Below are 144,179 nucleotides of genomic sequence, written 5' to 3'. Positions count from 1 at the left end.
GTTCAATCATCCACCTACCATCAATAACCCCACTAAACCATGTCTCTCAACACTGTATCTAAATGTTCCTTGAACACCTCCAGGGATGGTGACTCAACCACCTCCCTGGGCAGCCCATTCCAGCGCCTGACCACTCTTTTGGAGAAGTAGGATTTCCTAACGTCCAGCCTGAATCTCCCCTGGCGCAACTTGAGGCCATTCCCCCTCGTCCTGTCACTAGTTACGAGAGAGAAGAGGCTGACCCCCAGCTCACTACAACCTCCCTTCAAGTAGCTATAGAGAGCGATAAGGTCTCCCCTGAGCCTCCTCTTCTCCAGACTGAACAATCCCAGCTCCCTCAGCCGCTCCTCATAAGGCCTGTGCTCCAGACCCCTCACCAGCTTTGTCGCCCTCCTCTGAACACACTCCATGTCCTCAGTGTCTTTCTTGCAGTGAGGGGCCCAAAACTGGACACAATACTTGAGGTGTGGCTTCACCAGGGCTGAGTACAGAGGGACAATTACTTCCCTGCTCCTACTGGCAACACTATTTCTGATGCAAGCTAGGATGCCATTGGCCCTCTTGGCCACCTGAGCATACTGCTGGCTCATGCTCAGCCAAGCATCGACCAATACCTCCAGGTCTGTTTCCTCTACACAGTCTTCCAGCCACTCTGCCACAAGCCTGTAGCATTGCCTAGGGCTGTTGTGGCCAAAGTGCAGGACCCGGCACTTGGTTTTGTTGAACCTCATCCCACTGGCTTCAGCCCAGAGATCCAGCCTGCCCAGATTTCTCTGTATGGCCTTGCTACCCCCAGGCAGTCTGACAGTTCCTGCCAGCTTGGTGTTGTCTGCAAACTTACTGAGGGTGCTCTCACTGCCCTCATCCAGGTCATCAGTAAAGATATTGAAAAGGACAGGCCCCAACACCAACCCCTGGGGAACACCACTCATGACCGGTCGCCAGCTGGATTTAACTCCATTCACCACCACTCTCTGGGCCCGGCCCTCCAGCCAGCCTCTTACCCAGCAAAGAGTGTACCTGTCCAAGCCACGGGCTGCCAGCTTCTCCAGGAGAATACTGTGGGAGACAGTGTTGAAGGCTTTGCTGAAGTCTAGGTAGATCACTTCAACAGCCTTTCCCTCATCCACCAGATAGGTCACTTGATCATAGAAGGAGATCAGGTTGGTCAAGCAGGACCTGCCGTTCAAAGCCCATGCTGGCTGGGCCTGATCCCCTGGTTGTCCCGCAAATGCCGTGTGATCTCTCTCAGGACAATCTGCTTCATAATCTTCCCTGGCACCTGAACTACAGGCTGACAGGCCTGTAGTTCCTCGGATCCTCCTTATGACCCTTCTTGTAGATGGGAGTCACATTGGCAAGTCTCCAGTCTTCTGGGACCTCTCCAGTTGACCAGGAAATCTTATCTTGACAAGCTGACTAAATTTTCTTATTTTTTTTGTCTTTGAGTGCACACACATGAAAAACTAGTTTGTTGTGAGCAGCAGTTTTCTGTTTAGCCAAAAGAAATGCCGTTTGAATGTACAATCATCACAAAGTTTAACATATTATCTTCCATTATTATCCCAATGCAAGATTTTTTTGTGATATTCCTGCTGGAGTTTAAATTACAGGGGAAGAAAAAGACAGGAGTGAAATCAGTTGAGCTCCACCTCCAAAATAGATGTTGCAAGCTGACAAAGTCATGTGCATGTTGATAGTTCATTACACATGGACAATTTCGGTGACCTTTTTTCCTACTCTGTTACAGAAACTGTATTCTGCAATAACTGTGTCCACATGGCCAGCTGTTTCCTACTTCATTTCTACAACAGTGGCATAGAAACAGGGGGCCTATTTCAAAGTGAGCACATAGCATTCTCTGGGCAAGAATGCTATGGTGATTTTTCCAGATGGAGTGCTAACTGTCTGTGTCCTGGATCTGCTCGTGTGGTGTGTTGCGATTATACAGTAAAGCCAGCTGAAATCAGCCAGAATTGAAGGACTTGTCAAACTACAAATGTTTACTGGTTCATCTCATTTGACCCACGTGGTGGATGAGGGAAAGGCTGTTGATCCAGTCTACCTAGACTTCAGCAAAACCTTTAACATTGTCTCCTGCAGTATCCTCCTTGAGAAGCCACCAGCCTGTGTCTTGGACAGGTACATTCTTTGCTGGGTAAGGAGCTGGCTGGATGGCTGGGCCCAGAGAGTGGCTACTGGTCACAAGTGGGGTTCCTCAGGGGTCAGTACTTCCCCAGGGGCCTGCCCTCTTCAATATCCTTATTGATGACTTGGATGAGGGCATTGAGTACACCCTCAGTAAGTTTGCAGACAACACCAAGCTGGCAGGAAGTGTCAGTCTCCCTGGAGGTAAGAAGGCCCTACAAAGGGATCCGGACAGACTGAATCGCTGGAATGAGGCCAATGGGATGAAGTTCTATAAGTCCAAGAGTCAGGTCCTGCACTTTGGCCACAACAACCCCAGGCAACGCTACAGACTTGGGGTAGACTAGTTGAAAGACTGAATGGATGAAATGGACCTGGGCGTGTTAGTCAACCCTGGGCTGAACGTAAGTCAGAATTGTGCTGAGGTGGTCAAGAAGGCCAGTGGCATCCTGGCTTGTATCAGAAATAGTGTTGCCAGCAGGAGCAAGGAAGTGATCATCCCTCTGTATGCAGCACTGGTGAGGCTGCACCTCAAGTACCATGCTCAGTTTTGGGCCCCTCACTGCAAGAAAGACAACAAAGCCCTGGAGTGTGTCCAGAAAAGGCGAGTGAAGCTTGTGAGGGGTCTGGAGCGCAAGATTTATGAGGAGCGGCTGCAGGAGCTGGGACTGTTCAGCCTGGAGGAGGCTCAGAGGTGACCTTATCACTCTCTACAGCTATCTGAAAGGAAGTTGTGGTGAGGTGGGGTTGACCTCTTCTCCCACATAACTAGCGATAGGACTAGAGGGAATGGCCTCAAGTTGCGCCAGGGGAGATTTGGGTTGGATGTCAGGAAAAATTTCTTCTTCAGAAGAGTGGTCAGGCATTGGAATGTGATGTCTGGGGAGGTGGTGGATTCACCATCCCAGGAGGTGTTCAAGGAACATTTAGATGTTGTACTAAGGGACATGGTTTAGTGGGGAAATATTGATGGTAGGTAGATGGTTGGACTGGATGATCTTGTAGGTCTTTTCCAATCTTGGTGTAATCAGGTTGTGATTATCAGACTCAAATTCAAAAAAGCATTAATACAAAAGGGCCACTGGAAGAAATTCTTTATTGTAAGGGTGACAGAGCACTGCAACAGGCTGCCCAGAGAGGTTGTGGAGTCTCCTTCTACGGAGACACTCAAGATCAGTCTGGACAACTACCTGTGTGACCTATTGTAGATACCTGCTTTACAAGGGGAGTTGAACTCAATGATCTCTTGAAGTCCCTTCCAACCCCTGCAGTTCTGTGATTCTGTGATTCCGTGTGTCTTTTTGGTAGATATAATTGATTGCTTTCTACTGTCAAATTCTCATGGAAAATCTCCTCATGGATGATAAACTCTTGGTTTTCAAGGACTGTTTCCAGGCAAGGAACAGCCATAACACAGTCAGCAGTTACCCAGGGCAGTGGTTTGCTGCCATGATGCAACAACCACAGCCTCACTGTTTACCTTGGCCCTCCTGTAGTGTAGGTGTTAAGCATCACAGCTGTCAGAGGTGAGTTCCAGAGCACTTGTGACAGCAGCTGCAGCTTGGGGAACCACTGCCACCTCTTAGCAGAGACAGCAAATTTTTAGCCACTCCATTTTGAGACAGAAGCCTCGAAATCTTGGCCTTCTGCCCTTTTCCCTCTTATATTCCTTTTCCATGGTGGTAGTAGCTTGATTCAAGTTATGAACCTGCCCCTCACCTATGAGGCAGATAAAAGCCATACAGCATCTACTACCAGGAAGCCTTCAGTCAGCTTCGAGTCAGGCATATCATACTTGATTCCTTGAAATTCATAAAATATGTAATTAGATAGCTGACAGGAGTCCCTAGGTTCTCCATGAATCATTAATATTGATAATCCTGAACTAAAATCTATAGGAAAAATAATTTCATTTTAATCCCTTGGAAATAATGCCAGATAGTTGGTTTTCCAACATACTTAGTATTCTTCTTCCTATGGTGAAGATAAAAGGACAAAGAGTGCTCATGATACCAACCAAAGGACCCAGAGAGCCTCTTAATCTAGTTTTTTGTGTTCTGCACAGAAGAAAGCAGAGAATTTTTATGCTACAGGCACATTGCATCAGCAGTGTGCTGTGAAGCAAATCTATATATACATATTAATTTAAATACATTAAGATCCTGCTGTGTAACTTCGCACGTTATTTCCCTCATGGAAATGTATCTATATGCAGAATAACAAATGAGATCCTAGACCCTGTGGGAATTTTTTGGCTGGCTTTACTCTCCAAAGTGGTCTGTTGATCTGAGTGCATAGTATTTCTGTACATAGCTTTTATGTTCTGATGTGTATAGTGTACAATTTAACTTTTCCCTCAGGACGTGTGTTTCTAGGCACAACCCGAGGTATGGAAATCCTTTGGGCTACATGCTGGAAGTGAGGCCCAGTTTCTGTGGCACGCTGCCACATCTCTTTTGATTAGGAAGCTAACAGCTGGATAAGTTCTGAAAACAGGAAGGTATGACAGCAAAACTTTCTTTTGATTAAATAGCTCCCATATAAACACAGGAATTCCACTGTCATCCCCGCTCCTTACCCTCAGCAGGTTTTGCAAGGACAGACTGGCGGGGTGACAGGTAGGTGGCTGCACATGGGCTGCTGGGTCACAATGAGAACCTTCCTTACCTAGCTCAGCTGATAGCCACTCTTCTGCCAAAGTAAATTCTCTGTCAAGTCACAACACAGCCTATGTTAGGAGAATTCTGTGGATCTAGTGATTTTTAATTTTTTTTTCCACAGAGATGTAAGGGAAAGCTTCCAATGCTGATCATCCCATGCACAAAATGGCTGCCACTTCACCTTACTTGCAGCAGTCTGGAAGCCAACAAAGTGGCAGCCCCTTCCCTACACAGCATGTGAGGAGGGCAAGCAGGATCGGGACACAGGAAGCAGAGGAAAAGTATTCACAGAATCATGAAAGCAGAGGGCTGTAATTGATAATGGGTGAGTGTGGGACACATGGTACAGACCGGCAGCTGTTTGCCCTGGGAGCAGTGCTGAGGATGGCAGCCCCTTCTGGGGAGCTGTGTGAGCACGCACAGTTAGATGTGGAGAAGCTGATGGACACTGTGGAGGTATCATCCACCAAAAAAATCCCTAAAATCAGATTAATTTGGCATATCACTTGACTTTTAGTCAGATATTTGCTGGAGGTGTAGCTGATGCTTCAGAGTGTCTGAGGTCAGTAGTTGTGAGCAATGCTGTTCTCAACATTGGTGGCTACAGACAAGCAAATAGTGCTTTTTCTGATTTATATTTTGTGTGCTTCAAACATTACAAAAAAAAAAACCAACAAAACAAAACAAAACAAAAAGCATGTATTTGGAATTTAAAAAAAATAATAAAAGAGAAAGCCCAATCTAGTTTCTAGTGAAAGAGATCAGCTGTCTCAGGTATTTTGCCTCTCTTCCCACAGAACAGAAAAAGTATTTTGGTGAAGGAGTTCAGCTGGCTGAGCACACCAAGTGGGATGTTTCAGGGGAAAAAAGGGATAAAGAGAGAAGAAAAGGATTTTTAAGACCTCTGAATGGAGGTAAGGGAAGCTGGAAATAGTGGTGAGATTGCCAGCAATGGGGGTTGTACAAAGGCAGGAGGTCTTAAGGAACATCTAGTTCAGCTCTTGACCTGAAGTCACTGAAGAGAGAATAGATCAGAGGGATTTAGTTTGGAGTTAGGTGAAGAGTCAATAGAAGGGTCAATAGGCAGGGAAATAGGAGAATTTTATAGGGTACAGAAGCTCGAAGGCATATCTAATTTTTAATTATTAGATAGCCAGGCTGCATTGCAGCAGTGTAGCAGTGTGCTTGCGAAATAAATGATGTGAATGGAAGTAGAGGGTTAACAGACGTCCTTTCTGCACCAGTGCCCTGACAGCCCGTGTAGCTGTGTAGAGCTCAAGCTCTGTTTTTAATAGCATGATGAACCCAACTACCAGTTAAACATGAATTAACCTGTCTACTACCCAGTGCACATTTAAAAATCACTGATACTTGTGATTTTTGACATAAAGGCAAGCTAGAGAAAAAACACAGTAACTGATCTAATACAGGTGATGAAAAGAGTTGCTGTTGCACTGTCTATACTGCTATATGAACTGTTACTAATTTGCATTATTTATAGACCAGTTTCCCCTGAATTTTTCAATGAGATTTAATGTAAAATATGAAGATTTAGTAAAAGTATTCATTATGCAGACAAAATTAAACTTAGAAGAATGGTTAAATTAATTTTACCTTGAATAATATACTCCCAAATCCCCATAAAATTCAATCTTCAGTTACAATAAAAGGTGGATTTTGGAAAGACATTTTGCATTCGTCACATGAAAAGTACTATTTCATTTAATGTCCACATTTATCTCCTCTTTTTACCACACAGCTATGCTTTCAGTGTTTGTGTACTTAAAATTTATCGTACATTCAAAAAGTGACAATAGAAATTGCAAATATTCAGGTGAGAATCAGAAGAAAATCAAAACAACATGTCAGAATTATTATTTAAGTTCTACTGTCTCTTGCACAAAGTTTTAAAAAACAGGTATGTGTCAATGAAAATCTGGTATCTTAGTCAGTAAGATCTGCCATTAACTTCTTTTGCAGTTCATAAATTACTGGATTCCTCATTGCTCCCACAGACTAAGCTGGACTTTAAGTACAGCCAAGTCTCTATCTCCACCACAGTGGGACTCACTCTTCTGATAAACTTTGGAAAGTACCTCACACTGATAAATTAAAAATCCATCCTCAAAGTTGCCCCTAATAGTCATATGTTGTTTAAACATACTGTGCAAACTGTGACTCCTTAAGACAATTACATAGATCAGTTGCCTATATTTCTTTATAAACAATACTGAGATTAATTCGTTGGAATGGCTTCCGTTACTTTGCCTCTGATGTCATGAAAATGCTATTACTAGCTTTTCCTTGGACAGAATAAACAAGCATATCTGATATGCAAGCTAATATAATGTCCTTTATTTACATGATTGTAAATCCTGTTAGCCCTAAAACAATTTTGAATATAGAAAAGAGCCAAAAAGGAGAATAACAAAGGAGAGAAGTGACCTCAGTGATTCTATGCTGACGTATCTTTAGCCTCAGAACTGGCATGGGAAGGTTGTGTTATCAGTTGGCTTGAGAAATCTGAGTGATGTCTCTGCCATTCTGCCTACAGTAGGAATAAACAACCATTAATTATTTCAGGAGTTTACAGCTTTTACCTGTGCCTCCCTTAAGTTTTCTATGTAGTAAGCACAGGTTTTCAGACATGTTGAATAGACTTAATCCTTTAAGTCTTAATCCTTTTGAATTAAAGTGCGACTTCAGGGTTTCATCTTCCAAAGAACTTCTTTTGGGCTTCTGCTGGAACATCACATGAGTATTTTTTTTAGAATCATAGAATCAATTGCTCATGTTGGAAAAGACCTTCAAGACCATCAAGTTCAACCACAACCTAACTGTACTACCCTAACTCTAATAAGCCACTGCTAAATCATGTCCCTGAGCACCACATCCAAACAGATTTTAAACACATTCAGGGATGGTGACTCAACCACCTCCCTGGGGAGCCTGTTCCAGTGTTTAACAACCCTTTCTGTAAAGACATTTTTCCTGATATTCCACCTAAATGTCCCCTGGTGCAATTTTAGGCCGTTTCCCCTTGTCCTGTCACCTGTCACCAGTGAGAAGAGACCAACCCACTCTCACTGCAGTCACCTTTCAGGTATTTGAAGAGGGCAATAAGGTCTCCCCTCAGCTTCCTCTTCCCCCGACCTGCTCCAGCACCTCAATGACCTTTCTGTATTGGGGTGCCCAAAACTGAACACAGTACTTGAGATGGGGTCTTACCAGCGCCAAGTTCAGCAGCAGGATTACTTCCCTAGTCCTGCTCACCACATCATTTCTGATACAAGCCAGGATGCCATTGGCCTTCTTGGCCACCTGGGCACACTGCTGGCTCTTATTCAGCTGACTGTCCATCAGCACACCAAGGTCATTTTCCATCAGGCAGCTTTCCAGCCACTCTGCCCCAAGCCTGTAAGGTTGCCTGGTGTTGTTGTGACCAAAGTGTAGGACCCAGCACTTGGCTCTGTTGAAACTCGTACAGTTTACCTTGGCCCATTGATCCAGTCAATCCATTTCCCTCTGTAAAGCCTTTCTACCCTGCAGCAGATCAGCACTCCCTCCCACAATGGTGTCATCCGTGAACTTACATGCATTCATCATGATAAAGATGTTAAATAGGAGTGACCCCAGTACTGAGCCCTGGGCAACACCACTCGTGACTGGCCACCAACTGGATTTAACTCCATTGACCACAACTCTTAGGGCCTGGCCATCCAGCCAGTGTTACACCCAGCAGAGTGTATGCCCATCCAAACCACAGGCAGCCAGTTTCTCCATGAGAGTGTTGTGGGGAACAGTGTGAAAGGCTTTACTGAAGTCCAGGTAGACTACATCGACAGCCTTACCTTCATCCACTAAGTGGATCACCTTGTCGTAGAAAACGGGTCACCTTGTCATAGAACGTGACCCACTTTGGAGGCTGCACGTCATTTTGAGCAACCTGTGTAAGTATCTAAATGGGAAATCTAGTATTTTTCAAAAATGTTGACCATATTCCCTCTGAAAATGTTGTTAAGTACAAAATGTCATATCCATTTGTATTTGTGAGGGAATGCTGTCCAAGATTAAGTTCAGACTGCTTATCTAAACAATTTTACCATTATATTTTAAAGATGCAGGTTCTCTCCTGGTTCCATCACAGCAGCTACTCAAAAGATTAGCACTGTAGAAATCGTGAACATTTGGCACTCTGTGTTTAAACATACTTTTTCAGCTACATTCCTTGCTTCATTGTGAGCTTCGCTAAAAGACCAACTCTTGAAGGTTACAAAAAAAAAACAAATGTGGAGTTCAAGTCCATAGAATGAATGGCAAAACTTCCACTTATTTCAGTGGAACTGACGTTTCAGTCCACCCTTTGTAGAAGAACTCACTGGCTAGGATCCTTTCCTCATGAGAAACTGGGTTTGGCTTACCGTACATCCATTACCAGGACTTCACATATGTCAAAAAAAGCACTTACTTTTAGCACTCAGTGGTACTTTATTTAAATTTATGTAATAGTCCAAATAATACAAGGCATGAAAATAGAAATTGTGTTCAAAGTTATCCAAAGAGCTTACTATTTTGCTAGAGGTAATTTATAGTAACTTAAATCACAGTGTTCTTGCATAATCAGATTTCCAAGACCACGGAACAGCCATTCTGCCTAAGGCCCAGGCAAGCTAACTATCATCATAGGTGGGTACTTGGAAAACAGCTAAAATGTGGGAAACGTTTCTTCAAATACTCCTAGTGTGTCCAGTTTAGAGACTTCATAAATTGACCTGTCCTCAAACATAATGATTCTTTAAAACAAAATGTGACTTATGAATGGATGCTGAGCAAGTATCCTGTATACTGAATACAACCCACTACATTGAATCTTCTGGCCTATGCCCCATTTGTAATAGCCTCATTTCTTATGGACCCCTCAGGATGTTTATCTGTGTGTATGCATTCTGTAGAACAACTCTGTTGAGTCTTTTGCCCACATGTTGTACGGCGGGTTTGCTTTTTTTCTGTAGGTCTGGTTATTGGTCACAGAAAGGACAGTGGCTCTATCTTGCCACCTTACTGAAAGGATTGGAAACTACTGTTTTCTTAAACGTGTTCCCATTCTTTCATGACAATGTGATTTATGGTCAGTCATGGTATATGCAGAATTAACTTTGCTGAAGTCAGTGACTTTCATGACATGATTTGCTTTCTAAAAAAGCAAATGATTTCCTTTCTAAAAAAGGCATAAGAAAATAATAATAGTAAAAGTAACTGGCTACTTAATCTTAAATTGTTCTGATTAATGTTTTCTCTTCTTTCTTTCCCTTCATTTTTTCTCTAACAGAAATACGGAAAGTAATCATGAGTCAGTTACAAAGAAATCATGAATTGTTCAGCAACTCATCTTAAGTTCACACCAAAAACTTGAAATAATATTTATACATTTGAAAGCTTACAATATTTAATTCTGTGTGACAAATACTATTCCAGTTTAAAAAAAAATGAATTTTGAAATACAAAATTAAGCCTGACCTGAAACATGTTAAACATATGAACAACTGGAAACTTCAGAGTTAGCAGTGAACAAATTAAAATTTAATTCACTCTGTCTGGTCTCACTGTGAATTTTCATTTTCTTTCGGGACTCAATGGCTCTTAAATATGCCTTAGTATAATTTTTGATACATAATATCATTTTGACAAAGTTACCAGCACCTATCTCATCTGCAAGAATTATTACAAGCATATGTAAATCTATTTAATGCAATTATTGTGCTTAATGTAAATTAAAACATTGAGAAATCTGCTCGAGTTAGCTGTACTATGCAAACTGGTTTTAGAAAATACAGTCTGTAGTATATCTAACTAACTCCCAGTCTGCTATGACTTTTCAAGAGTGGCTATGCTTTTAATATCCTTTAGGGTTTTATTTAGCCTAGGCAGAACCTTTGAGTCTGCATGACACCAGTGTTATTGAATAGGAGGTTTTGGAGGAGCAAGTAATACTAATGGTGATAAAATGCCTGCTCTGCATTTCCTCATTTAACATTAAGTCCATGTGCACAATCTCCTCTCCTTCTCCCTCAGCTCATTTCCAATAGAGACATTTTGTCTTTCCACTTTTATTCTGCTTCCTGTCACAAACAGACCGCTCATTTTCAGAGTTCTTTAAACTCTTTGAACTACAAGGAAAAGAGGGTAAAAGAAACAAGTGTGTCTTCTTAGGGCACTGTTTTCTTAAATTAGGTAGAAGACATCTCTGTTTAACTTCACTGAGCCCCGTTCCCGGCAGGTAGCTTGTGTAGTTTCTTACATTTGGTGTCGACTTCTTGAGGGAAATTTTTGAGTTAATTTTTTGTCAGTTCTGTGGAGTTGCTCTCTGTCCTTTCTTTGTTTCTACTTTGAGTTGGTACCTTCTACTGATGGGGGTTCATAATCCACCGAAGAGCATCCTTTATCTTCACAAATGTCCTGAAGGAAACAAGTCTGTTTCATTCATTAGCTTTATAAGGTTTAGTATAGCCTATGGTCACTCTGGATAGCAAAGGAGAAAATAAAGTATACGAACAGAAGGCAGTGACATTATTAGAAACTCCTGAAACTTACAAAAATATTGCTTTTTTTTTTTTATTTGTGTATGTGCAAAATAGACATTTTTGACAGGAGTAATTTCTCTGAATTTTTCAGGAAACATTTACAATATGAAATAGAGAGTTTTGTATACTACTCTGTATATGTAAGTCTTGCTCTTTTTCATACCAGGCTCAATTGTCATTCATATATTTGCTTCAAAATATGCCTTATTCTAACATTGTACATTTTATCAGATGACAAACTGCATTCTAGAATCACTTATTTTATGAGGAATTTTTGCCATCCTGACCAAATAGCAGCCCTGAACATGACATGATTTTGTAGCTGCCAAGCACACCCCCTTATGGGACCATAATTAGTGGTATAGCAATGACAATTTTGCCTCCTCTCCTACAACATTAGTGGAAACAGAACTTAACAATATGTGAATGTTGTTTATTCCAAATTATTCGGTGGTTAAAGAAGGGGCCTGAATCTAGGGTTCTGTTCCTTACTCTTACCTCCATGTGTCAAACAGTGGCAATATTTTTTGTGCTCCTCTCTTTTTGCTGTTGTTGGTTATTTATACCCTAAGCTTTTTTTCCAGTTGTCTTTCTATTTGCATGCATAATTTCATGGCTCCTACATGAACAGTGGCTTTGACTTTATAAACACTCCTTGAGGTCCTGAGGTTATTTTTCTGCAGCATCCATGTATTTCCTCCAAACAGAGGGTCTGAGTCTGGAAACATGATTTCCAATACAAATCTGCATACAAGAACTCAGTAGATCTGACTTAGCTCCGCATCTGCAATTATGCCATGTCAGAGGCAGCTTGTTCTCCTAAAGCAAAATATTTTTTACTCGGAACAGAAACACTGCAGAGAAAAATCACCTTTTTAGTCATGCACAACTGTAGCTACTTTATTTGCTTACCCAGGAATCAGCCTTTATGCACATACACATGTGCATCAAAGTCTGAATTGTACCACTTTTCCACTGTTTCACTTCCCAGCTATTTTGCTTCATGCTGTGCAGCAACACATAAATTCTCCTGTCCTTCCAAGGTCACCATAAAGTCACTAGTTATCACCTCCAGTGACTTGAGGTCCTGTGGAAAGCATAACTCTAGAAATAAAATTATCAATAAATATATATATGCAGTCTCCAAAAAGCCTTTGAAATTGTTGCAGGGCTCATATGTTAAAGAGTGGAGCTTATTGTTCAGCTGTGATTTTCAATACACGGTTCAAATAAAGATGTTTGTATTATAGGTCTGATAAGACTATGAAAATGATGCAGGTTTTTCCCATGAATGTGCAGTATACTTTGCTGTACAGCTAAAGATCTTGAGCAGGTAAATTTGTGGAACAAAAACGTTGTCACAACCTACATACTCTTGTTCATGTTAGGAGCAAAGTTAAGGAACAGATTTCATGCTTAAATAAACATTTTTTGCAGAGTGGTTAGAGAAAATATTGCTAAGTGCAATTCCCATACCTAACCTCAGCACGTATTGGACGTGTATTGGACAGAGTTCAGGTTCACTTCAGAAAATTCAGATGTTTAGCTCCATAACCAGCATAGTGCAGCTGTCTCTTTGTTGTTCTTACATTCTAAAATCTGTCTCCCCTTGGTAATAAGTTTTTTTTAGGACAATCTGCTCTTCTATCCAGAGTGAGTCACTCTAGCATCTGGTAACTTCTGGTGAAAATAGGTGTTGATCTACTCCAACTGTCTGAAAAATTTAATAAATTAATGTTTACACCCAAAATATGACCTCTTTGCATTGCCAGTATCAAACCAATAGCTTTCATTCTTTTAAGTTTCTCGTACTGCAAGTAATGTCTAATTGCAAAATGTTTGGTATCAACAACTAAATGATGCCACAGAGATACAAAATAGTATTTCATTACTATTTATATTTTTGTTGTTATTTTAAATATAGCTATGAGATCCAGGGAGATTTATGTCTGACAAAGGTTCTTGGAAAGTTAGTTTATATGCTGGTAGAGTATAAAAGATATTTTCTCTGCTTTGTCTTCCATGGAGGCTAGCAAAAACAGCAAGCTGGACAGGGCAGATTCTAGGGCACAGTGAAAGATGACTTTTTGATCGACACTCATTGTCACTGAAGGTTGGAGAGCAGGATTCTTACTTGTGAAACAGGAGGTTGCAAGGCTAGGATGAATTAAAAAAATGCCAAGAGATTTACTTACCATACTACGTCTTTGAACTGTATGTTTCTAAGCTATTTTTTAAACATATTTCTCTAGTTCATAAACTATTCTAAATGATACTTGGATTGTACTTTGTCACATTCCTGTAAAGACGCCGGTAACTGAGTCTAATCATTCATTTTGAACAAGCTTTGCTATTTAGGCAATATTATTTATCTCCTTTCTGTTTCTTCATCCATCTTCACATCTTTTTTGCTTCTGTAATCTTCTGTAATCATTTTACCTGATTTTTCTTGTTGCAGGATTTTTGCTGCAGATGGCTATAATTTCTGAAAACCTAGTGTATGGGAGGGTAATGTCAGCTGCTCAGGACCTGACCTTTAAGATGCAAATCATTTGAACACCCGATGAAATGAAGGAGATTAATATGTCTCAAATTTGGGCCTCAAGGAAATTGAATGCCAGATTTTTGTGCGCAGTCACAAATCACAGAGGTGTGCTTGTGATGGTTGTGGATGGATTAAAGCTGCTTTGATCTGCTGTGATCTGAGGGCTGCTTTGCAAGCAGTTGTCTCTAACATACATAGCAAGAGCAGCCCAAGAGCCCTATAATTACCATTACATCAACATTCTGATCAGTTTGAGGTGAGAAATGACGTGGGACAACTAAGATATCATCACTACTTGAAAGCTTCCAATAACAGTAAGGTTTAAAGCAGGGAGAGATGCATATGCACACCATTTACGAGTAATGATACCACCTGCTGAAAGTACTTTGCCTTCTGTTTTCAGAAACCATTCTTGGTATGTACTTGAGATACTCATTATGCCTACCTGGTAACATTAGCTATTCTGCCTCATTTGTTTCATGATATACCTATAGATATGTGTGTATGTGTAAGTGCTATAAATACCAGTCTGTATTTTCCATGCTTAAGTCAGTTTTTGTTCTAATTCTCATTTATTATCAAATTATTTCATCACAGAGTCACAGAATTGTAGGAGTTGTAAGGGACCGTAGGAGATCATCCAGTCCAACCCCTCTGCTAAAGCAGATTCTTTAGAGTTGATTGCACAGGAAAGTATCCAGATGGGGACTGAATATCTCCAGAGAAGGGGACTCCAAAAACCAGATTGTTCTACGGCTCTGACCCTTACAGTCAATAAGTTTTTTGTCATGAGACGGAACTTCCTGTGTTCCAGTATATGCGTGTTGCTCCTTGTCCTGTTGCTGGGCATCACTGAAAGGAATTGGGCCCCATCCTCTTGACACCTGCCCTCTAGATATTTGTAAGTGTTGAACAGATCCCCTCTCCATCTTCTCCAGGCTAAACAGTCCGAGATCTCTCATCCTTCCCTCATAAGAGTGATGCTCCAGGTCCCTAATCATCTTTGTAGCCCTCCGCTGGACTCTCCAGTAGTACCCTGTCTTTCTTGAACTGGGAAGCCCGTAACAGCACACAGTACTCCAGATGTTGCCTCACCAGGGCAGAGTAGAGGGGAAAGATTACCTCCCTCAACCTGCTGGCCACAGTCTTTTTAATGCACCTCAAGATACCAGTGACCATCTTGGCCACAAGGGCACTCTGCTGGCTCATGGCCAACCTGCTGTCCACCAGGACACCAAGCTCCTCTCCATAAAGAACTTCTCTGCAGAGCTCTGCAGAGCTCCTTATCAGCAGGTCATCCCCTAACCTTCATTGATGCATGCAGTTATTCTTCCCCAGGTGTAGGACATTACAGTTGTCTTTGTTGAACTCTTCAGATTGCTCTCCGCTCAACTCTCTAACCTGTCCAGGTCCTGCGGAAAGGCAGCACAGCCTTCTGGTGTGCCAGACACTCCTCCTAGCTTTGTATCATTAGCAGACTTGCTAAGGGTGTACTCTATTCCTTCCTCCAGGTCACTGATGAAGATGTTGAGCAAGATAGGTCGCCCAGAGAGGTTGTGGATGCCCTATACATGGAGGCATTCAAGACAAGGCTGGATGTGGCTCTGGGCAGCCTGGTCTAGTGGTTGGCAACCCTGTGCACAGCAGGGGATTGAAACTAAATGATCTTTAAGGTTCTTTTCAACCCAGCCCATTCTACGATTCTATGATGAGACCAGACCCAATACCTGATCCCTGGGGAACACTGCTAGTTTAGACTCTTTGCCACTATCACAACACTCTGAGCTCTACCAGTAAGCCAGTTCTCAGACTACCTCACTGTCCCCTCATCTATCCCAAGCTTCCTAAGCTTAATTACCAGGATGCTGTGGGAGACAGCATCAAAGACCTTAATGAAGTCAAGGTCCACAGCATGAAATGCTCTCCCCTAATCTATTCAGCTGGTGGTGACATCATAGAAGGCTACGACATTGACCAAGCATGATTTCCCCTTCGTGAATCTGAGCTGACTACTACTGATAATCTTCTTTTCTTCCACTTGCTTGGAGATGACAACAAGAATTAACTTGCTACAACACCTTCCAAGGAACAGAGGTAAGGCTGACCAGCCTGTCGTTTCCTGAGTCTTCCATCTTGCCCTTTTTGAAAACAGGAGTGACATTAGCTTTCGTTCTACCTTCAGGTACTTCTCCTGTTCTCCATCACCTTCCATAGATGACAGAGAGTGGTCTGCCACTTCCCTCAGCACTCATGGGTGCATCTCATCAGGGCCTATGGATTTGTGTGTGTCAGATTTGCTTAGATGATCTCTAACCAGATCCTCCTTGACCAAGGGGAAGTCTTCCTTTCTCTGGACCCTCTCTCTTACCTCCAGGGTCTGGGATTCCACACTTAGCAGTGAAGACTGGAGCAAGGAAGGTATTCAGTAACTCCACCTTCTCAATGTCCTCCATTACCAGGGCACTCGCCTCATTTAGCACTTCAGTAAAGCCACTGAACCATTTTGCCAAACTTTTCAATGAAAAACTGCTGCCTCACAGTACTTGAGAACACATCATGAATCCAGGAAGGAGGGACTTGGCTTAAGGTTTTGACCCATCTTCATGATTAGTTTAAGGGGAAAGGTTGTAGATCTAATGTTGGCCCTAAGTCAAGTTAGCATAAAAGACTGTGGATCCTTACAAATAGTCTTTTCATTAGTTGGTCGGTGTCTTTTTAGAAGAAAAGGATAGGATGACAGGGAGCTCATTCTCTTTTTCTTTTCTATAATTTCTTCTTTCTCTCTGTGTCCACCTTTGCCTAAACTTCCCATTTTCATTATATAAAATTAAAGGAAGAGAAAGGATAAATCTATGTCCAGACACTTTTAGCATGAATGGAGATTTACTTATGACTCTGCAGTACCAAAGCAAAGGAAAGATACTATCAACAAATGAACACAACGGACATATAATATCCACATTCTGAAAAAACTTTCCCCTAATCCCTAGCAATTGTGAATCAGATGCCAGATGAAGCCATGATAGTAAATGAGCAGAGGTAGTAGATAATAACTGAGCTCAGATAGTATTTGCTGTTCCTATATTCAATCTCATCCTTGTGCTAACTAGCTTAGAAAAAAAAATAACAATATGTTATAACAAAAATAACATGTTTTATCTAGACTCATTCTCAGAATTCATTTCAGGCTTTAGGTACCTCCCAGATTTTGAACTCCCAACAACCTGCATTATTTCTGAAAAGGGGCAGGAGATGATTTAGAAAATATCCACTTTCCTCACAGAATTTGTGCCTAGAATGAGAAAAAGAGAGTTCCAGTTCTTGCAGAGTTTCCATCCCTGTCATTTTCGAAATTTAGACAGCTGGAAGAAACTTAGAAAGAGAAACTGATCTTTTTACATCAGTCTTTATGAAATATTAGCTTTGAATCTCTGGATGCCTGCTTGGCTTTTCAAATCTTTCTTGCATGCCACTATGAATTGCAGTCTTGGCTTGCAAGAGTTTGTCATTTTTTTTAGAAAAGTAGTAAGTCTCTGTGAAAACCAAAGAAAAGGCTGGGACAATACACATTTGCTTGAAGACCTGCTTGGTTTTTTCTTAACCTTTACGATCAGACATTTTGTAATATGTTGGATAACTGGCGTGCTGCCAGCTCTCTTACATCGGCCACCCACCTTCCACAGTGATATCAAGAAAGTCCCCAAGTTTGCATTATTTAATCGCAAGGAAGCCTTTGCTGTCTTTGACTGCATAGATGGCAAGAAAAAGGTTAGGAGTCTTTGGATTGGACTGCATCCCTTGATTCTAATTTGTTTTTTCTTCTCAACAGAGGCCCTCTGGAATAAAGAAATTTTCTGTTTGGTATACTTGCAGTAAGAAAATAATGTTCCAATCAATGACAGGTACTTTAAATTTCAGCTAATTTCAAAGTGCATAATACTACCAGGAGAAAAAAAACACATGAAAAATGCATGGAGCTCAAAAAAGCCTTTCATACACCCTCCTGGAGGATTGTGTTTTATTCAGCTATGCCCAGTGCAGTGTTTGGTGCACAGATCTGCATGCTTCATCTACCATTCTCCTATGCTTCTCTCTTCTAGTGTCCCTGTAGTGCCACTGGAAAGTTAGCACTTCTTTTGTGAGATCATTTAAATGATCTGATACATTATCAATCCTGCAGAGTTGCTTGATAAGAGAGATTGAAAAGTTTTGACACGGTATGGAAATGGTTAAGGAGATTAAGCACTATTTTTTTTTTTGTGACCACTTTCCCTCTCAAGAGTTTAACAATGAGATCATTGCTTAGCTGGGATATATTATGAGTTATAATTTCACATTTGTCCTGGAATGAAAAGGATTCAGTTCATCTACTAAGGAGCAACTCCATGTCTACTACTTGGTGGGCTCAAAGGAGAGTTCTGCACAGCATGATGCCATGGGTTATCAGAATTCTCCATCTAGTATCACAATCATCACAAAGCACTCCCAAAACTGTACAGCTTGTGTTGTGCAGACATCTGTGTCTACACAAGCCATTTTACAAGAGAATCAGCATAATCCAATGTCGGGAGAAGCTACTAGCATTTTGATCTCCTTTTTTGTACTCTGCATCCAATACCATCTGCTCCTTGGCTCTTCCTGATGTTTTTTTATGTGGTGAAGCTCTTAGACAGGATGTTTTTATTTGTTAAGGGCCTAGCCTAGGGTAATGATAAACAGGAATCCAGCACTATGATGAATATCGAGTTGCTTCATTTTCCTGACATTGTGGAATGTGTCATTTACTCAGATGTGTGGGGCTAACACAGACAAGAAGAAAGGCTCCTCATACCCAGATATAAGCTAATACTCAGAAGTAGAATAATACTACAACTACTAAGTTTTTTATGATTTTGTCTCCAAATGTCCCCTTATTTTCAGTTAAGAGAAGTCAAGACCTGTAAATACATATTAAAGAACCCCAGAAAAGTGAAATGATTTGAATATTCTTGTAGTGGAAGAAGGAAAGGTGGAAAAAGATTATTTTCCATCTGTTAAGGCAAAGTCAGAGACTGTGGCTGAATTAAAACCTGACTTCATATGCTAGAGCCTTCATCTTCCTCTGCAACTAAAATATAAAAGATGCAGGAGAACTCAGTTGCCTGACAACACTCTTATGTACAAATCAAAAAACAAGGTTACAGAATTCACTTCTAAAAGTATAAAATCTTCTACATTTATTTGCCTTAGGTAACAAAGAAATTTTGAGATGATGGGGAACAGAATGCAAGGACGATAATTTACTTTTTGAGTTCCACCCATTAGCACATTCTTTATCTTCATAAACCAAACAGGAAGAATTATTAAAACATGTTACATCAATTAGGCATACATTAGGGAAAAAAACTTGCTTCTACAGGTATCGGTGTAGAAGCAAGCACTTCATATTCACTTTAATAGCTTTTGCACAAATAAACATTTGCATGTACAAGTAATATTTCCTATAAGGGGAAGTCAAATTTGCATATGTACCTTGGAGAGATCTAAGTTTCAATATGCATAATTACATGAGGAACCATGCAACCACTTTTTATAAATAGATGCATACAAATTTTGAGCATCCTGTTGACAGTATGAGTTTTCAGTTTAAATTCCACTGCCTGAAGGAATTATGAAAAAATAAAAGTGACACTTAAATAGATACACACTGAAATTTCAGTTTGACTATCCTAAAATAAGCATCCTTCCTAATCTTATGAGTGCTGCTCTGAAAGTAATGCCTCCTATTTCATTATCTTGGCCCACGATGTCAGAGACGGATATTGGTGGGATGGCTGTAGAGGCTGAACCTTCCCACCAATAATCTGTTGCGTTTTGTTGTCATGTGACAAATGGCAGTAGAGGGGTAGTCTGACAGAATGGTGTCTGACATGAATGTGCGTATGAAGAAAAAATGTGTCACTGAGTTCCTCCATGTGGAAAAAATGGCACCCATTGATATTCATTGATTCTTGCAGAATGTTTATGGAGACCCAACAGTGGATACAACCACAGCGAGGTGGTGGGTGTTATGTTTCAGCAGTTGCAAAAGCAATGTGAAAAACAAGCCACATTCTGGATGGCCATGAAGATTGTTACAAGCATGGCACTCGTTCTTGTACATCCTTGGCAAAAATGCACAGCTAATGGTGATGACTATGCTGAAAAATAGTATTTTCTATTTGAGAGTTTGCTGTCAGACAGTGTCATCATGCTCTTTGTATCTGTTTCAGTTTCCATGGAAATAAATAGGAGGCAGTATTTTCAGAGTTACTTAAGTATTGCACAGAAAATAGAAAAGGAGGAGGGAATAGACTCAGTGATACAACAGACCCATGTTGGCCTGGATTCATTCTCTTTAACTTCAAGAGCTTATCTGAGTTGCCTGCTAAAAACTTTTTTCTCAGTCTACTTTATCATCATTGGAGAGAAATGCAGTACATCTCAGTCCCATTTAAAAACAAATAATCTTTGAAAGTCCTGGATTAATACCAAGCCTTGAGAAGAAACTTGCCTTTACTTCTCCAGATTCAAAAGTAAATAGAAAATATCAAATATTGCTCTTTTCTAAAAATGGGCTGTCTTCTTTCTCTAAGCCATAATGTGTTCAATTCTGCAGGAGTTAAGGGCGCAGCTTTACATCAAGATTTGTAATGTAAAGTCAATAATTGTTTTTTTCCTAACAAAACTGTTCTGTCTTTCAATGAATCTCTATGTTGGAATTATTTTGTTTTAAGAACAAAAAACTGTGGAAGGAAATCCATCACTGATGCTGTGGAGTTGTTTTATTTACCCTGTATTGAATTTAAAATTGAATATGAAATATTTCATTAGTTTCTTCCAAATAATTAGCCAATTCCTTAGAAACTGGGGACTAAGGGAGTTGCTGTGCATCCCCTAGGGAATGGAAATAAATGTTTCTGAACCCCACCTGAATTGCACTTTCTCTCACTGCAAGTTCCAGGTCAAATATTGTGTGGAAGTACTGTCACACAGAGGTTTCTTTTTCTTGAGGCTCAGAAAGGTGTATTTTGTGCAGAATGCAGCATAATAAAAAAAGTTAAATTTATTGAAGAAAAAAAGTATTTTGCAATTTCACACTGAGTAGACCTCTGTCCTAACACCTACAAGCATGGACAGAAAAAAACTCTGAATATCTATTGTTAATTTTAGTTAAATTGGCTGTGGTAAGCTGGAGAACAAGAAAACCAGGGGCACCTTGAAAAGGTTTCAAGGCCCTTGAAAAAGCTGTTGTAGCCTGCTATAGCTTTAACTTGTCTTGAAGCTACTCAAATTTGTGCAGTAAACTGAATCAGCCTCAGGCTTTTACTATGAATTTGTCTAGACTGGGCCCTGAAAGTGAGTAGTGGAAATCCTATCACTAAGGTGTCAAAGAGCAGTTTAGTGTGTATGTATTTTTCATATGTGAGATAATCACTATTTTTATTCAGAAAAGAATGTACCCATCATACAACCTTACCTAACATATTTACTAAGGCTTTTTCTTTCCATCTAATACAGTCATGGAACATTCCAGTCCAAACAAAAATTTCTGAAACAAAAACTGTGTGAAAACAGGAAAGGTTGGTTAGGATTAGAGCAGGGACTGGAATTTAGCAGCAGATCTTATGGACAGAATAAGAAGTTTTTTCATTTAGGAATCACATACTTTCATGGAAATAGGGCAACTGAAGCCGTCGTATAATAAATACAATTAATGGAGTATCACAAAGTCAAAATACTTATGCTAATGAAAATGATACTGTTTGTTTTATAAAGAAAATGGTCAGCAGCAGAAATGTGAACTTAATGAAAAAGCTGGTAGTATATCTTTTATTACTGAAATACATAATTGATCCACTGTGGAAAGCTACATAAAAGTTACGTCTATGTTAGCACCAGGTGGAAAGATGTACAAAATACATTTGCTTGTATGATTATTCCTATAATTATAAAAATTAAAACTGAAAACTATGAAATTCTGATATATTGAAGAAAAGCCTATGCAAGTTTTCAGAGCAAGTTTAGACAGAGTTGTTCTATATAATGCATGTCACACTATTTGTTTTACGCTGATGCTATTTTTCTTTGTGATTGTAAATATCTTGTCCAAATGAAGTCTAACATTAGCAGATTTGGGTTGTCCAGCTAATACCCATGGTAGTCTATTTTTCTGTGACTGCATGATGCAAAGATTTTAAGATACCAGTAACCACCCATAGTAAATCTGAATATGCTATGAGCAAAGGCAACTCCTATAGGAGAACACTGTCTTGGGAGCAGGCACAGGGCTGACTCTTTCGAAAACCAGCATTTTCTTCCTGGTTTTGCTGCAGGGTTGTCAGTATTCAAATTTACAGAAACTCATTTATTAAAAGAAATATATAACAACACATTCATTGTCTCATCTGTGTGGACTGGGACAAAAGCTCTCTCTTAGAATGTGTATGTCCAGTTCTGTAGCAAACTGGTACTGCTTTCTAGCCTCCATCTTCACTGTTTCTATAACAATTTGAAAAAAAAAAAAAAAAAAAACCAAATGAAACCAGTTATGATGACCCACAGCAATATTTTTATTATTATTATTACAACTGCATTAGTTGTCAGCTTGCCATTTTTACCTATTCCTTATTTGCAACTCAGTATTTCAGAGAAATTTGAATGTCATTTTTCAGTTCAGATGTTTTGCATGTGTCTTTACTTGCAGATAATGATTCAGTTGTCATCTGCATCTGAAAGCTTAACCTCAACAATAAAGCTAGTAGAATATTAAAACAGAGTGAATTACAAAGTTATGCTCAAATACAAATAATGTACTTGTCATTTAAAAGAAAGTTTGAAAATTTACTGAGTGCAATTCTTAATAGGTGCAAATCTCTCTGGTGTTATGAATGGGAACCAGATGAAACACTGAGATAAACGGACTGAGTCAAACAATGTCCTTGTCAGCAGAGCTGAGTGCTCTAGTGTTAAGACAAACCTTGAAATACACATCTCCAGATTACCTTTTACAGGTGAAAAACATACATCTGAGAGGTATGACTCACAGAAGATGCTAAACACTGGAAAACAGCTATAATTATAGCAACTGTAATACTGAAAATAGCACTACTAAAACTGGAAAGAGTTTTGAAAAGTAAGACTTGCATATTCCAAGGACTGAAGGAAGTGTGCAGAAGTCTAGGGTTCCTGCAAATTTCAGGTCAAGGAATTGCCTTAAAAATACCTCTTTAAATTAAAAAGCAGCACATTTGTGATGCTCTGGTAACACGTGGCAAGTTAAAGACAGAAACCTTCCTCTGCAGGAATAAGACATCTCTGCATTATTAGCTTGGTCTTTTTATCTGGCTTCAACTTCTGTCACCATGCAAGAAACCTCACTGATATCAGCAAACTCTGGACCAACCCACTGCTTAAGAGACTTTTAGTCTGGGCTTGCTTATACACATTTGCACTGATTTGTGTTGAAGAACAGGTGTTTTCTAGCTGCATTTGAAAGCTGCCAGCTTCAAAATGATTGATGCTTCTTGTCCTCCGGTACTCTCCTGACATTAGTCCATAAGATTTCCTCCAAATTCTCTGTGACTGAACTGATGAAAAAGATAGCAATCCTGTAGCTCTGGAGTAAAAATATTTTTGAATAAGACCAAACATTAGAATGAGCTGGGATGCAGCAGGCTGGGTAGGGCTTTGCTGAGGGAATTTTGCAGGCAAGATTGGCTAATCTAGGGACTTGGAACATGTATGAGTTATTCAAGTTAACTGGACAAATTAGTGATCTGTACTTGCTGCTGCTGAGCAAAAGTTACAGCTTCCCTGAGCATGTACCTACACCCACTGGATGAGCTGATCTCAGGCTATGGCCCCAGGTGTTCATCAGCAGTAAATAGCTCCAAGTCCTCTGGTTGCATGGAGGCTCCACCTATTTATAATGGCCAAGAATCAGTCATCATCTACCTGCATGCAAGTATTCACATGAAAGACACATCTGATGCAGCAGCTCAGGACTGAATGAACATAAAACCATGGTTATTTTCTCTCCATTATGTCCTGTCAATTCCAAATTAAGATACGTTGCAAAACAAGGCTAAGGAGAGAGAAGGATTGCTGCACTATCCAAGCTATGTTTCCTTTTTGAATGAAGATACTCCTTTTTTTCAGGCCATGCCAATTATAAATTCATAAAAACCTGTAATAAAATCTACGTATTTGCTATGTTAAAAAAATAAGAAGACGTGAAAATGAAAGCAAATGTTACAGTTTCTCACCTGCTGCTGTTGTTGGTACTGGCTGCACCATCTGAAACATTTCTGCAGTAATTTGGCCAAAAAAAAGTTCTCCCAGTCTGATGTGACAAGTCCCAAGTTGTTCACTTCTAATGGGGCCTTGCATACAAGAGAGGAAATTTGATAGCACAGTGTCTGCTTCTAATGTAAATGAAATCCTGTTGCATTAACTCCATGTGTAACAGATCAAAAGACTGATACTAACTGTATGAATTTAGCCCAAGCTCTGTGAGATTGTGTGTTTTATAAACATAGACTTTTCCCCCAGCTTCAGTGTATCTTATCTGTATGTTTGACACAAACAGTAGTGAATTCTTATTAACCTACAGGTTTACACCAAGAGCTGCCATAAAAACAATACTGAAAACAAAAATAATTATAGGGAGGAAATAAGGGGATGATTCTGTTTAGTTTCATGTTAGTTCCATGTGTTTTATTCAATCCCAGATCATGGCCAGCCATGGTGTAGCGCATAGCAGGACAGTTTGCAGTGTCCTATGAAACTAGCTTATTCTGTAGTCAGACAACAGCCAACTAAGAGGCACAGTAAACCACCTCAAAAATATATTCTATAACATAGTCTCTGAATGAGAGAAGTTTATCTTCTAATTGACTAAGGCCAAGTTTTCTTGATGGGGTCTCAGAGATAGAATAATGGATTAATGGGGCTCAGCTTCTCATGCCTGGAGGTTTCATCTGCAGGAAATAATGAATTTTTGTCATTGTTGTCATTGTTTTGATTAATTAAATAATAAATTCATTGAGAAAGATTTTCGGGAGGGATAGTATACATTACTTGCTGAACCAGTACAATTTGAAAGAAATAATAAAACATGGGGGTGTAGGAAGTGAGAAAGAGACAAGCTGCTTCTATTTCAAACCTAAAAAAAGGCTTGTTTTCCTTCTTTTAAATGCATCCATTTTCTACTTTCAAGTCCTCCTGTGTTTCTATCCTCTTACTTTCATGGGTGCAGTAGGAGTACTTATCTGCCAACCAGGTAAATGTAGCATGGAGCAGATGAGCTGGAAGTAATTTAGTTGTTGTTTTTCATATATCTACAGGAACCACTTTAAACTCAAGACAGCAACCAGATTAAATCCCTAAACAATTTCTGTTTAGGCTCTAATTTCTAATGTGTTTCTATCGGTGTGTGAAAGAGCATTTTCTGATTAGAAGCCAAAACGTGGGAGCTGGAAAATGTAGCTAAGGAGAAACCCTCAGGCTGTATCCTATCTATCCTAGACCTGTTATGCTTCCTCCTCTTAGCCCTTTTTTGTTTCTGCTTGTGGGACTTTAGCAGTGATTGGTAGTATGGTTAGGTTGCGGTTGGTCTTGATGATCTTTAAGGTCTTTTCCAACCTGAGCAATTCTATGATTGTATGATTCTGTGACCACAGGCAACTGGGACCCAGGATGAGCAAGGAATGAGCATCTCCAGTCTTTGTACAAGTTTCTTCTTCAGAGCAGATCTTGTTTCACAGCAGAGGAATGACAGGATGTCAACGGTTTAAGGGCGTTCGGCCTGGTTCCGTGACGAAGGGGACGGGGGACCCACAGGCCCACGCCCCGGGAAAAGGGAAAAGGGGAAAAGGGTAAGGAGATGGCCCTGAGAGCAAAGAACAGAGGCAACAATCTGAGGAGAAACAAACTAATTTACTAAATAAAATATCAGAATGCAAAACAACACACTATAATACAATATAATTACAATTTAAGCTGATAAATCCAATACAGAGAGAGAGAATGTCCCAAAATCTAGGTAGGCCTTACTCTACTACTGACGATAAGACGGCTGGAGAGCGAGGTGCTGCCAAGACGAGAGACGGCGGAAAAAGGGACGAGGTCTCGTGATCTGCAAGTTTTTATACTGCGAGCTTTTATCTTTTCCCTCTGGCTGGAAAATGGTAACAGAGGAGCAAAGTACCGTGGGGAATGTAGTAGTCCTTCTCTTCTGAGAACCAGGTACATTCACTACATGATGTTATGATATGGAGTACCAATAACCGAAAATCATAAAACCATGACACAGGACCAACAAGCCAGCATCAAGGCTACTATTTGGCTTTGAGAGAAAAGCAAAAGAATCTGAATAAACTCACATTTCCATTGTTAAGAACCATACCTATGATTGCCATAGCAAAGAAAGGGAATGCATAATATAGTACAGCATCTATTCACAGCTACCATTTTCACACAGAACTGCACTCGGCTGCTACAAAATGGGGAGCAGATTACATTCTGTTTTGTTTTGTTTTGGAATTCTGTCAGCCAGAGATATCCTGTTACTCCAAAACATGTTCCTGGTTCATTTCTCCTTGTGTCATTCCTTGCATCTGTGCCTGTTAAGGATAAGTTGCTACTGTTCTGATTTGGTTAAAATTACATTTAGACTACTGGAGACTGTAGCAAGCCAAATGGATCAGCCTCACATTTCATTTATCCCCAGGCAGCCCCGGTCGGTTCTGTAGGTTCACAGAGAGGTGACTAAGAACCAGATTCAATCTGTGTTTTTTACAGGCTTATGTGCAATGTCACACATGCTTCTCTCTATTTTTTTTTTATGTATTTATTTTTCCCACACAGCTACTTTTTGAATTCCAGTTCTTCGTTGCATTCATGTCAGTCTTGCAACAAACACTAGCTGAGAAGGAGAACAGAAGAACTCCAGGGAATTTGTTTCTCTGTCTTTCCTAGAATGTTCTATGCTATATTCAAGCTGAATATTTGTTTAGCTTTGCCTTTTTTTGTCTCCGAGAAACATAAACAAGTTGCAATCCACATATTCATGAAACATAGTTAAGAGAAAAGACTGTTAATTATGTGTCCTACATTGCAGTTGATAATACTGGAAAATGTACACTCTTATTTATAAACCTGAGATTCAACAAGGCCAAGTGCAAGGAGTTGCACTTGGGTCTGGGCAATCCCAGATGTGTGTACAGACTGGGAGAGCACCTTGAGAGCAGGTCTGCAGAGAAGGACTTGGGGATTCTAGTGGATGAAAGCTTGATATTGAGCCAGCAGTGTCTGTTTGCAGCCTGTGAGGCCAACTGTATCCTGGGTTGCGCCAAAACAGGTGAGGGAAATGATTGCAGTCCTATATTCTGCCTTTGGGAAGACGTTGTGTTCCAGTCTGCAGCCCCCTTCACAAGAAAGATGTGGAGTTGTTGGAGCTGGTCCAGAGGAGGGCCATGAAGATGCTCACAGGGCTGGAGCACCTTCCCTACAGAGAAAATCGGAGGGAGCTGGGCTTGTTCAGCCTGGAGAAGAAACAGCTCCAAGAAGACATCATTGTGGCCCTCCTGTACTTAAAGGAAGCTTATAAACAGGAGGGAGGCCAGCTTTTTACATGGGCAGATACATACAAGTGATAGGACAAGGGAGAAATGTTTTAAACTTAAAGAGGGGAGATTTAGATTAGATGTTAGTGGGATATTTTTCACTCAGAGGGTGGTGAGGCACTGGCACAGGCTGCTCAGGGAAGCTGTGTATGCCTCATCTCTGGAGGTGTGCAAGGCTCGGTTGGATGGGGCCCTGGACAGCCTGATCTGGTGGAGGGCACTCCTGGCATAGCAGGAGTTCTATGATCATTGATGGTTCTTTCTTTTTCAGCTGTTGACTTCTTTCTCTAACAGGGGAAGATTATCTGCTTTGTTTTCAAAAGACATGAATTTTGGCTGTACAACTTAGATATTTTCTTAACCTTAAATAAGTGGAGAGCAGAAGTCAGCAGGTCAGGGCTTCAGATGACAAAAACTGACAAAAGTAATGAAATTCAAGAGCCAGGGATCTGGAGAGGTTTCAGAGCAGAAAGAGTAGCATGATTTGATGCAAAGAGTTGATAGGTAACATACCAAACTAGGAAACTTCAGTTCCTCATATCCAAAGTGTTGGCATGCACAGGTTCTTCTAAATTAAATAACCCCTATTGTTGGGCTGAAAAACTAAGGCTCAAGCTTGAGGGCAAGGCTGATAGCCTTGTTTGTTGAAATGTAGCCTTCGTTTTCAAAATGTCCTCCCCTAACATGATGGATTTCATTCCTCACTGGAAAATCTTATGTCTGAAAGATTGCTTGGGATTCCGTGGGAGTTCATCTGAAAAACATCCAAAATAGGGCTCAGAGTAAATGTACAAAAATACTATATTGAAGCTGAACAAACTAAGATGAACTTAAAGGGGAAAACTGGCAGACATCTTCCATCTTGAAAGTGGTTTTGCCAAAATCTTCAGGTATTATTTTCTGTATGTGAAGACAGGAGTTTTGGATGGCTTATGGAAACATGTTGCAACATGAAAATGATACATAGCAAAAGCATATTTGAAAGAGTGCAAAGGCAAAACATCCTTCTGACAGCATTTTTTGGTGGTCAGAATTCCCATTTATAATCTGAGACAGGAATGCATGAAGAGTTGCTCCAAATCATCTCATCTTCCAAGGAGGATGTGATATTTCTACAAATAATTTCCTGGGAAATCTGAGAATAAATCGCCCTCTAATCTTTACAAATGTATCTTAAGAAAACAAGGATAAATTGCATTAATGTGTTTCCATCTTTTTTGTATCTTTCTACAACTGTGTCCAAGAGAAAAATAATCTATTTTGTATGCCATAATGTTGTGCTATACATATAGGGTGTTGCAACTGCCAATGTTCAAAATGCACAGGGAATATCCTGAAAGTGACCGTGTTTGGCTTGAAATATGTTTGAATAAGGCAGTATTGCTATCAGAATGCTGAGTGGCATTTAAGAGATAACAAGTAAAGGGCTGCAAATTACCTATTTTCAAAATTGTGCATGCAGATCCCCTTTCTAGGCAAGATTCACTTCTCTCCTGCTCATTTGTATTCTCTGTTTTAATCTGCTATTTCTTAAATTCCATCAGCTGATCCTAATGTAAATGAGGATTTACATTGCTAGTAACAGAGTTTGAGAGCGTCGGTGAAAATTCTTCCTCATTGCAGCACATGATGTTTCTTGCAAATTTTCCCAAAATTTGCTTTCTGGCAGTGTAGCAATTACTCCAGAAGCATGCGTTCATCACTCCACATGGTTGTTCTCTACAGAAGCTCTTTTCATCCCCTTTTCCAGAGTTCTAGATAACTCCTAGAGTTATCATAGGAGTAATTACTCTTTCATTAATAACAGTGACCATAAAAGTTATTTTGCTCCTCCTTCATGATAGGTGGTATTGATTTCATCTTTCTTAATAGGTGGTACTGCTTCTTAAATTTCATTTAGGAACTCGTTATGTATTGCTCTACATGAAGATTCAAATTATTAAAGCAGGACTTTAGGAGACAGGATCTTGAGGCCTAAATTGTGAATTTATATCCACAGAATCTCACTTCATTAAAGCTTGTGGAAGGGTATGTAGTCTGTAGGCAGTTCAGGTTTATAGAAGAAATTTCTATGCTTTTCTATGTCCTCCTGGGCATGACAAGCATGTACAGCTCCTGCTTAACTTAAGACCACAACTTGGTGGGATCTACCAGCTGTGTTACTCTTCAGCATCATTCAGTCCTTCGTGAAGAGCTTGGTCTGACGCTGACTCCATCGATTCTGGTCCCACTCAAAATCCAGCAGCACAAGTTGCCTTTTTCAAAACACACATGAGAGTGATGTTTCCCCAGCCCTTTCTTACTTCAGCACAACGGATGGAGGACTTAGTACATTAGAGACGTATTGACATGTACAGAATCACAGACACGTAATGGTTTGGATTTTAAGATACCTTAGGAAGACATCTGGTCCAACTCCCCTGTTCAAGGAAGTGCATCATCTGATGCCTAGACTCAAATCCAATTCTTTCACAGAAATAAAAACTGTAATCAGCTGTAGACTACCAGCTAGAGTGAAGCACGGTAGTCTGAAGTGTTTGCCAGCAGTTGAGGAGCTGTGGGTTAGACCATTATGCTATACTGCACTGTGCACATATTTCATGACAATTAAGTTTCCCTTTAAAGGCCTCTTCCCAGGTCAAACCCAATTTTTTTCCTAGATTATATCTGCATTTTCTTTAAATTTATAAATATCTTCTTCTTTTCAGTGTATAGACTCCTCCATGGTCCTCTACATACACATCTTCCATACAGAGACAGCTATGCTCCAGTAAAATGCTAAATATTGTCCTCTGAAATACTAATGCTGCATGTGGACTTCGTAGAGCAAACTTGCTTTGCTCACTGTCCTCTTGTAAACTTCCATGTGGAAATTTGAGGCAGATTTGACACTGGTTCATTTACATTTCCCTTATTGTTTCCCTCTAAGGCAAAGTGAGGCTCTGGTGAAAAGTCATTGATGTCCTGCAGCACTGTGTTCAACAACTCAATTCTTTAATGCTCTGAGTACAACATAACAATTTGTTATATTTAAGGCAATAAGTTTTCAAACACAATAAAAATCCCAAACTAATATTGACCGCAAATTATTTTAGAGGCATCTCCCAGAACAGAGCTTTGATTAAGAACTCTTTCAAATAACTATTGCCTACCTGATCTGATCTTTTTTTAACTTAATTTTTTTTTCTGAAGGAACTGAAATACTATCCATAAGTATATAATAAAAATGGATTGATGTAAAGAAAATTAATTTTAATTTTTGATTTTATAAAAAAGTACAAAATGTAATAACTTCACTAAATACAAAGTAGTTCTTACAAGCTTTGATAAACAGGAGCATAATAGTATCAGTCCTTATCTTGCATTCTGCAAGAACTGTATTATCAGGTGGGATTATTTTTGATTCCATAAACCTGTACTTCTAAGTATAACAATGGTGAAGAGTAAGTGTCCTCCATCAAGAATTATAATCGGTATGTTAAAAACATACGGAAGATGGCAAAGACTTACCAACTAACTGACAAACTTCAATAGATTAAACACTTCAATATTTTACAGCAACAGTACACTAGGGGGACTAGTTTTACTCTTTCTTCAGTCCTGGACATGTGTCACACTCACAAAAGAGAGTGCAGCTTTGGGGAATTCATACTTTTGGCACTGCTAATAGCAGGTCCTGCAAATAACAGGCCAAATATCATCACTGTGACTCTACAGTCAGGAAAATAACTAGCACCTTAAAGTTATCTTATTCTACAAAATACTTTATCTTCAGTGCCGAGATACTTTTGCCTGTCAGAGAACTTCATTTTTTAAATATGAATATGACAAAAAAGAAGAATTTAATGCTCAAAATACGGAAACTGATAATTCCAGATTTCAGTAAGCAGACTAGACCGAACACTTCTCTGCCAGAATAAATTTGAACCATTTCCACTATATAAAATGGACTTGATTCCGGACAAGTGCTGTCCTGGCTTATTTTATATGGTGTAACTAGGAAAGTTGTGTTTCATTCCACAGAGCATGTTTAAATTCTGGCTTCAGCAGTAAACTTGATTAGTCCACTAAGTAAATAGTACTCATTTATTTGAGTAGGTTGATGGAATTCAGTACCACAGTGAAATGAATATTTCCATACTTGAATATTTTATGTTTAGCAGAAAATTGGTAAAAATAAACCCAGGAATGCCTGACTTCTGCCTCTTGTAACTTTCGAGAAAACACTGAATTTCTTTCCTTCATTTTCCTCATCCTTTCATATAATTTTTGGTGTGCTGGCAGTTCAAAATGGTAACATTTCCTAGGATGCTTTCTAGGGACTGTGCTGTATAGGCTAGACCTTCAAGAATTCAGCAACAAAATTACCCTGTTCAACTATGTGTCTAAACATAACAAAAAAAAACCTGGATTTTTCTCCCAGAGCTGTCATTCTCAATGGAAGCTGTATTGTGGTGGAAATCTCTTCCTGCATAGGTAAGGCTTTTAAGTTTTCTTTGATTTTAGACACCTCTTTGCCTTACTAATAAAGTGTTGAAGAAAGGGAGGTATGTAAGAAGGTGAAGATTGCCTGGCATTTGACATATACAAAATCATGTTCTTTATAGGATAATTCCACAGATTGTCTCACCTACACAGTTTATGGAAATCTTTAGTGATGCTGTCTCAAACAACTTGTTTCAGAGTCCAAGGCTACTTGAGTTAAGAACTTCTTTCTTCAGCCTAACCTAAACTTTCCCTTCCTTAGTTCCAGGCCATTGTTCCACTGTGGTTGTAAATATTTCCTTTCCTTCATTTAAGATAAACTTGTAAGGAAAACGTCAAGCAAACAAAAAAAGAAATTAATCTTCTCTTCTTCTACTATGATACAACGTAACTGTGGGCAGCTTTTAAAATCTGCGTGAGTGGTCCATATCTTTTACAATCAGAAGCTTTCAAATGAATGTCCATACTGCATAAGCAGGTAGTATGTGGAGAGCTGATCCTCCCACATATTTTGCCTCAACTCTGATGTGTACATCTGGCCACTGAGTTAATATGAATGTTACACATTTTAGCTTTTGTAAAATATTTTATTTGGTACCCTCTGGCATTCTGATTAAGGAGAAAAAATATCTATATTGAATATATCAAATAGAACTATAGCAAACAGATTAAGTAATAAATTCATGCAGAGAATCATCAGTGACATGTTGTTTTCTTTAGTGTTACCCTGAACACTTTGTTCTTGGTTCTGAAATTATGAACGTATTTCTAGTGGTCTGGAAGAAGACATCAAATCTCTGCTGACCAAGTTTGCAGATAAAACATATACTATTCATAATGTAATTAGTGAAGAGGGCTATTTAGGGTAACGGAATCATTTGATATGAAAGTCGAAAACAAATTCATAGAGTTGCAGAATCATGTCTAGATGAGCAGTCATGTGGAAATAGTCTTTCAGGACATAAATATCTTTCCTGGGAGAGATCATGGAAAATCATGGAAACAGCTAACTTGGATATTACGTCCCATTAAAATGCCATTTCCAAAAGTGCCAATACAGCCTTCATACAAATAATAAGTGGAACATTGACTGTAAATAGCAAAGACATCCATTAGTTCTGTATTTGGCACTGTGATTAGAAATACTCTGTCCAGTTTTCTTGTCCAGAGCAGGACAGTTGTTGTTGTTGCTATCAGTGTGTTGATAAACTAGAGAATGCTCAGACAAGGATACAAAAGCACTTGGAGCACACAAAACATAAGGCAATGACAGATTCATGGCGCTTGGTCGTGTTGGTTTTATCAAAAGGTTATGTGATGACAGCAACTGCCGGCCAATCCAAATGAGAAATCAGAATTAAAAGAAGACAAGATGCTAAAGCTCATCAAATACAGGCTTAAAATGAGTCTCTTTAAAGACAATGCTGGCCACTGGTTACTGAAAGAGTATGAAACATGCAAGATAGATTCTCCTGGACTTTTTAAGCCAAGCCGGGGTTTGACTGAAATGGAAATTATTTCATGAGGTTCCAAGAAACTTAATCTAGAAAAACTGGCCCTGCTTTGAACAGTAGGTTGGAAAGTAGGCCTCCCGAAGTCTTGCCCAGTCTTAACAGCCAAAATTACTCTATGATTTTTTGGCTTCAACCTTTTGGGAGAGGTAACTAGATAACTTCTTTAGGTAAGTCTCTCCTTCTTTGCACCGTAGTGTAGAGATAGCAGGAACACTGTACCTGCAGGTACAGTACTGTACTACTGCACCAACTCAGCAGAGCTAATTTATCTGGGGTACAGTATCCTAGTCCTCCAGTTGCCCAGGGAATATATGATTTGCATTTTTCCACAATAGAGGTGAGCATGTGTGCCAGAGGAGCCCATATGTTTCACTTGTATGAGGCTAGCTTTTAATTTTGATATTTATTTGCCAGGGACAAACTACAATCTATTCAAAGTCAAATTAGAACTGGTGTAGTATTGGGCACAGGAAGTCTCTCTTCACCTCTAGTTCCCATTAGTAAGGGAGGAAGAAAGTAGGGCATAGTACCAGCCTACCAACACAGAAAGAGATATGTACCCTGCCCCAGGTTGGGAGGTCACAGAGTTAGTTACAGAAGGTACAGATGAGTTGTAAAAGTGCTATAACTACTAATAGGAGACAAGAGAAACTGCATTCGAACTACATTCATGTCTACAGTAATGAGTTGCTCAGTGAGTTATTTCTGAACTATTTAACATTCATTTGCAGAATTAATGTTTTCATTTGTTGGTGTTTACTCAGTTACTAACATTCTGCTGATTTCTCTAGCTATCATGGCAGTGGAGAGAGTAGGAGAACATAGGAATGAGTGTAACACTTGGACATTTTGTTCAGAAATCTGTGCTGCAGGCTTCAAGAAGGCACTGGACTATTTTGGAAGGAAGCAAGGCACTGAGTCACTAGTGGAGTAGGAAAGGTCAAAAAAATACAAGATGCAGATAAAAAAGAGCTATCATTTCTACAGTTAATGATTGATGCTGCTTTTTGCATTTTCCTGTATTGATGTGTGGTTTAAAGTTTTTCTGTGTGGTAAGTTCTGGCATGAGAATTTTTGTGTGGTTGTTGCATTTGTACTTTGTTATTGCATTACTATAAATTTCACAACTCAAATATACATATTCAGCAAATGTTTACCTATCTGTTTGATGGACAATGGCTAATCTCAGTGGTCTCCACTTTGAACTTTTTCTCATCATCAATGAGTAAATCCAAATCAAACAGATCAGCTAAAGGACTTGACCTTCCCATTAGATATATTTGATAATACTAAAACAGTAAATTGCAGCTGGAAGCAATTTAAGCAGTTACTGTCTTAGTTCTACTTGGCCAACAAGTCTGGTATTTAGTCGTCACAAACAGTCTGCTAATAGGGGCAAAACAGCAGTTGAGAAAATCTAAATATTTAGCACTAGACAGTGTTCAGAGCAACATGCATGCAAGGACCTTAATGTTTCATTAAAATGCCTCGTATTATTGTGTATCTCTGTATCCTAAAGACTATTAGCAACAGCCTTGCACCTGGCCAACAGCACAGGAAGGAAAGCAAGTTAAATACCCATTTTACTTGAGTCAGTTGTCATTCTCTTTTTCAGGTACAGCAGAAGAATCACGGAGGTCTTATAAATCTGTCTTTTAATTTCTTTCATTTCACCAGGAAAATAATGACAGCTGTTTACTAGCCCTCAGTACATGCATTAAATGTAACAGGAATGCTGGGAGATGAGCAATGGAACGTCCAGGAGGAAGAACCAGATTTCAAAGGTGCAGCACTAAGGGATAACTGCTTTTCTGTTGTCTATTTTTTGCTGCACTTGCAACTGTTGAAAAGCAATGACCTGAACTGAGATTTCCGCTAGAAATCTGGAAATCTATTTTATATAATTGCTTTTCTGTTGTTGAGACAGTTTGCAGGAGTCCAGGCTGGGGGTGAGGTGCCTGTCTTTAGTTTGAAGGCAATAGGGAAAAATCCTTACCAAGAAGGGTAATAATAAAATTAGCTAAGGAAGGCCAAAAAGGTGCTACTGTTTGTACTTGTATGGGAAGAATAGTGCTGACTGTAGAAAATAGAAGGAAGAGGTTTTCAGTGCTTTTCATAATTATGCTGTTAGAATGAGTGTAGAAATTAGCCTGTCCTGGCTGTCTGCATTTTAAGAGCTCCTTTCAGTACCTTTTCCTGCAGTTCATATTGGGCAGAGCAGATGGAAAATGCAACAAGCTTTAAGAAGGCATTCATTTGCTCACTGAGGCAAAATGATTGCAGAGAAAAGGTGACAAATGGGTTTGACCTTTTCCAGCGAGGAGGGGACCTTAACAACAGGGGGAAAAGAGCTGCATGCGGCCAAAAGACACAGAGCAGGGAAATCTAACCGATTCTCTGTGCCTATTTCCCCTTTTTTAGGATACGTTACAGCTGCCCTTCAATTCCTATTCCCTACCAGGAATGCTGACAATCACAATAAGAAACTATTGGGAAGATCTAAACAAGAGCTTTGATAAGCATGAAATATTATGTCAGAGGATGGCTTAATTTCTAAATTCAGATTTAATGAAAATCTCATTGAACACTTTTTAGTGAAGGGTTTAATGTTGCGGAAGAATCTATGATTACTGATATGAACTGGGTCCTTTGAGGAGAATACGAACATTTGTCATGTGGAAAGGACAATGTACACAGAGTACAGTGTGTACTCATTTTTAAGTGAAGTCACCCTGTGTCTCAGCTGAGAACAAAAAGCATGTGGGAATGCACATGCTTCTCCTTCAGCACACAAGCTATAACCTGCAGTCTCAACGCAAGTTGCGCCAAGCAGTTCTTTTTTCTCTCTGTTGGCACAAACACACTTTCACCTTCACCTCTTCATATCTCTTTCATGTTTGTCACATTTACACAGCTGGATCTCACTGGACACTGTCTGTTCCAGCAACGTCAGCCACAGCCCTCCTCCCCTTCCCCTCCTGCTTTCGCGCCTTGGGGTAGCTTCACAGAAACGCTGGCAAGCTTGCAAAACACTCATTATGTCTCCTTCCTTAACTAGACAGCCTGTTTATTTTAGATAATGCTACTGCTTCAGATGAAGGAAGCAGAGAGTGTCAGAGTGGTTCATGGTGCTTATGTCTTCATAAACACAAGATTTACTGATGAGATATAAAGCAAATGGAAGGCAAAGTTGTGCGTCACAGCAGTGAGAGTTAAAATAAATACAAATACAGGCCTTCCCAAAGTCCTGAAGGATGACTTCTGTGCCCTTGGCTAGTTTTTTTCCAGTTACTGTAGCTAATCTAATGGGATTAGATTACTACTATAAGTCTAAATTGTCTCCTTTTTCTCCTCATCCAAGGCAGGCATCTTCTCCACAGACATGTACAAATACAGTATTTGGATAAATATTCATTGAGAATTTGGGAACAACTTGTGGTGTGTATAACCAAGGGCCTATCAGTATTTCAGATACTTCTTCCCCTCTTTTAGATATATATTTAATGAAAAAAAATAAAAGCAGAACATAAGGTTAAGGTACCTGAAACCTGCAAAGTTTCAGAGGAATCACAGTGCCTGCAATTTGCCAATGTTTGGGAAAATGAATCCTTGTGAGGATCTTTTAAATCTCAATTTTGAACTGTCTTCTCTGAAGAGCAAAGTCCATGGAATTTTGTACTGTGAAATCTAGTCTGCTTAATCTGGATTGCTTCATTTTAATGTATCTTGGAAACTTCTGCAGTCTGCACAAATGTAGTTGTGCTATCACAGATGTTAGTGAAGGGCATAGAATTTATTTTCTCTATCAAAAAATTACACAATTTTCCTTGAAATTTTTCAGGAAAAGAGTTTAGATTTTGTAGGCTTTTTTCCAACATTAAGCATGCTTTAGTCACAAATTTTTATCTCTATTTTATTATTAATATGGGAATTGCAAGACCAAGTATTTACATAGAATCATAGAATCATTTGAATTCAAATGGAACTTTAAAGATCATCTAGTCCAACTCCCCTGCAATTAATGTGATCAATGGTTCTACGTCAGGGTGGAGGCTGGTCACAAGTGATATCTCCCAAGGCTCAGTCATGGGACCAGGGCTCTTCAACACCTTCATCAATGACATGGACAATGGAATCGAGTGCACCATCAGCAAATTTGCAGATGACACCTAGCTGAGCGGTGCAGTCGATACATTGGAGGGAAGGGATGCCATCCAGAGGGACCTGGACAGGCTGGAGAAGTGGGCCCATGAGAATCTAATGAGGTTCAGTAAGGCCAAATGCAAGGTGCTGCACTTGGGCTGGGGCAATCCCAGGTATTTATACAGACTGGGGGAAGAATTCCTTGAGAGCAGCCCTGTGGAGAAGGACTTGGGGGTCCTGGTGGATGAGAAGCTGGACGTGAGCCTGCAGTGAGCACCTGCAGCCCAGAAGGTCAACTATGTTCTGGGCTGCATTAAAAGAGGAGTGGCCAGCAGGGAGAGGGAGGTGATGGTCCACCTCTACTTGGCTCTTGTGAGGCCCCATCTTCAGTACTGCATCCAGGCCTGGGGCCCCAGCACAAGAAAGATGCGGAGCTCTTGGAATGGGTCCAGAGGAGGGCCACCAAGATGATCAGAGGGCTGGAGCTGCTCTCCTATGAAGAAAGGTTGAGCGAACTGGGCTTGTTTAGCTTGGAGAAGAGAAGGCTCTGAATTAATTTTGATCCAAAGGAAGAGAAAGAACAACCAAAACACCTTATGTATTTTTCCAAACATATTTTTTAGACTATTTATCAACACTGTACAAGTTATAGTGTACCTATGTCTGACAGAGAAAAAAAGTCTTGGAACAGTAATAGTTCCCAAATGTAATTCTATGCTGAGCCACAGGAATTAACATGTCAAATCTGAAGCAATGTGTTTCTGCAGTCAGTGAAAGTCTGCAAGGATTAGAGAGATGTTGTAGCAGTGACACAGCCAAAACAAACAAGTAGAAAATTTACTAATTTTTCTGGTGGTTCAGCCCAACAGGGACTATTAGCAGTAATAGCAGAGTGCAGAGGTGACAGACTCTCCCACTGAGAGAGCAGTGAGTGCTGAGCGGAAAGAATAGTGATCTGAGTTTGATCTTTTGGCGTTGGACACGGGGATCCTTGTGGGTCCCTTCCAACTCAGGATACTCTATGATTCTATTACTTTAAGTGGTGTGAAAGTTTCTCATGTGGGAGAGCACACAGATATAAATAAAGACTGTATTTATCCCATGGGATCTAGATAGGGCAGTAATGGCCAGGTTGAACTGATAACTTCTGATCAAAACCAAAACCAGCATCTCTCATGTTTACTGATCTAATTTCTCATGTATCCCATTGCACTGAGCCAAGCACCTTTGAATCACTGTCAGATGATGGCATTTGCAACAGTCCGAATCATTAAGACTGGTCTTTGTGAAGACTGTAACTTGCTAACAAGCATGTAACATTCCTTATGGATGTAGTGCAGATGAGTTCAGTGCTCTAAATCAGAAGAAAAGTGCCTCTTGTAGTAATGTTTGATCAAGGTACTTAACCTAATAAACAGGTAGAGAAACTTCATATTTCTGTGCATTGCTATCCTGGCTGTCCCAGGAATCAAAATAACAATTTAAATCTTTCTTCTTCTTTTATTTATTCTTTTCATTCTGAATTAGTTCCATTGTAATTTTAAATTTCCCCAGACACAGAAATATTTCTGTATCACATCCACCTAGAAGTACCCAAAGTAAATTCTCAGAAGCAACTGGTACCACAAATATTCCCAGCACAGAATCTGACATAAAGTCCTGGCACAAAATCAGGATGATGTTTCAGTTTATCAGAAAAGCAGACACAGAAGAATTATATTATAGGAGCTCAAGAAGGTCTCACAGGTCTCCATAATTTCTCTTGAAGTAGTGAGTTTTTATTTTTACTCGACAAAATATTCTTTCTTTATCGTAGAATCATAGAATCATAGAATGGTCTGGGTTGAAAAGAACCTCAAAGATCATCTAGTTTCAACCCCCCTGCTGAGTGCAGGGTTGCCAACCACTAGACCAGGCTGCAGAGCCATGTCCAGCCTGGCCTTGAATGCTTCCAAGGATGGGGCATCTGCAACCTCCTTGGGCAACCTGTTCCAGTGCGTCACAGTGTGTTTCTGTGTAAAAAACGTCCTCCTAATATCTAACCTAAACCTCCCCTGTCTTAGTTTAAAACCATTCCCTCTTGTCCTATCACTAACCACCCATGTAAACAATCTCCTCTCCTGCTTATATGTTCCCTTTGAGGATTGGAAGGCCACAATGAGGTCTCCCCAGAGCCTTCTCTTCCCCAAGCTAAACAAGCCCAGTTCCCTCCCCTTTTCTTCATAGGAGAGCAGCTCCAGCCCTCTGATCATCTTGGTGGCCCTCCTCTGGACCCATTCCAAGAGCTCCGCATCTTTCTTGTGCTGGGGGCCCCAGGCCTGGAAGATGGGGCCTCACAAGAGCCAAGTAGAGGTGGGCCACCACATCCCTCTCCCTGCTGGCCACTCCTCTTTTAATGCAGCCCAGAACATAGTTGGCCTTCTGGGCTGCAGGTGCTCACTGCTGGCTCTGTTCCGTTCCTATGGCCTTAAGAACAGTTTCTCAGCAGATCCCATCCAGCAGTTCCTTGAGCAGTTGGAAGTTTGCTTTCCTGAAGTTCAGGGTCCTGACTCTACTTTTTGCCAGGCCTGCATTCGTCTAGATCACAAACTCAAATCACAAACTCTTTCTATATTTTGATCACAAACAAATCTTTCTTTATTTCTACTTAATCATGTGGATTTTTGATACAAAAAGAGCATTTCTTTCAGAAACAATAGTTACTAGGTGAAATTACCATTGTTTATTTTTCTGTACTCTCCCAAAGTTTCAAAGAATAATTTTCTTGGCGCTTTAATGACAAGGACAAATAACGTGAAACTACATGCAGTGTTGCTCAGATCTACTGAAGAACAAAGCGATTTCTGAAATTAATTCATACTTTAAGTGAAATGAGAGAGAGATACTCTGTTTTAAGCATATCTTCTTACTATATCACTGAGCATCTGAAAGGTATAAATGTTAACCCAGAGGCCTTCCTGCCAGAATGTGTTCGATCAAGTCAGCTTTTTTGCTGACTTTTGCTCCTTGTACTTTTAAAATTAATTATCTTTCTTTAGTTTAGAGGTGTTTTCTTTTTAACTTTAGCTACATTTGATCTGAAATATGAGGGCAGAATTATTTAGAAGCTCCTACTGTATGTGGTTTTGTTTTATCTTCAGATGGTGTCAGAAGGATTTTAATGTGTAATTCTGAAGCCTACTAAGTACTAGACACAGAACAAACAGAAAGTACATCAATTGTATATTATTTTGACAGGAAAGTAAACAACATAGAATGAGTGACAGTACTTAAGTTACTGTTTATCATGAAAGCAAATGCATTCTCCTTAAGACTTGATTTATTTATTTAGGAAAGTTGAAGATTGAAGTTGCTGTAAATTTTCTGTAGGAAACTGTTTTTATTCACATCCCATGGCTCCTTTATCATAATACCAACTAAGTTTTCCTACACATCTCTTATATATGTAAAAACTAAACTGTCTTAAACAATTTCACGATGCTGTAGTAACTCCGTCTCTTATGATCACTCACCGACTGTCTGCATCTCTTGTGACAGCAATTCCCACCGCTGTATCTGTTCATAATATAACTAGAGAGATTACTTTCCCTATATGGGATTGGATTTGAACATGGAAAGAATTCTTTGCAATAAACTGCACAAAAGTTTCACCTTTTCTATTTCTATTCTATTCTATTCAGCTCATGAGTTTGTTATTTCAGTTGTTTTTTACAGACCGATGTTTAGACTGGATTAGGTACTCTTACCATTCACTGCCCCAGTTTCTTAGGGGATTTTGAGAAAGATCATGCCAAAAATTCCAGCCTGGACATATCTTCTTACTCTCTGTACTTAAGCATTTTATTCTTTCAGGTCTCATCCATACTGTAATCATAGAGAAGAAAAGAGAGTGATTCAGATCCAGGTTATGGGTACCTACCTACATGTAGATGTCTAAATACATGTAGGATACATGCAAGATAGGTGTCTAAGCTCCTTGGCAGTAAGTCCAGAAGACGATTCAGCTGAGCAGTTGAGATGTCACAGGTTACCTTAGACAACTACAAAGTGCTGGACAGATGCTGTCCTTCTGAACTGACAGCTGGAGACCTCATGGAAAACCTAAGGGCTTTCCTACATGCTATTTGCCGGCAAATTGTGGCCAGCTAGATGGAACCATTCAGCTTCTCTGTCTATTTGAGAAGGCTTCACACTGAGTTCATAATTAGATATCTGCTATCTAAATATCTGCTGTTTGGATTTGAGTCCCATTCAGGTAGAAACATAACCACTGAAGAAAAAGTAGTATGAGTTTACAATCTGCAAAACACCATGTTTCCTGGATGAGTCTGCAGCTGTGAGAGATGCCATGCTTTTGTGGTTGTGTTTATGTGGTTTTGCAAACATTCCCAAGATAGTTTGAATGTGTGCATGGCACTAAACTGTTAATTTTAACATTTCTAGCGAAGTGCATTTATTGAAAGAGGTAGAGTTTCGTCAAGATTCTCAACCAGTAACATTAATAGGACTGGTGGAAACTGAGTTAGATTTCATCTAATCCTTTTCTTGTAGATGTCAAGAGGATACAAAAAATAAATTTATTTGCTTCATATGTGTATATGATACCAATGTCTGATATTAGCCTTCCTACCATGTCAGAATGCTGAGAATTCCATAGTAGGAAGAAGAAATGAGTACATTTCTTAAATGCTCAGTCTAGTTACTTAAGTTGCATGGTCTGCCTTTCCTATCAGTGTAGGAATATGTTCTCAAATGATGTCTTCTTTTTCCTTTTTTTTTCACAGGAACAGAAAAACAGAGCCTCATCTTGCTTTGTGCAGGATCATGTATTGACAACAAGAACTTCACACCAAATGTGAAAAAAGTTTGTTTTGGCTCTTATATAATATTTTTATCATAAAATAACAACCATTCTTAGGATCATAGACTAGTCATTAGCTTGGAAATAGTTCTGGAGTTATTTAAGTATGCATAAAAATTTACAGTGCAAACTCCTCCCTCTTATTCTCTTAAGAACTCATTTCTATCAAGTTCAGTGTGTGCAACTCAATACAATAAGCTATAATTTTTGAAGTGTGTTTGGAAGAATCATGGGCTCTTAGCTAGTGAAAATGTAGACACAAGGATAGTCAAGATGGAGTCTCAAGGTCTGCAGTATTAGTTTTATTGCTCTTAACAGGCAATCCAATATCAGCATAATTGAATAAGTGGATAAAAGAGGCTTTGTAACTTCAGCCATGAATTTTGAACTATGAAAGAGCTTAGTGTCAGGAGAGGCACATGAAAATAGCAAAAGAAAGCAAACAATTACACTGTTATTGGCTAAACTGAGTGTGATTACTTGAAATTTAAATACACAGTGATGAATGGAAGTACCTAAGACGGCAAAAGAGATTACAAAGGCAAATTCAGCTTGTCTCCTGACAGGAATCTTACAAGCAAGTATGATATTTCTTGCAAGAATGCTGAATTTAATTTAGTTCACTGCAAGCTTGGTCTCAACTATGGCTTTGATTTAAAGCAATGACCTTTCACTTCACTGGGCTTTGGTCCTCTTTGGGCATAACTTAGCTAATAAAGTTCATAGAGAGAAGCAGTGATTTTTCAATCAAACTGAATGATAATTTGGGAAAAAAACAACAACAGTCTATATTCCAGATTCACAAGACTTTCTTCAGGTCTGGAATGGAAGGAGCAAAGCACTTAATAATATAAATCAGAAGTCTTCAGAGAAAATGTCAGTGTCAGTAGCACAGAGAAGATGTTAGTAATGGAGCTAACATTGGTGCTGTAAAACCGGTGTCTTCCTGTTTCATGCTGAAAGATTCAGGTCCTGATGAAAGATTACTTTTCACAAACTATTAAAACTCTGACTTCACACTCCCTTTTGTCCTCCTTGGACACCCACTTCCAAGAACATCACTCTTCAGAAGAAAGTTCTACTGTGTGCTACAAGGCACAAAGTGTTTGCAGACATTTGGTTTTATGACATGGTGTATAATCCAACACCTCCAGTCATCTTGGCTATCAGTAGTCTTGCTGAAAGTAACCATATGATTACCTCTCCTCACATTAACATCTCCCGGTGGTCAGTGCTTTACTTCCACTAACACAGTTTCTTCCAATTTGTCTGCTTAACACAAGAAAAAATCACAGCAATTGTTCTTAGCATATACTCCTGCTTAGAAGTTGTTTTTGCACTATCAAAATCTGCTGTTGCAATTCAAAGCCACTATTTGGTTTTATGTATCACAGAGTACTGCAATTCTTTATGAAGGAAAAGCTAGTACAACAGAACAACTGACTTTAATAGATGCGGAATACTCCAATCCCTCAAAGACAACTTGAATATTCTTTGTGGTTCCTATTGTCACAAACAGAGCAACTTTCTACCTAAATGGTTACCACAGTGGCTATTATTCATATCTTGCTGTTCATGAGTAACTACGATTATACCCTGATGTATCATCAACTTTATTAAGAAGAATGCTGTAACAGGACTAGAGAGCTTTGGTGGCATACTTAATATTTCAACTAATAAATGTTCGTGACCTACTCAAAGTCATATTTTTGTGGATTTCATAAAGTTTCTTGTACTTTTTAAGGAAGTACTTTAAGACTTTAATAGATTCCTGTAACTAATTTCTCTCTCTAACAAGAAGAGTTTTCTGAAAACCTGAGTTCAAAACACCACTATGTAAAGTGGTATACTTGGGGTGTAAAATTTCACTTGTTCAATGCAATTTGCTTTCTCTGACATCCAAATCTGAAAAAGGCACAAAGTGGAAACATTCTGGTTGTTACCGTTACCATCTGGGGAGAAGGGAGAAAATAAATTCTGCCTAGTATTCTGACAAAGATACGAAGGTTGCTATTTTCATATTTGTTGAGACTCCTTCACAAAACAAGGAATAGATGTCACAGATTTCAGAAAACTAGCTTGTGTTCTGTTTTTATCTTAAGGCTCTCAGATTTATACTGCAGAATTCTAGTGACATAGAATGAATCAGTTCAGGAAGGCTGACAGATGCAAACTGAAGTTTCTTTCTTAAGTAGCAAACTCAAATGCAATAGTATTTAAGCTTTTGGAATGTTCCTATTTATTTTCCTTCTTATGCAAAGAAAAGATAGAGGCAATCACTTTCTTAGTTCACGAAAGACAAAGAAGATAAATATATTGTGGTCTTTCATGGAAATTTTTCCTTGTTCCTGGTTTTGTTGTTTCAATCTAACTTAAAAGTTACGCTGATAGCAGGCTCATGGCAGTTCCTTGTACACAGAAACTAGCAGTCTGGGAACAGTATTACTGGATATCTCACAGTTTTAAGAGCTCTCTTACATGATTTGTAGCTATTTTACAGACTTACAAGATTTTGCTCTATCTCATACTTTGGGGAAGCATTTTAGATTTCTGATGACTTGCAGAACTGAATTAGTGCCAGGATTCTTTGAAGTTACTTAGAGTAGTTGAATGTAGTTACAGAATACTAGTCTGTTTACGTCTGTTATGCAGAATCTGTTCTTCCTCATGCAATGCCACTGAAAATGTGAAATGGAAGAGAGGCATGTGTCTATCAGCATCCATGGAGCAGAAGTGAGCCTCCTAGACAGTTTGCATAATTTAAATTGTATCTTTAGCATTGAATAACAATGGGCGTTTGTGCATAAGCCACATTAAGAAAGGAGGAATAAGATGGTTATGTACAAAGGAGCTCATGGAACATACTCCTCAAAATGCAAACTCAAAATGCAGTCAGGTCATTTATATATTAAAACAAATGAACAGACAATAACAAAACACTGATCTATCTTGTTCTTTCCATAGGAACCTTCCTTATCTACCATATTTAAATTGGTGGAGTCATATTGAATACTTCTTTGTAGAATGAACAGAGATAGCAATTTTTTCCCTCTTTATAGAGTGATGCTCCCCTTGGTAAGCATGACTCTTTATAGAGGGAAAGAGCCATGCTTACCAAGGGGAGCATCACTTTGTCACTAGGATATTGTAGACACAGGCCTATTCATATATATCATCACAAACCCTAAAAAACAGCAAAGAGCAGAAAAGTTCAGATTTTTGTATTGATCAGATTTGCTGTAACACTTTAGTCAAACTGTTTAACTAGTAAATCGAACTGTCTTGTACACAAAAGTGAGTATATGGACAACATCTGCTTCAATTTATATAGTTATTAGTATCTTTTCCATGGTATTTTTATTACTGGCTGCTGCAAAAACATTACTTTAGCTGTGGAAGGCTATTTTGTCTTCAGAGCTTCTCTGATGATTTGTAGAACAACAAAAATCAAAGTAAGAAGTTCTGTGATGGTGTGTTCAGTTGGAGTACAATTTGCAGTAGGCTTGACCTTGGTGACTGAACAAACAAAAGGAAGAACTTTTGAAGACTACTTATGGTGTCATATTTCTGATATCAAAGGACCAATAGTAAAGTTAACGTATGGTCTAGACTGCAAAATTTTGCTGGTATATTGGTCGGGCTGGAAAGTGAAAAAATCATACTATGGAGACAGAAAATATATGCCACTAAAGCCCAAAGCAGAGATACAGCTGCTCCTGAAATGAAATCTGGAAGACTGAACTAGGCATTTTCTGCATAACATGAGATTATTATTTAAATATGGTCCAGAACAAGCAACGGATTGAATGAACCTTAACTTAGCATGCTGTCACTGAAGTTGCCTATGGTTAGCCTATAGGAAACAAGGGTCTGTCTGAATTTTCTGTCTGACATCAAAAATGGAGGATAGAGGTACCTCAACTCAGTGGTAAAACCAAATGTCTATAATCTTCCTCCAAAATGCCTGTCATTACAAGGAAAAGAACAACATGTTTGGAAGGAGTTGGCTTTTGAGTGTGCTGGCCCACATATAAAGTTTATACATATGATCAAGCTGCCTTCTGAGATGGTAGGATCCCAGAACCTCATCTAAACTTCATTTGAAACCAAATGTTTCAAATGTGGTAACTGATTTTCTAAGCAGACGGAGTAAGCATAGGTTAAAAAAGAGATGAAAGTTGCCTGAAAATTAAAGAACTAATTCTCTGGAACCTAACTTGCCTAACCACAACAAGACAGTAATTTGCCAGGGAAAGTAAACTGAGATTCCAGCTGACCAATGGCATTACAGATCCCCTTTAGCTGTTAGCTTTCTGAGGGAGAGAAGCTGCTTTCCATGCATTTTGTTTCAGCAAAATGTGGTCAACAGTCATTGCTGGTACTTGAGAATGAAACAAGTAATTGTTTGGGAAATGTCTTAACTTCTTAGCCTGTATCAGAACATTACCAAAACTGACTCTCAGTCACTCAGAATCTTTCTTATGTTTGTCTACACAGTGCCTCCTTGCATGAAATGATGCTGTTTTATATTTGGCTCATTAATTTTTTCCATATATTTCAAAATAAAGCAGCAGAAATTATAATTTTGGGTTTTGTACCCATTAGTCAAAGATTTAATCACTGTTATTTTCTCTTTCCCTTCAAATTCTTTTCATCCCTAAAGAGATGACAATCCTTTCAAGCACGTTATTTGACCCTACCGGTGCTACTGCTCTAAAAGTGAGTTTACAGTAGTCAGGAATGTGGCAAAATAACAATTTTTAACAAGGCCAAGGAATCCATGATACATACATATGAACCTGTATCAAGAGAGGAGTGCAGCTTATGGCACTCCTGGGGGAGACATCCTTGCCATATGAAAATGTCCTCTGGAAAATATAGTGCTACCAGCACCACTACATAAATCCAAGTGTTGTCACACTTACTTAGGTGAAGTGGTAGCTAAGTCCTCAGAGTGGAGAAGAAATTCTGCTTATTGTGACTCAAAGGAGTAGAATTCATCTGTTTGGGCTTTATGCTCTCTACTGTCTTTCAAGCTTTGTGTAACAACGTCCACACTGCTCAAGTATGACACAGCTATCAATTTTAAATGAATCAAAAGCAGAGGGTTTGTCTTAGTATTTGTAGATGGGTTTATTAAACTGTTATATGTTGTAGGATAGGATTTTTCATGACAAAAGAGATTACCTATAGTCATACTGACTGCTCTGAACTCAGAGTTTGATAGCCCAGCATTGCAAATAGAGGTAAAAAATGACAATATTTACAATTCAGAAAGTTTAACGTTCATATGATTGGACTGATTCAGACCAAATCATCTCTGAGACTAGCCAGTAAAATACAGCAATGGAAAAGAGTTTTATAAAAAGGTTAATTGTTAAAGTGTCTGCTGATTGCAGCTGGGAGGTCATGGACTCTCTGAGCCAAGGATTTGTATTCTAACTGCTGAATTCACATTATCTCTTTTTTTAGGGGGAACTATTCACACATTGTGGGAACTGCTTAGACATTGTGATATTATCATCCTACTGCTGTGAGGAAAGCCACGCCAAATGCACCATTCCTTTAGTCTCCTTTTACAAGTCTTTTAAGGATGTTTTGTGTTCACTCAACACATTTCTTCAAGAATGGTGGGCTTACAGAAAATCTTTCATAATAGCCATCCAAAAAACTTGAATTCTAGACGACTTGAGAAATGTACAGTGGAAGAGCACTCATTTCAAGCTGAAGTGGAAAACATTTTGAAGGTAGTGCCTGAGGATATGTATAATGATCAAGATTTGAAAAGCAGTGTAAAAGATCATTAGAACCAGAACTGCTAAATAGAAAATTTTAATCCAAATCAAAGCTTAAGAGAATCAAATTTGCTGAAGAGGCAACAGTATTTTGGAGGTATACTTCCAGTTCTGTTAGACAGATACTGAGAAATAAATATTGACAAATATTTTCTTGTTTTCCTTCATGCAAAAGCAAAATATGTGCAGCCTGAAAAATATGATTTTCAAAAGATTCAAGTATATTCCTCACTAGTTTTTCCTATTTAAAATTAATCTCTGGAAAAAAGAAAGGAAAGAACAATAATCATTACTAGGAATATGCATGGGGTTTAACTATTTTTTCTGGTCTGGTGACTGTCTGTTATCATATGATTGCTATGCCAGTTTTCATGTCTTCCTTGCTCTGTGTGGAGACTTGGATAGATTCTCTCCACCCAGAACAAACTTGTTTCTCCACCCAAGAGAGATAGCTTTTGTAATTGTACAAATATCAGAACGTAAATCCTGTTCTGATAAATTTGAAATGACAATTCTGTGAATGAAGCTTCACAGTATGTTCTTTTGAGTTGTTATAAACAAGATATGAATATTGTATCTGACATAACAAAGTCTGTACCTTGTTCACAGCTTTCACAAGGAAAATAAAACCTTCACATTCTTACACAGGGGACTTCTTGGAAGTGCAGTTGGAGATGATGCTTATGGGGAAACTAAGACTTATAAATGCTGCATTATTTTGATGGAAATCAGCCAAGAAGGCAGATAAAAGACTTTAGAACAGGCTAGCTAGGAAACAAATCAGAAACCTACATGACCCCACTGGAAAAATAAATTCTAGAACTTAACATCTGGTTCTTGCAGTTGTCAGCTCACTCAGCAAATGGTCAGACTGATTAGCTGCTTGTCTGCAGAATATGGGAACGGAGTGAAGACCACATCATATCAACAGTAGCAGGCAGTGCCAAGTAAATGCTTATAATTTACAGTGATATTAGTAAAGGTAACAGACAGCACTGCCTAGATAAAAGCCTAACTTTTAAAGTTTATGCCTACACTGCTATGTGACTTCTCACCGATGCAGCCATACAAAAACAAATAACGCTGTTAAGGAGATGGCTTTGAAATTTTAAGCTTCATATGAAACATTCAGAAGCAAATTACCTCAGAATTCATCGCAATTTTTAAACTGAGGCCAGTTTTATTCAGATCATGAACTGTTCTTCCAAATATTTCCCAGTCAGCTTGGACTGATTTACAGTAACTGCCTTAATGACATAGATCAAAACCACATTTTGATAACTTTGAAGAAGATTTTTGCTTGAAACAGAGCTTAAAAATGAAAATTTGGGGAGCCCTTTCATAATGGAAGAGAAACACCCTCACCTGAATGCCCGGACATACATTTACATATGCTGTATTTACACCATGCAGCTGAAGACTGATCAGGAAATTACTATACATGAGGAACCTGACACAATAACCCCACTCAGTGCAGTCTCCCCCCGGGCCTGCAGCTGTCTGTAACCTGGCAAAGGCTCAATGTCTGTGGGGACAGAGTCACCAGGCTTGCCTCTGAGCCACAGGTGATGTGCTATGTTCCCAGTGAAGCCAGTAATCACCGTGCATTAGACGGTTACTAGACAAACAGTCAAGAACACTGAACAGTTATTGATATTTAAGGCAGAGTAAGGGATGTTCAAGTATTTTTGCTTTGTTGAATCAAGTATAGTAGTGCATTTGAAGCTTGTCTTTGTCCCCACTTGCCAGCCTTTTTTGAGTAAAGACTGTTTATACCTGGAGATGCCATTCTCTAGAGCCTGGTGGGATGACTGTCTAGCATTTTTAGCCATTCTCACCTCTAAGTACTTCAACATATTTTGCTTGCAGAGGGCAACATTCTCAGAATGATCTCAGCAGCAAATTAGTGCACCATTCTTGGAAGATGGAGTGGTTAATATGACTAAGAGACAAGAATGCTCAACACATGTACACTTGGATACTTAGAAGTACACAGACATTTGACTGTTATTCTGTCAAGATTCTTGATAATAAAATAAGTAATTATGAGGGGGTTGAACCATCTTGAGAGGATGCTGGTGTACTTCCAAATCTCTTCAATCTAAGTCCAGGGATTCAAGCCAAAAAAATACAAGTTTTCCTCATGAAGGCAGGAAGAGAGATCTAGAATTGTCTTTTTTTCTACTCAGCTTACACTCTTTGAACCATACTGGATGCCACTCAGACATTTCCATAGGCGCTGCATTTATTTCCACCATATTTGAATGTGAAGGTCAATTTATAAAGCTAACTTGTTTGTGGCAATCTTTATTACAACAGTTCTACATTTCATTTTGCAGTTTTTGTTTATAACCACATGGCTCTACAATAGCTCCATCAGTTCAAAATGCCTCAACATAAACTACAAAACTACATTTGGACTAAATTTTTATTTACACAATACAATGGAATTAAACAATTCTAAATGGAGGCTGAATGTGTCCAAAATTCTTCTAGAAATTCACAGATTCAATCTTTCTTGTTCTAGGTTAATAGAATGGCTTGGGTTGGAAGGGACCTTAATGATCATCTAGTTCCAGCCTACTGCCAGGGGCAGGGCTGCCTGTGTAAACTGTTGATCTCCATGCTTGTAAGCTCCCTTCAAGAACTGGAAGGCCACAAAGAGATCTCCAAGGAGGCTTTTCTTCTCCAGACTGAAGAAGTCTGGTTCCCTCAGCCTTTCTTCACAGGAAAGATGCTCCAGACCACTGAGCATCTTTGTGACTCTGCTCTGGACCCATTCCAACACCTTCATATCCCTCCTGTGCTGGGGGCCCCAGATGTGGACACTGTACTCTAGATGGGGCCTCATGAGGGTAGAGCAGAGGGGGATAATACTCTCCCTCTCCCTGCTGCGACCCCTCTGTTGGTGCAGCCCAGGGTGCTGTTGGCCCTCTAGGATGCAAGTGTAGACAGATGGCTCACATTGAGCTTTTCATCCAGTAGAATCCCCAAGTCCTTCTCAGCAGGGCCACTCTGAATGAGTTCTTCTCTTATCACCTCCTGTTTTCCCTAAAATAGTCCTCCTTTCTTCAGTAGAAACCTATGCTACTGCACATTTCAACCATAAAAGTGAGTAGACGATGCTGAGAAAAACAATTATTGCTCTAGGTTACAACAGTAGCTATGGCAGCTGATTACCAGAAAGCATTTCAGAGTGGATTTTAAGTGACTTGCGTTTTCAAGACCAGCCCAGGAACCAGAAAAGGGCATTCTGGGATATTTGAGCCTTAGTGTCAAGTATTCCAGTACTACTTTATGTTCATTCATTGTGACTACTGAATTTGGTAAATTATTGTGTTAGATGAAATACGTAAAGCCTTCACATTTTCTCTCACTATTTCACAGCTTTAGCTGGGCAATGAAAATGGAAAAAAAAAAAAAAAAAAAGTTGATTTAAAGATACTTTGTCTTGTTTCAGTGTCTTGCACTCTCCCCATTAAAATTCTTTTGTTAAACAAAAGCATACCATTTCATTTAACAAAATAACTATGTAGACTTCTCCATATGTTTTTTTCTTTCAAGATCTGTGCATGCAAAAAATCTGCATCACATTAAATAGGAAGTGAATGTAAATATGACATATGGAAATCTTCCAGATCATTGAACTGTAAAATATGATTTAATGCTGCAGAATATTTCTCCTCTCTCTCAGCTGACAGCACAAATATCTATACAGAGAAAATACAAAACTTTTCATGTCTTTGCTTTAAAGAAACTTCACTAGCACTTTTAGCAGAAAAATCTCAAGCTACTTCTGTGCTGCTATACAGGATTTTTACTAAAGTCAAAAGGCAAATAATATCTTTAACATGAGGTCTAACTCTATTCTCATTCAATCACTGTAAATCAAAATCAGCTCAATTGAAGTAAGTGAAATTCAACTGATTTAGAAGTCACAGAGTCACAGTCCATTCCATTGAGTTTAGTACGGTTCCTTCCAATCTGCTTCAGTGTGAGATCAGAGTCAGTCAGTCCAATATAGACAGACACTTCATTCATGGACATTCACTTTAATTACAGAAACAGACTTTGGACACAAAGTTTAAATCTGCATCCATGCTTCTCAAAACATAAGGTGTTCAGCACAAGGATTTGGGGCCTGACAGTAGGAAAAAAATAGGAACCATACACAAGTTCAGGATCACAGCCGGGGTTGGAAGGGACCTCAAGAGACCGGTGAGTCTAGCCTCCCTGCTAAAGCAGCTTTCCTACAATAGGTCTCACACGTAGGCATCCAAATGGGTCTTGAATATCTCCACAGAAAGAGACTCCACAACCTTGGATATACACACATTTCTTGCCTGGATATACACATTTTTCTAATAAATTTAGTTTGAAATCAAGAGTCCAAAAATCAGCACTCACATTTTTATTGCCAGGACCTAACTGCATGTCTCTGGATTTCTGCTGTGTAAGAAACTAATATGTAAAGTAGAGCATATGCTTTAGGTGGGAGCAAAATTATCTGCTCTTGCAGAAGAAAGCCAGAATTCTGGACTGCATTCTTGGCTGGTAGAACGTCTTTGATTCATTTTTATACCAAAGCCTAATATTGACATTAATGAAGGATAAGAAGAATATTGTTTGGTGCACTAGATGTTCTGAGTATTCAGCAAGAAGGAAGCTAACAAAGGTGCCTAAAGTGCGGGAGGGATCTGATGGTACAGAGGTTTGTCCTGGATTGTCACTCACAGACAGGTTCCTGTACTTCCTATAACCACTGAACGTTCCCATTCCTACAACTACCTTCAAACTGCACTTTTTTTTTTTTTTTTTTTAAGTTCAGAAACATTTCAATGTCATTTCCACTTTTGGTTTCTCATTACATCTAGAAGTGCCGAATGGCCTGAGGAAGGCTGCTCCCTCTTTCAATTTATTCAGGATGTTTGAATACATTTTAAATCCATACGAAAACCCAACCAAATTCAGAGATTTGATCCTCATTACAACCTTACAGGTCCCAAAAATGCTGTGCCAACTCACCTACCATTGTTGTGAATGCATCTACCTCACATCACACACTTGATATGTTAAAACAATGGCCAAGCTGTTAATAAAAATTACATTGCCAGTAGAATAAAAGGATGTTCCCATAAGAATGTATATTCTTGTTTTGCACCATCAAAATGAGAAGGAATCCATGGCTTGCAATTCAACCCCAAGCATCCCGCACATAGATGTTGTTTTACTTGCAGAATGATTATTGCTGGAATCATGCAGATGGAAAGGGAAAGGAACAAACATTTTTAGCCTGCACCAGGAATGGCTGGACATCAAGGTGAGTTCAGATCTCTTCTTACCTATCATTCTTATATGGAATGAGTTTCCAGTCAGAGGCGATGAAGAACAAAGTGCAGTCCAAGTGACAGTCTGATCAGCAGGATATAATCGTAGTGAAGCAGTATAGGGATTGTCCTGTACTTTTCAAGCTGCAGTACATGGCAGTGTAAGCATGGCATTTTCCCTGAAGACTTTTCTTTAATGCATTGGAATGGCAGAAAAGTTCTGAAGCACATTAAGACTGACTGTTGAGAGTTCAAATTCCTGGAAATCCACGTAGCTGGAGACATTAAAGTGCAAAATCCAGACAAAAAGCTGCTTAGAGGATAGGAGTCAAGTGAAAGGCCAGCAACCTATCCCTTAAAAAAATAGTAATATGATAAGGCTGCCATTCTGACAAACAGCATGGTAGATATGGATGACAGAGTTTGGTTTGAAGACTCCAGGCAATATCTGAACAAAAAAGTTTAGAGTTTATTACTCAAAATAGAAAGTTTAGAGTTACACGGTAACAAGAGACCTAACTCGGTGTGTTTTTTTTTAAGTTTCTTTCATTTTGTATAATTTGAGATATAGGATAAACAGGTGATTAAGTTGTTGCATTAGGTTTACTTGTTTTTGTAAAGCTTCCATATAAAAGCTTTATAGATAGAAGAAATGCAAAAAGAAAATATTATTCCAGCTGAGCTCTTCGATGAATGTAGATTGGCTGCATCTGTTGTGGCAGATCCCTCACAGCCTCTGTGCTCAGAGATCAAGAGGCAGCAATGATCCCATCAGGAACTCCCAAAGTTTAACAGAAGGGCCCTCTGAGACTCTTTCACCCTGGCACAGTTATCTCCTGTTGCTAGACAAATGCTAAAGTGCATTTGAGTCACTATCAAAACGAAATGTCAAGAAAAAGCTGAGATGTTTATTTTCGAAGCTGGAGACTCAGCCCCAGGAAAGCAGCCCTCTGAATGACCCCATTTTTTCTGACTCTGTCAAATGACAGATGTAGGTGTAGGATCATGTCAACTTACTGGCGCTGAAGAAGTAGGGTGACATTTTTCTGTCATGAAATGCGATTCATAGAAGTTAATTATTTTAAAAATCGTCTTTATCTATTAAGATGCTGATGCTTTTTATGATTTAAAAAAAAGTTTGTGGGTTTTTAAGATGCACAGTAATTGTAAAACCAAGACAGTGAGGAGAGTCCCAAAGACTACGTCTCCACTGAGCATTGCTCTAGTATCCTGAGGCACCAAAACATCAGTTTGGGCAATCTGCACTGGGCTGCAGAGATGACAGCCCTAGCTGTAAGCACTGCTGGGGGCCTGGATCTCAGAAAGAGTTCTCCCTCGGCTGCCCTGTGGTGACACTGCATCTCCTCCAGAATCCAAGAGATGAGAGCTGATCCTCTTCCCTGATGGAAACTCACTCCATACAAATATTCCAATGCACATCCCCCTAAATTCAGCACAAAACAGAAAACAGATATGATTTTTTAAGTTGTTTTTTCTTTTATTAGAAGGAGATTAATGGTGATGATGTTTCATAAGTATGAAAATAGAGGCAGGAGAACAACTCTGGATGTGGGATGGGAGCGAGCACAGCTTCATGACTTGCAGCAGACATCAAAGGGAGGAGCCCAAGCTGGAGACATGCATTTATGCTCCAGTCAGCCCCTGCAGCAGCTGAGCTGCAGAAGCCCATGAAATTGCCTGAGCAAACGTATAGAACTGTGAAGTGAGCTGAACAAATTCTTGCAGCACATTTCATTTTAACTCTTTCAAAGCACTGTCTCAGTTTAATTTGAAAGAAAAAAACATATTTATTTGTTTATCCACTGTGTTCTTTTATCATTTCCCAGTAACTCAGCTGGAGAAAAATGAGTTTTCTGAGATGACAGAATTAGCACTGAGAAACAGAACTGCTTGGCTTTAGATCACTGACTTGAACTGAAAAGGGGAAAATCATGTCAGGATTTTGTGGTTGTTCCAGGTTGCATATAGAAGGAATTAGTAGTTTCAATTAAGTTCTCAGATGCATAAAGATAAAAAATACCACTTCCATGACATAAGCCCTTGTTGGCAATTCCAGCAGAACAAGATAGGTCAAGCATGAAAGCAAATAAGTGATGTGGGGTGGAATGGACTGGAGGAAATTCCCTCTCGATCATACAGGTGCACTATCTAAGCCAGCATTAGAGCACATGGAGGAGGGAATTGAGGAGGTTTGTGGTGCCAGAACACCATCTGGATCTCCTCTGCACTTAACCAAAAGTCCTGGATACATAGATTCAGGTTGGAATGGCCCAAAAACACTTCATTTAGAGATAACAGATCTCCAATGTCTGTCACCAAAACTCTTGAGTCTTCCCAGGCCCCTGTTTGGTCCTTGCTCAATACTGGATTGTTGGAGTATTTTCTCTCATGCACCAACAAGCCAACTGACAATATTTTAAATATTCATATAACTTTCTTATGCTTTTCCTGGATGGAAAGGATAAGTGGATGGTTCTTGGGTTTTGTTGCCAAAAAGGCTACCTCCTGAACTTGCAAGTTTTAACCTCTTTGCAAGTCTTTCTCATTCTTTTCACAAAAGTTAATAAATTAAGAAAGAGTAGGCTGCAAATGTAAGAATCCTGTCTCACTCTAGAGTACAACAAAGCACTAAGGTTGGTGCACTTTAACTGCCTTTTACAAAAGGAATGCTTTCAGCACGTTTTTATCAGCACGTGTTTTATTTGTTCACTTGTAAGGTTGCTGATACTAGGTTCATCTTAAGGCAAGCACTCGTGCTCTGATAACAAAGTTTGGACACATTGCATTAGAAAGTGATAAAGTAGCTCTTTTCTTGCATAAAGTACAAAACATATTTATTTTAGCTATGGATGCCCAGGAATGAATACTATTTATCTTACAGTACAATGAAGCACAAAATGCATTAAACTACTGAAAAAAAAAAATCCATATACAAGTTTTGCATATGGTAGTCCAAAGTCTCTGAATCACTTTTATTAATGCCTTCAAGACAGAAAGGTAAATATTGATTTTTTTTGTTCAGGTGAAAATGCTGTAATTATACAGTTTGATCTTCTGAAATTACTGCTACATTTTAAAAAGGGCAGTAACTTAATATTTAGAGTGTTCGATCCCTAATTATTAAAATGGTGAAGGAATTGCAGTGAACAGCTTTCTAGCTGAATTTTACATTTTATTTTATTTTTTATTTTCCAGGTTGTTGTTAAGTGACTGCTGTTTCCAGGACTACAGCCATTCAAAATCATGACAAAATTGTGAAATGATTCTAATTTGAATTTTTTGGACCTGATTTTTTAAATGAGGGCAGTGGAGGAAGTATTAATACTCAAGTGTTCAAATACCTATCTCATGTATTCATCTATAAATAATCAATATGAATGTGTGTTTGAACACTGTAAGCCTGGTGTTCTTGCTTCTATTTATATGGACATGACAAGAAAACAACATTATAGGTCAATTTCTTGATTCAGCATACATTAGGAATAAATTTTCTTGAACATTTGTAATATTTACTCTAAGTGTGCTTAGTTACTCCTGCAAATGTCCTTTCTGGAGAGAAGATTCACAGAATAAAGGAATTTAAACAGTATTGTTTGATTCTGTTCAAAAGTTGGAGCAAATGTTCCTTTTAAAAAACAATAATCTCCTTAAATCCATCTGAAGTTGTGTCTCTAACTGATGTATTCTATCTATTTCTACTTACTTAAAAAAAAAAATAAAGGTGCTCTATAACTTTCCAGCTCTATGGCATTAGAATGCTTGCCAAGTTTTTCTTGGCTAACACTATGGATAATTATTTTTCAACTATGTGCATTTTAGCACTTAAACCACAATATTTACCTACATAACAACTGCAGAGAGAGTGCAAGTTTCCTCAAACCAGCGTGGCCCAGACATTTTTGTGATTAAGGGCCATGGTGATAAAAAACCAATATATGTAATATCAGTATCAGTCAAATGCACAGATTTTCTGTTGTAAACACAGAGTTATACTTTACCATAATTTGCATTGCTGTTACTGAGCTCAAAACACGACCCAGATTGTTTCTTTAATTCCTGACATTTGAACAGAAGTTGCTAACAGAACGGGTAATTAGTGCTCTTAGCAGTCTGGTGTTTCACAGTGAAATATGGTTTTGTCCTCTAGGAAAAAAGCAGAGACTGATTCATTTTGCACAAACCAGTGCTACTGTACCAGCAGCCTGAAGTTCAGGGCTTTTCCCTCCCCATCACTTAATCATGAAAGCCAAACAGAAGTACTGTTCTTAATGACTGTCTCTACCTGTTGGATCCCAGCTATGTGTAATCGCATACAGGGGAGGAGGTGAATATAGGATCTTTAGGGAAGTGGTACTGGCTATTTCCCACGTGGCCTCAAGTACTTAGACTAAGTGGTCTCCCATAGGACTGCTTTAATAAGGCACAAGGCTTATATTTAATGTCTGCATCAGTTGGTTTATTTGAAAACTACTGACCCATCTTTTCATAGCCTATGTCCCAGGAATGTCTTCAAGTGAGATTTCATAGACTTTTTTTCTGCTATTAGTCTTCACAGCTATAAATAAATGAGGGGGAAAAATAAAGGAAAACCAGCTTTCCAAAGTTACAGTTCTTCTGGCTGCCACCTCATCTAGCTGTAGGCGTAAATATTGAAATACATTACCATTTGGTTGCTAAACTGGAGACACATAAGTGGAATGATCTGTTTCAAGAATGATTAAAATTTCTTTACTTTTAAGGTGGATGTTAATCTCTTGCATTCACACTAAAAGGTAAATTGAGTGGAAAAATTTATGATGTGATGAGGACAGTCTGGAGTGAATGTTGATTGAGTCATGGCTAGAAGGAAAATAATTATGTTTGTGTAACGCTTTTTGACAAAAAAGCAATGCTGATTTTGATTGAATATTCCTTAAGATGGAAACTGAGGGAAGAAGATGCGGTAGGAAGTTCTATCTGTGTTCTGTGTTAGAGTGGCACATGTGAACAAAAACATCAAATATTTCATCACAGATTCTAATTTCCTTTGAATATGCCCCTTATTTTTTAAGTGATTTAAGTAAAGGCTTGGCTGAACAGTTTTTAGAGTATCTTTGTGAGCTATTCTCTGTATGTCTTTTCTTTCAGCCTTCAGAGTAGCTGCCTGAAACTTTTAATGCAAACTGGGAGGGAATTTAAACTCCACAGAGTTTCAGTGTAGCATAGCTTCACTTCTGCAACCATACCTGATTTAAAATCCTATGATTTCCTACCCCCTCCTTTCCTTTAATAGGGGAGGGATCTGTTCCTTGTCCATATCTTTTCAGAGTCTGAAAACATCTCAGCTTTGCCAGATCCACTGCAGTTTTCAGCATACTTTGAATCCCTGGCAGCCTTCATTCTGAATGATGGCATGGTTACCTTCTACACAAGATTACAGGACAGACAGGACAAGCAGTATTTTGCACATGGTATTTTTCTTGTTCTCAGACTTCAAGATGAATGATAATAGTGGTGAAGAAGACAGGACATATTTCTGCTATCATTAATCATTTGTGTTAAAATAGACCACTCTTATGATTTGTTAGCATTCTCAGGATGAATGAAAAGTTGTTCAAATACCTATGATTTAATGATGTTTTAATTCCCTACCAGTCACTTTGCAATCTGAACTTGGATTTTATATTTATGTAATATTCACATAACAGGTTTGTATGTCATTTCAATACCCAGCTAGCTCTCGGTTTTTGAAGCATGCTGAACAAAACAAACAAAAATAACCCAACCTTTATTCCTCTGTTTGCTTTTTGAAGTGCTGACAGCCTGGATCATTTTTACACCAAATGTAAACACTCCCTAGAGACAAAAGCCAGAATGGTGGAGCCAGAAAAAAAGTAGGTCAAAGTTTCAAGTTCTGATATTTGTTTGTTGGTTCTGAAATTTTACAAGATTTGAGAAAGATGAAAACACAACAGAGAACCAAAAATCAGTCGACCTGTTCAGTCCTCTTTTGTTTTTAGCTTTGTAAGCTCAGCCTGACAAATCCCTACAGCTGTGTGAAAAGGTGACCAATTACTGCAGCAGCAAGGCCAAATGATTCCTTCACGGTTTTGCCAGAAAGAAGAATAATTTCCCTGAACTTGCGTTGTGACAGAGAGTCACAGGGATTTGGGATCCTTGGTTAGAAGATGGCTGTTTGTTTGAAAGTCCAGTAACGACAGTTTGAAAAAGAAATGGTTTTACACGTACATTGTCCTGCTGCCAAGCTACAGGCCCAACTCTAGTCCTGTTGATTTCACCTGGTTGGATCAAATGTCCTGAGTAGGCCACCCTGGATCTGAGGTGCCCAGGTGGGTGAACACTGATCTGACTCATTAGGACACAAGAGACCAGCGGGAACATTTTAGGCCCATTCCTTGCTTTCTCTCCAGCACTGTAGAGCAGTCCAGATGTCATCATAAAATTTTAGAATCATTAAGTTTGGAAAAGACCACTAAGAGCATTTAGTCCAACAGTGAGGATGCCTTTCTTCATGAACAGCTCTGATTAGTTATTGTTCCTTCTGATCTCCAGTCTTATGCTTCTGAGGTCCTCAACAACTGCTTAGTGAGGTTTGCTGGGATACCCAGAGGTAAAACATTTTGTGGGCAAGTGCTGGGGTTAAGCCTACTGGCTGGAAAGTGACTTTTAACAAAGGCTGTCTCCAGACTACCACTATCCTAAAGGGCTGTCAGGAAATCAGCTTTCCTGGTGGCAAAACCAGTGACCAGGACCCATTCACTAATGCTGATCATCCCAGGGGATTTATATTCTCCTGTGTGCTCCTGCAGCACTGAGATGTGGGAGCAGCCAGCAGCAGAGGCCTGCGTGTCTGAGGCCACCAGCAAAGCCTGAACAAGAGGGGCAACATGCAGCCAAGAGCGGTGCTGCTACACTCGGAGAACAACAGCCTTCCGGGGCCAGAGGAGCTGAGACATTGGCAGGGACCACTGTAACCGATACAAAAAAAACCCATCCCAGCCAAAGCTGGACTCTTGGCACATCTGTAACTGCCGAAAGAGTTATGCAATTTGAAACAAGAAAGTATTTTTAAGGCCAGAGGGGAGGAGGAGGAGGAGGATTCTGCCTGCATAAAACCTGTTGTGCACTGAGTGCACAGACTTTTATGTTTTAGTGGTGTTGGTGATATAACCTTTCCTTTTGAAAGTATGTGCATGTGCTGTAACAAGAGAGAGTTACTGGGAATGGATAACCAGCTGGAAAAATGTGGTAGAGGTTAAACTTTTCAGGTCCATTCACGCCTGTGAATTAACTTAGCTTGCCATTTTATGATCTTCAGTTATGAAATGTTCGTGCAAAGCATTAACTAAAGCAATCCATGAGACAGTCTATTATGCCAAACTCTAATCACTAGACAGTAATTAGGCTGTCAGTTGAAAAACATAGTATTTGTGATGTATCCAAATGAAGCAACAGACAGTGCCATATTTTAAAACCAGGAATTGGTTCAGGCAGGTAATAGTCTCTTAATCTGATAGCTGCCAGCTTAATTTCTGAGCAAACGAAAACCTTGTTCTGTTGTACTAGTGAATGCTTATTTGAAAGAAGAACTTACAGAGACATTCTCAGGGTGAGTCCACAGATAATAAAAGAAAAAGAAGCTAAGAATAGAGTCGATACTTTTCCAGTGAATCTCAACACTGGTAGATTCTTATTAATCTCATCATATGAGTCTTTAAGGAGCTTCTTTACCACATGCAACAGCAGAAGTTAACTATTGTATTATTCTGAGAAGTTTAGTGAAGGCTGTAGTATAGCTTTTGAGGTGCATGTTAGGTCCAGCATTTTTGAATAACTACCACAAAAGTCAAATGGCAAGATCCATTTTTGGAGTCTTAAAAACTGAAATCGATATTTCAGTGGATTAGGGTCCCAAAGTACTTTTAGCTGTCTATGTGTCCATGTATCTCACTCCTAGTCTAAAGGTAACCCTTTATACTCTCATTTACTCACATTTACTTGCTAGCTAAGAGAGGTAGAAAATTAAGGTGTATTTAAATCATTGCATGGATGCAAATTGTTTTACTAGCATAAGTACAGAGAAAACATTTAAGCTCAACTGTGGAAGCAGTAATTGATGCCAACTTTGGAGGACATAAACAAAGATAGTGACACTTTACATTTCAATATGCTACTTGGGACATGTGCAGCTGTTTATTTATGGCTTATTTATGTCTGGTCTGACAGCAGGGAAAGTATCACAGAGCCCTGAAACTCATCACTGCAGCAGCCATTTCAAATTTCAGGTACTGTTGATGAAACCTTTGCAAACCATTTGTGGAGTGTTATGATACCATTCTTCAAAGTATGGATATGGTAATCCCAGCTCTTTTTTTAAGAAATCCTGCAAACACCTATATAACTAGAGCTTCTGTATGCAGACAGGCTTGAAAGTCTGACTGAAAAATATCCCTCAAAATACCAGAAAATGTTTCTTCTCATAATGGTTTTTGAATGCTGATAGGCAAGGCAGACAGGAGGTTACCTTCTAAATAAACACCAGAGGCATTTTCCAGCTTAATATACTGGGAAGCCAGCATTAATGGCTTGGTTGATGCCACCAGGAACAACCAGCCCACTCACTGTGGTTATTTAAAAGGAGAAAGTACAGTAAAGTGGCAGCTGTAACTGCCAGCAAACTACATGAGAATGTGGGTAATTTCACTGCCCTGCACAAGAAATGCACTAGTTGCTGGTGGCTCTGCTTTCCTCACAAATTTTTAATTGCACAAATTCTTGTTCAGATACTACAGAGCCATCTGGGAATTTCTTTTCTTTTGTCAATATGCCCCTTAAGTATCAATCAATCCAGAAACATGCTAAATTTATGCAGGTATTTGGCAGGTACTTAGGAACATATTCAATGAAATCCCAGATAAATTGGCAAGGGTAAACACAGAAAATACAATTCAAATATTTACCAGAATTGAAAACGTGGCAAGGAAAAAGGTACTTTATCTATGACATTTAAACAACACTAGTATCAGTTCATACGGGCATTTTGCAGTGTTGAAATGCACTTAAGTTCACAGGTCCATTTTGTGAAAAAAGTCCTACTTGACTCGTTTTCCATAGAGCAGAAAATAGGACCAGACATCTCAAAATTTTTACTAGTATCTTAAACCACCATTCTCCTGTTATAACTAGAAACATGCAATGTAAAATTCTGGGGAATTAATTGCTGCCTAATGAGGACAAAAAGAGAAATGTATAGAAAGACAGGAATGGAGAGATGTGGAAACAGTTTTGGAAGAGACACAGATAAAATATTTGTCATGACTGTTCAGTGCAATATGTTAGCAAGAAAAAAATTTAATTGCAAACAGTGGAGCATTAAGTTATGGTGAAGAAACCTCAAAAAATACATTCGTTTTTGAGCAACTTGCAATAAGAGTGGTTCCTCCTAACAGGAAGGGATTCAGAACACAACAAAACAATTATTAAAGAACTGAGTTTATGAGGAAAGATAAAAACAGCTAAATATATACATAGCTTGGCTATGAGTTATCTAAAGGGGGACATTAGTAGTCTCTATTCAAAGGCTTTAAAGCCAAAGAGGCTGAAAAATTTATGAGTTATCTAGTGAGATATTACGAGCATGTAGTCAAGAAATTGAATGGTCTCAAGTGATAGTGCTTGAGAAAGGGCTGGCCCTCAACCATGCAATATAAGATTACAGCCTTTAATTTAACTGCCATGTAACATCTCTTTAGGTTTATTGAGAGTACATGTGTGTAAGTTGGGAGCAGAAAGGGACACAGAAGTATGTTCACTCCAAAATTAATTTATGGTTAATAATGTGCAATTTATGTTCAGGGTGAGCAAATGACGTGATTCATATGTACAAACTCCTTAAATCCTTGTGGAAACAAAGTATTTGGTACAAGGGTTACAGCTTTTAGCCATCAAAAATTGGAAGTGTCTATGCTGCAATTTGTATGCAGGCTACATGTTCATTGTAAACTCTGATATTAGCTTTTCCATTACTGATTTACATCTGGAGAAAATACATATGCAGTACAATGAATAAACTTAAAATGTTCAGTAGATTTAAAAGAATGTACTTTCCTGCCTACTGGAGCTTCCAGCATGAGAAAGAAATCTCCAGAGATTTTTTTCTTTTGTTTCCATGTGAGATGGATAAAACTACACAAACACAGAGACCCCAGCCTCATTTAATCTCCCCTCATTTCCTGGCAAAGACTGTATGAAGCTTTGGAGATCTTTGGTTCTGCTGAAAAAATAGACTTCATCCATTTCCTCTGTGCTGTCACGGTTTTTATCTATGGTGCTTTGTACGTAAGTTGCCAAACAACATCTGCGTTGCTCATGAAAAACAAATGAAAATGCTTTCAATTTGTTTAGATCAGCACAAAAATACATTTTCATGTGAAAAAATTATTGTTCTAGAAACTACCTGATGAAAAATTGACTCACAGCTACATGAGTCAGAATTACTCCTTCTGACTCATGACACCTAAGGCATTTTACTGCATTGGGTGAAATCTCAGCCCAAATACCTATTCAGTTTTTTATTATGTTTGACAAGATAATTTAAGAATGCTTTCTATTCAGCCAGAATTTTGTAAAATAATTTATCTCTTTTGTTTTTAATGTGCTTTCTGCTTTTTTCCTATTGCCTTCAATCAACTTCATGCTTAATGTCTCTGTTTACACTTGTTAAACTTATTTTCTTAGGATATTATAATTATTATTGCCATCAAGTCTTGCTTCATGCTTTTTCTTCTTTTTCCTTCCCATGCAATTACTGGAGTTCCACATCTTCTGGTACGAGACTTGTCAATTCTGCAGTATGCTGTCCAGTGTACGGCTTACAGTAGACATAGACTTAAAGATATTTATATCTTTTTATATTAAGATAGAGACCATAGCTCTGAGTCTTTTTACATTTAATTGAATGCAGAGCAAATATGACATAGAACAAGTCTGGTCTTTCAGTTTTCAATCTAAGCCCTGAGAAGTCCTGGCATTATACTACTGGGGTAACTTCCATTAACATCAACACACAGTTCTATTCTCTCTCACAACAGGTCACACATTATCACCCAATCAGCCCCGAGGGTCAAAAATACATTTGGTTTTGGAAGAAGATTACTCTGCATCTTCACACACTTAGGGTCTGGAGTATACGGGACCTGATACTGATGGAGAGTGCAAAAATCTCTAAAGAGGGAGAAAAGGCAACAGCTGCAGTTGCAAAATCTTCTTTTTCCTGTTTTTATTTATTTTGCAATGCTTCATTATGCTTGTTCTTTAGTATCTTTGCTTCCTATCTTTGAAATTCTGCCTCTGAATCTGAAAGCAGAGAATATCCTTCAAATCAGTCTCCCGGTGATGTGACAAATGAGCATGCATCTGTCCTTCACTTACAAATAGTCAGAAAGGACCATTCAGAAGTGAAAGTGTTTTCTTACCTTCTTGGTCTTGTACCAACAGATGAGATGCAACTGATATAGGTCTTCAATGCACGTATGTCCTCTGTTGGAAGAAGTTAGAACCAATTGTTGGCTGAAAAAACCTGCTTGGTCCCAAAGGTTTTCTCTTTAACAAAAGCACCCTCATTCATGATCTTGAAGATGAGGCTGTGAGACTGATGAGATAGCACAAAGCCTTGATTAAAACTTTGGGTTAAATGCCTGAAGTTCATGCATGTGCTGCAAATGGGAAACCTTTTCAAGCACTTCCAGAAAGCCCTACCCCCTGTAATTTTTGCAAAAGAGATAGAAGTGTGCAAATTTTATAAAGAATATGCTCCTCTCCTGTCCTTTGCTGAGAGGTGCTCTTTGGTGAAACCTATAAAGCTGAAGTAGCCCTTTTTAATGAATCTGTGAACAGCTCAATCTTACTCTGAGATTCAGGAGCATTTCAAAGAAGTGGAAGCGTGATATATATACAATACACATATGGATCTGCATATATATATGCATATAAATTTGCAATGTTCATTAAGAAGCCCGTTTAGTATCTTATCAAAATAACACTGAGTTTAACATTAAAGAAGACATGACATCTCATAATGCTTTGCTCAGCTTGCTCATGAACCTAATTTCTCCTGGTCAACTTTCCACAGTGTTCAGCAACTGTTACTAAAAGATGTCTAGTGTGAAAGTGAGAGCTTTGAATTGCCAAATAACAGTATTCAGACTGCCTAGGGAAACCAAGAAACCTGATGCATGATAAATAGGATGCAAACTGATTACAGAGAAACTAGAAAAGTGTCCAGGACTTTGTGAGTGTAGGCGTTTTTTCCAAGCACCACAGAAGCACTTAAACATGTTTTAGATGGAATGTATTACTTAAGTAAGTTGTTCCTTGATTTCCTCTTAGAAAAATACTAAAGCAAATTTGAGGCATCTCCAGGACACACTGATTTTTGATTTTGCAATTGCAGCTGTCCACTAAGATTAAGGAACTCAGATCACTTCCAACTTTCATTTACACAAGTTGAAATAACAAAAATCTTTTTGCTCAGTCATATGGTGTTGTCTTTAATAAAAAGCATGAATTTGTATCCCAGCTGTTGGTTTTGAGATTAGGATAGCAATAATAGAGGAAAATAAGCATTGTTATGCTACTTTCCTGCTTCTTGTTATATACCGTAAAAAATTTATACAGTAAACTTTGAACATGAAAGTGCATATATGACTTCCAAAATGATATCCTGAATCTAAATATTGCTTCAGCTAAGCAGATTCCTACATTCTCAAGAAGCACATAAAACCGCCACACACACCCACTTGTATGCATGCATATAGACAAGGGCATAATCTCATATTGTTCATAGCAGCACAATAAATGAGACTTAGCTGTTTGAAATGTGTAGAAGAGAAATAATTCAGCACATGACAATCAACATATTCGAAAGGAAAATAATACACCAAGGTCCCTGGACATACTGCCTTTGCCAGTGTGAATAGGCTGCCTCATGGGAACAACTCTGTTGTACTCACTGGGAGGGAAATACCCTACAGAAACTGAAGAATGCAAGAAATGTTCCTGGAATCCTTTAATTGTTAACAGTGTTTGAGGTGTGTTTGAAAGACTGTATTTTAAACTGCAAACAAATGTCCTGATTAAAACATCACGAGGCCTAAATCTTAGTTGATTCTATTATCAAAAAATGACTAAGTTGAGGTCAGGTGTGGAGAAGGACCAGTTTCTTAGTGATGTTTCTACAACAGAACAAAGGAGGTATGAAGCCTTGTACTGCCTCCCAGCAGGTACCATCAGCAAGTAAATTCTGAACACTGTTAATGATATCACCAGGGAGCATGACTTGGGTCAAAAGCTTGGCAGGAGGTGCTGGCAACTGCTAAATCAACAGCAATCAGAACTGAAAAACCAACATGCTTGCTACCATCAAATTTAAAACAGAACTTATTGTGCCTCAAACACAGCAGCTGGTTTAATAGAAAAGTAGGCATGTTTATGGTTTCAGATTTACAACAAGACTTATAAACACCTTATTACACAGAATCCAATCCACTGCCCTAGAAACTAAGAATGTTACTTTGTTGAGAAGAAGGATCTGTTGACACAAATGTCTTGCCTAAGTTTACCATTGTGGTTAACCAAAATACATTTACTACTGAGAAGGTAAATAAAAGCAAACAAGATGCCTCTTATACAATACCATAAGGTTCATATTTGACCAAGCTTAATGCTACGAGATAAATATGCTTAATGTTTATGGAATTTTTCTAGAAGCTATTTGTTATGTTGGGCTTAACGTCTTACATCTGTCCTATTGAATGGGAATGTGTTTTCAGTATTACAAGTTCTTAAAGAACTCATCAAAAATATTCAGAGGAGCTGCCATGAATACCACAGTTAACCATGTTGCAAATAAAATGGCTCATGGTTTACTCTTAAGTTAACATGAATAAATCAATCTCATCCCATATAATATATGTACACAGAAAAATTAACTGGCAATTAAGATTATAACCAATGGAAACAGTGCTCTATCTGTGTAAGTCAGCTACACAGGCTGCAGAGATAATCTGCAGAAGTACTGAGAAACTGGAAAACCCTGGTCTAGTGTCTGAGCTTCTCTTCAGGGCTGCAAGGTCTTACTGTGTAAGCTCAGCTGCTAAGCTGCCTCTCCAGTAAGTAATCAAAAGCATGCCTATGCATCTTTGGGTGCTTATGGAGAAGCTCCAGCTCACTAATAGCCTCACCATGTCCAGTCTTGGATTGCCCTGCTGCCACTGACAGTATAGACACCCTGTTTCATCTTCTTCCTACAAGGAGAAGATGGAACACAAAAAGAAAGAAATGGAAAAAAAGCTACAGGGAAGAAAAAAAGCTATAATGTGCCCATTTCAACATACAGCCTTAAATTGGATCAGCGTGGTTTTCAATCTAAGCAATCTTGAAAGGCAATTCCTTTTCATCTGAATTTCTTTCAGCTAGATGAATGATTTAAAATTGCTTTAATTTCATTTTTTAAATTATGCTTGAAGCCATTAAAAAGAATGCTAGAAACTGGCTGCTAGTGACTTTTCAAAGCATCTGTTATTAAGTCTTACTCCAGAACATGTTTATGGAAGTAGAGGTTGCGCATTACAATCAGTTTGTTTTCCCAGCAGAAATTCTTAGTTAGAAGCTAAGATGACTCCCTCATGCACATCTGCAAGCAGGAATGGAGCCTCATATCAGAAGTGGTTATAATTAATATGCAAACATTAAGCAGTCATCATTTGCTGTAGGGAGGAAAAAAAAAGCCAAAGTAATAAGATCACATGGTTGCTTGGAAAGGCTATTAGTTTATACCATACCACAAATAAGCATAGGGAGGACAAATTTTCCTCTGAGATCACAGATTCCCTCAGAGAAGATCCCCACAGTGCTGCTGTAATTTGTGACAATGTGTGACAAAACCACTCACTCAACAGAATAATGCTGACAAGCCAGTGGTTTTCCACCTCCACAGGAAAAGCTCCAGGCTCTGAATTCTGTAGCTTCTATCTCTTGCTTTCTGGCTTTTTGTTTTCCTTAGCTATGGTGGTGATAGAGGAGGGACAACATTTCCAGTCACTCTATATTTAACAATATTGTGCAAAACTTTTGAAACAACCTTTCTTACATGGTATCTTGAGAGAATCAGGTCTCATGAGTGGTTAGTCATATGGCCTATTTGTGGAAGATCAGCACTGCTTTGAGATGAGATTTTCCCATGACTTTAATGTTTACCTGAGACACAGTAAACACCCATTGTGCATGCCATTACAAAGTAAACCAGATTCAGTTCTATTAGAAGTGTTCACATGGCCAGGCACTCCATATGGCCTAAACAGCAGTAAATTCTGCAAAGATTACAACATGGAAGGAAATGATTGGCTGAGCACAAATGGGTATCCTTATTTCCAGTTCTCTGTCTGAAGTCATAGCTGAGGCTGATCACCTCCACTGGGAAGGTGAAGCAGCAAACAACCCTGGAAACCATTTTGAAACATATGAAGGATAGGAAGGTGACTAGCAGTCATCATCATGGATTTGTAACATTCTTGATCATTGTGACAGCCTTCTACAAGTAGATGACTATCCTGATGAGTGGAGTCTTTCGGATGTCGCGTATTGCAACTTCAGCAAGGCTTCTGACACACCCTTCTGTAACAATTTCCTATGCAAACTGATGAAGTGTGGGCTAGATAAGTGGACAGTATGTTGGCCTGAAAAGTGTCTGAAAGGACAGACTCAGAAAGTTACAATCAACGGTGTGAAGTCCAGCTGGAAGCCAGCAATTAGTCATGTAACCCAAGGTTGATGCTGTTCAACATTCCTGATAAGGACCTGCAATTCAGCAGAAGCTGCAAAACTGGTAGGAGTAGCTGGTATTCCAGAGAGTTGTGCTACCATTCAGGGGGGTCTCAGTAGGTTGTAGTAAAAGGCTGACAGGAATCGCATGAAGTTCAGCCAAAGGAGATGCAAAGTCCTGCATCTGGGAAGGGTTAACCCCATAAATTAGTACAGGCTACAGCTGTCTAGAAAGCAGGTTTGTAGAGATGGACCAGGACATCCTGGTGGACAAGCTGATCAGGAGCCAGCAATGCACCTTCAAAACAATGAAGGCCAGTAGCACCCTGGGCTGCATTAGGAAAAGCCTTGCCTGCAGGTTGCAGGCGTTGACCCTTCCCCTCTATTCAGCCTTGGTGAGAGTACATCTGGCGTGCTGAGTCACTTCAGGACTTACTAGGAAAGACATACAAAGTGGAGAAAATCCAGCCATGGAGCTGCTGAAGAGACTGGAACATGTATTTTATGAGAAAGTGTTGAGAGATCTGGAGTTTTTCAGCCTGGATCAGAGAAGGCTCAGGATGAATGTGGCCTGAAAATTCTTGAAACGTCAAGACTAGCACTTTCCCTTTGTTTGAAGGTTAGAATCCTTTGTCAATTGATGAATGAAAAGGTAGATAAAATAAATCAACAGCAGGTCTTCAACTCAAAAATTTCATATTTACAAACTTCTGAAAGCTAGAGTAGACTAGAGGGAAGATCACTCTATCATTCTGCCCAGAGCATCTTTAAGGTCCCTTCCAACCCAAGGCATTCTATATAGGTCATTCTTAGACTTCCATCGTAATCATTCACTGCTCCTTTCTGTGTTAGAAAACATTGCATAGCAATTCTTAAGTAAATATACCCTTGTTTACAAGCTTGTTTGTCAAAAACAAACCACCTCTGAGCAGTAACAAAAAATTACTTAGCTAAAGTCTGAAGTTACTGATTCTTGAAAAACGACATAGATAAATAGATTGATATAAGGGGATAATAAATAAATTATATCTAAAACTAAATCTGTAACATCACTGGCAGGCACATTTACAGACTGTTTGCAAAACAAAAAGGGTTAAATCATTTTCTTTAAAATTTTGGCAACAGGGCTTAGCTTTGAAAGTTAACATCACTCTTCCAAAAACAGGAGGAAAAAAAATATTTTCTGCTGTACTCATGGCACAATATGGCACAATAAACACTATCTTTTTAAAAAATATTCCCTCAGAGGCCTCGATTTTCTCTGAGTCCAGCAGGTAAAGTACAAACATGAGTCTCTGTAAAAATATGCCTAAGCTAAGTAGTGCTTCAGGCTTTAGGCACTTGAGGAATTTTATAGTTGAGTAAGAGTTCTCCCTTGTTTAGAAAGTGGAGATGTTGATTGTAGGTTGCTGCATGTTAACATAAAACTAAATTTGCTATGGGGATTCTGGTTCATATGATTCCATGATGTGGGATTAGTACGGGTGGTTTCATGCCACTATTAGCAATTTCCTGGAACTTAACTATGACATTGTTAGGAAATGCAGTTAAGCAATTCTGACCCTAACTTAATTTTTAAGGAAATAATTTACTCTGTATACTTACCATAAAGGTAAGTATTTTTTTGTGAAAAACTAAGAAACATGCAGTTACAAAAAGATTGCATCACTAAGTCATTAAAGTGTTAACCAGAGGTTATTAACCTCCGGATATGTAATTTAATACAGTTTTAGACTGATACACCAGAGGATAGTTATTACTCTTTAAGCACTTTTTCCAAACTGAAGTATCTCTACATCAACCTATAAGCCCATTCCAGCCTGCAAGAATACACACTGGCTTCAAAGTCCACAGAAAACAGCCTGTTTTTCAGTGAGATCAGCAGATCTTGGCCTGGGTCTCTGGTCTACTTGCCCCAGATGTTGAAATAATGTATCTTCAATCTAGTTAACTGCTTTATTTTTGAGACAGTTAGGAAAGACTATATTTTTTTCTCATGCTAGCATCTTTCCATGTAGAAGCATTCTCTCTTCTGCTGGTTTTTGAGTGCTGAGTGTCTTCTCCTGGAGCAGGTGACTGTGGATTAGCAGACTTCTAGTTGCAATGTTTTAGGACAGTTTTGTTCCTGACTCTTGACCAACATGTCAGATGCACCTAATTAGTAAATCACAGTGATAAACGAGTGATTCCTGCAGAAAAGGATACAGGCAGGTCAACTGCATGCCTGGTATTTGATGTGTGAGTCTTCATTAGTCAAGCTCACAGTCACTTTGTATCATACAGAACAGATACAGCACATTCATCAATCTGGCCATTGGTGTTAACGTTCTCCATTGGTTTTGAAGAAGGCACAAAGCAATTTGTTTATTTTTTCTACTTTCAATTAATTCTTGTTGCCTAGAAAACTGTTTTCACAGTATCTACAGCTGATCTCTATATCAGATAAATGTGACTTGGTATACTAAATGTAGAGGCAGAAGAAGCCTTCATAACATCTTCTGCACCAGATGATTCTCTGTACAGCTCAACAGAGCCTGATACAACCTCTTGTGCTGTGCTCTCCTTTAAGAAACAGTTTTGTATAGAACCCAGCATAGATGCTTTTGACCATCCTGTTGGTAGAGATCATTGTGACAAAAAAAGTTAGGGCACAATCCTTTTGTTTTTAACTTTGAGCTTGGAAATCTGACACATTAAAGACAATTTTACTTCTAAGAGGTAATAAAAATTTTGACCTAATATTGTGCTTGATAGAATCATAGAACATCCCAAGTTGGAAGAGATCCACAAGGATCATCGAGTCCAATCCCTGACTTCACACGACACCATCCAAAAATTAGACCATATGTCTGAGAGTGCTGCCCAAACACCACTTGAGCTCTGTCAGCTCGGGGCCGTGCCTACTGCCCTGCGCAGCCTCTTCCATGCCCACCGCCCTCTGGGCAGAGCCTTTCCCTAACCCCCGGCCCTCCCCTCTCACAGCTCCACGCCATTCCCTCCGGCTCTGTTGCTGTCACAGAGAGCAGAGCTCAGCGCTGCCCTCCACTCCCTGTGAGGAGCCGCAGCTGCCATGAGGCCTCCCCTCAGCCTGCTCTATGCTGTGCCAAAACAGCGATGTCCAACAACATCCATTAAAGTTATAATTATCTTTTCTTGACTGATCACACCATGCAAATATTAAACACACAATTGATAGAGAATATGCGTTCCTACTAAAGACATCTTTACCATACCGGTCAGGCTATCTCCTACTTATAGAGGAAACAATATGAGTTTCAGGGAGAAAGATTAAAATTTTTAGAGCTAGTTCACTACTAAGACAAGACTAGCTAGAAGAGTGAATATATTCCATAAGAAGAAGGAAGGCATGTGCTCAGCCTAAAACTCTAAATTCCACCTGGTCAGGAGAGAAGAAGCCAGCAAGATGCTGGAAGTAGAAGTCCTTTGAAGAAAAGATTTATATCTTCACCTGTGTCTAAAAAACATTTGTATCTACTCTATCTATTCTGAATACCATGGGTTTGCATTTTGGATTTGCATTTTGTCTTGACCTGGCTTAAAGAATATATAATTTGAAGTAGCTGGAGATCAGAATGGGTGGACTAAATCCGTAAACCAATCCATAAACTCTAGCAGATATTAACAAGCATCCTACTTCTCCAGCACATCCCAGGAGTAAAACAGTGCATTCATCATTTGGACTTTGACAAGTAAAATAAAAAGCTGGTAACACAGGGTTGGGGGTGACAGTGGCTGCACAAGTGTCTTCCTTCAATTGGTAGTGAGATTCAATGTACGTTAAAGGGCCCGAGCAGTATGTTCCTATTATCTTCATCAGTTTTTTTCTATCGTAAAAGTGAGAAATTCAATTTTATATTATTTTATCAATAGAAAAATCAGCCTTTTTTTCATAACAATAGCCACTCTACCCAACTACAGAGAGACCATGACTCAGATTAACAAAGGTCACCCTTAAAATAAATCTGCATCTAATCTGAAGAACTCCCTTCTCCATCTGAGTCAGAATGAACAAATTTTAAGCCATGACAGCAATCATGTTTTATAGCCCTGAAAGCCATTAACTCATTTATCACCCCTCATCTTTCTGCATCTTGTTAGCATTTACCTTAGATTTTTCATTAATAACAAGAATTTTGTTCTTAACTAGTCTTAGCTGTGAAGTGTCATCTGTGAAGTCACCAAGGAGAAGTTGCTTCCACCGTAAACCACTTCATATCTGTGCTTTAAAGAATGCCGGAACCCTGGGAGATAAGAACACCATGAATCAAATCTAATACATTAATGAAGATGCAAATGCTCAGTTCAGTGCAAGGAGTCTCCCAGAAGGGCTAAATGAGCGCTTGTGTTCAACACTACTCTCTTACTTTACCGGTAGATGTCTCTGTGTCATCTGCTCCCTCTATCTTGCCTTTGATAAAAATCTACATCTGAACAGTATGCTTTAAAAGAATTCCTAACATTTTTCATCACATTTGATCATCTATGTCTATTTCCAAGTGAATGTAAAGGAAATTCAAAGAATCCATTTTGTCTAGGTTATTTTAAAATGCGTAACAGTATTTTTTTTTAAGTTAAACTGATAACAATTATATCAGCATTAACTAGGACACTTTTGTCATGAATAGCTTTATGCTATTTATGGAGTAATCTAATAGATGAAATGCTAATTTGGCAGAAGAATCTTAAAAAAAGAAAACAACCACTGAAATAAGGAGAAACTGAGTAAACACAGAAGAGAAATAAACACAGTAAGAGTGGCTGTGAATCACAGTATTACTTCAATGTACTTTTATGTCAAAAGAAAAAATACCAAGATAGAATTCCAATCTTTCCTTCAAAATGTTAATTGGCCTTAACAAAATTGAGAGAAAGGAGGCTGCTAACTAATACCAGGAATTCTTTGGGACATCAGCCCACATGTATGCATCAAATACATGCAACAGAGATTTTTTTCTCCTACTGGTAAAATTAATCTTATTAATGCCTGATGGAGAGCAACAATCCTGCTCACAGAGACTGTACCTACACTGAAATGCCATTCTATGCTTTCCTTTCCTCTAAGTCCACAATCACAGGCTCATCAGCCTGTAGTTTCCCAGGTCCTCCTTCCTTCCTTTCTTGAAAATGAGAGTGCTGTTTCCTTTTTTCCAGTCCCCAGCGACTGGAAAACAAAGTTTCAGCAGTTGCAAGCAAAACACAGAATTACCTTGCAACTGGTGTTAGTGCTACACATGAACTGGAATGTCAACAACTGGCTGTGCTTAGTAAAGGCATGAGTCACACATCACTGAAAGATGCAGGTAGATCACTGGATGGCTACAAACTGAAGGGGATGTGATCATGTCTGAGGTGTTTCACTTCTGATGGTCAAAGTCAAAGATTCATTCTTCAAATGGCATGGACTTGCAAAGATTGGAGGCTTTCTCAGAAGAAATGGAAGGAACGAGAGAGCAAGGAGGGAAGAGAAGTATAGGATGATAGGGATGATGAACACAAGCAAAAGAGTAGTGAGCAGATAAAGTAGGAATACCAGCAGAAAAAGAGGGTAGTATAGGATCAAATGCATTGTTCTGTTTTCTTGTTACAGAGGGTTAAAGAGATGTCTGTGGGTGAAAATGTATTCACCTGAAGCAGAATACCTGCTCGTCCATGGGATTTGAAGGCCGCTGATATTGGGATACTGCCTGACACTGAACAGATTCATCATCATGGTATATCTCTCCTAACTGAAAGGTTTTCAGCAGTTCAGGTCATTTGCCAGCACCCGGAAGTTAAATCCAGGGCATCATACATATATGTATATGCAGATGTGAATTACAGGCCCAACAATTCTAGAGATCAATTAATAAACTGCAGTTTTATCTAGAAAGATAAAAGAAAATAATAAGAAAAAAGAAGGGGGGAAGTAAAAGGACAGAAAGAGAAAAATTCACGGCAGTAAATGAATATTCTTCTTTGGAGAAGAGCTCAGACATAGTGAATGCTGTGTCTAGCAGCAATCTGAGAATATCATACCAGTCATTGCAACCACTATGATTTTTACTAACGTGACCCACACTTTCAAAGATTAGTGCCATTGTGAAAAAGGAGCCCAGTCTTCAGCACAGCCCAAAGTCTAAATGGACACACTGATTATTCTTCTAAGCATCCTAAGTACCTTTAGGACACCTTCAAAAGGACATTCACTTCAATCTACAATAATAACTGTTTAAAGTCTCATTCAATTTAAGAATAGTTTTGCAAATGACTGAAAAATAGTTCTACAATGAATTCAAGGAGAAATCCATTGTGCTTTCTGCGGTAGGCTGCAGAGTACTAGAACAGACCACAGCTGAAGTAATCTTGGGAATTTCTCCATCACAGCTTTTGTTTTAAAAGACAGCACACGAACATTTAAAAAATTGACTTCGGATATTGAAAGAATTAGATGTAGAAATTAAAGCTTCTTGGCAGAGACTTCAATGGAACGCATTCACTGTTTATGGAAAAACTGACAATGTACTGGTTATATGAAAACACAGTATTTTTTCACAAATTAACCATTCTCTATTTGAACTAAGGCTCTTCCCTGTATTGCTCCACTAAATTGCTGTGTTTTTCTTCCTCTAAGCACTTATGGTTAAGAAAATATATTTGTTTCAGTCCACCTCTGAGCATCTCAGTTGCCATTGCGTAAGGTCTTTCAGCAACATCCGTTTTTTTACTGAAAGTATCCAAGTGCAGAGTTGCACAGTCTGTCAATAGATGGGACTGAGAAGAAGGTTACGGTATCCATCATCTGGCTTTCATATAATGCTCATTTCCATTTCTAGAGAGGGGATACACTCCCTGTAGGGCTGCTATTTCTCATGCCTTCAGCAAACCATTTGCAGCAGATAAGAGAAGCAGTTGTAGGACTCGCAGATCATTTGCCATCTAAGAAGAAGTGAAATGAAAAATAATACTGCAGCTCCAAGTTCCAGACTACTTTCTATTCTCCTTCTGAAAGACAGCTACATGAAAGAGGATTTCAGTTTTGAACACCAAAAGGTGCATGTTTCACTGAAGATAGTCTTCAAAGACCAATTATATTAGACACATCCTTTCTTCCTTGATTACCGTAAGAGCAGCTTGGATTCCTAGCTGCAGTGGCTGTATTAGATGTTAAGTATGCCATTCAAAACTTTTAACAAAAGAAAAGCAGAAAACACCAGGTTTTCAAGGTGAAAAACTTCAAATAGCAGAAGCAGTAGTTGTTGTTGGCGCATTAAAGAATTTCTACAAAAAGGCTACATAGACATGGTTAAACCTGCTGGATTTCAGCATGTAATAACTAAGGAATTCAACAATGTTCAAAGAACAATGAAGCTCAACCTCTGAGAAAAAAGATTTAGCGTGGTACAGGAAAGAGGCAAGTTGCCAGTTACTGGACATTATGCATTGTTTCACATTAGCAGAGTTTTCTCCCACTGAACAAAACCACTTAGATTAAATTTTGTATTATTTCTCTATGGTTCATTTAAATAAGAACCAATTCAATCTATTTGTTCAAATGAAAATCAAACCATGAGTTCAGGTACATTCATTAATGAAATATGTCCATTTGACTTTCTTCTCAGATATCAAAATTCATCTCCATAGTTATCCTTCAGAGATTTGTAACTGGGTTCTTCTCCTGCCTCACACTTAACACAAAGGTTACATCCTAAATGTCTTAAATCCCCCTCAACTTTCATCCTCTCCTCGTACTCAGCCCATAATCTTTCCTCTTTTTTTTTCTTCTTGATTTGAAGTCCTGTCTTCTGGCTACTTCTGAATTCACACCTCACATGTTCCCTAACTTCTCTTAATACGTATGTCCATATCACTCCCATTTACAAAAAAAATTAAGTGATCATCTGTATAATCCCATTGAAGTTGACTTACTTCCTTTTTAAACAATGGCTTTTTGGAATCCATCCCAGAAGGTGGCTTCTGGGACAGAAAAATCATCTTGCTGAAGAAAAGCCTGAGTGGTTAGTCCATGACATTTCCATTCAAAGCAGAAAGGGGGTGACCAGCCCTGTTAAGGTGAGTACTTCTCAAAAGGAAAAAAAGAATTTAACCTGGAAAAAAAAATCCTCTCATAAATTGAACAAAAATGGAGACATAATAAAAAGGGAGGGGAAACACATATGTGGTCACAGTGAATGGCCACTGTTATTTTAAATACACTCATCCGTAAATATATGCTTGGCTGAACCCCATGGCAGGGAGATTTTTTAATATATTTTTTTATTTTTTTATATTTGGAAAGAAGCTATTAAAAGGAAGCATTTACATTAAAATTATCTAGCTAATTAACTGATAGTTAAGGGGAGTTAATTTGCATTGTTTTGCTGAATGCCACCAGCCCTGTTCTGTGTAACTGAAATGCAGAGAGCATGACAGCAATAAAATGATAAACATGAGTGAGAATCCCAGCATGCAGCCAAATAGTTTGCAATCAGTGGTAGCTAAAAAAACACAAAGATCTTTCAAAGGAGAAAAACTGAAGAGTAAAGGCGTTAATGTTTCATTTCATTCATTTGAATATTCATATATCTCCCAGCTACTTAGATATCTACAACAATCTGTATGGACAATGCATTAAGAAATCTTTTCATGGCAATTCTTCCCTCTCTAACTAAAAACTTCAGAGAGAAAAAGAAATCAGGAGCAGTCTAAGGAATCTCCTGTAATTGAAAGAAATCCTGCAATTGCAATGAGTTCAAGAGCTCCCACGCTGACACTGCTTGACAACAAAACAGAGAAAAAAGAAATCATGGCTCAGTTCTCGTCTTTCATCACAGTCATCCTTTGATGAACAAACCATCATGCTTCTCCCTTCAGTGTTCTCTCCTTGACTTCTTTCTGCATCTTGTTCAAATTTCCCCCCTTGCTCTCTCTTTCTTCCCCACCAATATTACTACCACGTGTACACACTTCTCACACAAGGGCTTTTTTTTTTGGCCCTCCATCCTAAGTACAAAAATGTAAAACCTGCAGTTCTCGGTATGCTACCAAAGGAAACAGTTTTACTTAAAATCTTGTTTTTGCCAAAATATTTTCAAAGTATCTGGAGAGGAGTCAAACCACAGTGGCTCTCAGTTGTATTTCCTTTTACTATTTCCCCAGGTACTCCCAGCACAGCACTAAGTAATAGGATATTCTTCCAGGAAAAAAAAAGAGGCTGCACGAGACAGTTTGTAGATTTAAGAATTATCCTTCTGGGGCCTATGGATATGAATACAGGGCATATGGTTGCCAAACTTGAAATCCTTGCTCGTGTTAGTTGTTCCGGAAGGCAAAAATCACATATGAGAGTTTGTACTAAATACAATGATTATGTTCAATCTTGTAATGCTGTTTGAAATCCACTTAATTTCTGAAAATTAGGAATCAAAGATTTAAATTATCTGTGATTTTTCTTCATATTGATATGATTCTGCTTCTGTTTCAGCTCAGTCTTTTCCTATAATGTAGTACTAATTATGAGTTTAGATATATGTTACTCATATAACATTAAATGAGGTAAAAAAAATTGCTTATAATCAAGTAGTTATGCTGAATTTATCATGTAATTTATGTTATAGCTGCAACCATTCCATTTTACATGCCATCTAGCTAAATCTTGTTACGTTCCAGACATCAGCTTATATTAAAAACACAGCTGCAAGTCTTCCTGGTATAAGCCAAACACATATTCCATGTGTACTGGGGGTCTTCCCACAGACTGCCTATAGTCTATTATTTTAAAATTTTACTTAATTCTTCTCAAGCTATTTGCGGTCTTGCTGACATCTCCAGAAGACTTATTCCACATCCCCCTTTAGGAGTGTTAAGATCTTGAGAACACAGGCACTTCACTTTGGCAGTGAGGGGTTCTGTCTGCTTCTCTTGATGACTGCTGAATTCTCTCCCACTAAAACTGGAAAAAATGTCTAACACTTGAAGAAGGAAAAGTCATTTTGTCCTTTGCCTTCATTATCATTATAAAAAGTTTGATGTTATTGTGTTCATGGTTTTTTGCAGGATCGTCATTTCAGGATATTAGACATTGCTTGGTGAAGAAATTGGATGAGGGAGAGCAGAAAAAGCACAATTCAAATATCATAGTCCACAAGATACAGAGTTTATGGTTAGCTATATTCAGTGTATGCAACCAGGGAATAACTGGATAGCTCACTCAGTGAGTCAACTGTTCCTTAACGTCTTTGAGAAGCCAGTGTCAGCAGATGGACTCTGTTTAATGGATTTGTAAAGAAGAGATGACAGTTCCCTGGAGTACACATTACTGCTTTTCATGCTTTATATGCCTTCTTAAAGATTATTCATTTGAAAATGTGCACACATAAACAACATATATGCAGCTAGAACAATGTTCAAAACACAGAACTTTTCACCTCAAGCTGGGATTCTCTCATCACCCAGTGTTATAACAAATATCCCTTTACAAAACATGTTAGGAAGAATTACATACTCCACAGTGTGAGCTGAAAGTCAATATACTTATGCTCTGTGGGATATAAATTGATGTGATTCTATTCCACTGCCCTGAGCGGGAACAACCAAAAAGTGCACCAGAGGAGAAATTATTCTCAACTACAAATACCGTCTCACTGTGCACTACTAATATCTAACACATCACATTACTTTATTGCTTCATCCAGGCCTGTAAAGTCAGTTTTGACAACATCACTGAGAGCAGTCCATACAATGAAAGGGCATTTTGGATCTATGTATTCAACATGAAGCAAAACCCAAATCCTGAAGCTGCCCCTCTTGGAGAATTTGTGGCATATGGCAAAATGCCATGTGGACCTGCAAGGAGTATTGATAAATCTGAAGAATATTTTTCATTCGCTATTATGGAGGGGAAAAGTCTTCTGTTCATTTTGATCTCCAAACTGAAGATACAAACTTTCAGTTGTAACAGCTTACCTCTCTTAGAAGGATAGTTACAGAGACAGTGAAGCTGAACTCTTCCTATATTGGCATAGGAAGGATCAAACTGGATATTAGAAGAACTTCTTCACTGCAAGAGTTGTATAGTACTGCTAAAGGTTACCCAAAGAGGAGGTGGAATCTCCTCCATGGGAGCTTTTCAGCACCTAGCCATTAAAAAACATGGCCGATTTGATCTAGTATTGGCGAAAGTCCTGCTCCAAGTGGGATGCTGGACAAGATGACCTTCAGTTCCTTCCAGCCAACATTTGTATGATTTTGTTACAAATGAAAGATGCAACAAATGCTATATGCAACAATAAGAAAGGACACCAGAACAAAAATTAAGTCAATCCAGCTTTGGAGAAAACGTTGCAGGAACTTAAAATAAACTGTGTTCTTCTGATTCAACACCAATGAGCCTAAGCAACAGCTAATCAGGGATATGTGGGAGCTTCCCGTAAAAAGAGCTTTTGGAAGCATTCTCCATTCAGTGTTCCTTCCAATGCCCAGTAGTCTCACAGTATAAGGGAGTCAATAGGTGGTCAGTCAGAACCTAGACTGTCTCTTCCAGAGCATAGCAAATGAGGCAGATCATCTTGCTGACTTTAATATGGAGTCAGCACTGGAAGATAACTGTTGTTGATCTATTAGCAGCAGAAGCAGACCTGTATAGATGTGCCTGTGTTCTGCGGTCCCTTCTCAGATGTTCAGCAGCCGCCTGCAATGAATGCTGTTTTACAGTTTGAATTCTGCTCTGCCTTTCTGCAGGGAAACTAGGCACATAATGCAGGCTTAATAGTCCCCATAACAATTTAATTTCCTGTGTTTTTCCCACTCACACCTGCGCTTTCTTTTTTTTCCCAAGGATGAAAGAGTCTGTATATCTTTAAAAGTATTAATTTTAAAATATTCCAACTGCTGCCCTCCTATTGGCTGCTAAGTTAAAGAAGAAAGAATTTACTCAATGTCATCCTACAGTCAGACTCTGAAATGAAATTGAATGAATGTATTTATTTTTGAATTTCATTATTTTTCTTGAAGACACCCCAACTTACAATTGGTCCCAAGCTGTTTCTTAATTTCTCCATATTTGTTCTTACTATATTTTATTATCATGAGGACAGGAAACATGAGTCAGTAACCCTAAGATCATCCATTTCACTCACTTATCGGGGGTTGAAGCCCAAGGCAAACAAAAAGTGTCAAATATTTCAAATAAACTGAAAATATCTCTACCATTTGCCACCCACAGCTGAGTTCACATTTTCAGCAGTCCTAGCTCGTCTAAAACATATTTAAAGAATTAAGCATAGTATCCACACAGAAAGGAATGTTTAGGCTCTCAATAGTTGCTTCTGGAAAGTAATATATTTTAAGGCTCTCCTTTAAACAGAACATTTAATGTCTTCAGATGAATTTTATATATGCTTTGATGAGTAAATAAGGCATCTAAACATGTCTTGGGCTGCTGAAAATGACCCTATATTGTGATCAGACCCAACATTTTCTTGTTCAAAAAAATTCAGTAATTTCTTTTAAATAACCTTTTTTTTTTCTGACCTCTTTGTTTTCAGCTGAATCATAAATAACCACTGTTATAGAAGGTCCATTTTTTCAGTACTCTCTGTCAGACAGAATACATTACTTTCTGGAGTTTGCTAGTGCTCATCTGCTCTCCAGAGACTTTCAGAATTGTGTTTAAGGTCAGAGGTTCAAAGCAGTTAGATAAGTTTACAAGTGCTCCTCCAGTCAAACCTCAGCACAGCTAGTAGACTCCAGTGATCCAGAGTATTACACCTGTGCAGAAACAGTGACAGAAGAAAACATCCAGCACCAAGGGCAGAAAGTGAGAACTGCTGATGCTCTATCTTACTGAATTACCAATTATCCTATTGTTGAAGTGTCTAAATCAAAAGTGCTTAGACAATGAATTCTTCAGTTGCAGAGCAAAGTAAAGCCTCTGTGCTATGAGTTACACACTTGACAGAAGCATTCACAGAAGCCAGAACACAGAAGAAGACACCTTCACTAGCAAACTGGAGCAATGAGAAAGAGGACAAATTATTGCCTCAGTCTGTACAGCCAGTCAGGCTTCCCACATCTCTCACATTCCTGAAACCCAGTGTGGAGAGTGGGGGAGCAAAATCCCTCCCACTGTAAGCAAAGAGCAAGTTTGAGATCACCTGATGAGACTGAACATGTACAAGACCAAGGGGCCAGCCGACATGCATACCAGGGTCCTGAAGGCTCATGTGGTTGCCAAGCCACTCTCCACTGTATGTGAAAAGTCATGGCTGCTCTTTAAGGTCACTTCCAACCCAAGTCTTTCTATGATTAACAGGCATCTACAGTCCTATTTAATTAGGGAAGTAGGAATTTTAGATTATTCACAATTAATTTAGGTACCTAAGGCACACACTAGACTTCTAAAAGTTTTTAGACTTATCTTTTAGGTGTCTGAAAGCAAATGCCCCTCTCCCCTCACCCCCCCTCCCTAAAGGGTGGAATTTTTGTTCTGTCATAACTTCTTAATTGTTATCTAGATTCTCATGTCTGATATGAAGAAATACATATCTCAGAGGTAGATGAGATGGGAGACCTGCACAGTAAGAGGGCAGAGGGAAACAGTTTTACTTAGTTTCTGCACTTGTCTGGTGCCCTGAGAAGAGCAATCTGTAGCACTGGGTGATTTTCTACTTCCTAATGAGTTCCTTACATGGCTCTTCCTGTTGATATGAAGAAAATTATTCAAATTTAACAAAGCTCTTTAAGTAAAACTGTCTCAGGGTCATTTTGCTTGTTAAATGGAGACACTGTGTGAAGGTATTTGATGTCTCTTTTCTTCTGAAGTCCTGTATTTCCTATCTTGGGAAATACAGTCAACTTATAGCAGAAGTCCTTTATAGAAGGTTTGCAGGATATCCACTGCATCATTGTACATTTCCTTGCTATGTCATAGACTGATTTGTATCATGTTCTTAAGGTGCTCAAGAAGCCTGGAAACAAAGATGAATTTTGTTGGGAAGAGAAAGCTACTATTAAGCTAGATCACATTAAACCTTCAGTTTTCTACATCAGAGCAACATGATATAAAATAAATTAAGTCAGGTGTGGGCCCTTTGTGTTTAGGCAATGAGTAGGGAACAGTCTGGAAGGTGATTTCTACCAAATATATAATACATTTATTAATCTTATAAATAGTTATAGTTTTCCCCTCAGCCTGTCTAGAAAAGTTCTGCTAATATGCCTCCTGATCCTTAACATGGTTTATACATTTATGCTTATCTCAGATAGAATCACATACAAGTGTTACACAAAAAGCTGTTTGCTCTAAATATTAGCCCTTCAAGTGCAGTCTGATCTAAAGTTCAAGCTAAGTTCTTTCTTGTGACTCATCAAGAATAATAATGTTTCTGCAATACAAATTCTGGCCTTAAATTCACGGCCTCACATTCACGCTTGCAAGTAAGTCAATGTAGATATTGATCAGCAAACAGATACCTTTTGGAAACAGCACTGTCTTCTTCAGAGTTCTGCAAGCATTTTGTAAGGTCCAGGTCCCCTCAATCTAGGTTTTGCTAAACTATTTTTCTTATTCTTTTCTCTAAAAGAGAATCCAGAGAATTCGCTCTCAGAATGTTGTTTTCAGTCTCTCCATGCTCTAGCCACAAACCAGAATTGAGCAATTGTAATACAAATTGGAACTGCTGATTTGCCCAGCTTTCTGAGTGTTTTGATGTTTCAATTCAGATTCATTTCTAAATAACTGGAAGGTGAAAAACCTCAAACATAAATAAAATTTCCTAAATAACTTTTTTTGTTGTTAAAATGTTCCTTTCAAAAGTTTGGCATAAATATGTTCAGGTTTCTTATTCTATCAGATAAAACCTGTACGTTGTGTAAACACTCTAGAAAACAGTAACTATTAAAGGAAAACTTTGAAAATGAATAACATTCCTAACAATTAGAAAAACTGTTAAACTACCTGGTGGAAAGTGTATAATGTAAAATGGGTAACAGTGGTAATGAGTCTAGATGGAATGTGAAATAAGTTGAGGCAGGTTAGGTTGGCAGGGGTAAATATAAAGGAAGGGATTTGGAACTAGAAATATGTTTGAACAATGAGAACATAATTTATGATGAGTAACCAATGCAGAGAGAAAAACAAAGAAAATCATTTAGTCATTAGCCTGGATGAAAGGTGATCCACCCCTAATTTTTTTCTAACTTTTCTATCAGCAACAGAAGCTTAATAAAACTTTTCACTTTTCCCTCTAAGTCCCTCATTTTCTAAAGCAAACCAGAAAAAAACAAAAATCAAACCAAGGCAACTAAGCGACTAAGATATTTGTAGTAAATGCTTTCACACCAAGAAGATATTTTGTGAACATAAACCCTGGACTGGCTTGATGTTTTGTGGAGGTTCCTGCACATCAGAATGTCACAGAACATTTGTTCCTAATCTCATATTCTTCCTCCTCAGTTTTGTGGTCTGCATTGCCCTAGAAGAAGCAGTTGTTGCAATGGTTGCAACCTCACAATTCAAGATCTAAACTTGATCTATAGATTAGTTACTGAAACTAGAATCAAAAGCTTGAACTGTCATCATAAGTGAAGTAGGGACTTGTAGTCAGCTATCACAGTTCATAGGCCATATGTATTATTCTTTAACCCAGGGGTCAAGATCACTGTTTAACACACTAAGACTGTCCTTCAGATGGAGTGTGGCACACAAACAGACTGCTTCATTCTGAATGAAGTTTGCTAGTAGGTCAGAAGCTAATAAAAGGTATACATTCAGACTTGTCTAGAGGAGCATGGCAAAGGTTTTGCAGTGTTGTGGGCTAAATGCCTGTAGGGACAAATGGAAACCTCATGAACAGGTTTTTTTATGTGTTTTTCTTTTCCTTCCACAGTATTGTTTTTGTCTTGCTTGTTTCAGCTTGAGTCAGCTGGTTGTCATCTGAGAGGTTATTTCCTGACCTGTGCTGATGCTTGAGACATAACGATAGCTACATCAGCAAAGAACAAAATAAATAATTGTGTATTATCATGCTATTGCTGGTAGCTAAGACTGTGGCATTTCTCTCCCCTTCTCTCATTATTATCATTCATAAAATAATAATGTAAACAAAGGTTAGTGCTTTTTAGTGCTAACCTTAGCAGGATGTTAGCAACATTTTAGCAAGATACCTGAAGAGAAAGAGCAGTTGCCTATTACTAGTAAAAAGAAGTCTAGTAGACTATCCCTATGACTTCCTGGTACCTGATAAAAATGCAGATGTTAGTGCTAGTGTGCTCAGCTGTGTCAAGGTCGCACGAAAATCCAGTGGTCTGATCAGGAGTGTTTCATGTACATTTAAGGCCTGGAAGAAATTTTCAAGTAGCTTCAGTACTGTCCTAGTTTAAACTCTGCTTATTAGCCTTCCAGGAGGTCAGGTAATGTAACCTCTTATTTGATCTTGGTGATTACTTTTTCCTCAGTTATTTGGCCCCAGAACAGAGTCTGGAATCAAGTTAGTAGTTGCAAAATACTCTGGATACCTGTAAGCTGGGAAATGAAGCCCTACCCTCTAATGTCATCAATTCAGTTGTCAGTGCCATTCTGTAGCCTAAGACTTAAGGAAATTGTTGCAGCTGCTATTATCCCGTTCTGAGTAAAAGAAATTAAGTCTCCACCCACTGGAATGTCCTTAGTTTCCAGACATTGTTTAACAGCAGCATTTCAATGAAAAAATAAAGTTATTTTTCAAAATCCTGAAACTACAACTCAGAGTCTGAAGCATTATTAAATGCTTTCTAAACTTTGACCAACTTAATTTAATATGCATCAATGGGGATAAAACTTCTCCATTTCTGTGCTTTGCTTAGAGTTTATGGGCAACATCTTCCTTGTGAGCTATATGTTCAAAAAGAAGTTACAGTATTTTAGTTGTACCTTGTTAAACACACAGGTGACTCATCAGTTGGTCTTGCTATCATTGTGACAGCATAACCATGTGATTACTTTGCTTGAAATAACTCCTCCTGCAGGCTGTGGACCCAAATCAACAACATTCACTACAAATATCCAGACTTTGGATTTCCTTAGCTGATCTTTTATGCCTTTCTAGCTGAAAAAAAAATCTTTCAAAGACACTCCCCATGGCTCCTGGCAAAGTGAGATGCCAGGAATAACAGAGCTAGGCCTTATTTCAATATGTACTATTTCGTACAGATAGAGATTTCTACTATCCTAGCTAAGGTCAGAATTTGATCTCTGGGGTCTACTAGTAATAGCCAGCTTCTGAACTGTGAAATCACAGCTCTTAGATGAAAGGACAAGAAACAAGCATCCACCAACCAGGAAGATGCTAAGTGCCATATGGAGTGGCAGTCAACCACTTTGGCCTCCAACGTGCAAGGCTGATGAAGTCAGGGAAAGTATAAAACAGAGAATTAGAGAGTGGCAGATTCATACAGATATGTTACGACGGAAAGAGCCAGACAGAAATTCATCTTAACTTGGTCTTTTCCAAAGCAGAACAGACTCTATTGATGCGGTAGTTATTTCCATATCGACGTGATTTTTCTAAGCTGATACCACTCTTTATTGCTTTTTTATTTCCTGTCCCATAATTTAAAGCTTCATGCAATGTTCAACTAATGCTGTCTCTGCACAGGCTGGGTGAGCTCTGAATTTCTGAGTTACCAAGTACTATCAAGATTCCATTCATTCCAGCTGGGGAACAGCGGACTGTGGGAATGGTTACAGAAAGAGAAATTCCCCTTCCCTCTCTCTCTGTTTTTCTCTCTCTTTCTAAACCTTTTTTTCAGGATAAATATTTAAACACTAGAATGAGGCAAAACTCCCACAAGGCTGGAACCAGACAAGCTCACTCCAGACTAGTCTGCGAAAAAGCTTTGTTGTTTCATTTTTCTTTTCAATGTCCAAGCTTTAAAGATTTCCAGCTTTTAAATTGTCTTTGAAAAGAAGGGAAACCAAATTACAGACTGTTTGGTGAACATAACATATTGGGTATGACTTTTAGTTCCAGGAATTTAAACTGTGTAATTATTAGAATGTGTCTTGGTGACTAATAATAATAATAATAATAATAAAAGTCAAAGAAATATTGGGAGTAAAGCACAGAAACCTGATTTTTACTTTATCATCAGGACTCAAATGATCACACAAGTGGGCTGCCACTGTGGTTGTGCCATCTTTCATGATTTTTATCCATTGTCCATATAGAAGTTCAGGCTGAATGGGGCCCTGAGCAAACTGGTCAAGCTGTAGATGTCCTCATTCATTGCAGGGGAATTGGACTAGATGACCTTCAAAGGTCCCTTCAACCCAAATGTTTCTATGACTTTATGACTCTATAGGCTTACAATCAAGTGAAAGCAATGTCCCTACTTTAATGGTTTGTAAAATACTCCAGAGGCAGCAATAGTTGTAGTTTCTTTAGGTAGGCTATCACATGTAGCATGGTATAGCTGGTGAATAATTTCTAATTTGGACAAGCCTCAGTCAAGTCTTCCTTAGTATGATTGGGTATGCCAGAAATTGTGTTAATGAGGTTCCTCTGTCTGTATATCTTTTAATCACTCACATAATACAAGTGCTTAACTGCTAGTTCCATCAACATGAAATTAGTATTTGTGAAACTTTGTTCATGTCATCTGAAGCAATTTTTGTAGAATGCTAGGTATTCCATTACTAAATGACTTAGTTTAGGTTGAGCACAGGGAAACTGAACACAATGTTAGGATTAGCTACCAACAGTATTTTTTTCTAGTGTGGTTTTAATTTGTGGAAGAAAAGTGAACCAATGGTCTTGTTGAGAAATTGTCATGGGCAGCGTTTTGATTTCTGCTAAACTAATGTAGATTCAAGCAGAAAACATAGTCTGCTTCATACATGACACAATTTCCACTTCATTCTAACAAAATTTCCTATGTTCTTGTGTTTTAAACTAATTTCTATTCTCATTCAGGGTAGAGGTGACACCATCCAAATTTCATACACTATATTTTGCATACAGCTCGGATTTCTGTCTTCCTTAGACGTAGTTGTTTCAGTGTCCTCTTTGCTATTCATGTGGCTACACTTTTTTTGTTGCCTCTCTTCTCTCTTCACTCCACTGGATACATAGGAATTAAGCTGCAGTAAAAATCTGATCAGTTGCATAGTGTTTTCCACTCACTGTGAGCTCAGAAACTGGACTGTATTCAACAGTTCTATCCATGGTGGAGGAATGCAGTATATTGATTCTTTGGGTGTAAACTTGTTATATTTCCCAGCAACTTCCATTGAGGACAGAATTAGAAAATATCCTTCCAAATGATTCAGGGGTAGGTGTTAGACTGTTTTGCAGCACTGTGTCTAGCTGGCACACAGCACTGTGTGTTGACACAAGAAAAGTCTCCTTCCCTGACAGAGAGGCCTGCCAACATACAGCCTATTTGTTAATGGTCAGTCCCAAACTGTGAGCAGTAATAGTTACAGCAGGGGCTCCTCATCCACTTCACCTCCACCTACAAGCAAAGAATCCAGTTTCATACATCTGTTCTTTAAGAAAGTTTCTTTAAGATATCCTAAAGATTACTAACAGGGAGTCTCATGTTGAGAGAAGACTTATAAAAGCCAAATTATGCTGGATAGCATCTTAATACTGTACCAGCACACTTATCTAGCATGTCCTGGCACTGTTTGATTAACTGCTATGGATGTAGGTGCTGAATTTTCTGGTCTGACCATTGAAAACTTCCCCTCCAAAGCCATGTCCAGGTCTTCCTGGCTCCTACGACTCTCATTAGACAACAGTGTGGCAGCAGCAGCTGTTCATGACCCTCTTGATCTGTACTGACTCTTACCACCCTTTGAGGAGCAACATCTTCATCAGGAGTGATGGGAAAAGTTTTGGCAAATCCTCTTAAAAACCCAGTACAGAATTCCCTAAAGAGTGAATAAATAGCATAAACACATCTAAGCAGGACTTGCTTCATCTGGAAATCAACAAATTTTATAAAAATTCCACACTTTCAGATGAAAGTAGGATGAAGAAATTGCTCCTTTGCTACTTGCATTATTCTGCATTATTTGAATGATGCTTTATTTGCCTGCTGTAATATAGCCAACATTATCTGAGATAATTATCCGAGTAATATTTTCCTTCATGGGCTGGACTTGCCATTGTGTTTTGTTGTGTTGATGTTCATTGGCCTTGCCGCAGAAGAAGCTTCGTTTCTGTCCCACACCTAAAATGTTTTCTACAAATTAAAGAATTACACTGTGATCTTTCTGTCTGATGTATGAGAAAATCTAACTTTTTTGCAGGTTTCTCTTTGCACCCTTTTGACTCCAAGTCTTTTAGAAAGAAAGCCATGGGTTGTGGTGAGCAGGAGAATCTGTAAGAAGTTGACATCAGTAAATCTGACCCTCCGTGTTTTGAAATCTGTTTGTTTGTTGTTACACAATGATTCAAAAATAAATGTTTAATAACTGTCAGAAGACGAGACTCTGACCTTTCCTCCTACACATGGAGCCAAGGAGGCTCCCATTCCATCTCTCTGATCTCCTAAGCTGACTGCCAGCAATGCTAAACAAAACAGGAGTAGAAATTCTTTGAATTTCTGAAAGGCACTAACCTATTTTTTTTTCTTTATAGCTCACCTTCAAAACTTAGGTCTCATTTATACAAAGCAAACAAACATTTTCATAGAAAAAATCTCATTTTCAAGTTTATATATGCAAAAATCTTTCTCTTACCACTCAGACTCACTGTTACTACATTTTGGTGTTCCTTACAGAACTTCTTTTCTTACAGGCAGATAAAACAGGATTCTCAGCTACATGGAGAAGAGGGACATGTTTTCTTAACCAGCCATTTTGCAAATGAGAAGAAAAGTTAATGTATTCTTTGCTTAGGAATTTTAACTTCCAGTTGCCTGCTTGTTACACCCACTGGAAGTAATCTGCACAGGCATTATATGGCATTACATGATGTACATTACATAATCTGTAGAACAAGTAAGCATTGTCTAATCACAGGCTTCTTTCCACAAGCGGAATGAAATGTTTCCGGAGGAGTTCTTGGACATTCTAAATTTTAGAAAAAAAATATTTATCTGATTTTGTCCTAGAATTACAAAGGATAATCACTTTTTCACGAAATGAGAATTAACAAAATAAACCAACAATACTCTCTTTAGATGAATTTCACTTCTCTACAAAAAATCCACGCAAACTGTATGCACTCTTTCAATCCCATTTGCTCACTGGGGACAATGTCACCCTCCAGAGCTGATACTTCTTTTTCAGCGCTTAAAAAAGAACTTCAGTTTCAATAGAAAAAAATTCCACCAGGAGCCTTTAAAAAAATTTCTTAGTAGTACAATAAGTTAATACTAATATCTGTGGCACATTCTGATCTCCAGGGTTTGACATTTAATCTAGTTTTATAAACTTCAAGCCTAAAACTTCACCTTCTGAAGAACATCCTTCTATCTTTGTTTCTCAAACATTCATTCTTATGGTTCACTCTCTATAAACTGTATGAATAAAGAAATAAATCATGCAACAAGAAACACATCATAGTCCCTTTCTTCTATAAAAGCTAGTACTAAATTGTCCAATAAATGTTTTTTCAGTAATAATGTTCAACACAAAAGGCCTCCATGCAGTAAGATACACTCACATTTATCCCTTATTTGTTACTCATCTCTTTAACTTCTCTATCCTTGCTTTTTGGAATAGTTATGATAGAATTAGGCTTTCAAAACTATGCGGCATATTTACTTCTCTGTATTATTGAACAATCCAATTGTTTCTGCAGATATAAAAAGCAAAAGTAACAAAATAAAGGATAAAAATCCAAAAAAACCATACTTAACAGTAATTTTAGCTATCAGTATTTCTTCAAAGATATATAGTTCTACATACATAAACACAGTGTCCACAGATGCATTTCTATGTGATTGTTGTCCAATGTGCAGGTAAATTCAGCCATGTTTTATCTATGTCCACACCATAATCATTCATTTAAATACCACTCAGAAAAGAAATCTGAAATTCATCCCTGCCAGCAATGCAGTAGTTATATACATAAATATTTTATTGAGACTTTTAACCTGTAACTTAAATTGTTTTCTCTTTGCAGCCAAAATAATTAGTTACACATGGCTGTAAATGCTGGTCTAAAAATTTTTCAGTATGTCTAATGATAAAGACCCTACTGTAGTGATATGAGCACCCTTTTTATGTTTAACATCTACCTATTTTTACAATGGCAGTACACATTCTGGGCTGAGTACAAAAGGACACAGTCTAGTCCAGATTTATTAATGGAATCCAATTGGATTCAGAAAATTACACAGGAATGTGTGTCCTTTCCTTCTTTTATCTTCTGTCCAATTCATTTCATAATAAGGCTTCCATGTATTTTTGTGACAACTGGGTCAGGTTACATTTTTTTTTCCATTGATTTCAACTGTAAGTACATCATACTAATGTGGGCTTTAGCTGACTTCTAGTTTTACTACTTTGCAACTACACTAATAAATATCTGACAAAAACATTTTATGTCCCGGAGTGGTCTTTTCCTTCTAAAAGAGGAACTCACATCAAGCAATCAGAACTTTATTGATCTGATTTCTAAAATTATAATGTATTTCTTGTTACTCTACTGATTTCTTTCTTTTCCTGGACATCATACAAATTGTGTCTAACTCAAACTGCATTATATTGCCTAGTTCACTAGGGTCATTTATGCAAAGAATTGAATGCTTTTTGTTAACAAAGACATTTATTTTGTCGGGCCAGAGTTCGGGGCAGAGGAAGGAGTGTCCAAGGCTTTCATACATACACAAGTTCCCTTTATGAAAAACATGTTACACTGAACTGAACTGTCTACTGGAAGATTCACATGAAGCTCCTGTTGGATTCAGTGGAAAATTCACCTCCAGTGACACTAAGTCATGATACAATCACACTGACAAATCCTGATAATGCATTTATGTTGAGGTCATCTTTCAGGCTTTATGGTGATAGAAAGACCAACAAGAGTTAATGTTAATATGACACTGTCCAAAAATCCAGCATGAAAATGGTTACCGTCTTTTAATTGAAAAAGAGATTAAGTATTTCCAATTTTTTTAAGGGCCATTCCCTTAAAAATTAATGTTAAAATACCAAAATATTTGGTTTGTAGTCCAACAGCAGAAGCTGAAACAAAAATCTCTGAAATCAATCCCAAATGCCACTGTGAAAGTTATATATATAGCACAATTTTATAGACACATGAAATGTGAAATGAATTTGGATTTGAACATCAAATAGTAAACTCTAGGGGCTTTTTATTTCTACAGTGGAGACATCAACAATGTTAACAATGGCAGCTCAAAGTTCTAATGAAAGCCTTAAATGCTTGTAAAATATTAATAACTACTAAGCCCGTTTGTTCACTAGTGGAAAAAATCATTTCATTCTTATGTTTTCTCCACAGATCCTTTAGGTTGGGCTATAGTCGAAGTGCTGACCACAGTAAGAACCCCAGACATATAAAAGAGCCCAAGCAGTTACAGTACCTGCCAAAGACAACTGTTAGTTTAAGCAGCAGTACGGTGAAAGCACATTAGACCACTTGGCGGGGTCACACAAATGCACACAATTTAAAGAGAGAGAGAAACCAACCATAACTAAAATCTTGAGGGGCTGGCATGAGTCACCTATCTATTTCCTCTTCCTCTGAAAATGCAGAGATACATAGCACTGCTCCCTCCATTTCCTGGTCCTACCAATCAGGATTGAAACAAAATCAAACTGATTCTTCCTGCCAGGCAAATAAAGTATGCACTGATGCTGGAAGGGTTACTTGACATGCTGGCAATTCTGCTTCAGTTTCTGTTACAATGTCTCTGAGGCTACAAAGTGGTCATTCCCCTGGTACAGAAGAAAAGGAGGTCATTACAGTAAGCACGAAACCTATATGTATCCGAAGAGTATTCCTCTTCGTCATGTAAGAAAAGAACGTATCACTGTCTTCAGTGAAATTGTTCTGTGAAGAGAATTTAAAATCAAGAAAGGATTTTGTAGCAAAAGATACTCTCTGTGTCTGAAGGTAATCTGAGTAAATCTGAAGCATGCATCACAGGGAAACCTCTTGCTTTTCATTTCTCTCTCAGTGTAAAACTCCTTTAATCTTTGATTTCATTCATCTAGTTGAAAAGCATCTGAATTGGCTCTTTCCAAAAACAAACTCTGAAAGGTATTTTCTAGAGACTACCCTTCTGCTGACAGAAAGAAGTTGCTAACAGAGTTTCTTCTCTAACATTCTGCCTTACCACACTTTGTATATTATGTGTCTCTTGCTCTCAGACACTGGTTATCACGTAGCCCACAGACTGAGGCCAATCAGGCCAGGACCTCTACACAAGAAAGAGGTGGTGCTGCTTGAGCAGGTCAAGAGGAGGACCACGAGGATGCTCAGAGGGCTGAAGCACCTCTCCTGTGAACACAGGCTGAGGGAGCTGGGCTTGTTCAGCCTGGAGGAGAGAAGCTTCCAGGAAGACCTCATTGTGGCATGCCGGTACTTAAAGGGAGATAACAAGCAGAACAGAAATCATTTTTTTTTACACAGTCTGATAGGACAAGGGGGAATTGTTTAAAACCAAAAGAGGGGAGATTTAGATTAGACATCAGCTCCTAGGGTGTGTGTGTGTTACTAGGAGTGTGGTGACAAAGGCAGGTAAACAGGGAATGGCACATCACTAAGGGCATAGTAAGGCAGTTTGCATGGCAGTTCACAAAGGGAGAGTGCAAAGAGGACCACTTTCTTCTCAACTGGGAGCAGTGAGGAGCAACACTTTGAAACGAATACAGTAACCACGTTCTACAATGGTCAGGCTGAGGCAGAAAGCCATACGAAGGAGCTACAACCCTTCTGGGCTGACATGTACACCCAGATGGACAAGTCAGAACCAGCTCCACCAAAAAAAGGCTAAGGGTGTTAGTAATTAGGGACTCCAGATTGAGGGGCACTGAGGCACCCATTTGCCACCTGGATACTATCTTCAGGGAGGGCCCACATTCAGGAAGAGGCTGCCAGGAATGATAAAACTGGAGGACTACTATCTGCTCCTGCTCTTTCAAGCTGGATCACAAGAGGTCACAACAAAAAACTACAAAATATTAAGAAAAATCCATGAAACTTTATGTCCCTTGAGAAGATGTTGAAGCAATTGGGAGCACACACAGTGCTCTCCTCAGTCCTCCCAGTTGGAGACTGGCACCCAGGCAGAAGGAGGAGAATGAATCAGCTGAAGGAATGTCTGAGTGGATGATCTCACACTCAGGGTTTTGGGTACTATGATCTTGGACGCACCTTTGAGAGACTGGGTATGTTGACATTAGATGGGACACAACTGACAAGGAGAGGAAAGAATGTACTGCACAGCAAGCTGGCTGGGCTTATCATGAGAGCTTTAAGCTAGATTTGATGGGGAAGGGGTTGCACTTCTGAGTGACAGAGGAAAATCAGGGAACACTGTCACTTTGGGAAGCAGCAGAAGAAAACCTCAGATCTGTCCCAGAGGAACTCATGTAAGCTTTTCCAAGAAGGTGACATAGCTGATAGCCCAGATGAAGTGCCTATACCCCAGTGAACACAATCATGGGAAATAAGCAGGAGGAGATGAAAACAGCAGTGTAAGTAGAAAACTACAACCTAACTGCTGTCACAAAAGCATTGTGTGTAGAATTGTACTACTGGAATACTACTATTGAGGGCTACAAGCTTTTTAGAATGGATAGGCAGGGTAAGAGGGGCAGGGGAGCTTCCCTCTGTGTTAAGAAGTAGATAGACTGCAAAGAGTTGCCTCTGTGAAACAGCCACAATCAGCTCAAGAGCTTGTGGGTTAAAATTAGGGTCCAGACCAATACAGGACATTTGGTGGGCAGGGTATACTACAGGCAGCCTGATTGAGGGGAGCCTGTGGATGAGGCCTTCTTGCTTCAACTCTAAGAGTTGTCATGCTCCCAGGCTCTCATTCTTATAGGAGATTTCAAACACCTGGATATCTGCTGGGAAAACAATGTGGCAGGTCACAAGAAATCCAAGAGAATCCTGGAGCCTGTTGAGGATAACTTCCTGATCCAAGTATTGGATAGACCAACCAAAGGTGAAATGTTATTGGACCTGATCACCACCACTGAAGAGGGGATCATTAAAGAGGTTAAGATCAGAGGCAGTCTGGTCTGTAGCAGCCATGCCCTGGTTGAGTTCGTGATGTTGAGGAATATGGGCCTGGCAAAGAGTGGAATCTGGACCCTGAACTTCAGAAGAGCAAAACTCCAGCAGTTTAGGGAGTTAGTCGATGAGATCCCTTGAGAAGCCATCCTTAGAGACACAGGAACGGAACTGAGCTAGCAGTTATAAAGGGATATCTTTTTGAGAGCACAAGAGCTCTCCATCCCCCATCATAAGAAAGAAACAAGAGGCAGGCAACGAAGCTCCCACTATTGTGCGGACAAATATGAGTTTAAACAGTTTGCACTCAGCAGCCTTGTGCTTGAATGAACCCATAATGCAGTGCGAACCGTGGATAAACTCTATTTCTGAACTGTCCAAGGTGATCAAACAAAACCAAAAAATGTCTCACAGAATTTCCATCTGGAAGCATGAATTGGCTGAGCTGGATGAACAAACCCTGTCAAGTGTTCCCTAAAGTCTGGCCAGGATATTAACTTTGAAATGAAGCCTAGTTTCTCTGAGTTCTGTTTTGAAGATTTCTGCTCTATTCAGAATGTCTTTTTCACAATCATTTTAAAGGAGAGGAATTTGGAAATATATGTGTTATCAGCTCGATTATATTGTTATCTAGAACTGAGCCCACAGAATTAAATTATGGCCGTAATTATATGCATGGGGCACTCATAATGCTTTGCATGATACATCTAGTAGCTACAGACTCTAGAATTACATCTGTCCCATGTGAAATCAGCTATCAACAAATCTCTGTAAAGCCCCATCCTGCCTTAAAATGATGCAGAAGCGAGAAACTTGGAGGACTGTGAGGAATATTTGAGGGAGGTCTCCTAGTAATAAATGTTTCTTAAAAATCTATACCAAGTCATACCTTCAGGGTCACATTCCTGCCATATATAAATTGTACCACCAAGTTGTAAACCACTGGGGCTGTTCAGTCTGGAGAAGAGAAAGCTTTGGGGAGACCTGACAGCAGCCTTTGAGTATCTGAAGGGAGCCTGTAAGAAAGAAGGAGACAGTCTTTTTAGCAGAGTCTGCTGTGATAGGCCGTCCAGCCAGTTCTTTACGCAGAGAGCATACACGTCCAAGCCATGGGCTGCCAGCTTCTCCAGGAGAACACCATGGGAGACAGTGTCAAGGGCTTTACTGAAGTCTAGGTAGACTACGTCAACAGCCTTTCCCTCATCCACCAGATGGGTCTCTCAATCATAGAAGGAGATCAGGCTGGTGAAGCAGGACCTGCCTTTAGTGAGCCCATGCTGGCTGGGCCTGATCTCCAGGTTGTCCTGCACATACCATGTGATCTCACTCAAGATGATCTGTTCTATAACCATCCCCAGCACCAAGGTCAGGCTGACAGGCCCGTAGATCCCTGGATCCTCCTTATGACCCTTCTTGCAGATGGGCATCACATTGACAGATCTCCAGTCCTCTGAGACCTCTCCAGTTGACCAGGAACACTGACAGATGGTGGAAAGTGGCTTGGAAATCACCTCTGCCAGCTCCCTCAGCACCCTTGGGTGGGTCTCATCCAGCCCTATGAACTTGTATCAGTCCGGGTGGAGTAGTAGATCTCTAACTGTTTCCACCTCAATTATGGGGTTTTCTTTCTACTCCCCATCCCAGACTTCCAGGTCAGGGAGTAAAGTACTCAGAGTATAATTTGTTTGATTTGTAAAGATGTAAAGAAGGCATTGAGAACTTCAGCCTTTTCCTTATCCTCAGTGGTCACGTTCCCCACCACAATCAGGAAAGGATGAAGATTCTCCTTAGCTCTCCTCTTACTGTTAATGTATTTGTAAAAAAGTTTTTCGTTCTTTTTTACTCCAGTGGCCAAGTTGAGCTTAAGCTTGGCTTTTGCCTTTCTAATTTTCTCCATGCAGAGAAATGATTCTATTATTCACTCAGACACAATACCAATAGTGCTCAACACTCACCAGCCATACTATAATGCAACAAGAATCACCAAAGATCTTAATCCAATGCCCACCCAACGGAATTGGAACCTTACTGTTGTTTTGAAAGAGAGCTGGCTGGGAAAGGAAGTGAGGTCCAAAAATGACTTAGATATTGACATGGTTAGGTAAATTTTCAGATTTCTAGTAAAATGACTTCATGTCTTTGTTGAGGATACATGCAATTTTGTGCCTAATCAGCTCTATTTTTTATTCCTAATAATAGTAAAATACCTGTTGGAACAGGATATAATGCAAACACACAAGGAAATCATGTCATAACATTAATGCTAAAATCTTGAGGTGCATAACTAGTTATTTAAAAACACTAATTTTAAAAAAATATTTTCTTTTTCCAGTTGGTTTTCCCTGTTCTTTGAGAAATGATGTCTTAATGTGTCTCACATTTTGCATTATGATTCATTGCCTTACAGCATCAATCATATATAGATTGTTGAGAAGCATGGTGTCTAAAAAGAAAAAAGAAAGGTTTTGCCTGAAAATTTCAAGCTGGGTGTTCTCTGCCCACATATTCATGGACACCTCTTTTTGTACACAGTGCTAAAAAAAACCACACGAACATCTTCATTCAACCAAGGTCATCTCTGTTAGTGGAGGTGAAGAAAAATATCTTTGACCCAGCTTTTGTTCATTTCCAGGCTATTATATGTCAGCTGAATTCAGATGAAAATCTCAGCTAAAAGAAGATATGACAAGACAATATCAAAGTTAGTGAGAAGCAAAAGACAGATCTGACTGACTCCGGATACTCAGGAAAGAATTCACATGGAAAAGCAATAGTAACAGCTGAGCGGTGGTGAGCAACTGGGAGTACATACTTGTGTGATTGTCAAGAGTTTGTCATGATGTGCCATTGCTTTACAAGCAGCTACTGGTGGTGAGCCTTGACTCCAGTGCAGTGGAAGGCCCTGGCTGAAGAAGCTGAGTTGTCTGTACTCCGTTGTTTCTAGCTGCATTTACAAGTCCCCACATTTTTCAAGTCAGCAATCATTTATCTGCACCAGCAGAAGGAAACAAGGAGAGCCACAGTTGATCTAACCACATCACAAGTAAGAACTCAGTGGAACGTCACGTGGCCTACAGAAATCTCTTAGCTTACACATAAACAACACACACAATTCAAGAAGGGAAACAGACCTGTTCTACTACAGGAGCAGGAGCAAACCAGCTGCATGATTGCTTAGTGTGTGAAAAGCAAAAATGTGTGCATCAGTGTTAATGAGAAAGTTAAGTTTCTGTTAGTATCTCTAGTAAACTCAAGCTGACAGTTTTGGGTCGATGCTATCTAATCAAGTGCATCAATATCCTCGTCCTCAGCAGAGGGGAAGTTTGTATGGGACCACAACAAAACAGCACTGAATTGCTAGACATTCAGAGAACCTAATTCTGTATCAGTATCTGTATGAGCAAAGCCATTTGCTGAACTACTCAGACCATGTCCAAGTCACGCAGCCTGTATAGTGAAAGTTTATCAAACAATGCTTTTCTGATTTGTGTTATGGTTAACAGACACAGGCTGCATGGTAAGAACACAAAGTTTTATTTTTCATATGCCCAGTTTTGTGGTATTTTAACACTTCTCCTCTCTTAGCAGAACACCTGACCAGAACAGCCCTCTTGAGGACTGTCTGAGTCTGATCTGAAGTCAGACCCCAGCCAGACTTTTTCTATATTCTAGGTTTCTGCTGCCAGGGTGCCTTATTCATTTAGACGGACCTTCCAAGGTCCTTGGAAGACTGTGCTATTCTCTTGCGTATTGTTAGTTCATTAGTTTATTCCTCTGTGGATTTCAGATTACAATGTCTTTCCAAATTACAAGAGTTCAAAGTAAATACTGTTTATGAGCTCTTAGACTGGGATTCAAGGAATATATTTTTAGTTCTAAAAGTGGAGCAGCTTGTCTACACTGGCCATCCAGACTCCTCTGTCAGGGAAGGACAAAGCCCTTCAAAAGGCGACTCACTTCAGCCAAAAATAGGTGCCTAAAATAAATTGGATGAATCACCATCCAGAAGCTTCTGTCATTCTCCAGTGACAGTAGAGCTCGTGCAACTGGTTTAGTCTACAAACCTAAATGTGCTTAAAGTTAGTTGAAATGTGTAGAAATATTTTACTAGAATTTAAACTGTTCATTATGCAGATCTTGCAACTTTGGAAGAGTCTCGCAGGTGACCTTGAAAAGCCTCTAAATGAGGTGAGAACTGCACTTTGTATACTTACAACAGATTGTTTAGATCATTTTAGAAATGATTGAAGGGACAAACAGCAAACAGACCTACCAGAAGAAGGCAGATCAAAGACAAGACACAAAACTTTCTACTACGGTGTGCTGTGGGTTCATAGGGTCTCAGCTGGAGACTTGAGGAGTTTAACACAAAGCCAAGAAGCCACAGAGTAACAAGTTGTGGCAGGCTGTGAGATTGCTCCAGGGATGCTGTGCTGAATATTTTTGAATTCATAGATTTGCCTTACAAGTCTGCTTCTGGCCATTGTTGGAGTATGAGTTGCAGGGCATTGTTCTGACAAATGTGGCTGCTCAGACTATGTATTCTTACAAATCTACCATTCTTCCATTCCAGTTCTTCATTCACAGATTTACCAGCTAGGAATCATCACTTCTGAAGATCAATCTTGTAAACTAAGGTTAAATATTTGCTAATTAACATGATCTATCACTACAGTTCAATCTCTTGTTATATATAGGCTCTAAATACACAGTCTGAAGCTCTTCCTAAAATGATGCTCATAAAATTGATAATGATAACAGTTACTTTTGCCATATTTATATTGTTAAAATAATTCTCATCAGATAACATATTCAGTTGGACATTTGATTATATTCTCTTTTTCCTCATTAGCATCTATTTTTTTTTCTTTTTTACAGTAAGCTTAGATGAGCTACCTAGCCTTATTCTACCGCTTTTATTGTCCATCCTAGTAAAAAGCCACATGAAATGGAGGAAAGCATAAAGCTTTTATGTGGTCACCACCATGTAAGCCAAACCAACTTTTTGGTATCTTTGGACTCTGAAAATCTGGGTATTAGCTTTACATCCTGTAAAGGAAAGAGGCAATATGACAGGATGCAGATGAGAAAAATAGGAGCAAAAAAAAATGCTTTAAAATGTAATGATTCTTAATTTAAAAAATTGTGAGAACTTGATGACTGTATTAATTGTCTGGGTTAGTTTTCAGTAGAAGTTTTGGGATATTACAGCAACTGTGAGCTGTACTATGAGGGCTTGTGGGAAATTTCACATTTTATATTTAGACTGAGAATTCATCACAAATATGCTCACAAAGACTTCAAGAATCTCCGGGTGTACAGGGTTCTCACCAGTTTGAATTAGGAAGATACTCTGCCCCTCACTTATCACTGTATACTGCAGCAACACAAATAAATGCCTGTTACACCACTGGCAGATTTTGGCATCCGATAAGTAATTCCATATAACTCCGAATGAAAACAGAAACTGTAAAAACGGAAACAGTCAAAAAAAAATGGTAACAGATCAGGAATGGCTACAATTTTGAGGAAAAATATTTGAACAGTTCTGGGAATATTTATTTGTTCGTAGTTTGTTTACTCTCTCCTGTAATATGGGGTGAAGGATAAATCCAGCAAGATCAAAAGGCTGTTCATTTTAAGGTGTTGAAAATAATAAATAAAAAACAGCATTCTTTTAAGTAATGATCCACTGTATCTTGTGAACATGAATAACTGAAGGAAAAACGTATTGAAGGACTTGCAAGAAGATGATGTATTACTTGAACTGTACAAATACCCTCTCTTGCATAAAACATGATTTAATTTGGGGACCTTACTATGTAGAGAATAAGCCAATCACCAACCAGTAGGGTTAGGAAGAATTTTGCCTTTGTGCATATTTTACCGTAATTTTCTATTTCAGGGTTTTCTTCCTTAAGGCCAGTGCTGGAGATAAAACACCAGAATACCAGATTAAGTGAATTGCTGTGTGCTCTAATCAGATTGTGACAAAAACCTTTAACAAACTGCATGGTTTCTTAACAAATATGAACCTTATTTAACACTAGCAATGACCATCAATAACATCTTGGCAGTATTCCAAAGATAACCAAATCCCATCTAAAGGAACAAACAACAACAACATAACATCCAAGTAAATGGGAGAATCTATGTGAGGAGTATTAAAAATGAACTGAGAAATTTTCAGTTCGCTTGTATATATCATAAACTGCCTGCATTAAAATTCTTGAACCAGAATACATCACTGGGGTAACTAATTTTACATTTAAGGAGAGAATAGTTGAAATTTAACTTATCGGTAAGAATAGACTGCATTTTGCTGTTTTACAGTTTCTAGTAGAATAGATCTAAAGCAAGAATATAGAGATACATATCCAAAGGAACATTAAATAAATGTAACTAAACATGGATAGCAGTACAGTTAAAGCAATACAGAGCTGAATGACAGCTAATCCACCTTCTCTAAGGGGATCAAGAGGCATGAGATGGTACTGTGCAGTTTTAACAATACATTTTTTGAAAGATGTAGATTACCAGGAAGAATCCAGAAGTGAATAGAAGAAAGAGTATTGGAAAAAAAATGTTATAGATCAGCTTAATTTATTCAAAAGAAAGAAAATCAAAAAGGGCATGATTGTATCCCTCTGATATATAAAAGATTGTAAATACAATGGTAATAAGCTGTTTCTCATGAAACAGAAGAAAGTATAAGAAAAAATCTTACTGTGAATATTTCTGGATATTAGGGAATACGTTCTAATTAAAAAGATGTGGAAACACTGGAATAAGGTTCTTTAGTATGCTCTGGCATCTCTTAAAGATCTTTGAGAACAGTTCAAAAAAATATGTCAAGTCAGACCTAGGATATCTGGTTCTGTATCAGAGAAGTTCCCCATAGCCCTCTAACACTACTGGGCAGATGAATTCCAAGGGAAGATTCCTTGTGCTTAGTGGGAAATCCCAGTGGGCAATGCCAAGGAGAACAACAGAGAATCTGGGACATGAACAGCTCCAGTACTTGGAGATACACTGGAAAATCTGTAACATACCACACAAGCAGCTTTTGTAATTCCCTAACCTGGTATGTATTCATCATTCAAAACTAACATTACACAGATGCCAAAACCTACATTGTTTTCTGTGCTGATTTATATTGTGGTTAAAATAGAGAGAGAGAGCCTGCATTTTCATACAAAATACTGAATTCATATACAAAAACTCATTTTTTGTCTTTGAGTTAATGAAAAGAAAGGTCTTTTGAGATGTTTTAGGAATGTAATCCAGCCACCTTTAGGACAGACAATAACTAGCATTCAGCTGAGAAACACAGAGCTGAAAAGATTTAAAAGATGAACTGCTCTTCTACCAGGGAGAAGGATGAAGACTCAGTGGCAGAAGCTGGAGCATTATCATAGGCAAACTTCAGTTTTTCAGGCAATCTCTTTCCTTTCAGAATACAAAAATGTTAGGCCACTTTCTGATTCTTATTCACTTGTGATTGATTCCTTCCAATTTCTTCTGACAGTAATGGAGAAGATTGGTTCTCCTGAACTAGGAATTAATCAATAATGATCTAAATATCCTCACTAGAATTGATCATTATTATGACAAAGATTTTTCAAGAAGTGTCATGATGCTGTCACGTGCCACGTAAATAAACAGGAGAAGTCACTGTTAATCTATGACGGCAAAAAGTTCATTTGTTCTGTGACAGCTTCTACTCTCACTCTTTGGATGTTTAGTTTCTGGTCAACATGATGATGGTATTTCAGGTAAAATTTGGTCTGAGAGCAGCTTTACAAATCGCTGCAGGTAATGCCCATCACATTGGTGGTAGCATCAAAGACAGTAAAATCATGGAGTCTGGCAACAATTATCAGATAGCAGGAACAAAGAAAATTACATAAAGTCATAGAGATACAGAAAGATCAGAGAATGAAAGATGTATATGAAGTATATATTTCCAGTAAAACAGTTTTATTTGCCAGCCAGTTGTGTCAGAAGTGTGACAGTACCTCTGTGACAGTGACCTTCAGATGCCAAGGCTTTGGTTAACATTGACACTCTTCACCAATTTCTTAAGTCACTATATATACATAGTATTTATTAATACATAATACCTTTTATTAACACATAATGTATAATTAAAATATAGAGCATGTTTAAACTTTAACTCAAAGGAAGAATTTAAAAGTGAGGCAAAGGTGTTAATTTTGATATTACACTGAAATCCTGAGATTTCACACATCTTTCACCTTCCCTACTCTAGCCACCATAGTGTTGCTTATCTTGAAGGTCAGAAAGCATGAATGAACACTTGGGGATCCAGTGATCATGGAGATTTCTAAGGCACAATCAACTCTCTACGCTTCCTTTTTCAACCTACAGCCAGGTCAGGGGCAATATATATCATGCTTTCTCACTGAAATCCTTGAGTCAGTACATGCATATTACCCCAGTTCTATACAGACACAAAGACAATAGACCTAAGAGATCATTATGACTTTTAATATGATATTTTTGAAACGGCAACTGCAGTAGGGAGGACTCCAAACGGAAATAAATAAATAAATAAATAAATTTTAAGCAAATTAATTTCTCCAGGGTTGCTCTAAATTGTTTCACCTCTCTCTTGCACTGATGGAGTAAGGGCTCTCAACTCTTTTCCAAGCCAGTGGGCAAGGAGGGCATTTGGGGCTTGATTATAAAGCTAAATTATAATACTATGCATGTTTTTGGAATGCCAGGAATGTGCAAAGATTTTGAATTTGTACTTCTAGGATTACATTTCTTAACGCAATTAAATCTGTGCCAGAAGCAGTAGCTGAAATTATAGATTTGGAACAGTTATTCATCAGATGTTCCAAAGTATATGTAAATCAAGCACTATGATTATTTTTAAATGAACCAAGAAGCACTTTGTTTTGTTTAAAGAAAGCTTTTTAATACCCCAAATTCTTGTATGTTTGCATGTGTCCAGCTATTTAGCTAGGGGCTGTATTACATCTATGCTGGAAAACAAAGTACCCAGGAAGGAAAAAAACATGCAGAGGCTGTGAAGCACTACTGATATTTCTCAAACACAGGATAACTGATGAAGGCAGTATGAATTGTACTGTGTGTTCAGATGCATATTTGAAGCTTTTCCAAGCTATCCAAACCTCTGGAGACTTGAGGCTGAAAATATCTTTTGAACAACTCTCCTTCTTTACAATGTCTGTCAGACCACTAAACTCAGTGCTGGCACCCACAAAGAGCACACTAATCCTCTAATCCCATGAAACTCTGAAGATCAAAGCGGATCTGCTAAGATTATTTTGATACTTAAAAATTTTGATAAAATTGGGTTATCCTACCACTGTGGCAACCATTCTTGTAACGAAAACAGAAGCTATGCCCTGTCACTAAGGTAATTTCATTCAGAGGATGAGATTTATTTAGCGCCTTCAGCAAGTCTGTGTTGAGGCAAAATATGGACCTACCTGTCTATATATCCACAGCTTTATAGCATCAGACAACACAAATGTGAAAAGGCATTTTAAACAAACTGGCTGTCAGCAAACTATCAACTTGAGTCATATTTTCAGTGCACTTCCGATTAGGAGAAGTCTCACTGCAAAACAAAATCATAAGCAAATTCCTCATTTGAGCTTGCCAAGAATTTGGACTCTGCTTTGAGCAGTAAAATACAACATTCCAGTGGTAAGCAAATTAGTCAGGTATATAAGCTATCCTTGCCAATACTCAGTCCTTCTGTGACATTGTGGGAGAAAGAGAAATGTGGAAAGTCAAGCAGAACTAATGTTAGACTTTGCAAGTACCTGTTCACAGAACTGGTCACTTGAACATGGATGGGTAGGATACCAGAACTCCCACGAGGTTCCCCAAGGAAATAGATATACTGTGACATCACCAGTTTCTTATTGCATAGTTTCATTTTCCAGTTAATAATTATCTTAAATGGGTCTTCTCAGCTGATAGAATTTGTTCTCAGACAGATACGACTGTCACTATGCATCTGTATTTCTCCCAAATCCAGGGCACCACATGTTCCTATGCCTGATTTACAGAATTCTTTCAGTACATACCCCTGTTATCAGTAAAAAGTAATATAGAACAAAAAATCAGCCAAGAAGAATAAAATTTCCTCCTTTCCTAAAACCAGTATTATAATCGCAATAACTGTGGAGAGGGAGACCCTAAGAGCATATGTGACATGAAATGGCAATTTTTTTTTCTTAGGAGATGGAAACAAATAAAATAAAGTGCAGCTGCCATCCAGCTGCCAAGTAGATCTGCCTGAAGTTTTGCACAAATGGCAATGCTTTGAAGGGAAAATTTCTTCAAGAATTTATTTAGTTTTTGCAGGGAGGGTCTGCTCTTCTTTTTCCAAACTCTCTGAGGTGGGTCATTCTTAAAGAGACAAATGATGATTCCATCTGTGTAGCAGTTTTTTCCATCAGTTCTGAGAGTAGGAATTGGGCAGACCTAGTTCCTGAAACTCATGCTCTCTTTACATGGTACTGTATCCAATTACTCCATTAATCAGAGCTGTATTTAGCCTATTTATTCTCAAACTGAAAGATCTGACAACAGTTAACAGATAAGTCTGTCCAGGAGTCATGTGGAAGCTCTGAGAAGAGGGCAATAACCGATCACTCTGGTTGTAGGTGCAACTTGCAAAAAGTACTTCACGGAATCAAGTAATCACTAAGATTGGAAAGGACTTCTCAAAATCATTAAGGTTCCTCAGCTTCTCAGTTCATAGAAAATTCAACAGAAAGCCTTATACATTCCCAGATTTGCCACACTCACTCATACAAAAAAGGTGTGCGCAGGTAGAAATTTTCACAGTAGATAACCAAAAGTATAGGTTTTCAAAAGCATGGTATTATTATTGCCCATTACAGGAAATATGTGGCTCTGCCAACCCCCCCTGTAAGTCACTCTAAAAGTTACCCCTCTTTCACTAGAAACACACATGTAGCAGTAAAGTCCAGGAAGTGTTCAAGGTTTTAATTCTATACCTGCAGTGATGATATTACTACAAGGAAATTTTTTGCACAATGTTCCAAAACCAGCACTGCTGGAACGGGCAGATCTGAACCCAAACTGAAAATATCATCTGTGGAGCAGTGCTCAACAGTCATATCCTCACAATGATTTGCACCCGACATACTCTCATTTTGGTGTAAGGATAGAATTCCTGAATCATCACAGCTCTTGATTTGTGGCAGAAATGGCAGTTAGGAATGAAGCTGGACTTACTGGTTTGTTACCTTAGGAACTGATTTTGGCAATCAAACAAAAATGGAAAAGGTAGAAATGGACACTAGATCCCAACTCTGGACCTCTGGTTCCTTCTCATGTGGCAGCCTTCAAGGTTCATGTCCATCACAGAGAGGAGGCAGGGGAGGCTGCTTTCTCTAGAACCATTTTTATCCACAACAGCCTTCCTACCATGGAAACTAAAGCAGCTGGTACACAAAATGGTAAAAATAAATAATAACTCTTCAGAATGACTGATAAACCTCTAAACTGATTGTGATATCCATTTCCTTTTATATTTGTCCATAGGAAGAAATTAAGTATCTTTTCAGTCCACATTCTAATCATGTGAGTAGGCAACATTTAAGACAGGTACGTCCAACCTGCGTCCCGTGGGCCACATGCAGCCCTGGACCACTAGCAATGCAAACACACAAGATGATAAACTTCTACCTTTATTACGTGATTTTTAGCAATATTTCTTGTGAGTCGATTGTGCGTAGCTCAAGAATGGCCTGCGCAGGCAACAACAGAATGCTGTGGAGGGGAGGGTGCAGTGCAGTGCAAACTCCACCACACACACCCACCACGCACACTCAGTCAAACAGAAACCCATGAGTATTACACACTACACGCACTTGTTTTTCAATATATATTTGATCACTGTTTCATGAAAACAAGGTCAAATACCTCACTAGTTTTATGTTTTTACTGCACTCCATTTTTTTGTTGTTTTAATAAAAAAACAGAATAAAATAGAAGTTTTGTTAAATACATTAACTATATTATTTTTTTTATGTGGCTCAAGACAGTTCCTCTTCACTTAATGTGGCCAAGGCAAGTCAAAATGTTGGACACACATGATTTAAGACATTTTGGCATAATGGAACCAAAATATAAAAAGTTCAGTTTCTTTCTGAATTTACTGAAATTTTTGTTATCAGTGGAACTGTAGGATTCAGCACGAAGCTCATTATTATTTCAGTAGTAGGCTGGAAGACTGAGATAAAATATCCATTTTCTCACTGGAGTTTGAAATATGCAAAGACATGGAATTTTTTTCAGATGCTTGAGAGACTGAATTTCTGATATTCAGTGGCATTATGGGTGACCACAAAAAATGTTCCTTTCAGCCAGTAATATGCATTCGTGCCATCTTTTTGAAACAGAATTGTCACATTCATATCAGATTATAGGCTCTGTGCCTAAAAATCAATTGGAACATTTTGCAGACACCTCACTGGAGATAAGCCAATAAAGGAAATAATATAGTCACCCAACCAATGGTCCCTGTGTGGACATTCTTATCATGTAGTTGACACCAACCTATAAGGTGGGTGGTAATGTGTGGTTCTGCATAGCCATTTATGTGCAAAGGTAAAGAAAACATTGAAAGCAGGCTGAAAAACATAGCAAATCACTATCGTATTTTATCAGTGGATCACATTTTACTTAAATACACATAGAATGTTTCAAATTCCAAAGTTAAAAAATACTGCAGGAATTCCAGTACTTTTTCTGTAATAAGTTTGTGTAAGTGTCACTGTCTCATTTTGCAGTACTTCCACTACTTGTGACACATGGTGATTCTGTGATTCTATGAAAACAATACTTTCCAGAACAGCCAGTTTATATGATGGCCGCTAACTTTTCTGCCTTTTTTATGTAATCACAAGAGGGAGAAAAATGGGAGGATTTATTTCATTTTATATCATTGCAATATTACGTTACTATTAAATTTTGTTAATTCCACATTAAACGATCACTTTCGATAATAAATTAATTGTACATTTTGCCTTGGTGTCCATACTATTGTTTATAGTATGCTTGACAAATTGCAACATCTGGGAGCACTACAGGGCTTCTCTTGGAAAATTTTAACATTGTATGAAGGACAATTCTGTGTGGCTGGCAACAGTGGCTTCAAAGGACAAAGATGGGTTATAATGACAGACAGTGAACTCAGTTTGCACGATTACAAACCTGCAGTTGATGATGGGACAAACATATTCTGCAGTATGTTCTGAATAAGGAAAATGTTGGCTTCGGTGTAACTCTAGGAGAAGCAAGCTGCAGAGAAAAGCGTTTTCCATTATAAGCTCCCCACTTCTAGTTCCTTGAAGACTTAGCACAAAATGCCTTATGGTCTTAGGGAGAGTGAAGTAGGGCTTGCAGATTAGTGTTTATGGTACATCAAGGAAGGCCTGAAGACTCTTTCTGAGAGTAAAATACTACAAGCTATTATTGGCTGCATAGACATGTGAAAAACCATCTACTAGCACTTCATTTCTGGCAAAGAAATTGAAGGTTAACTTGACCCTGTTAGAACTAAAAATTGACAGTTACTGCTGTTGTTGCATCTGGAATCACCACTGAAGGTATGTTTTAAAGACAATCTGCAAAGTAAAAGCTTCATAAAAATAAATCTTATTTTTAAAAGAAAAAGAAAGGAATAGAGACTTCAGTCTGTTATCAACATGAGGAAATCTAGTCAGTTTTTCCTGAAAGACTTTGGATGGTTGGAGAACAGGGGGTATTATGACCACAGCAGCATACAAGTAAAGCTTAATTAATAGAGAGGGGAAATGGTTTATTATTTGGACTGTTTAAGGCTTTGAGACATTTTTGTTAACACCCACTTAACTCAAATACTTGAGAGACACCTGGGAGAAATATCAAATCCATTTTGGATTTCATTGGAGGACTGAGAAAGCTCATAATATGCATATGGGACCTCCAGAGAGCCTCTTAGGGAAAACAGGTGAGACAAGTTTTAATATTGCTAATACTTTTAAGATGAAAAGCATTCATGACTGCAACACCCTAAAGAAATGTAAAAGACAGCTTCCTTTTCCTTCTTCTCAGTTCCTTGGCTGGATATTTCTAATGCGGGAGGAGCTAATTTTTCTCTGACACTATCCTGCAGGATGAGGACACATCAGTCTGCTACACTACCACACGTTCATACCAGTAACTCCAGTATTTAATTTGTAGTTAGCTATGACAAGACTTCTGTTTCATAGAAGTGGCAGAGCACACCTTAAACAATATCGTAGCTGGAGGATGTGACAAGTTAGATTTTCCTTAAGATTTTCAATACTGACTGGAGTATTTTGGTTGTAGGTTCGAAGCCATACTTGCTAGACTCAATCATTTCTGCGAGATCAGGGTTGGCTGACAGTGGCTGACAACAGAAAGGGAGAAGAGAGAAAACAGTACTGGAAAGACAGTTGAATCACAGCTGATGATGGAGAGGAATCTTCTAATTGAATAATGTTAAACAGAGTCTGAAAATAAAGATACAGAATAGAAAATTATTTACATTATACAATGGAAATAGTTAGCAATACTAAAAAATACCAGAAAAATCCAGAAAAAATATGGAACATACATAACTAAAATAGGCTTCAACACCTACACAAAAAAAAATACCACTTCACAACACTTCACAAACACATGTTCTCTCTTGAAGGCAGAGTTTTAGGTGTGAGACTAAAATAAGTTTCACATCTAGTCTCGTATTTTGTCTCAACACAAAAATATTGTAGTTTAGAAACTCAAATCTAAAGAGCATCTATATGTCAAGTAGAGAGATACCAACAATTAAGTAGGTAACATCTTTCTAAAGAAATCATTATTAATCCATATTCTTTCCCCTTGGCTGTGAGCATTTGATTGAAACTACACGCTCTCTAGCCCATGAACACAGGACACTAAATATAATAACATCCTAAGTTATTAGAATTGTTTCTCCAAATCACAGATCAAGATACTATTAAACAGGTTATTAAAAGGTCAGGAACTACTTACTAGCTGTTCAAAGTATCTAATAGAAAACTTGGATAATCAAAACCAAGTGTTCAAAACAATCCTGACACAAAATCAAACACAGAAGTTTATTTACCAGTTACCTCAACAGGACTGCCAACAAAATGGCTATTTTTTCCAAAATACCCAAGTGGTTTTGATAACAGGCAAGTTAGCCAGATCCTCTTGTTATTCATGTCCAGTTTATGGGAAATCTTCTGCCTACCAACATTCAGTTTTCTCAGCCCTCATTTTATACCAGAAACTTTGAATTAACCCCGGATAGTTTTTTTGGTTTTTTTTTAAGGTTAACAGCAGCCGTAGTGCGTTTCTATTTCTTTTGTTAGAGAAACATAATTTCCTTATCAACTGTCATTAAGGTAAATATGGCAGCTACACTGACATCTGTCAGGCTTGCCAAATTTTACATATATATATCTTTGTATACTTTGTCTGACTACTGCAAAAGACATTTAACATACGTGTATTAAGAACTTTCCTTGATCTGTCTTTCCGAATGTCCTATCGACAAAGTCATTAACACAAAAACAAACATACAAACAAAACATTTGCTCACAACTCCTGCAAATTTAAGAGAAGTTCCTAATAGGTCTAATGGTAAGCTTGTCATACTTCTACTCTTGTGGGATTTTAATGTTCCCTATTAGGTCAGGGACCTAAAGGCCCCTGACTGAAGAATGATCCTGAGGTGGAATAAAGTACTCTAACAGTTTTAAGGGAAGTGATATTTGCGGCTGCAGCAAATAATAGTGCTTGTCCAAATGAAATTCGTAACTATGTCTTGAGAGAACAGTGCTCAGGAGACTGATAAGGCAAAGAACAGAGCAGATTAGTTAGTAATGAGATTAACGTTTACAGACCAGAAAATGTTTTTCTAGTTCTACCATTGCCTGTCTTTACAGAGTCTGACATTGTAACTTGACTAATATCTTTTACTAGAAATTTCAGTGTGGACAAGCTAAATGACTAGCAACACCCATAATGACATCTATCCTTCTGGTTGAGGGCATTGAGTAAGTTTGCAGATGACACCAAGCTGGCTGGAAATGTCGATCTGCCTGGGGGTAGCAAGGCTCTGCAGAGGGATCTGGACAGGCTACATCACTGGGCTGAGGCCAGTGCGATGAGGTTCAACAAGACCAAGTGCCAGGTCTTGCACTTTGGCTGCAACAACCCCAGGCAATGTTACAGGCTTGGGGCAGAGTGGCTGGAAGACTGTATAGAGGAAATGGACCTGGAGGTGTTGGTTGATGCTTGGCTGAGCATGAGCCAGCAGTGTGCCCAGGTGGCCAAGAAGGCCCATGGCATCCTGGCTTGTATCAGAAATAGTGTTGCCAGTAGAAGCAGGGAAGTGATTGTCCCTCTGTACTCAGCCCTGGTGAGGCCCCACCTTGAGTACTGTGTCCAGTTTTGGGCCCCTCACTGCAAGAAAGACATTGAGGCCCTGGAGTATGTTCAGAGAAGGGCAGTGAAGCTGGTGAGGAGTCTGGAGCACAAGTCTTATGAGGAGTGGCTGAGGGAGCTGGGATTGTTCAGTCTGGAGAAGAGGAGGCTCAGAGGTGACCTGCAACTACCTGAAGGGAGGTTGTAGTGAGCTGGGGGTTGGCCTCTTCTCTCATGTAACTAGCAATAGGACAAGAGGGAATGGCCTCGAGTTGCACCAGGGGAGATTCAGGCTGGACGTTAGGAAATACTACTTTTCTGAAAGAGTGGTCAGTCACTGGAATGGGCTGCCCACGGATGTGGTGGAGTTACTGACCCTGGAGGTGTTCAAGGAACGTTTAGATATAGTGTTCGGGGACACGGTTTAGTGAGAACTATTGGTGATAGGTGCATGGTTGGACTGGATGATCTTGTAGGTCTTTTCCAACCTTGGTGATTCTATGATTACATGATTACATAATTCTATGACAAGGCAAAGGAAAATAAAAGGGAACTTGAAAGTTCATTTTTAAGCCGTTCTAGTGTTTGAGACATCTCAGTTTAGTCAGTTTTCAATGTGATTCTTTTACATTTACAGACATTTTTGTTGATGGTCCAGCAGAAGAAAAACATACGATAGACTAAGATGGGGAGATCTCTGAGATTCAATCCATTTAGAAGATGCTGTGAAATTCTCACTGAGCAACAACAGAAGAATAAGAGTTTCTAGTTCAGCTGTGTTTATTTCCTATTTCCTAGCGTTTTCACCATCCAGCTTTCTTTCTGCTACATTCAGATGACTGTAATTTACCAACTGCCAGAAAAGTATCTTTATAAACCTATCGAGAAAGTAATAATCAAGTCTTTAGATCTAAATCTGGTCCATAGGTAGTGCAATACATGTATCCAGGATGAGCTGAAATCTTCCAACTGACTTACCCGTCTGTACAAGGAGGTGCTTCTTTCTACCATAACTTTTAGAGTCATTGACCTTCTCCTGAAAAGAAGTAGCCATATTCTTGGTCTGAAATAATTAACCCAGGCTCGAGATTCTCTTTCATGACACAGCTGGAAGAGAAAACAGTACCAGCAAGTAAGCAGAAAAACACATGGCTGGGATTGTTACAGCAAGAATGCTCGGTAAGCCTTTATCCTCAGAAGAAGGGGATATAGAGTTGAAGCCCAGCAAGAAGAGGATGGATTGAACCTGGTCTTCTGCCACTCTCTTCCCAAGAATGTAACATCTGAGTAACTGCATAAGGAGCACTTTTACTACTCTGGGAGAAAGAGGCTGATATGTAGGGTGGAGTAGAAATCTGCAAATATGTTCTGAGAAAGTCTACTATCAGGAAGGAGATAAACACTATCTGAAACACATTCAAAGTAAAGAGAGGAAGGTATTGGGAAGTTTAATATGAATATCTTTGACTTCTACAGATTTTAGGCACCTATGGGATTAGACAACAGCTGAATGGGGATTTAAAGGATCTAACTGTTGTGTTTAGTCACCTAAATCCCACATTAGCATCTAAGGCCTTTTGTGTATGTAGGCCTTGGTCCAATAGTATCTCTTGCTGAGGAACAGAGCAAAGTTCTTTGTTAATAGTAACAGTGAGGAGAACAATTGCAAAGCAAAGATACAGTTTTTTACCCTCCACGGATGTAAAGAGAAGAAAATGTATTTTCCAATCAGGCAAATAGAGATTAATCTCAAACTTTAGATCATCTGTTGTGCATAGCTTGCTATTTTCTTAGGCCAACTAAAACAGAATGGAGAAGTCCTCCAATCAGTTTCGCAATCAGGTTAACAGAACAGTCTTTATTCTTCACATTAGCAAAATTCTTACAACCTCTGTTAAAACTAGTTTGTTGTTTCTTCAATTTTCTGTGAGTCAGGAACACAAAAAATCAGTATCTAAATAAATCTCGGAAACTAGTAAAAACAAAGCTAGTCCATAGGGCAAAGCACTTGTAAGACAGCCAGACAGAACAAACAAGAAGAATCAATTTTTGCGTATAGTAACCCTGCTTTAAAGTTCACTAAACTTAGCAGTATGACTTGGAGAAACTTCCCTTAAGTTACTTCTTAGTGAAATAAAATAGTGGACAAATAGACAAACATCTTAACATCAAAACTGCTAAGATTATACTTCTCTTAAGTTTCATGTGTTCCTTTTCAGAAGTGTTATCTACCCACTTACTGTTTATCAATATCTGAGCAATTTCATTACAAAAATTTAAGATAGGTGGAGGGTCGAATAGAGGATATATATTAACGTTAATCCTTCCTTCAGCTTTTTCCTGAGTTTCACCTGCCTCCAAAACCTGATTGATTAAATAGTGATTTCCAGTGCATTTGGAAATTTCATCATCAGAGTTCAACATACAATAGTTTCTTTGCAGGGAAAGTTTCACCTGGGGTAACATGTACTTCAGCACTCAGCTGCATTTTGCAAATGCAGTCATTGTGTCTGAATGCCTAAGAATAATATCCTTTTACCTAACTAGGAACTGTTTAAAAAGTCTGAGATCAGACAGGGCATCATAAAAGGATCTTAGAAAATATATAAGCCTGCTAGGACCACAGACATATCTCCAGACAGCTGAAGTTCAATAAGATCCATCTCTTTTATTTGCCTGTTATCTATTTCAATGTACAGAGGCTACAAGATTGCTAGAGTTTTTGCTATCCTTCCCTAAACCATGGTAATACTGTTCTAGCAAAATTTGCTAAAATTTTTTATACAGAAGTTTCTACAGATCCCTCTTGTTTCCGAGGAAAGGGTCTTTCCTACTGTTTCAAAATGATGACATTTCACGAAATAAATAAATAAACTGTAAGTTAAAAATAAAACTGTCCATTACGAAATAAAACATTTCAGTAAACACTTTAGTATTTTTCCTGAAGAAATGCATTCATTGCATGAATAAAGCAAGAAGAGCACAGATTACTTCCAGGAACAGCACAGCAAGGCTAACGAGTATAGCCTGTGTTGGAAACACTTTGGCGAAATATTTCTTCCAAAGAGTCTTTTCTGAAACTTCACTGAGCACATCTGCTCTGAAGATTTTGCTTTCTTTGGTTAAATATACTCTGGATAAAATACAAATAGGGAGTATTGGATTAGTGAAATTGCGTAAATTTTCAAATAACATTTCGCAGGAAATTGTTTTTAAACAGTCAGGCTAGCTAATAAACTTTTTGGACATTGTTTTCTCACTTGCCCTACAACTTCCACTCCTCCAAATAAAATGGCATTCCTTGTTTCTGTGTGGCTGAAATGCACATTTCATTTGAGAAAACCAATATATTTTCTGGAAATGCTGGGCATATGTATTTGAGCACATTCCTGATATTTGTACCCAGGTATGTGCCAAGTCTATTAAATAGTAAAATAGTGTCTTTTGCTTTTTCTGGAATTTGCAAATAGTAGGCATTTGTCATGTCATATAACCCCGCACCTCCCTACAACTGTCATACTGGAAAAGAAAACATATTAAAAGATGCATCTGTGCAAGTCAACTTTAAAACAACTTCAAAGCCCACAGTTATAAAAATGGAAAATATATTTCTCTCTAAAGAAAAACTGCAAGTTAGCTAATCAGTCCTTAGCCTCGGGGATTCAGAGATGTCACCTGTGGCTTTTCCCTTTCATGCCTAAAGCCAGTCTTTCAAAAATAGCAGAGATACAGGCCATAAACCATAGTGTGACTCCTCTCTACCTTTCCAGCTGCATGTTCAGGGTTATCTGTTCTCCAGAGTAGTGTAGTAATACTCAGGCTAGCTCTAAATAACCTTGTTTGAGCATCTGAATCACTCTAGGCTCAGTAGCACTGTGCTTGGCAAAATCTACTTACGTTTCAAAAAGGCAGCCAAGGACATTTTGCAGTTTGAGATACTTCCTTTTCTATCTCTATCATCACTCACAGCTTTTTTAAAGAGACATTAGTAAAAACAGGATGTGTTAACCTCCCCATGCATTGGAGAGGTGAAAAAAAATGCTTCCAGATTTCAAGGGCAGTGAGATCCCATCCCACTTTTATTTGTCTTAAGAAGGGTGTTGATTTTTAATTTTTGTTCTGAATTGCCATAGCAGATCCATACTTGACTTCAAAATCAAGATAGAGATTCTGGCTTTGTCATTTTCAGTGCTGCTTACCTCACCTCCATATGGGCAGTCCACAGCTGGCCCTCCAACTCAGCTTGTTGCTGACTTTTGCAAGTCAGTGCAGGAAAGCTTCACCTCTGGGTGATTCATCCTCGGTGTCTAGCACTAAAGAGATAAATCAGCACCTCGAGCTCACGAAACACAAGCCCACAGTGCATATTTCAGACATAAATAACTAACTTCCCACAGATTTAAGTACTTGTTCCACCCAGCCATATCATCAGCAGCCACCATGGCCTGTGTGGAGAATAGCCCCTTGCTGAAGCCTGGAAGGCTGAGCTCTGGGTTTCAGCCAGCACATTCTCGGGGCAAAAGCTTCTTGAAAATCTTCTCCTGTCCTGCCATTCATCTCCAACATTTGCTGTTGTTTAAGAGGGAAGACATGTGAGTGCCTTGACATCTGCCTTCCCAGACCTTGGGCATGCTAGGTAACCAGAACCCTGAGGAACTGAGAGTCAGAGCTGAACATGGCACCAAGACAAGGCCTCACCTGCTTCCACCATCCCTTGGTAACAACAAATTGGGCCGTGAAAGTCCCATGCACTCCTCCAAGAGGGTACCTGAGTCCCCAGGTCTGTCCAAAGACAAGGAGCAGGGTGCCCTAGCTGCATCTGCCTATGGACACCTGAGGGGTGAGGGGCTTCATTGCACTGCATTGTCTGTCTGCCCTTCATGGTATGAAACTGATGAAATACAATGATTTACTAGGATGATTTATCAAACATATTTCTCTTTGACATCAGTGAGCACCAAAGGATAAGAGTGGAACACAAGTTTTTCTCTCTGAATGGCAACTGAAAATCCTTATATAAAAAAATAAGAGGAACAAAGCAGGTAAGACTCTCTGTCCCACAGACCTTGTGCTGCAGATGATTGTTTTGCACACCAAGAGGCTTTCTTCCTGAACGCAGGCAATGTGACAGGGGGCTGTTTCACTTCAAGGAAAGCAGAGGCATCCCATGACAGAAATTAGAAAGTCTGAGGAAGGAATGAAAACCAAAAGAATATTTGAGGTTGCAAGATGGGCTGAGCATGCAGCGGGAATTCGCTGCCCAGCACATTCTCACATCAAAGCACCACTGTTTGCTTTGTGCACTCACCCAGCAAACATGACGTTTGTACGTTTTTGCTGTGGCATACCTTCCCTTTGCAGTGAAACAAGGCTTTGCTCCTTTAGCAAACATAGAGAAAGGTTTTCTTCTCTTCCTCCCTTCCTTCCTACCTTCCTCCCCTTCTCCATCAAAAAATTTGCCATCTGACCACGCTCTTTGAATGTTCAAAAACATGAAACAGTAAATGTCAGAGATCGGGCTTTCCATATGTTTATACTGGAGCCAAATCCCAGCACTCTCAAACACCATGTCCAAATGTAGATTCCAGATGTAAAGAGTCTGATTGCTAGACTACTTTCCCTTTATGCAAAGGCTTATGTGACTTCAAATACACTCTTTCAGCACATAATGCATATCATTTTATCAAATAAAATTAGAAGACTGCTGTGATCTTAAGAGCAAAAGAAACTCCGAAGACTGATGATCCTGGTCTCATTGGTGTGCTTTATGTTTTTAATGAATCTAATACAATACAAGTTGTCTTTTTTTAATTTTCAGCAGACGCTTGCTTCCATGTGGATGGACAAATACACTCAAGATGTATCTTCATATGTGTCTGAGGACATTTCATGGAAGTCAGATGAAATTGGTTTCCCTATGGAACGTATAAAATTCGGAAGCTGATTCACCTGTAGTGAACATTAAAGTAAACTGACAGGGCTACGTCCAGTCCCTTTGAGATACCAGAGTTCATCTTAAGTCAGTGCACTTATGACAAAGTAAAGCAGATGAAGACTTGGGCTCTGCTTTCCTGGTCTGAGCACAAAAAATAACAGTAATACTTGCTTTATGTCTGACTTTCCTAATACTCTTTCACTGCCAGCAGTGGACAAGAATCACATAGTAAAATTTCTCTGTTGTACTAATACTCTGACTACAATTTGCATAAGCAGGCATTTTAATATGCTGCCCACTTCATGTTGATACCATCTATTCTCATGCTATTTGCCCAAAATCTTTAGGTTGAGTGATCATTCAGTGACTAGTATACTCAACCTTTCAGATACTCCACAGGGCTCTTTATATTTCTGGCTTTCATAATCTGGATTTTTTTTTCAAACACATTAAGAGCATTTCTTCTTCCTTACTAAGTTTAATTATCTAAAAATCTCTTGGCCATGACTCAGTTTGATATAACTGAGCATGGCTGTGCATTGCTAGCCCAAGTCAACAAAAGTATGTTTCATCAAGTCAGTAATCAATCTATTGTGTTCAAAGGTCTATGTCACTCTATAAGTGTTCAGTTGTGAACCTTCCAAAATATTATTCTTATCAGATTCAGTAGGGCATGCTATAGGTAACTGCTACAGTTATACGAACAATTTGGTTATTAAACATTTATGTTTACTTCATTCTTGATGTTTAAAACATTCAAATTGTTGTGATTATTTAGAATAATTATATTTCCAAAAGGGGAATTAGAAGTCACAAAAGTATATATAAAGAATTGAAAAAAATAGTTTTAGATTTAGAATTAGAGATGCAAGATTCAGGTGATCCAATCACAAGAAACCGGGAGACAATATTGTTTGTTACTGGAATATCTGAATACCAGGAATACAATAAGTGTGAATTTGTGCAGTTTAACTGTATTTGTAGTGGTTATTCAGCAAGCCATCGCCAGGCAATTTCTCACATCATTCAACATGCAGACACAGGTAGAATTAACAAAAAACTATGGTTGCCATCTGATGTAGTTCTGTTGCTCTGAAATTGGTAAAGAGACAATTATTTAGACAGATGAATCATCTTTCCATTGAATACATGTATTGTGCCTAAATCAAGAAGACTTACATTTTGCCTGAGGACTCCAAGCACCACCATGGTAAAAAAAAAAAAAATATATGTATATATTACTGCTTTAGCCTGGTATCACTAGAATTTATTACTTATGGTGTGATGAAGATTAAAATTATAACGGAGAGGAAAATTGCATATAATTAGTTGCAATTTTTTTTTCCTATTTTTGCATCTATTTATTACAAAAGAAATTCTTTCCTGAGAAAGAATGTACTATCATTTCTGGAGAAAAAAAAATGTATTTCTTCCTGAAAGATCACAAATTGCAATACCTGCCATCCACCTCCTCCACAAATATTGTATTTCCAACTGGAGACAAATAAATTCCCTATAGATTATTCAACATAAATATCTAATTTTCTGCTTTTTTGCTAAACTCCTGGTTGTTTTGTCCGTGGATATCCATGTGAAAGGACTATAGGTCCCGACAGGGATTTTTAAAGGTCATCTAGTCCAACTATGCTAATAGATAAAGCATGGATCTATTAGAGACAGAGACAAACCACCTTCAGAAACAAAATAAAGGCTCACTCTCTCTGCCATTTCCTGAGCCGAGTTATTGGAAATTGTTTAGCATTACAAAAGTTAACTACAAAAAGCATTACGAAAAGTTGACTGGCAGATTTTTTCACATCTAAGGCTCCTTGGTTGCAGAGGAGGAGAGACATCGGAGCAAGACATGTTCCGCCAGCCCTCTCTGCTCTGCGTACAGACACAGTAACTCAGGACCACACTCATCCTCTTTGTGGAATCCAGAAAAAGATGAAACTGGAAATGACTTGTGTGTGCACCCTCCAAACATAGGCTACCCAGCATGGCAAAAGCTGCTTCAAGGTCAAAGAACATTTATTCTGAGCTCCACTCCCCATGATGAAATGTTATTTTCCTTCAGCCCAGTTCACTCAGTCAGCCGTAAGCAGGGGATCTGGGGATTAGACCTAAATGAGTTATGTACATGAAGGGATAACTTGTGGGTCAAGTTCAACAAGAAGTGTTAGAATAAGCAATGCAGGACTGCCACAAGCTTGAATAAAACCAAATATTACTATATTTCTGGGAAGAAAATAAACACTACCCAAGAAATGAAGTGCTCAGAAATCAGAGATGTGTTTGACCTGAGCAGTATATACCGTGGTGTTGTTGCTCAGGTCGGCATTCCCACCGAACAACCAGCCAGAACAACACCACTGCTGAATGCACTGCTGTTAACCCAGCCATGAAATGCTGGAACTTGAATAATAATGTTCTAACAGATTGGGTTAGTTTTGTTTCCACCCAACTCTCCTTTCTCCCCTTTCACTTTATTATTTAAAGATCTATTACCAAAGGTTTGTACAGCAATTTAATCACACAAGGCCTGATCCTGTAAGGTGCTGGATACCTTCAGCTACCACTTACCACACATCACTGCAGGAATGTTTTGTCTTTGGCTGCACTTTCAGCCTAACTGTTTCCCACGTCTTTCCCACATACAGTGGTGCTGCATGATCCATTTAAAGGGTACATTCACTGTACCTTATATTCTTGATGCAGTTACTAAAGGAACTGATTTAGTAAGGTAAATGTTTTAGAGAGTTAATTAAGCATGTTTATTTGTTTAAACATAGAGAATACTTCCGTGGACTTCAAGGAGCACTCGTGTTTACTTTTATTAGTTAAATTAGATATTTACCAAAATGAGATCTTTTCTTCATTGTCTGCTTATGCTTTATGCATTCTGGGGCAGCAGCTAGTACAAGGGCTGCACAAAGCTGAGAAAAAGCCGGTGACACCCGCTATGTCACACTGTCCCTACACAGCAAAATAAACATCACTGACACCATAAAAACACATCATCTTATACTAATATGGCATTTCAAAAGGGTTTTCCAAAATGCTTTACAAAAAAGATGGAGTAAATTGTAAATAAATACAAGTAATGACAATCAAGTCCATGTCTGAAATAATTTGTCACCTGAAAGACAGCTACCTGTGAGGAGGACCATGACAGCTCTTGAACAGCTTTGTGGGATCAAGATTCTCCAAGGAAGAAGGCAACAGATCAGCCCATTAAATCTATTCATATCAATAAATAACACACTTCTAAAATTCTGGATCTATTTCAATAAATAGCGGTCTAATTCCCTGGACAATAAGATTCCAGTTATAAAGCTCCCAGATTTCATTAATTTTCTATTCCCAGTCAAGTCTACAAAGGAGTTGCCATCTATTCAGTATTAACTGTAAATTTTGGATGTACAAAAACAGGAATTCAAGCCAGATTTTTTCAGAGATTACTCAGAAGAAGGATCCCGATAAAACACCACTGCCACGATGGGAATTTTCCCTGAAAGAACTGATACCCCTCTTCAGCTGCAGAGATTACAGAGACAGAAAAGCAAGAATCATAGAATGGCTTGGGTTGGAAGGGACTTCAAGAATCATCAAGTTCCAACCTCCCTGACACAGGCAGAGTTATCAGCCACTAGATCAAGCACTAGACCAGATTGCCCAGGGCCCTACCCAACCTGGCCTTAAACACCTCTGGGGATGGGGCATCCACAATCTTTCTGGGCAACCTGTTCCAGGACCTCACCTCTCTCTCAGTAAAAAACTTCCCCCTGAAATCTCATTTAAATCTCCCTTCCTTCAGTTTAAAACCATTCCCTCTTCTCCTATCACTATCTACCCATGTAAAAAGTTGATTTCCCTCATGTTTATAAACTCCCCCTAAATATTAGAAGGCTGCATTGAGATCTTCCTCAGCCTTCTCTTTTCCAGAATGAACAAGACCAGTTCCTTCAGCCTGTCTTCATAGGAGACATGCTCCAACTCTTTTGATCATCCTTGTGGCCCTCCTCTGGGCCCTCTTCAAAAGCCCCACATCTTTCCTGTGTTGGGGGCCCTCATTATGTTCATGAGGGCTCACCCTTCAAGTTTATCAAGGTCTCTCTGGATGGCATCTCTTCCTTCTGCTGTATCAGCCACAATCCTCAGCTTGGTGTCATCAGCAAACTTGCTGAAGGTGCACTCAATCCCATCATCTATGTCACTGCAAAAGATATTAAGAGTACCTAACCCAAGACAGACCCGTGGCAGACATCGTTTGTTACCAGCCTCCACTTGCACATAAAGCCATTGACCACAACACTCTTGCTGCAACCTTCCAACCAACTCCTTATCCACTGAATAGTTCACCTTTCAAATACATTTCTCTCCAATTTAGAGCTAAGGATGTGGTGGGGGACCATGTTAAAGGCCTTGCAGAAGTGCCAGTAGTTTACATTCCCTTTGTCCACTGATGCCGTCACTCTATCATAGAAAGTTAGATTGAAGTAATCTAAATAGTGGGTCTTTTGCTAAACTAACCTGTTCTGAATGCAACATTGCAGAGTTACCACCAGCAGATAGAATGGAAGCCAACAACTGCCTGCAGCAGAAAGAGCAGCTCTGATCCAGGAAAGAGTCGTTTCTCCAGTAAATATGGCTGAAGAGTATTCATGCCCTCTCCCAGTCACTTTGAAGCACAGTATAACTCATTCACATGGTCCACTTTTAAAGCTAGAGTAAACAACTCTTGCTCAGCTCTGACATGCAGATTTACACCAGACAGTTCCAGCCATAGCAATTAGTTTCTTTCCAAATTATTTTTGACTGGGAAAATAAGACAGCAGCTCCTCAGCTGCCAACATGTAAAGGAAAGTGTCATTGCCCTGAGAAGATTTCAGCAGCCAAGGAGCTGTGCTATGGGGTCTGCAAGCTATTGTTGCCTTAAAGACCTTCCCTGACTTGAGAGAAAAATGAATAAAAACACGCTTTTCAAGCTTCTTGATGAAGTATTCAGCATCCTTAAGAAAGAAAATAAGCACAGTTAACAACATTTGCTTAAAAGTCAGTCAAAGGATGAGCAGTCAAACTGAAGCTACTGCATTTATCAGAATTGGCTAATCCTTATAATTGCCCTTAGTCAAGGCACCAAAAAATTTTATACCTGAAATCATTCCACTGACTTTGGGAATCTTCTTCTGTAATTAAGGATATCATACAAGGGGAAAACTTCCCAAAGTCTCATGAAGAGCTGTAAAATTATTAACAGTACATGTGTGCTAAACAGTATGAACATGAGCAGTGTTTGCTCTTAGTTTATTTGCATATCATCTCCTGAGACAGTGAAGATTCAAAACTAATCATTAAAATCTGTTTTTGCAAATCAACTGCATAATATTGTGTTCTTGCCTCAGGTGAATGGAGATGTCAAGCTAGCATTTTAATTAAAATTAATTTATTGTGTTTTTGTAGACTGACTGAAATAGTAAACGTCTATTTAAGCAGCGCAGCAGTGTTTAATCAGTAACTAATTCTAATGTCTGAAATTTAAAAAAAAAACAAAAGAGTTCAGAGAACAAATGTTCCAAATGAGTTTCTAAAGTGGACATTAATTTTCCTGGCTACAGTTAAGAAAACAAAATTTAACATTTACCAAAGTTGCTGACAAAACACAGCTTAGCGCAGAATCAGATTTTCCATGAATATTTGTGATAAGTGATTGATGGTTTATATTATTACCATATGCAGTAGTTAAACATTTAAAAAAAAAAACAAACCTTATAAAGAAATAACATCAAAGATAATATTTAACTTCCAGTGGGAAGAATTTAAGATTTTTTAGATGAAAGTAGTCTGCACATGGAGTGGGTAGATCATGTAAATATGATTTAGATGTTCATAACAGAATGGTTGTAAAGAGCCTTCAAAATTATGTGAAACAATTAGAATTGTTTGAAACTAAAGTAATAAGCAGGTTTAAAGTTTTATAATACCTGAAAATAATAGCAATATGGGTTAAGCACAGGAAGGAAATACTTTGATGCACTTTGAAAATGCAGACAAGAAGAAAATTGAAGTCTATAAGAAGTGCCTATTTTCCATAAAAAATGTTCTATCTGGATTTGTGTTTCATGCAAACTAATTTCAAAAGGTGTAGGAGAAACAGATTTATAAGGAACCTTTGTTCTCAACACAACTCGTAATCACAGTTCAGCTCTACATTTCAGTGTCTTAATTTCAACTGAAATGTGGAAAAAAAAAGATTTTATCTTGGGATAATTCTATCTCGGTTATGCACAAACATTTAATATTTCCATCATGAAAAGGAAATCTCCAGATTTAACGCAGATATAATCCTCCTAGGTATCTTCCATCCAGTCCTTCATTTAAAAACAAAGTCATGTAATATTTCTTACCACTAGAGAAGAATCTGGACTGATATACTTCTGTTAGAATACATTCATCTGTCTTCAAGAAAAAGGTTCAAAATGTGCTCAGACTATGACCTGTTGTTGAAGTTCAGCAGAGCTCTATGGAAAGAGAAATGTCAGATCTTCTTCTAATGGCTGTACATCAACAGTATTGCAAGCCCTGTTCCAAGGAAAACAAGACAGCATTTTAGAGTAGCATGTAGCTAAGTGGCACAGCAATAAGTATCAGTCTTTTCTCCTTACTCTATCCAGGAATGCTTTCATCTGAATGACTTAGTCCAGTAACTTTATTCTTTTCAATGTGCTAAGAACACAGAGAACTATAAATTTTATGACCATTATTGCTGAATTTGCCTTTCTTTGTAGAGCCCATGAGGAAGATATGGAGAAAAATAACAAACATTTTTTTTAAAGTCTTTTACCCTGGGAAATATGTTTTTCTCCCAAGACATATTCCATAGGGTCCCTTTTATTCTCCCTCAGTGACACCTGAGTTTATATAGATGAGCCAATCCCATGCAAGGTGGAACCCTGATTTGAGCTGGACAGAATCCTATGTACACAGTCATCCCCTGGAACCAAAAGCTTATTTAGAAAAAAGATATCTTTACCTTTCTTTGAAGCCTAAAGTGACGGGAGTACTGACGATGGTAAGGAGAGTGGGGCTGGGAAACAGCTGTTGGACTGACTAAACTGAATCAATGAAACCAGCCTATGAAGTCTGGCAGCCCTGTGCCGTTTCTTCCAGAGATGACAATGATGCAACAACCCTTTTGTCTTCTAGGAAGAGAATGGAAACCGGGGAGGTGCAAAATATTTTTTAAAAAGCATCTTTGTACTTGGGCTGGCAGACTGCTGTCTAGGCCAAGGACGTGACATTGGCACACATGAACCTGGGAAATGTGAAGAGAATTACATATATATCCTTTACACTGACCTGGAAATTGATTCATTTTGGTTTAGATGTTCTGCATTAACCCCAAAGTAAAGATTCCGAATACACGTACTGGAAAACCAGCTGCCTAGTCCCTTCGTGACTGAAGCCAATTCTAACATTGCCTGAGTAAAGACAAAACCATGCGCTCACCTGGAGGTTTTACCTGAGTTGATTTCATGGCCTGATCCAAAGTCCATTGCAGCACCTGGAAGCAGCACCACTCCATTGCTCCAGGCTTCAGTCTGCTCTGCACTCTTGGTCATTTTGTCATCTAACACTTCCTTTGCTATTTTGGTGCAGACAAAAGGAGGACAGGGGGACAAATCATCACCATTTTTCCTGGAAACAAGAAGGTTCCTCATTCAGGAGAAGAAAGAACTTCACAAAGCTTCACAAGGAAAGGGCTTATCATAGGTGCTGTGAATTGCTGCCTGAAGGCCTAGGAGAGCAGTTTCTACCATTCAAACTGAAATGCTTCCAGCACTCCCTATATTTGCTTTTTCAGCAATGTTCACACTGGCCAAAACTGAGACAAAAAGGGTCTGGGAGGGCTTTACCAAGAAACTTTTTTTACCTGGGAAATTACAGCTTTCAGCAGTAGTTCATGAAGGAACAAAGAAAAAAATGTCCCTTTTTTGTCTCATTTTCAGAGATGATTCTAAAATTAGAGTTGTCACACAAGGCAAATAAAACCAGTACAGGAAAATGTTGTTTGATTTGTCATTAACATGATGGCATTTGAACTGGCATGTAAGATCTCAAGATTTCAGCAAGACTCAAGTCTTCTCTGAAAGACAAACTCATGCAGGTGGTGAGAAAGATGCAAACTCAGGCGGGTGGTGAGTTGTGTTGGTAGGCTTGCTGTTGTTATATTGTTAGCAGGAAGTCAGCTGGCAAGTATTTGCATTGTGGATAAATATGTATGTATATTGTCATAATTGAATTTTTGTTTCTATTTTCCTATTCTGTTTTAGTTAATAGTTTCTGGGTTTTTTTTTTTCCTCAACCCAGAAGTTCTATTTTTTTTTCCACTTCCTCCTCTCATCCTACTGTGGTGAGAAGTGAGCACAACTTTGTGGTGCTGAGCTGCCTTTAAGTCGCACTTTCGGATTGTATGGTGTGGTTAATAAATTGCAATTACAAAATTTGTAGAGTCCATATTCAACCAATGTGCATGTGCACATGCAACACCAATAATACAATCACTGATTCAAGAGGAATAAAACTTGTGGTTAATTATTTGTAAAATTTCTTATGACTATGATGTTCAAGTATATCTTTCATGGAACTTCTCATATGCAGGCAGAAATCTATATATTAATGACACTTAAATGACAAATCCCATCGCTATCAATAACTTACTTGTAGATTCAACTGAGATGATCTTTGAAGGTAATAACATCAACTGGAACTTTTGTGCTGGCAGAAATCTTGCACAGGAGTCATAGAAAATTGTCTTGCCAGAGATAAAGACTGTTCCTGATGTCAAAATTAAACCCTGATCCAAAAATTCTCACTCATTTCAAATTAGGTGTATCCTAGGGGTGTTCCTGGATCAAAGTTGAAGATTAACAAGAATTTTTAAATTTCCTTCTCTTTTCTTGTATATTAACAAAGCGTCTTATAATATGACTATACAACATTAATTGCAATGTACTTTTTTTTACTTTACAATGTATAAAGTGCTCTTCACCAGTATATTGTATGTCAGGTATTTCAGACATTAATCAGAAGAAACAGAATAACATGCAGGAGAAAATTTCAAAAGGAAGAGATTAGGATTTACAGGCTTTAAAGTAAGGTAATAAATATAATGTTCATTTACAACTACTTATAACTGAGACTACTCAGAACCTATTTTTCCTGGAAGAGACCCAGGCACTGCTCAGCACTCAAAGCTATTTTGAATGCAATTTGCACATTTCAAATCTCACCTTTTCTTTGGACAGTCCAAAAATATTCATGCTCATTTTCAACAATGGGAAGAGCCTGGTTTACAGGACATATCGCTGAAATTTTGCCAGCCTTCGCATCTCTAAAACCTTTCAGGATAATTATTTTGATGTGAACTATCTAACACGTTAGCCAAAAATTTTCAATGAAAACATCTCCCTCATGTCCATATATCTGAAGTGCATTTCACAGAATCATAGAATCATTAAAGTTGGAAAAGATCTCTGATGTAATCTAGCCCAACCTTCAACCCATTCCCACCATCCCCGCTAAATTATGTCCCTCCATGCCACATATACCCTTTTCTTGAAAACCTCCAAGAATGGTAGAAGTGGCTGCCATTACCACACTTTGGTCTGTACTTCTGTGTTTAATGGTGTTTCAATTCCGAATCTTTAGAATTTAGAGCTTAATTCATACAAACACTAAGTCAGGATCCTCCACCTAATCTTCAGTACACTTCAGAGAAAAGCATATTTGACACCATATGGTGAATGTTTTCAATTCTAGTAAGCCAAACCAAGTCTTTCTGAGGAAATTGCTTTGCAGCCTCACAACATTAGATTAATTACTGCTGCTTTTCAGAGGAAATACTGTCTAGAAGTAAGAACTTACATGACAACGTATAGAAGTTTGTGAAAAAAAAAAAACTTATTTCAACCTAATTGGTTTTAGATGTATTTTTTCTAATTTTTTTGTACAAAACCAAATCTCACTAAAATGGTCCTTTTACTTAACTACACTGAAAATTGATTTGAAAAAGTAAATTAGCCTCTCTGCAAAGGTTTCTGATTATAATCATCAGTGCAGAAGGAGGTAATGTGCCAAGGCTGTTGAAAGGTATGCTGGTTATTAAAAAGCCTGATGAGCTTGAAATCACTGCCACAATGGATGTGCTTTAGAAGATGCTGTATGTGATTTTGATTTCATGCATCTCCTATTTCAAACTGCTCTACTCTCACTTTCTTAGTGAACAGGCAGTGCAGGAAGCCTGCTCAGACTGATCTTTTTCTTTGCAAACTGTAAACCCTACTTCAAAACCTCAGGAAGGTAATTTCAAAACTTTTCAGATGTTCAGGAACCCAGACTAATCCGCTGAAATCTACTGACCTCACATATGGAAAATAACCAAGTAGGAACTAATGTGTATATCCTCTTTGAACTTCCTCTTACAAATTTCAGACTTATGAAAAAGCTGAAAAGGAAAAGCATTCTTTGCTATAAACATTAAGCTTTACAATACCATTTACTTCCCGTTCTCAAATTAAACCAGTGCTCACGTTTTGTTGTTTTTAAGTTGTCTACAATAATAACACCTTTCCCCTTTCTAACAAATAGAAAGCAAAGTGGACCCAGGATCATAATGTTTGGGGCTGTTTTAAACCACTGAGAAAGTCTACAGAAACTAGACTCCCACAACTGCTTTTCACTGTGAAGGGAACAGGCTCCCAAAAGGACACAAGAGGTCTTTGTTTTGCATTGTTTAAGATGCAGAACAAAGGAAACCCTCTGACAACAAACAAACCTTAACAGTCCTTAGAAACAACTAGGGTGAAGTAATCTTTCTTGGACAGAAGAAAGAAACAAACCCCATTGCATTCCTCAGGCTCCCTATGTCCTTTTCCCAGGCACTACCTGACATGATCCCAAAGTCACAGGGAAATCCATCCTAGAGGATGATGAGAGCATTCAGTCCTTGCGTGTCCTATTCTATCTCCTAGGAAGCGTTGGGAGCATTGCATGTTCATTTCCGAAGTCCAGCTTTCCAAATGGCAGTGTCCTGCTAACACTCAGCAGTTTTTCTTCCATAATTAAGGGCTTTCTGTTGTGCAATGTGATATCTTTTGCTGAATACATCAGCTTCCAAACAGACTCTTTCTTTTCCTGAAAGATCAAGCTTTCATTTGCTGCTTTCGTTCCATTCACTGAGTGACCAGATGAGTGCCCTGATGTTTCTCAGCATCATACATCTATTGTTTTGTGAGAGGTTTTCGTTGTTCTTTTGTCTCTGGAGTTGGCCATACAGTGCTGAAATAAGTGGAAGTTTTGCCACTAAATTCAGAAACAGATCCTCAAAACAAGGTAAGCTCAGTTCAGTCTCTATTCTAAGAGGATTAATGCACTTGCTTTCATATTAACTTATTTTGCTTATAACATACCTTCCAGTTTCTAGAAAGTATATAATAGTGAAATACACAGAATTGAACCTGTATAGAGTTTTCAAAATCAGTATTGCTTTTTTCAGCTAAATACATAACTTAAAATATAGGAGCTTAGAAAACTCTTACTTCCATCTCCAGAATACTGTTTCAGGCAAGTGAAGAAATCTGCCACTCACCTTTGAGGTGCATTTGAACTGATACCTTTCAAGAGAATACAAATCCATGAGCTTATCCACTGTAATACAAAATTCATCACTGCATCACTTTTTCTTTCTCTTTTAGTGGGCACTGCACTTAAAAAAGTGTTTGTAATGAATAGATGGAAGCAAGGTGAGCCACTGTCACAGAAAGTACAGGAGCATAGACACTTCTCACATCATGTACAAGCAGCCACAACAGATTTACAGGATTCCTAAAATTGCTGGCATGGCTCTGTGCTCCTCAAAAAATAGCTGGTGTTGTTCTTGACTTCCTCACCTCCTCTTCAAACCACAAACTGCCTTTCAGTAGATGTGGCAGGAAGCAAATTAATGTTTTCTCCAGTATCAGATGACAGGCAGCCCCAGAACTTCTAGATACTCAAGGCCTGGCTTGCAGCCAACCCTCACACAGGAACCTTTTTCCTTTCCTAATGAAACATAAATGAATATTCATCCAGGTGTCTCTTTTGCAAGCTCTGTGACACCAAAGGAGTCATGAGATAAATCCATCAGAAGGGATCTGTGTACTCTTGCCATGAGAGCTGCGTTGATGCAGAGTGCAGAGCAATGGCCTGGGTTTACAGAACTGTAAGAGACTGAAGAAAACAAAAGATGTCAGTTCTGTTTCCTGTTCTATCAAACCCCCCTCCCCCCCCCCCGCCCCGAGGGGTCCGGCGGCTAAAGCGGCAGAGAAGCCGCGGAGCCGCAACCTGGGAAAACCAAAGGGAAGAGGGGGAGTCGTAGACGGATCTAACACAAAAACAGCGGCACCGATCTGAGGAGGAACAACTAATTTTACTAAATATATCAAAATGAGGCTAGTAGAATTATGATAGAGGGTTTACAGGCTGAAAATCTTACACGGTAAACTGCAGGAGGACCACGTGCTTTCTCCGCCGGGCAGGAAGGAATAGACCCCGCGTCTCCCACGCGGCTTCACCCCCTCCCCTCCAACGCACAGACCCCTGGGGCGTGCACCTCCTCCCCTCCCCCTCAGAGGGCCACACCAAAAAAGGTAGTTTGCAGTAACCAGGGAATTAACTCTTTAACTGCCCGTACCTTACATGATGTAATGCTGTGGAATACCGACAACAAAAAATCACAAAACCATAACACTCAGAAAGCCATGTGGTTGTACACAGATACATCATTTTTTCCAAAGCAGTTACTATTTTCTTTCCAGCCTCCACTATTTCATAGAAATTTTAGGATCATCTGACCACAAAAGCATTCCCTGCACTTTATGCATGAGGCAATGACCTCACTCTGCTGTCTGGTTATCATCTAGCTGGTAGGTTTGCCTGATTTCATGTAATCATTTGCACTGGCGCCTACCAAAGGCTTGCTAATGAGAAGCCTCAAGCCATATTTTCTGATTTATTGAGACAAAATCTGTTTAAAATCATGCAAAAATAGGGAAGTTTACAAGTTTCGTAAGTGATGGGAAGCTCCGCTGTGCCCAGCCAGAGACCTGTAGGTTTCTGAAATACTGCAGTGCACTGGTCAGCATGAGTTCAGCATAATACAACAGCCAATTCCATCCAGCATGCCAGGACTCCTCAAAGTCACAGTTCCCTGCTTCTTCCATTTATATAGTCATAACAGAAGATTTTAAACATTAAAAAATAAATTCTATGGACTAACTTGTCAAGAAAAACTAGTCCTTCAGGTATCTTCTACCACCTGGTCCTGCAAACGGTAACAGATGTTGAAAATCTGGGGGCTCAGACTTGTTCCTTCCCTCATGATAAGGACAGGGTAGTGGTGGGTTCCCATGATGCAGCATCACACTGGTCTTATTCTGCCTCTTCTAATCCTCCCTGCGGTATTCACAGGTCTCCAGGACTGCTAGTGAGAGGTTTCAATGTTGATGTTCAGCTCATATCAAAGGAAGTGGCTGTAGTTAAACCCTATACTTCACTGGATCCTTTCTGCTGCTTATCAGGTCTAAAGATCATCAGGTGTGTGTTAGTTTGAAACTAATTTCCACTGACGTGTTTATCTCAAACATTTTGCAATCACAACCCAGCTGCCTTTCAACAAAACCTCATTTGATACTGAAAGCTCCTCGATAAAGTGACAGCGGGGAGTGGGAGCACACTAACCCTGCTAATCAGATATAATGGCTTCATTTATTTCTGAATGGAGACTGACAGTATCTGTCTACTACATGTACTGTCAGCTTCTTATTTGAAGTCTGATTAGGTACAACACTCCAGATTTTGCTTCTCTCCATTTTAGTCAATTTTTGAAAAACTTACTTTAGAGGATGAGAATAGCTCTGTATTCTTAAGAGAGGAATCTTCTCGACTCTTTCTGATGATGGGAGTGTTACCAACCAGCATGAATCTCTTCTAGTAAGATGTTTTGCATCACTGGATTAAAAACAAATCTTCCTCTCAGGGATTCAGTGTTGAATGGGCATATTTGACATGATTTGAACAGGGGCAAGGAAGTGAGAACAGAGCCTTCATCATCTCTTTAATGCTGACAGATAATTAATAATTTTTGCTCCTACTGGGAGATTCAAACAAGAGTTTGACTGAGCCATATCAGTCTCAATTGTGTAGTGTCTTAGATCATGGTCCCCAGCCACACTAGATACAGACAAAGCCAGGGCTATGCTGTTGTTGTAGTAATCTTCCATTAACGTTTGCCAGCTGCATTTGTTATTCTATTTCCCTTTCTTCTACACTTCCCTCACCCTGAAAACAGTTTTAAAGCAGACAGATTATTTAAACTCATTTCTTGCTGGTAAGGAAGAAATCACACATTTTTAAGTGCCTAGATCTGGCTATTTAGCTCTTCCAGGCTCCTAGGGAAGTGTGGTTATGTTTTACAGGTCTTGCTAAAACTAACCAGTCCCTGGCAGTAAGGTTAAACAAATAAAGTCACTCTATGGAGATGAAGAAATGAATTTTCAATTTTGAGTTCAAGCCAACTGTGGATATAGAGATCTTTCTCAGCATCTCTTGAAACACAAATTTGGACTCATCAGTACCTGGGCTGAGGGAAGACAGTGAACTGGTATTAAATCTAGTTGATATTTGAGGGCTGACACAAATAAATAATTATGCATTACTATCTCTGTATGCAATCTGTAAATTTTACTGTATAACTACAGAGATAATCAAACATCATTATTGATACCCTACAACCACTTAGAAACAGACTCAGAAGTACAGTGCTGCATTTATGTTTTTCTGAGAAGTGTCTTGTGTTTCCCTGAGCTTCATACTAGCCAGTACTAGCCTCCATAGGAGGCATAAGGCATTCATACTTTCAAATGAAAGGGGCTTTTATGCTTAATGAAAAACCACTCTGACCTGCAGTGGTACTGTGGAATCTGCCCACATGGATCTTCACACAGAAACTTGGGATAAGCACTTTTTTTTCACATTTTGTAGCCTGGCGACATGGCAGTGACTGTCACATGACTTTGTCTTCACTTTGCAGTCATTGTCCTGATCTCAGTGGACCACAAAAAGCAAGGAACACCTCAGAGCATCACTGAGACTATAGGAGGAACAACCAGTCTTTACCCTACAGAGCCCTTCAGAGCTGCCTGACCTCCACTGGCTCATTTGTTTGTGGGTAAGCACATTTCAATTCCAGCGCTATCAGACTTGGACTTTTGACAAGCATTTTCTTTCAGTGAGAAGGCAAGATCCTGTTGATTTGAGCAGTTTTCCAGTGTTGTTTGTCTTGGCACTGTGAAGAAGTCCTACCAATAGTGGTGATCTGATACCACCTCTGAAACGTCCCTTGTTATCAAAGAGCACTGTGGTCAGGGACTAACAATCACGCAAAGGAAGATGCTTCATCTCCCTGCCTCCTACCCAGCTCTTGGAATAATTTTCATGCCAAAAGTAACAAGGAGATGCATAGAACTGAAATGAATCAGCATCTGGTTATAGCATTATGTTTTTCAACAGGCTTTTTACATGTAAATGAACACCTTGCTAAATGATGATAGCAGGAGTAATATCATGTCTGGGTCAGCTGAAAATAAAACTTCTTCCATTTACACAGCAACATGTAAAAAATGCAGATAGCTCTCACCCAGAGCAGTGCTGCATGGAAAGAACGTCTTAGAATCATAGAATCCTCAGAGTTGGAAGGGACCTCTGAAGGCCATCTAGTCCAACCCCCCTGCAATGAACAGGGACATCCACAGCTAGATAATGTTGCCCAGGGCCTTATCCAGCCTCACCTTGAAAGTCTCTGGGGACAGGGCACCAACCACATCACTGGGTAACCTGTTCTGGTGCCTCACCACCCTCATTGTAAAAGACTTCTTCCTTATATCCAAACTAAATCTACCCTCTTTGAGCTTGAAACTATTTCCTCTTGTTCATCCACCACAGACCCTGCTAAAGAGTCTGTCCCATTCTTTCCTGTAGCTCCCCTTCAGGTACTGAAAGGCCGCTATCTTGACCGTGAACGTCCCAAAGACTACTACCTGCTGCTGCTGTTTCACGTAGGCACCAGAGACACCCTGTTAGCAACCTGAAGAATATCAAGAGGGACTACAAGGAGCTGGGAGCAGCAGTGAGGACTCAGAAGCACAGATGGTCTTCTCATCAGTCCTCCCGGTTAGGGGAATGGGAGGGAAAGGGCTGATAGAATTAAGAAAATCAACACGTGGTTAAGGCAGTGGTGTCATGAGCAGGGCTTCAGCCACTTATGTCATGGAACTAGTTTTGAGAAATCCAGTCTTTTGTGGGATCATAGAGTTCATCTGTCAGAGAAAGGGTAGATTATCTGTGGCAAAAATCTCAAAACTGGAATGAAGGAATGGATGGGTATAAACTCTTTAGGAAAGACAGGCAGGGGAAAAGGGGAGGGGTGTTGCCCTCTACATCAACAACCAGCTGGAGTCCATGGAGCTCCATCTGGGGATAGATAAGAAGCTGTCAGAGAGCTTATGGTTTAGGGTTAAAGCGAGGGTAGGGGAAGGAGACATTGCAGCAGGAGTCTGCTACAGGCCACCCAATGAGGAAGACGGAGTGGATGAAGCCCTCTATAAACAGACAGGAGCAGCTTCACGTTCACAAAGCATGGTCCTCATGGGGGAATTCTACTACTCCAACAATTGTTGGAGGGACAACACAGCGGGGCACCAGCAACTGAAGAGATTTCTCAGAAGTGTTTATGATAACTTCCTCTTCCAAGTGGCACAGGAACCCACAAGAAAAGGTGCTATGCTGGACCTTGCCCTCACCAACAAGGAGGGGCTAGTGAGTACTGTGAAGCTTGAGGGCAGCCTTGGCTGCAGTGACCGCAAGATGGTGGAGTTCAAGATCTGTAGGGCATTGAAGAGGGTGCACAGCAAGCTTGCTGCTCTGCACTTCAGGAGAGCAGACTTTGAACTCTTCAAGGAACTACTTGGGAGGGTGACATGGGAGAAAGTCCTGGAGGGAAGAGGTGCCCAAGAAAGTTGGTCAATATTCAAGGACCATCTCTTCCAAGCCCAGAAGCAGAGCATCCCAAGAAAAAGGAAGCCAGGCAAGAATGCCAGGAGGTTTCTATGGATCGACAAGGAGTTCCAGGACTTACTTAAGCACAAAAAGATAGTCTACAGGGAGTGGAAACAGGAATGGGTTACCTGGGAGGACGACAAAGAAATTGTCTGAGCAGCCAGGGTTCAGGTTAGGAAAGCTAAAACTCAGACAGAATTAAATCTAGCCAGGAGCATAAAAGGGGAACAAGAAGAAATTCTATAGGTATATCAGCAATAAAAGAAAGGCCAGGGAAGATCTGGGCCCTCTCTGGAAGGAAACTGGAGACCTGGTCACAAGGGATAGAAAGCTGAGGTGTTCAATGACTTCTTTGCCTCAGTGTTCACCATCAAGGGCTCTAGCCACACTGCCCAAGCTGAAAAAAAAAAACATAAGAGCTTTGAGAATGAAGATCTGCTTACCATAAGCGAAGATCAGGTTCGAGACCATCTAAAGAACATGAATGTGTACAAGTCCATGGGACCTGATGAAATCCATCCACGGGTTCTGAGGGAACTGGCAGATGAAGTTGCCAAGGCACTATCCATTGTATTTGAAAGGTCATGGCAGTCTGGTGAAGTTCCCACTGGAAAAGGGGAAACACAATCCCCATTTTCAAGAAGGGAAAAAAAAGAAGATCCAGGGAACTACAGGCCAGTCAGCCTCACTTCTGTGCCTGGCAAGATCATGGAGCGGGCCCTCCTGAAGGCCCTGCTAAGGCACATGGAAAATAAAGATGAGGTGATTGGTGGTAACTAATATGGCTTCACCAAGGGCAAGTCATGCCTGACAGAGGGCAGGTGGCCTTGGTGGCCTTCTATGATGGAGTTACAGTATCAGTGGATAAAGGAAGAAAAATTGACATCATCTATTATCTGGACTTGTGCAAAGCATTTGACAGTGTCCCACATAACATGGTGGTTGCCAAACTGAAGAAAAACGAGTTTGATGGATGGACCACTCGGTGGATAAGGGATTGGCTGGATGGTCATACTCAGAGTGTTGCAGTCAGTGGCTCAGTATTCAAGTGGAGGCCAGTGACAAGTGGCATTCCTCAGGGATTGGTGCTCGGACCAGTGTTATTTAACGTCTTTGTAAGCAACATGGACAGCGGGATCAAGTGCACCCTCAGCAAGTTTGCTGACAACAGCAAGCTGAGTGGTGAACTGACATGCTATGTGGAAGGGATGCTATCCAGAGGGACCTGGATAGGCTTGAGAGGTGGGCCCATGCCAACCGTATGAAGTTCAGCAAGGCCAAGAGCAAGGTCCTGCACCCAGGTCAGGTCAATCCCAAGCACAGATACAGACTGGGCAGAGAATGGCTTGGGATCATCCCTGAGGAGAAGAATTTGCTGGTATCTGTTGATGAAAGGCTCAGCATGAGCTGGCTATGTACACTTGCAGCCCAGAAGGCCAACTGTGTCATAGGTTTCATCAAGAGAAGAGTGACCAGCAGGTCAAGGGAGGTGATTCTGCCCCTCTGCTCTGCTCTTGTGAGACCCCACCTGTAGTACTGCATTCAGTTCTGGGACTCACAACACAAGAAAGACATGGAATTGCTGAAGCAGGTCCAGAGGAGGGCCATGAAGATGATCAGAGAGCTGGAGCACCTCTCCAGTGAGGACAGGCTGAAAGAGCTAGGGTTTTTCAGCTTGGAGAAGAGGAGGCTCCAGGGAGACCTTATGGCAGCCTTCCAGTACTTGAAGGGGGCCTACAGGAAAGCTAGGAAGGGACTTTTTATGAGGGCATGTAGCGACAGGACATACGGGAAATGCTTTTAAACTGGAAGAGGGTAGATTTAGACTAGATATTAGGAAGAAATTCTTTACTGTGAGGGTGGTGAGACACTGAAACAAATTGCCCAGTAAGGTTGTGAATGCCCTCTCCCTGGAAGCATTCAAGGCCAGGCTGGATGGGGCTTTGAGCATTATATTCGTGCTTATCCAGCTCTATGCTTCTACTGTGGTTTTACTCATATGAGACTAGCAAAATATAGAGAGAACAAAAAATATTTTTCATTTCCAGAGGAGACCCAGGAACACAAAGCACTGGCCCTAGTGTAACAGGAGACAGGAAGAGAATTCCTACTAAAAATTTCAAGCCTGCTGGGACAGGCTCCACATGAAGACAGTGGGGTAGGTGAGACTTCTTTAATCAACTAAGTCTCTGCTGCTGATAAACATAAATGCAACAGCAAAAACCATGTGTACCCTATGTTGAATTGTTATGACTGACTGTCAACAAAGAAACATTGCAATTCACTGACTGACAGATTTTTTCACATAGAGTAGAATGCCCTGTGGCAATTTTTGCTTTAAGAGAACTGATGTTGATGCTATGCCCATATTGCCAAATAAATCAGGGCCTGTGATTGAGCTTGCATGCTGGACTTCTTGTTGTCCAAGCCGGTTTACTATCAACATGTCACAGCCCAGGCCAACTATCAACTCATATGAATAAAGCTACATCTAGTGCAGCTCCCTTCCTTCAACACAGTCCCCCAGAATCTTTCTGGAGGTCTTGGATGCCCTCATGCCCTGCATACAATGTACATTTATGGTCTCATGCCATGAGAACATCATAGAGCAGCATGTAACACAGTCCTCACTCTAGTTCAGGCCCTTGGAGGGGAAAAGTAGACCTTCAGCTATGTTTAAGGCTGGGGGGAACCTATGTGGGACCCAGAGACACACAGAGCCAAGTGACACATGGATGAATTGCATCTGTAGTGATCTCAGGGCTTGAGTACTGTACTCGACCTGTTTTATTTATGTTATAAAGGTAGCTCAAGTTATCTTCAGGAGAAACTAGAATTAGAAAGCATGTTCAAAATATCTGTCTTCTTCCTGTCCAGTTTATTCTTCCTAATTTCAGTACCTCTTTGTTAATACAGACATATAACACTTTCAAAAGCATATAGCTTGCCTCAACAGCAGTATTTACTACCACCATCACTAGCATTTGTTACAAAAATCAGTTTATTTCTGCCTCTGTATTTTGGCTCTTTTATCTTCTCTTCATTCCCCTTTGTGTTCTTATTTCAAATAATGGAATTTATATGTAGGTTGCTCTGAAAGTAATGCCTTCTATTTATTTCCATAGAAACTACAACAGAGACAATAACACCACTTGATAGGGTAAATTCTCAGCTACGAAACACTAATTTTTGACATAGCCACCACCATTAGCCAATTAGTGCAGACAAGCTGATTGAGACATTCTTTATTTCATGGTGTGACAGCTGTGCGTGGCCACCCAGAATGTGGCTTGTCTTTCATGCTGCTGTTGACTGTGCTGAAACGCACCACCCAATGCCTCACTGGTTCTGACATCCAAGCTGTTTTATCTCCATTCACGTTCAGCATCAGTGAATGTCAATGGGTGCCATTTTTTCCAAATAGTGGAATTCAGTGACACACCTTTGCTTCATATGCACTTCCATGTCAGACGCCATTCTGTCAGACTGCCCCTCTGTCGCCATCTGTCACACAGAAACAAAATGTAATGGAACGCTGGCGGCAAGATTCAGCCTCTACTGCCACACCACCAACATCCACCTCTGATGTCATGTGACAATATAATAAAATAGGAGGCATTAGTTTTGGAGCAGCCCATGTACATTCAGCACCTACAATTCAGTGCCATACAGCCTACATTTTCTGATTTTTAACATTTAGATTAGGAGCTGAAAATACAACTAAATCCAATACAGTCTGGGGCCAAAAATGTTAGTTGTATGTTCTGCTTTTTTAAGCACCAAACTTTATGATCTGCTTAGCTTCAGCCAGGAGCAAGTCCCTTTTCTCTACAGAGCTTTGCAAACATTTTGACTTGACATCAGATGGACATCTGCAATATGCCATGGCATTGCCTGTGTGTCAGCTCACTTGAGCCTCCAGTATTCTATTAAACCCTTGAGGATGAATGGGTAATAATCCTACTTTCTAATATAAGGGGTTTTGCTCATCTGCTCTCTCAGTATGACAAACGGTGAACAAAAATTGCCTTATGTGTGAAAGAGGAAACAAAAAAGATTTTAGCTGATTAGAGGCAGACTCACTCCCAAGCCTGTTCCTTGAGTTCAAGTGATTTCTAATTATAAAATTTCTCAAAAGATAAGTCATGTCCTGTATGCAACTGAGTGCATAGCACAGCCCACAATGATCATTATGAAAACACAGAACAGACCTCGAATTCAGCTGGGATTCAGGGTGAATGACTGCAAGAGGAAATGAAAGAACGAAATAACAAGTGGCCTGAAAGGCAAAGGAAGAAGTTCACTCCAGAGCTGAAGAGTATGTGGATGAAGAAGAGATGTCTCATTATAAAGCCATGACCTTGAACTGCATCTGAGGATTTCTTGCTTCTTAACTAAAACTGTCTTCCTTCTTGTGGATGAGAAGTGTTAGAGAAAATGGACAAATACATTATTAAACAACTGGATTTCTTTCCCCTTTGCCCTTTCTGATATTCCTGGACATTAAGTGCTATTTTTGTTCCTTGTTGCTGATGACAACAGGTAGCAAAGGTGGGATCCAGAAAGCACGAAGGCTGTTCTTCCCATTTCAGCTCTTTCATGTGTCACTCAAAAACTTCACCAAAAAGATTCTGTTAGACAACACAATGGCAAAGCAGTTGATATTTTTCTTCTGGGGAGTTAAATATAGCTTGACATTAGGTTTGTTTAGGCTGCAGATAGTGCTGCTAGCATGGGGATTAGACTCCTCTACAATTTAATACTAATAAATAGCAGAAATCTTTAAAATATATATATATATTTTTAATTCATAGATTTTAAAATATCTTTCTTCTTTTAATTCAGGCTCAGAACATACAGTATGAAGGGAAAAATTCTGGCTTACACAACACCTGTGTAATTCAAGCATTGACACAGGACTACAATGTAAATCAAGACAGAATTTTGTTAGAAAGGAAATCAGGAGTGTATTAAAATAAAGTTCATACTGAATAATATATTTCAGATATCTATCATTGTTTTATAATATAGCTGAGATTACCCTGATAGTTTATGAAGTAAGGTGACAAGATGAACCGTCAAAACCCAGAGAATGGAATTCCTCAACATCTTTCCTGCATCACAACACTAGAGACTCACTGGATCAATGACTGACCCACAAGCAACATTTTTTTTTTTTACAGACTGTTTGCAACAGAAGGGGAGCTAGCAAGCAGCTAGCAATGATTATTTTCATCTACAGTCTAGTGGGCTGATGGGGAAATAGTCTGTGTTCACTGTAGATGTACTTCAGGGATCCCCATACTTCCTTTGGATTTCACCTGTTTCCCTCCCACCTCCCCTTCTTGGAAATGAAGACACCTTGTGAAGTCCTTGGAAAATATGGGGGAACATTGTTGTGAAGCTTGTTGGTCACAATCCAGCTTCTGCATTAGAGAAAAGCTAGAAAAATGCCTCAGGTAAAATCAGGTCTGATTTTAGAGCCTGAGCTTATCATGCTTACATGAAAAAACTGCCACTGAGGGTGTACTGACCGCAAAAATCAGGCCATTAGTCTGGAAGAGACAAGCTACATTTTACCTCATTATTTCTGAGAATAAAAGGCTATATAAATTTTGGCATACAGAGACAGATATTTTTTAGTGCCTCTTTAAATCTAGCTTAATATAAAAATGACACTTGAAAGTACTTTTTATTGCAGTTGGCATTCTCCCTAAGGTCATAACAAGTTGCTTCTCTAGTAAAATGTCTTTTTTTCCTAACCACAAGGATATAATTCAGGCTCTCAGATTTATAAAACATAACAAAATTTAAAAAAAATGTTTAAGTGTTAAAGCAGTCTTCTGGGAATAAGAAGTAGGATTTCCCATCGAAGAGAAAGCAGTCACTTCAGTGTACTGAACTGGCAGGACACCAAGGCCTGTAGTACTTCCTACAGACAGCTTTCGAACACAAACCCTGAAAGAAAAACTCACTTTTTCACCCACTGAGGTCATCTATGATAACAGAAACTACAAACAAAAGGAAAAGAAGCCAAAGGAAGTTTCTCTGCTACAACATGAGGTGGCACATTATTTGCTGGGAAAGAACAAAAAAAGGCAGCACTGAGGCTCTCTGCTGTGCAGAGCCTCGCACCTGCATTTGCACCACAGGATGCATTTGACTCCAGAATTGATTCCCATTGATTTCCATTTCTATGAACAGTGTGCAGAAGGTAGGGACTCTTTGTTTTGAATAAGGGGACCAGAATCTGCCCCTGTTCAAAACAGCTTAGGCCCCAGGATTTATCTGTAAGCAGAAAATCACTTTAGCATTTAGCCAGTTGCAATCTTGCAGCTTGTGTAGACCATTTCCTACGCAGGGCTCTCGTTCTGGGATCAAAATGAAATGTTCAGTCTCGGTCTGTTTTTGCAATTGTTTGCTGTACCTTACAGTTGTTCCTCTTTTTAGGTTCTTGTTTGGCTTTTGCACTTCTTATGTAAACTTCTAGCTTAACAATGTCAGTGATTAGCAAGCTGATTAGCAAGATGCAGACCTGCAGGGCGGCACCTACACCCAACCAGTATGTGCTATACCTTTTGTTCATCTTAGTTATTTGAAGATATGTTTCCTGCCCAGGAATTGATACACCTTGAACTACCGCATACACTCTGAGGGAACACTCTCCTACTGTATGTATGTGTTCTTAAAAGCAATGTGGCCCGCATAACAAAGGTAATTAGGAGCTGAAGCCAACTTTGTTTTAAGTGCGTGGACAACACCAGCACCACTGAAATCCTGGTAGGTATTTATCTACAACCTGCAGCTCCTAAACATCTTTGCAATCTGTCAGTATTTGTGCCAAAGAGAATATTTTCCTGAAATACTGCAAAAACACTGGTTTGGTCATAGAGGTAACGTACAGGTTGGATTCTATACACACTGGGGATCTACAGGCGTTTAGGCAGCAGAAAACTACCCCCACTGTCTGGCCCAAGAAACACGGAATAGGTTCCAAAGGTTTTACCTACAGGCATGAGGGCAGGCACAGGCAGCCAGACTCGTTGTCCACAACAGCACTCACCTGTGCTCCACAGATGTAATCACTGCACCTGTAAAATCCAGGAATCCCACTCCAAGGAAAATCCAGATTTCATGCAAGCAAATTTTCTAAGACATTGAAGATGTGCCTCAGGCACACAGGCTCAACCCCGTGGTACTTTGCCCTTTCCAAAACCCTTGCAGGCATTTTCTGGGACAGTGAACACAGTCTTGGCTGCTGACTGGCACCGTGCAAACCAAAAGCCTGTCTAGCTCATGTTCAGACAAATAGCCACATGAAGGGGATCAGATGAGCTGCAAATATCATGGCCTTATGTGATGAGTATGAGGAGAGAAGGGCTCCTAGCATATTTTCAAGGCCAACTATGTTCTGGGCTGCATTAAAAGAGGAGTGGCCAGCAGGGAGAGGGAGGTGATTGTCCCCCTCTGCTCAGCTCTTGTGAGACCCCATCTGCAGTACTGCGTCCAGGCCTGGGGCCCTCAGTACAAGAAAGACGCAGAGCTCTTGGAACGAGTCCAAAGGAAGGCCACCAAGATGATCAGAGGGCTTGAGCACCTCTCCTATGAAGAAAGGGTGAGGGAACTGGGCTTGTTTAGCTTGGAGAAGAGAAGGCTCCGCGGAGACCTCACTGTGGCCTTCCAGTACTTGAAGGGAGCGTATAAACAGGAGGGGGAACAATTGTTCATGAGGCTGGATAGCAATAGGACAAGGGGTAATGGTTTTAAACTGAGACAGGGGAGATTTAGGTTAGATGTTAGGAGGAAGTTTTTCACACAGAGGGTGGTGACGTGCTGGAACAGGTTGCCCAAGGAGTTTGTGGATGCCCCGTCCCTGAATGCATTCAAGGCCAGGCTGGATGTGGCTCTGGGCAGCCTGGTCTAGTGGTTGGTGACCCTACACTCAGCAGGGGGGTTGAAACTCTATGATCTTTGAGGTCCTTTTCAACCCAGGCCATTCTATGATTTTGTGATTCTTTGCAAAGGATACAGACATGTTCCCTATGCTTTTATAGGAGATTAGTCCTTTCCCAGCAGCTTTAGAGCAAAATTACAAACTGCAGATTGTTTCAAACCATCAGTGAACCTGTGCCTTCCACTGTTGTCACAGTAAGAAAATGCTTAACCACCTACAAAGCACAAGCTGAAAACACAGTCTCTCTCACTAACATTTTTGATACCATGCCCACTTGGAGTCAGGAGAATGCTGTATAATTCTCCAGAAGGAGAAACCACAGTCATTTGACTTAGAATGTTTCCTTCTTCCTGTAGCTCTTGTGTACATTTCTTAGCTCATATCCCTGAAAAGTTTTTGTTTTTATTTTTAATACCTACATTCCCCTTTACCTACCTACCCTCCTCATCACGTAATGGTTTTCCTTTCCTAACTTCCCCTCTAGAGGATGGTGCCAAGAATGCACTCCCTGCAGAATTCATAAAGGCTTTTATTTTCATTTTAGGTTTTTAAAATCTTCTATGGCTGTACATTCCAGTAATACACATTCTTTACACTCCTTCATTATTTATACTGAGTCCCAGTTATTACAGAACATCCCTTTCATTCCCTGCCATACGTTCATGTACTTCTGATTTTTGTGGAAAAAAAATGAGCGAGCACTTCAGAGCAGTTGCACTTGATGATCAGATTGTTCCTGCTCTCTTCCAAAATTGCATTGCAATTGTATCTTTTGGTCATTTACTGCTCTGACTTTGCTTTGCTATGCTACTTTTTATGCACTGTGGTCCAGGAGGACATTTCATGTCGAAGTTCATCTTCTGAAGATCGTCTCTGAACATCAGCAGTCTTGATTCAATTCCCACGTGGTT

At 39.1% G+C, this 144,179-nt stretch overlaps 2 long non-coding RNA genes across 3 annotated transcripts; both read right to left on the bottom strand.

The window, feature by feature from the left end:
- LOC110389730 lies at positions 9,277–15,052 on the bottom strand. Its single transcript, XR_002433358.1, has 2 exons — positions 12,302–15,052; positions 9,277–11,264 (listed from the first exon to the last, which is right to left on the bottom strand). It is a non-coding gene; the product is annotated as an uncharacterized LOC110389730 (long non-coding RNA).
- Positions 42,871–133,299, bottom strand: LOC110389729. Of its 2 annotated transcripts, none has more exons than XR_002433356.1 (8): positions 131,479–133,299; positions 126,882–130,430; positions 124,568–125,858; positions 117,291–117,411; positions 113,204–116,538; positions 98,556–110,301; positions 73,672–96,759; positions 42,871–65,376 (listed from the first exon to the last, which is right to left on the bottom strand). It is a non-coding gene; the product is annotated as an uncharacterized LOC110389729 (long non-coding RNA). The 2 variants fall into 2 exon arrangements; XR_002433357.1 differs by lacking the exon at positions 131,479–133,299 and adding an exon at positions 130,696–130,734.

This window comes from Numida meleagris, chromosome Z, assembly GCF_002078875.1.
Source record: "Numida meleagris isolate 19003 breed g44 Domestic line chromosome Z, NumMel1.0, whole genome shotgun sequence".
NCBI lineage: Eukaryota > Metazoa > Chordata > Aves > Galliformes > Numididae > Numida > Numida meleagris.
This window is presented reverse-complemented; position numbering and strand designations above follow the sequence as displayed.